Source organism: Numenius arquata, chromosome 6 (assembly GCF_964106895.1).
Source record: "Numenius arquata chromosome 6, bNumArq3.hap1.1, whole genome shotgun sequence".
In the NCBI taxonomy this organism is placed as follows: domain Eukaryota; kingdom Metazoa; phylum Chordata; class Aves; order Charadriiformes; family Scolopacidae; genus Numenius; species Numenius arquata.
The window spans coordinates 1,068,158-1,190,062 of NC_133581.1; the positions used below are offsets into that span (position 1 = coordinate 1,068,158).

The window sequence follows — 121,905 nt, forward strand, 5'->3', positions numbered from 1 at the left end:
GCCTCTCCTGGGAGAAAGGGCTTGGAGATAAGGCGCCTGGAAAGCAAACGCAGGAGGAAGCTCTCACGGACTCTCCATCCAGCAGCACGGGAGGCGTTGCGTGGTGTGAACTTCCAACCACAAGATCCCAGTGGCAGGAACACCCGTCTTCAGAGTCTGTTTTGAGGCCTGTATCCAAGGGGTTTCCCCCAAAAGAAGTTTAAGATCATGAAATGGATTCAAGATTGACCACTAAACCATACATATTCCTCAGCCAAAGAGAAGCACGTTGATGCAAGAGAGCCATTTAGAAACAAATATACACAGATCACATCTGCTCCCCAGGAAAATACGTACAGTTTTCCAGGTCCAACATTTAACCAAAGGAAATTAAAATTGTCTGTGAAAAAGTCTGGGAGGAAAAAAACCTGTCAAGTCTTTGTGCATTGATTGAGAGTTTAAAGGGCTCCGTGCCCCAAAGTGTGTATTTGAGTCAGCTCCAGCCTCCAGTGTACAACTCCAGATCACATTTCTAATTGGGAAATACCGTCCCAGTTCAGTAGTCAGCAGCCACGGTTTGCAGGAACTTGCAGACATTCAGATACGCAACTTCAGACTCCGCTTTAAAACGCCGCTCTGGGGAAGAAGCGACCCACAAGTCAGGAAATGCCCGCTTCCTTCCTGAGCCATACTCGCCCTTATTTGATCTAGTACGTATTGATTGTCTTCAGCAAAAGAGAAGCCACAAGCGGCTGAGAACGCAAGGACAGGATCCACATTCATCCGCCAAAAAGATCACTGACAAGTTCCAAGCACCATTCAAGGGACAAGATTGCCTGGTTTCTTGATTATTATTATTTTTCTTTTAATAAACATTATTTTTTGCCAGCATTTCCCCTTAGGTGAAGTCAGCAGGTAGAGGTGCGCTTTCTGTACTGTTGGATGAGGGGCACCAGGCACTCTGGAAGTCCTGTCTGGAGCAAGAAGGGGTGATCCAGAAGCTCTTGTGCCGTCGCTCTTTCCAGCGGGTCCCGCGTCAACATCCTCTCCAGGAAGTCTCGCAGAACCGGGGAGGTCTGTGGAAAAGCAACCAGCCACGTCAGCCCCGTGAAGGACCCAGCAACAACTCACGCGTCAACAGGTTGATGGTTAAAAAGCACGTTTTTGCACAGAAAGCAACGTGAGACAGCGCGGGTTTTAGGCTGCAGCAATAGCTTCCTGTCACAGCACTGACACGGGTTGTTTTCTTTTTAATGGGGCACAGCAAACAGGGACAAGACTCCCTGCCACGTCCTTCCATCTAAGTTCATTTTGTTTCCCGTTTTGTTATTTAATCTTTTCTGCGTTTCAGCTCAGAAATTCACAGAATCCCAGAATGCTATGGGGTTGGAAGGGACCTCTGGAGATCATCTCCTCCAACCCCCCTGCCAGAGCAGGTCCACCCAGAGCAGGTCCCACAGGAACGTGTCCAGGTGGGGTTTGAATGTCTCCAGAGAAGGAGACTCCACCACCTCTCTGGGCAGCCTCTTCCACCCTCACAGGAAAGAAGTTCCTCCTCATGTTTAGATGGAACTTCCCATGTTCCAGTTTGTGCTCGTTACCCCTTGTCCTGTCCCTGGGCACCACTGGAAAAAGACTGGCCCCATCCTCCTGACACCCACCCTTTAAGTATTTACAGGCATTGATCAGATCCCCCCCTCAGTCTTCTCCAGACTAAAAAGCCCCAAGTCCCTCAGCCTTTCCTCATCAGAGAGATGCTCCAGGCCCCTCATCATCTTTGTAGCCCTCTGCTGCACCCTCTCCAGCAGTTCCCTGTCCTTCTGGAACTGGGGAGCCCAGAACTGGTCCCAGTGCTCCAGATGGGGCCTCACCAGGGCAGAGCAGAGGGGGAGGATGACCTCTCTCGACCTGCTGGCCACACTCTTCTTGATGCCCCCCAGGATGCCATTGGCCTTCTTGGCCACAAGGGCACATTGTTGGCTCATGGTCATCCTATTGTCCACCAGGACTCCTAGGTCTTTCTCCTCAGAGCTGCTCTCCAGCAGGTCAGCCCCAACCTGTCCTGGTGCAGGGGGTTATTTCAACAGAATTCCCCCTGCCCGAGGCACATCACCTGGGTGTGAAGGGTCAATCAATTCATTATTTACTGGCCACAGATTGTGGGGAAAAAAAGACAACCCAACTACACAGGATTCCCAAATCGGTTTTGAGAGCCGGGAAACCTGATGGTGCTGGTACAAGAAGATGAAGAAAGCGCAGAAGAGTTTATCAAACAAGCTCAATGACCTCGGCAGGTTTTGTCCTTCGAAAGACGCGTAAGAGGCTGCTGAGAGCCTTAGACCCAAGACCCGCTCTTGCTGCTGCCAATCCTCTGCATCATTAAAACGGAATAAAGGATGAACCTTGGTATTTATTTATTTATTTTAACGCCGCTCATCGTTACAACCATTTGAGATCGGGGGCTTCTTCCCAGCTCTGCTTAACTTAGAAGTAGCTCAGGAAATAGTGTTCATGCTGAGCTACTGCTCCTTTCCTGCATGGTTTGAACGACTTCCCTGCGATTGCCAGAGGGAGAAGATCCAGCCTTTATCCCTCTGCCAATAAATCTACCTGCGCTCTGGAAAAGCAGCTCCGCTGCTTTTCCAGAGCGCAGGTAGATTTATTGGCAGAGGGATAAAGGTGGGGTGGCTTTACCTGCTGCCCCTGGTACCACAGTGGCCATCAACCACCATCAGAAGGGACCCACAGCCGGCGCTGAGCCCTGCACGGGCAGCAGGGACACGGGGGAGGATTGGCCACCAGCCTGGCCACCCAGAGAGTTGCCAGAAGCCACTTTGCTTCCCAGGATAAAGAGAAGCAGAGGAAGACTGTGAAGGGCTTCTGGCTGTGACAGCCCGTGTAGGGTCATCTCGCCGGGCAAGGCGCGCGATCCAGACCAGGATGGGCTTTCCAGCCCCTGAGGAGGGCAGGACCCGTCCAGAATGTGACCTTGGAATTTTAATTAGTGTTGGAAAGGCAAAGAGGAAAGAGCAGCTGTTGATGTTTGAGCGTGTGCTGTTAGTTCAGCAGTCTGCTCTCTTAAATAATTCAGTTTCAGCAGCTGCAGATATTCTGATTAATTGGAAAGGCCGGAGAGCTGCGAATGCTGCAGAAGCTGTTTGATCTCAGAGGCTTGGGCTGAAATGAAAGGAGGACTGCTCTAAGTGGTGACTAAAAGGTAATCACTGGATTTCTTGTGTCACTGCTGCTTTTTCATAAGAAACCATGAAGCTGAGTTCATCTTCAAAGCAGCTGCTGTGTCTCCACGAGCTCCGTCTGTACTGAGCTCTCCTGCCCTCACCCCAACACCATCCTGTGGTTCTGAAAGCCATGGAGCAAGAATCACAGAATGGTTAGAGTTGGAAGGGACCTTAAAGATCATCCAGTTCCAACCCCCTGCCATGGGCAGGGACACCTCCACTAGAGCAGGTTGCTCAAAGCCCCATCCAGCCTGGCCTTAAACACTTCCAGGGATGGGGCATCCACAACTTCCCTGGGCAACCTGTTCCAGTGCCTCACCACCCTCACAGGAAAGAATTTCCTCCTAATATCTAATCTGAATCTCCCCTCTTCCAATTTAAAACCGTTACCCCTTGTCCTGTCACTACACTTCCTGAAAAGGAGTCCCTCTCCGGCTCTCCCGTAGGCTCCCTTCAGATATTGGAAGGCTGCTGTGAGGTCTCCCCGGAGCCTTCTCTTCTCCAGGCTGAACAACCCCAGCTCTCTCAGCCTGTCAACTTCTCTCAAGAAGGTCTCAAGAGCAAGGATCCTCCTATTTGCTTCCCTAGAAGATGAGCTCCTCTATCGACAGCAGCCAGGTATTAACTGTTGGGTCCACCTGCAGCAGCTTTAATTTGCATTATCAGGTTTATGCCCAAGTGACCTTTACATTATTAGGGCTGTTTCCCGAAGCAGCCGCTAGCTGTCAGCAGCAGCTCGCACCCACTGCGGCACCAGGGCCAAAGAGGTTCCCCAGGAAACAAGTCCTAGCAAGATCACCTTCACCGCCAGCTCCACTGGGAAGGGCTGATCCAGGTGTTTCCCCACAATCATCACCCGGTTTATGAGTGATTACCAGTATGCTCACCCTGTGGAAGTTTTTCAGTCTGGGAGGAGGGCTGTCACGGAGCCTCTTCATTGCCTGGACCGGAGAATCACTAAAATAGGGGGGTTCTCCATCCACCATCTCTATCACCATGATCCCCAGCGACCAGATATCCACCTGTGGGAGCCAACGTCACATCAATACACACAGGTTCCTGCTTTGGTGCCTTCACAAAGACTCCACCACCCCACCCATGACAAATGGTACCAAGAGAGTCAAACATTAACCCACTCGATGCTGTGGGGCTCCTTAACCACAGCTTAACAAAGACACCTTCCCACCTGGGACGGAGCCCTGCCGGTGTTGCAACACGTGTAGGTCTGCAAGTAACTGCTTGTGCTACACCTGGTTGGTTGGTGAACGCAACTCATGGGTCTGCTGCCAACTGCCCTCATTCCAGAGCTCCCGCCTGCGCCTCCCCTCCCCTCATGGCACTGATGGATTTGCTGATGCCCATCGTGTCACGGGCTGCTCTGGGCTCACATCTGCCCACACGACAGCAGGGACCAGCCTGTGCCAAGCTTCAGGGGTAAGAATAGGCCAATTTCACACCTCCTTCCCGGAAGCAGAACAACCTGTTTTTCTACCGTTTTAGGAAATATTGTTATCATCACAACCAAATCTGTAGTCATAGTAGTATTTATATTTTAAACAGACTGTAGAGGCTCCTCCTAGAAAAGCCAATAGTTATTTTCCTGTGACACTTCAGAATGTTATTTGCCACCTCTCCTGATCCCCGGGACGTGGTCCCTTACCTCGGTAGCGTACGGTATCCTCGCAATAACTTCTGGAGCCATCCAGTAGGGAGTACCCACCAGGGACTTTCTCTTCGGTACATCTTTACTGATCTGAGCACAGAAGCCAAAATCTGAGAGTTTGACCTGCACAAAGAGAAGAGCAGCCAACCTTCAAAATGATTTTTAAGCAACATGGAGGGAAACACCAAAGACAAAGATGACAAAAGGAGTAAGAGGACGAGGTACAAACAAGGGATTGTGAACAGGAAGGAAATAAGGAGACGGACAAAGGTAGAGCAGCAGAGACAGAAAACAATTTGTCTGAGGAAACACACCCTTCCATCCAGCGTCAGAAGAATGGAGTCGCTCTTGATGTCTCGGTGAATGACCCCCTGAGAGTGAAGATACGACAGAGCCTGTAGCACCGATTCACACACCGTGGCAATTTGCTCTTCGTTTAGCCTGAAATTAAAGAGAGGGGAGTTGAACTGCTTTGTACCGGGCAGGGGACGGTGCTCCTGCTCCTCTCGCACGGCACAGCGCAATTCTGAACTTGAATTGCAGAGACGTATCTTGGTTCCCCACGATCATTCCTATCTCACTTTTACTGTCCTTCTATGAGCGTCTTTTACCGCTGGAAGCTTTGTCTCACTGGTCAGCAATTTCAAGTTTTCCTACGTCTAATACAGAGAAATTGCATTTTAAATCTTGTGTCTAAATTCATTCTGCAAGATGCTGTTTCAAGCAGTTCTGACAGACAAGTTCTTCATGCCAAGGTGGCAACTGTCGAGACAGCTTTTTTTTTAAGCAAACACGATAAAGCTATTGTTCACAAGGCGTAATTGTGCACCTTTATCCAGAAAGCATCGAGACACGTAATTCGATAGAGAATCTAGGGATCCTTATCAGGTTTCGTGCAGCTGTAACTCTTTGGATGCTCTTACACCTCACCGAAGGTATCACAGGTTACAAACAGGGAAGACATTCCTGAATTTCACCACTCATTCTGGGAGCACACTGAGGATGGGCACCAAGAACCTTGTCTTCAGAAGCTTCTTCTGTTTGGAATACCAACACCAGAACTTTCGTGATCAATTATCAGTGAAAATGGTAGAAATGGAAATTTTCTCCTGTAACTGGGGACAGCGACAGCGTTCTCTGCACATTTATACTGAGCAATACTACAAGTTCAGTATTTCAAAGAATAGCCGAAGTACCCGATTTGAGCACTTTCGATTCTCAGCCTGTCTCTGGCAGTTGTTTCAAACACCTCTCGGTTGAGGGCACAGAAGTGATACCTCCTCAAACCCAGGTGTGCGAGGAAGACTGAGGAGAAGAGAGCTCTCAGAAGGCAGGACGCTGCAGAGCCCACCACGACCTTCTTGATACCTAAGAGCAATTTCTACGTATTCATGCAGGAGGTCGAACCATCAGCTGAGAAATTTATACTCCATCAATTCATTTGGTGTCCCATGTCTCACTCTACCAAACCCACCACCTCAGCAGGACACTGCACGCTGTGGCCTCCTGAAGGACACCCTAAGGACAGCAGGGAACTACTTTTGCCGCTGATTTAACCTCTAACCAGAGAGGGACTTCCCCAAAACAGAACTGAACCTATTCAGAAACAGCGCTTTTCACTTCATAGGGCATGAGCTGGAAGAAAAGCTGACGCCCTTCTGAGCTCCGTGGTTCCAGAAGGTACCAAGAGCTGCACTTCCAGCTGGTCACCGATGGAATTTGGTTTCAGCCGAGTGACTGCATGGTGTAAAACAGATTCCTGGAGGATTAGCTCACTCCTGGAGATGCAAATCAGTTATCACCTTCAGCAAATGTTTAATGAGTGGAATGAGGGTATTTTCCTCCCTGTGAAAAACTGATAAGGGCTCGCAGCTCGCTCTTGGTGTTATGGTTATAACAGATCCTGTTTTCACTATGTAGAAAAACAAGTGTTCAGTAAAAGGTTCAAAGGAAGGCGTCGTAAAATAACTCAAGTCTAGGCTGAGGTCCCACAGCGGAATTCAGTCTCACTGGTGGATGTACACAGACCCTCCATAAACCTCTTCAGAATAGCTTTTTTTTTAATCAGTCGTTCCATTGGTTCTAATCCCCGGTGAGAGCTCCAGGAGTTTCACTGGCTCTGCAGCGCCGTAACTCAGCACTCGCAGACTAAATGTTCTTTTTCCCCGTCCAGGAGCAGGGACGTGATTTACAGTGGAACCTGGGTTCCCAGAGCCCGAGATGCGCCCCCGAACTCAGCGCTGGAGGCCTGGCCACCAAATTGTCTCCAAACCACTCCTCACAGGTGGGGCTGTGGAGGCTACAAAGGACAAGGTGCTTTTTTTATGCCTCCCAAGCACATCACAGATGCAAATCCAAAACAGAGAATCCAACAGAGCAAGACGTGTGCCTTAGATCCACCACAGGCTCGGCCAGGGCTAGTCAAAGCACGTAAGCGAATTAAAGGCACACTATGATTAAAAAAAGTAAATACAATTAGCGTTAGCAATACTACCTAATTGTAATCCAATTAAGATTCTGAATCTTCAAAAAAGGAAAGCTCATCCTCCAGACTTTCTCCGTCAGTCTTTTCACTGGTGTTCCCTGCACCAGTTCTCAACCCCGTGAGACCACTGGGAAGCAGGAGGAGGGTGCTCCAGGGTCAGGGCTCAGACACCACCATCACCAGAGCACCGTGTGAGTGGGACTCTAGAGGCCATTCGAGAACAACTCCTTTGCCTTACAGGAATGCTTTGGTCATTAATTAACATGAAGTGGTGTGGATAACAAAACAAATTTAGGAGAGTGTCCAGCAGTTGCTATCTTTAGGCAATGAAATTTGGGAAGGAGGCCAGATCTCAAGGCTCTGCTGCACTTCTCCAGAGGCATTACCCACAAATTCAACCTCACTAAGGTTGTACCACTGAAAACTATTTCTGTGCGCTCTTTAATACTCCTTCAACGAGCGTCCTGGCCAGAATACAACAGATATAGTAAACAATACTTTCCATGAGTACTTTGTTTTACAGGGAAGGTCATCAAGTAGATGAATAGTGGGTATCTAAAGGGATCAGTACTGTAAATGAGGTCTCTTCTGCACCAGAAGTATTAGCACGTACTTCAAATGGATGACAGCTATAAAGTGTAATAGTTTCAGGGCACCGCAATCACAAGATCTCCGAGGGAAACCGTTCTTCCCAGAATCTCCCCTCTACTGCTCTCACCTCTCAGGTGGGAACACAAGCACTGATGTTGTGGATTTTGCTTCCTACCTGATCTGAGACACGATGTCTGTGAGGGCTCCCCCCTGCAGGAACTCCATCAGCACCCAGAGCTCCTCTCCCACGAGATAGCTCTTGTACATCTCCACTACGTTGACATGTTGATAGTCCCTCATTATCACCACCTGTAAAAACACAGTGGACAATTGACCACCACAAAATCACTACCTAAACTTATCCAACACTTCATCTTATCCAACAAAGCAAATGTGCACAACCCTGTGAGTGCAGCGCAGCAGCCTCCATCCCCCAGTCATTTTTCTTCCTGGTACTGGTATAATTCTATTAAAAGGAAGATGTTTCCTGCTCTTCCCTTCCTTTTACCACACCAACTCGACTGTCAGTGTTACCGAGCGACACGGTTTAATGGTGGGGTTTGGCAGTGTTGGGTTGATGGTTGGACTCGATGATCTGGAAGGTCCCTTCCAACCCAGGCAGTTCTGTGATTCTATGGCTTTACGATGGCAACAGAACCCCATCTCTCATGGGGTTCACTCACCTCATTAAACAGGAGCTCCCGGCGCTGCTGCTTTCTCAGGTCCATCATTTTCACCGCCACCTGCCGCCCCGAGTGCTTCTCTCGAGCAATACAGACGATCCCCGTGGACCCTTCCCCAATCTTTACATAATTCTCCAGCAACGTCCGGGGATCCCCCTGGTCCACCACCATCCTAAGGGCAGCTTTGAACTGCTCGTGAGTGACAACCACCGGGTCCTCGCTGGCCAACTGCCCCTTCGCAGAAGAGTCCTGGGGAAGGTGGAGGTTGCTAGAACTCGTCTGGGTCTGCCGGTTCCTGGGAGACCCCGCCGGCGACGGCCTGCCCTGCGGCAGCGTGACTGCCTTCTCCACCGTTGGGGATTTCTGGGGGGTCCCGGCTTCAGAGACCATCCTGGGGAAGTCGGAGACGGGCTGATCCGGTGGAAGAGACTGGGCTTTGGCTGCGGGGCTGCGCGGTGAACCCCACTGCTGGGGCCTGAAGAAAGCATTAGGCTGGGAGAGGAACAAATATGAAAGTGGAAGAAAGAAGAAGCGATGGTTAGATTAACAGGAGAAATGAAGTCTCAGGTATCGGTTGGGTGTTAAACCGCTCTGGCTTAGTACATTTTGGGGCAGACTGGAGTCAAGAGCTGGAGGTTCTTGCCTCTGGGTCTGCCCAACACAGGCTGCATGACGAGGGGAAGCCACACGGATGCGGATTTTCAAGCATCAGTTACAGGATGGGTGCTGCGCTTAAGGACCTCCAGCCCTCTTTAAAAGGGACCTTTTAAAACACGTGCTTTAAAAAAAAAAAACACAAAACAACAAACAATAAACAACAAAAAAACCCCCCACACCTAAAACAAAACCCACAGAAAAAAAGCAGCTGCTAAAAGCATTCCAGCCTTGCCACCAAAACTCAGGGGCAACCTGTGTTGCAGAGAATTTTAAAATCCTTTATCCCTCTGCGCCTCTGATCTTCCTATATATAAAAGGAAAGAGGATTCATGCCAAAGCTGTAAATCACTTTGATGTCTTGGCCTAATTCCCTTTGGGTAATTACGCTCTGCCTACTGAAAACTCTCTCTCTGCACTTTCCACTGGTACCTGCAGAGACTCCCATCCATCAGACACAGACCTTTGGGAAAAGCACCCTGACCCAGGACAGCTGTGGGAGGCCAGTGTGACACCAAGTGACACAGAGCCACCTTACTGGCTCAAAACCGACCCACGATGAGTTTGGATCAGCTCCTTCCAGGAGCACTCGAAGGCTTTCCGAGACCTCCCACTCGAGAACCAAGCGGGCCCAACCCTGGGTTATGGGATCCAGCGGGATCTCAGCCTGGGGTAACGTGGCTTCAGGATACGCATTCCCACGCGGTGCTACACACGGGGCTGCCGAGAAGGATAAATCTCAGAGTGCTAATACTCACCCTGGAAATGTTGACTAATTAAAATTCACCAACAGGTTAGGTATAAAATACATTATAGACTTAGTTATATGTAAAATAGCAGTGGATCTGACAAAGCAGCAACTTCAGAAAGAGCAAGCCAATCATTTATATTATAGGGCAAAATAAAAACTTCAAAGCAACAAGCTTTTTCTCTCCCACAATTCAGACAGATTATTAATAAAGTTAATAATATGGGTATGGGAACCAAAAGCTGCCAATAAAAAAAAATAAATTTAAAAGAGCCCTCATTTTCTCTGTCTCAGACAGAAAATAATGGTATAGAATTTAATTCTATGCACTTTGGTTTTTAATCAAGGATTTTTGTCAACAGTAAAATCTGCATAAGCCTAACAGACATCCAGCTCGTTTTCAGCCACGAGAGGCCCCGGGAGGCGATTCAGCAGCGCCGGCATCGGGGTGCAGAGCGCGAGCACAGCCTGCCCGTCAGGGTAACTTCCTCCCCGTGGCCCAGCTCCAGCCCTGCCTCCTGCACAGACACGCTCGCGGACACCAGCTATGTGTTTCCCAACTCCTGTTTTGTCTCAGCAGAGAAAAAAAAAAAAGGTTTTATATAACCTAGAGCATGCAAAAGGGCACAGAACACGCACGCAAGCTGACACACGTCTGTCTAACCACACGTAAGGGTTATTTCCTGCTCCCGGAATTTGACAGCCCCTGTATTTTCGGTCTCTGGACATTCTGAGATGTCGCTGGTTCTCCCATTGGGACAGAAGTAAAGAGCACTCGACCTTCCCACGGTGACTATCGGCAGCCCATCAAGGCACCCACCTCCCCATCGTCAGCCAGTTATATCCCCCTTCCGTTCCATCGGCAGTTATGCACTTACTGCACGTCACTATTACACACCATCATCTCCACTTGCGCGGGAGATGAAGGTTTTAATCCCTGGAGGCTGCTAAGAACAGCCGAGAGAAACAACTGCCAGCGATGGGAACCAGAGTTTTTCTCCCAGTTTACCAAGCAGCGAGTCACTCATCCCGGACTGGTCCCGGGGGAGACGTCGCTCTGAGCCGTCTCTTCCTCACCAAACCCCGACAGTCCTGTCCCCGACCGGCAGCACCGCGGGGGCTGACGCTGACGCTCCCGTTGTAGCAGCCTGGCAGATACAGCCGTAACCAACGAGGTGCTTCTATTTCGCCCAGGCAGAAGGATACCTTACGAATGTGAATTACGGCAGTTTCCCAAATGGCAAAAGCACATTTGTGCTACTGTAACGGCATTTCAGTTGTGCCTTTACTACTACAGAAGGGCAAAAATGAGTAAGTCCCCTCCCTCCCTCCCATCCTACGCCCCCGCAATCACAGCTCCACTAACGAGCCGTTCTCCGGGAGACCTGGCTGCCATCCCGAGCCGTGCCTAGCACCGTTCTCCGTGAGGCTGTGTCAGACTCCTGGTTTCCCCTGTCCAGGACCGTTTGGACTCCAGCATCAATCACAACAGTAACAGATGGTTGCGTGATGTCTGCAGTTCCATTTGTCCAGCTGTGCGAGGAACCTCTGCAACTATGAAGTCAGCGTTGAACTCGCTCACAAATACCCAGTAACCATACCTTTATCTGGAGAGAAGGGCCTGACTTGTTCGAGCCGCTGGATGAAGGGAACACGCTGCGGAGCAGTCGCCTCTTCAAGCTGTTCTCCCTGGATTTGGCGCTGGGGCTGCCCTCCCCTGCCGGCCTGGGGTTCGCTGGCCGGAGGGGACAGGGCTGAGGCCAACACTCTTCCGAGCCCTTTTTCCCCGTCTTCTCGCTCTCCCCCGGCAGCGCCGGCACGTGCTGCAGGGCAGGGACACGCTGGAGGCAGCTCCCGTCGGCGCCCTGGAACTCCGACGGCCCGAGGGACTGCGCTTTCATCACCAAACCGTTGGGGTGGGACTGTCCTTCCAGGCGGGGTTTGTAATCCGGCCACATCGTCTGCCGCCGCGTCACCTTGGTCCCACCATTGCAATTGAGGTAGTTTCCGTACCTGTCGGCCCAGTCAGCCTCGGGGCTCTGGAGGTACATGTCCGGGGGTCTGTCCTCCCCCAGGAGCCCCAGGGACTGCGCTCTCCTCCTGCTGGTGGGGCTCCTTCCCCTCAGGGTGTTGGAGCTGATGGCAGAAAGCTTCTGGATGTCGTTGAGTAGCCCGGAGATATAGCCTTCCACTTCCACTGTGCTGCCCCTCACCACCGTCTGGGAAACACCGGGAAGAGGGAGGGGGGGAGAAAAGGTTGGAAATATTAAGGCTCAGTTTATCTTGACAAAGGTTGGATTTTGGCTGTCTAGCCAAAGAATACTCAGGGAATTTAGGAAAAAAGAGAAATGTTTCTTTCTGCCTTTTTACATTGTCCTTTACTGAAGAAAAAAGCCCAAGGAATCCTTGGGTTACGTCCTTCTGTCAGAGGCAGCAGAGCTTTCAGCCAGAACAGGGAATTCTGCTGCTGCGCTCACATCCTGAAGGACACTATGGCAAAACCGGGATGGTTTTAGCACTCAGGACTCGCTCGTGCTGAAACTGTGCTACACTCCATCACTAACTTAGCCCCACCAAGACCTCCCAGAAGTTACAGCACGCCCACCTTGCTGTTCCAGTACACGCTTCACCTCTCCCCGTAGTGTCGCAATCGCCCTCCCTTAGTCTGATCCTCTACAATTTTTGTAATGCATCTTAATCCTGCCCGGTGAAGACCACACTGTTCCAACACCGCATCCCTCCTCGGTTCTGCCAAGCCATTATAATTAAAAATGATGAACAAAGGGTCACAACAGCTCACAACTGCCCCGTAAGCAAACGGTGAAGAACAAGGCTTCCATCCAAAGACGCAACAGCACCACACAAGTAAGACATTTGAAGCTGTTGGTATATTGTGTAGTGCTCTACCTTGTTTATTCTGGAACTGAAAAGCTTACAGAAGCTTTTTTAATGCTGGGAACCAAAATGTGCTTTTCTGCGTTTCACAGAAATTCACGGCACAGGATCACTCCTACACTTTCATGAATCTCTGCCTGAGGAAAATCCTTCCCTGGAGTGGTGGCAATCTCCTGTTTGCTAACTGAACTCCAGGGATCTTCTAAAGATGCTGAATTAATTACACCGAGCCTAATATTTAGCTGGTGCAAAACAGCAGCTCCAGTAATTCCGACAGAACACCCCCCCAGTGCCCAAAACGAGCACCCGGGTTGCTCAGCGTCTGAGAATGAGAGGCAGAATAGAAAGATTTTGCCAAACAAGGTGAAGAAAGGACCATCTGGGTCATATCCTTGCACAGACACCATCACCTGCAGCAGGGAATTCTGCTCTTCAGCCCGACTGCAGCCACACACCTCCCTCCGCACCTACAGCACCTTCACCTTCCTCCACAGCCCCGGCTGCTGCGAGTGCCCAGGGTCCTGAGGACACCGACTCCTCCAGCTGCTCCCAGCGCCTGTGCACCAAACCCGATAGGGAAAAATCCACCACAAGGAAACGGTCAGAAACCCAGTCTCTGGAATCCATCAGTGGGGGGGAAGAATCATAGAATCATTCAGGTTGGAAAAGACCCTTTGGATCATCGAGTCCCACCACCAACCCTACACTACAAAGTTCTCCCCTACACCATCTCCCCTAACACCACATCTAAACGACTCTTACACACATTCAGAGATGGTGACCCAACCCCCTCCCTGGGCAGCCTGTTCCAGTGTCCGACCACTCTTTCCCTGAAGAACTGTTTCCTAATGTCCAGTCTAAACCTACCCTGTTGCAGCTTGAAGCCATTCCCTCTTGTTCTATTGCTAATGACCTGTGAGAAGAGACCAGCACCAACCTCTCTACAATGTCCTTTCAAGTAGTTGTAGAGAGTGATGAGGTCTCCCCTCAGCCTCCTCTGCCTCAAACTAAACAGTCCCAGCTCCTTCAATTGCTCTTCATAAGATTTATTCTCCAGGTCCTTCACCAGCTTCGTTGTCCTCCTCTGCAGGGAGAGTCTCTATCCGTTCTGATTCATCCTTTAGAAACACCAGACGTATCAGCCTATCTCACTAATACACTCAACTAAGAGCACCAGTTCATAGAATCACAGACTGGTTTGGGTTGGAAGGGACCTTCAAGTGGAAGGAACCTTAAAGTGGAAGGGACCTCAGTGCCACCCCCTGCCCTGGGCAGGGACACCTCCCACCAGACCAGGTTGCTCCAAGCCCCCTCCAACCTGGCCTTGAACCCCTCCAGGGATGGGGCAGCCACAGCTTCTCTGGGCAACCTGGGCCAGGCTCTCACCACCCTCACAGCAAAGAAGTTCTTCCCCACATCTCATCTCAATCTCCCCTCTTCCAGTGTCAAACCCTTCCCCCTCCTCCTGTGGCTCCCCTCCCTGATCCAGAGTCCCTCCCCAGCTTTCCTGAAGCCCCTTGAGGGACTGGAAGGGGCTCTAAGGTCTCCCCGGAGCCTTCTCTTCTCCAGTGCTCACCTCACCTCCCAGTTAAAAACTTACTAAAATTTGACTCAAGTCACTCCTTGAGAAGTTGCACTCATTAAGTCAGTCCTGTCCCCAGAGGACAGAGAAGATGGCACTCAGCTGTACTTTGCATCTGTGTTTAAAGCCTGCATCAGATTAATGAAACATCCAAACTTGAGCCAAATCTAAATGGAGAGCTCTTACAAAGATCATGCCTTACTGACCAAAATTTAGAAATTATACTTTAAAAAAAAAAGCGACCTTTTACAAGCTACACATAGTACACATCAAAAAAAGGAAAAACTATGATAGTTGAATCCAGGACCGTGTGTAGAAGGGCTCAGTCTAATCGGGCCAATTAGCAGTTAAAAAAACCCAACTTACTATCGATCAGCATCATTGCACAGGAACTGGTTCAAATGGAGTTCACCAGAAATAATCAATTCCGTGATGCAGTCTAAGAGAGAATTTGCACTTGGACTTACTGGGGCAAACACCCAAGTATTAGTTTAAGATTCTTCTCTAGTTTTTAAAGAGAGCTGGGTATTCTCTCCTTGTTCTCCTAAAGACTGGCACCTCCTTCTGGCTTTTACCATCTACAGGTTTAATAACCCGTACGTGAAAGCACCGCCCGGTACCAGACTCAGGACAAACTCCAGTAAATCTCTTCACGCACATTTCTGTTTTGACAGTGATGCCTCACGCTATTTTTTTTGAGTGTACTTTTCCGAATACTTGGGAAAACTTGCTCGGTTTGCTCCGGGAATGCCACAGGGACAGTGCAAGAGCCCAACTGAGGTCAAGATACAGGAGAGAGCCATCATCTCCCCCGACCCAAAGCCCGATACCCTCTGATTGATGGAAATTGTGTTGCTTGACGTGATTTGCTCTTGATAAATCCACGCTGGCTGCCAGCTATTCCCCTGCTATCTCCCAGGAAGTGGCTGCAAACAGATTACTTGCTTATTTGTTCCAGTCTCTTTCTGGGAATTGAAATTATTCTGACTGATCTGCAATTCCTTGAATTTCATCAGGCCCAGCCGACGTGAAAATATGTAACTTATCTAAGAAGTCTCATTCTGTTCATGTTCTTTCCTTACTCCGGCCTGCGTTCTTACCCCTTCATGCTCGTGTTAATTGTGCCAGCCCACTGGTCATGACGAGCCTTTTCAATAAGGACTGAAGAATAATCATTAAACATTTAAGAGTTCGCAGTGTCGTCTGTTATCAACTTTCTTCCACAATGAGCAGTGCACAAATTCTTCCCTGCATCCCCTGTCTCCTCCTCAGCGTACTTACGATGTCTCCTCAGTGCCCTTTATGTTCTTCGAGAATAACATCTCTTTTTGTGCCTTGGCCTTCCAGGTTTGTCCCTACATAAATTTCTTTCCTATTTGCCCTTTATAACTTGACCTACTTTCCACCCTTCCGAGCAATCCTCCTGCAGTTTAAGCTCATTAGAGAGCTCCTGATCTAACCAAGTTGGTCTCTTATTACACATTTTTATCTCTTCTCTGGGTTGTGGTCCTATCTCCTACTACATTTTGAACCTCAAAGCACACTCGGGACACCGTAAAACAGAAGGCAATGCCTCCTCCCTTTTGCTTTTACCTGTTCCTCCTGAGCAAGCTTTTCCTTTCTAAATCAGTGGTTTCCTCCAAGACCCTGATGTGCCATTTAAGCTGCAGGTTTGATTTTGCGTTAATACTTGCATTATCCTAAAATGTAGCCCCATTTAGTCCCCACCTTTTAAGCATCTGCACACGAAAAGCTAAATATATTCACCAGAGAGACAACTGTTTGCTTTTATGTCCCTCCTAAAATCCGAGCAGTAACATCTCTATTTTACAACTTACCTTCCAGTTTTTAGGCCTCTGTAGGGTTTTGTTTTTTTTTTTTTACCTGGGAACAAAAGCTTCCCACAAGAAAGCAAGACTTTAAACACAGTAATTCTGTCACTGTCTTTCATTTCTTTTTCCAAGGGGTCACGGAGAATCCGCCTCTCTCCGCACAGCAGGTCCCATCCCCGCAGTCACTCAGGACCACACCATCTGCGGATGCCACCGTCACGACACCATCCCAGCCGGCAGCCGACCGAACTCTCCCGGCTACAAGGGCCAGTAACTTGTTCTCCTGACCAAAGGACTTGCTTTGAGGACATTCTCCTGTTTATCACATCCCACTTTGTGTTGAACTGCTGCGTTATAAACTCTTTTAGCCTAAACCCTCCTGCGGCCCTGCTCCCCGCTGTCTCCCGTCCACCCAGCCACCCACGAACCGCTCTCTCCTCTCCCACCCGGGTTTCCCCGGCATCTTCATTACCGGCCAAAGTCGCTCACCCAGGAGAACAACAAACTGGCTAAAACAGGTCTCTCCAGGAATTGTCCGCTTCCCTGTACAACAGCCGAGCACATCCCAGCCCCGGCAGCCTTCACAGGTCCTTCTTGTAGTGACGGCAGCCAGCTGGGTATCTGAACAGTGACACTACTGTCCTTATTTCTCCTGAGGTTACTCTCGCCACAGAAAGAGACAGTGTTATGAAAGCCCAGACGCTGCTATCCACTGACTTCCCTACACATCCCACCCTTAGCCCTATTTAATTACATATGGGGCAATGGAAACATTCCCCAAGGAACAGCGAAGCCCCAGGGACAGGGAAGAGCAGTCTTCCTCTCTTACCTTCATAGGCTGGAGCTGCATCCTGGTGATCCTTGAAGGGTCTACCACTGGCTTGGGGCGCCTCAGGGTGTCCAGAATGTTCTGCCATTGAGGCGGCAGGCCCACAAATTTGCCCTCCTTTGGGTCAAATGAAGTGTGGACACGGTGCTCAAAGTTCTGCGGGGCCGAGATCTCCGGGCGTTTCTTCTTCTTCTTGCGGAACATGATGCCTGAAGCAGAGAAGGCAGCGCCGTCAGTGCTCCTGCATGTCTAGGTCTGATAAGCCCAATCAGTAATATCACGTATCAACTATATTAGTTAATTACATTGTATTAAGAACGTTCTCCAGCGACAAGCATTTTAACAACAGAGTTGATCGTCTGCTGTTGCAGCTGAGGAAACAGAGACAAGAAGAGTGCAATGGCTTGCCCAGGACCACCCAGCAGGTCGGCAGCTGAGCGAGGATTTCCAGGGACATCTTCAGTGCTTTTAGCCCACAGTCCCCCCATTCCAGAAACGAAACACACACCTGGTCCATCTACAGCTGATCTCCTACCACTTGGTTTCCTTTGTTTCTCCAAATTCATATTGCCTGATATAAATGTTTTAAATACATATAAGAGATACCTATTTATATTTTACGGGCTTGCACTGAGGTTAAATGGCTTTGGAGTCCAGCCAGTTGATTGTCCAGCCACTGAAGATGCTGCCGATTCCACTACAAGCCTGGAATGAAGGGTGGTTACGAAGAGGGCTCAGGTTGTCTTCTCACTGGTTACCCCAAGTAATAAATACACATTCGATTCCCAGTTAAAGAGGGCAGAGCTGTTGCCAAAGGAAGAGCTGCCCAAAACTGATTTTGGATCTGAGTTTTTCTAGCTCAGACAGAGGGTTTGGGAGAGAGAGAGGAGGTGGTAGCTGGAAATCAAACTGTCAGCAGGTAGCTGAAGGAGCTAAAATTAAAAACTAAGATTCCTTTCCCTTGGGGGCTGAGAGAGACAGTTTGTGTGAACAGCCATTGCAATTGCAACAAGGCAAAACCAGCTAACGCTTAAATATACCCAAACAGGAGAGATGTTCCAAAGCCGAAATTAGACTTTATAGCCCCCCTAAAAAAAAAAAAAAACCACAAAAAAACCCCCACAATATGATGTAGATAAATAGAAAGCCAAAAGTTTTAGACCTTTTTGAAAGTGGGAAGATATGAAAGAAAAGCAAGAACCAGAGCTCCGCACGGAGTCTCAGAAGTGGGAAAACTTGACTAACTGGAGAACTGCGATGGATGGACACAACCTCTTTACAAAAGACAGAAAGGGAAGATGGGGTGAGGGGGAAGTTACTCTTTCCATGAAGAAAGAGCTCAGAGGTAGGGAGATTTTCTATGGAGAGCCAGGCTTTCACAGCGCAGAGTGAGGGGAGTCAGAGAGAAGATCGGCACGAATCAAAACAAGAGAGGTCACGACTGGAAAGAAGGAAAAACCTTTTTGTGGCCAGGATTGGAGCAGGCTGCCCAGAGAGGCTGCCCAGAGAGGCTGCCCAGTCTCCATCCTCAGAGATTTTCAAGAGCGAGTTTGCTCTTGAAGACAAAGCCCTGAGCAGCCTGGTCTGACCCTCAGAGCAGACCCCGCTTTGAGCAGGCGGTTGGGACTACAGATCTCCAGGGCCCTTCTTCCCTGAGTCGCTCTATGATTTATTGACTGGTTTGGTGGCTTTAAAGTTAGAAGTATTCCAAATCACATTTTCCTATTTGCTGTTGGAGGAACATGTTTAATGGGCAGGTCGCTGTTGTGTGGAGGCGATGGAAGTGGCGTGCTCCAGAGCTCATCAGCTCCTCTCCGAGATGCTTTCTCTCAATGCAGAGGATGAATTGTGCAGTGAGAGCCCTAAGAGAGATGAGACAAAACAGAGACCCGGTGCCAAAACATTTTAGGTAGTTCAATCCTAAAGCTCTCTAGCTCGGGAAAAAGCTGTACAGGTTTCTTTAAAGCAATTAATATCCACCAGTAGAAAAAAAAATAAAAAATTATATGCTCTTTCCTTCCCACTGACAACTTTAATATTAGCATTTGCCTCTCACTGATACTGCTTAAAGCCATGAACGCCACCCTCTGCCTTGACATCAGGTAGAGGAATTTTGCCACCCAATCTTAAACCCCATAGTGGCCACACTTCCCCTGCACAGGACCTCTGCTTCCAACTATTTGTGCTGAATGAACATTTACAAGGGTCAGAGACACAGCTCACACACCGAGATAACGTGTCGTGGTGAACACAGTTCTAGAGGCCACTGATCTCAAAAACCAGCACACCTCATGCTTTTTTCCCCGTGTGACATTTATGTCAAACATTTTCCAGGTTGTTCCACTTAGAACTTGTTTAGGGAGCAAAGTGCTCCAGGTGAACAACAACTTCACTCCCTGGTGCCAGACTGAGACCCTGAATAAACATACACACTTGCTTAAAATCTAAAGCCATGATCCTGTAGCCACCGGGATGGGAAGTGTTTGTGTTTCTGTTGCAGAAGGACTTTTTACACCATCTAAACCCCCGACCGTGCAATCCATCCTCGATGAAATACAGACTTCACACGCTGCCAATGCCCATCGCAACACTGTCTGCGTCCAGAAACAACCTTGCAGTTGAGAAAGAAAGCAAAAGGCTGGGCAACTGAAGACACACTTACAAAAGAGGCTGGAAGCAACTGCCCTGCCTAGAAGAGCAGCCAGAATAATTCTTTGCTTAGAAAGTGTTCCAATGAAAACCCAAATACATCTTAATGGAGAGTGTCTGTGCTCCAGGTCTGCATCGCAACCGCTCAAACACGGTGATTCATCACTAAGGCCCCTCAGGGGCTGCGTATTAACCAATAATCGAGACTAAAGTCACAGGGCAAGTCTTTAAGGGGAAAAAAAAAAAAAAAAAAGGTACAGACAACGCTGGCAAGATATTCTCATAGCTCCTGGTGCTAGTGCTACTCAAACCAACAGCTGGTGCTACTGAGGAGCTCCCACAGCCTCCCAGGAAGGCAGCAGTAGATCTGTAGTATTATAAAAAGTGCTTGAGCTCCAAATCCTTGACCAAATGTCACTCCTGACAGGTACTCGATCCACCAGAACAGGGGCATTTCCAGAGAGAGCGACGTTACTATTTTAGCCAGTATCCTTCCTTCCCCTGCTCCTGCTCTCACAGCTTCATTCCCCATCTCAGCTCCGTAACGAGAAGATATTCTGTGTCTCTCAAGTTTGCTCTTTAACTGCTCCAGGTGACAAGGGGTCCTGTAAAACATGGTGTTTCAAACACCACAACCATTAGCACTTGCAGTAGCAATTGCTTCCTGAACGTTTCAATCATTTCCCCATAAGGAGAATGATTCTAAATTACTTCAAAATGTATGTTTTTTAAGCTGGGGTGATATTTTGGCCCCAAACAGAGCGGCGGCTCTGACGCCAGCAGATCAGTTTGTACAGGCATAAACACAGTATCTGTGTCTTTAAATTCAATCACTTCACCTCTCAATCCACTCCTGGACTCCACTTAGATCCTGTACACAAAAGCACAATTCCTAAGCCCAGAAAGAAGCTTCTACCAAGTTCACGGTCAATTTTAGGGTGATGAACTGACACGGCCTGCATCTGCCTTATCGGTTTACAATAGACATCTTAAAACCCACAGAATGTAATCAACCCCAAATACGACACATCCCCGGGTACCCACTGACATTTGCTTTACGTGGTCAGCATCAATCTTTGATGATAAAGACATTGCCAGATCAGACAGGTGGTTTAAAGGCACACCGCGTTAAGATCAAATGAAATTCATACACTAAAAATAGTTATTTGAAATCCAATGGATCGTAATAATCCGTGTAGGTTTTGCATTTCACTGAGAAGCTCTGTATTTAACCAGTCTCCTTTCGCTTAGTGCTTCTCATGCAAGAGCTATTTACTTGTATTTCCAATACCCAGCTAAAGAACGTTTAAATAAAAAACACAAAACAGGCCTTTTCTAATTCAGTAAGAAATTCATAAGAATATTTTATGCATGTAAAATTTTGTAAATCAAGCCAAACCTGTATTTAAAGCTAGACAGCACCCCTTTAATATAATAACACAAATACCGTGACACTGATTTTATAATCATCTGCTAGGCTTCAGTCTTTCATTCACTGCTGACAACTGTACTGCAAGAAATGTCACAAACATAAATAATAAAAGTCACTACCACAAGACAAAAGCAGTCGGGGATTGAGATTCTCTCAGCGATCCATTCCTGCTGCCTGGGAAACCACGTTAGATTTTCCAACTCCAGATAGAGCTGCTCCGAGACGATGCCGTTCCAAAAGCTGGCACATCTGCCAGGGAGCAGGAGGGAAAAAATCCCCGGGCAGCGGGTTCGGAGCAGGGGAGGGATGAGCTGGGAAGGAGGGGTCAGGCTGGGATGGGAGGAAGGGGTGGGAAGATGAAGGATGGAAGGGAGAGGGGGGAACGAGAGTTCGGGAGGGGAAGGGGGACGGCTGGGGGCCGGGCAAGCGAGGAGCGGGGCACGGGAAAGGATCAACCCCGCTGTAAATAAAAAAAAAGAAGTAGCTAAAGGTTATCGGGACTCGCCGGTGGCTGAGGCAGGCAGGGGAAGCGGCGAGGATGCGCTGTCATTTCCCCCGAGCGGCCGCCGCCCCGCAGCCGGGCTCCGCCGGGGCACAGGGCGAGCTGTGCGCGGTCGCTTCTCGGGGACAGGGGACAGCGGGGAGCGACCCCAGCCCCGCTCCCGCAGCTCCCGGCTAGAAATAAGCTCTCCCTCCCCCCTCCCGGCTGCAGCACCCCAACCCCGTGCTCCTTGCGGGGCTCTCCCAGCTCCGGACGCGGCTCCCTACGTTCCTGCCGCCCCACGGAGAGAGAACGCCGGGTCCCCGGGCTGAGGGCAGCGATTCCCGGGATTTCGAGCCATCCCTCGGCCAAACTCCTCCAAGAGGAGGGGGGGAAGAGGAGGAGGAGGAGGAGAACTCTTCCTACAGGACCTGAGGAACTGCAGTATGCAGATGGAGTTTGGAGTAGGAAGATGAAGAAGATGCCAAAGAACCCACCAATTAAAAGGAAAAACACATTTCCACACTCTGCCGTGCGGTCGCTGTCATGGAATACATTTCAAACGCAGTGCAAGTCAAACAGGCCATTATCGATGCATGTTGTGTGCATATATGCATGTCTTCATGCATGTGTTCATGCACACGCGTGTCTCAATGTGCACACGTGGTATTTCACTGCATTCCACACCTTCTAAAATCCTAATGTTTGCCCTCCCGAGGCTGCTGACGTGATTGTTATTTATAACAAGCCAGAAACGTTCATAGCATTTTGCAGACAAAGAAAAATGACAGGTCACTTCCCCGAGGAGCTCACAAACCTAAATGTGACTTCACCCAGCAAGAAATGGCAACAAGAGGGTGGGCGAGAGGGGGCATGAAAGGAAAATGGTCTGAAATCCGAAACGGGGTCCAAGAGCACCGAGCCTTGTCGCATTGACACCTTCCACCTTTGTCTGCAATTCTAGTTTTAGAAATACTGGTTTAAGGTACTTTTTGTTTTCCCTCCCGAAGGAGGAGTGGCTCTTCGCTCGCTGGGCTGTCACTTCCCCTGGTTCAAGTCCTTTCCTTCCACCCGTCTCCCCTCACCAGCCCCCCATGGCAAAGCCACCCGTCGGAGTGAACTAACAGCACAGCAAACCCATGCAATGCCCTAAATCCTGCCCGAACGCACACATGAGCGCACAGATTAATATTACATTAGAAATGAGCTTAGGGAGAGACATATTTGTTATATTGGTGGGTTTATTTTTGACAAATGAGAAAACACAACCGCTTGACGTTTTTTGCCGTGTCTCCACTGAACAGGGTCTAAAGGCTGCGGCGCTGCCTCTTTCTTCCCCGCTCCATTTCCTTGCTCATAAATTAGGATTAAAACCTGAAACGCAGTGAACGCCTGTTTGTGAAGCTTGTTTTGGACACTGCAGTGACATACTTCTAGGTGTGTTTTAGCTATATCAGCCCAAATTCATTCTGGGACTTGCAAAGAAAAGACCTCTTGAACTTTCCGAAACCAGTACAGGCACGTCCCAAATGCTCATGCGCTTTTCCCCTTGACAAATAATAAAGTTTTCCATTATTTACAGTCCCCTAGAAGTTCCAGTTAAAGTCTCTGTCCCATCGTGCCGGTCTCTGAAGTCAGGCCCCACCCCACAGAGGTTTGATCTAGACAGGCGAAAGGTAAGGAAAAGGAATTATTATCCTCATTTGCAGACGAGACAGAAAAAAAAAATGACTAGCTGGGTTCCTTCCCAGCTACCTCTAGATTAGCAAAAAAGAGCTTCCAGGCGTGTCTCCCGGCTGCTTTTTAACTTCATATCAAGGCCGGATCTGGACCCAACACACCCCAGCTTCCACCGGGAGAAGACGTGGACGCGCGGTGCCGGGGGAGCCACGGCACGCTTTGCCCACGTGTTGGATCCCGAGAGCGGCAGGTCGGTCCCGGCACCCGGACAGAAACCAGCCGCTCAGACAGAAATCACACCCACACCTCACTGCGATCCAGCGCCTCCATTACAAGATCAGCCTTTTCCCGTGGGGGTTTGGGTTGCCAGGGGGCTGCAGCGGCAAGTACCACGGCAGCACCACGAGCCAGAGACGCTGCAGGTCTCCGGCTACCACAGAAGCCACTGTAATGACTACGGCCCTTTTCCCCCACCTTTTAAACCCTCGGATCCTGCTCTGGAGATACAAAGCCACGCGGCGCTGCGCCTCTGACACCTGCCTTACACACGCACACTTCACTGCCCCGTGCCCAAAGAGCAACCACGCCGTTTCACGTGGGTTTACTGACATTATTTTGCCACCAAGGGTGCAGCAGGGTTAACAACAAGCGGCTGCATTTTGCTGTTAATCCAGAATAACAAAGAGTTTCAAGACAGGGCAGGACACGGGGCTTCACTCACCTCCGCCTTGTGTGACACATCCGTTCAAAATGAGCATAAAAACACCAGCGAGATCAGAACGTAAGGTTCTGTCTCCAAGAATTCCCATGAACGGCAACATCTCACATACCAGAGATGAGGTTACGTCAGGACAAGTGCAAGGGGCCACATCTGCAACGCGGGGCCACATCTGGCACGCCGGGCCACGTGGCAGACGAAGGAGCCAAGGCACTCGGCTGCGTCTGGGGAACAAAACACGCTACTTCAAACACGGGGTGCCCCGTCCTGCGGCTCAGCTGAGCCGGGAAACCTCCACGTCACGTCACACCACGGACGGCAGACCCGGCGGGTTACGAGAGGGGAGGCGCAGCCCTGTGCTGCAAATGAGCACAACACAGACTTTACTGTAGGGGAGCCCAAAGCAGGAGCCAAGGAGTCACACACTGTGAGCGTGGCACATTTCTTGCCAGGGGACCTGGCCCAGCAGAGGCACTGGTGATCCCACACGTCCTGCATCACGCTCCTCGCTCCAGAGGCACGGCAAAGGGCTGGCAGAGACACCACGGCGACTGCCCAGAGGTTCCCACCCACTGGTATTAAGATACAAGAGTTAAACTTCCTTCCAAACAATCCTAGTCCCGATTTCTGATCATCACGTTCTCCCAAAGCGAGATACATATATATTTAATTGAATCATAGAATCGTTCAGGTTGGAAGAGACCCTTGGGATCATCGAGTCCCACCACCAACCCTACTCTACAGAGTTCTCCCCTACACCATATCCCCCAACACCACATCTAAACGACTCTTAAACTCATCCAAGGATGGTGACTCAACCCCCTCCCTGGGCAGCCCGTTCCAGTGTCTGACCACTCTTTCTCTGAAGAATTATTTCCTAATGTCCAGTCTAAACCTACCCTGTTGCAGCTTGAAGCCATTCCCTCTTGTTCTATCGCTATTTGCTCGTGAGAAGAGACCAGCACCAACCTCTCTACAGTGTCCTTTCAAGTAGTTGTAGAGAGTGATGAGGTCTCCCCTCAGCCTCCTCTGCCTCATACTAAACAGTCCCAGCTCCTTCAAACGCTCTTCATAACATTTATTCTCCAGGCCCTTCACCAGCTTCGTTGCCCTCCTCTGTACCCGCTCCAGCACCTCCATATCTCTCTTGGATTGAGGTGCCCAAAGCTGGACACAATACTCCAGGTGTGGCCTCACCAGTGCCGAGTACAGGGGTACAATCACCTCCCTGCTTCTGCTGGTCACGCTGTTTCTAATACAAGCCAGGATGCCGTTGGCTTTCTTGGCCACCTGGGCACACTGCCGGCTCGTATTCAGCCGCTTGTCAGTTAGAACCCCCAGGTCCTTTTCTGCCAGGCAGCAGGATTTCTGCCAACAGCCTGCAAGGCAGCTCACTCCCGTTATCCCCACGGGATAACCGATGGGAAACACCGCTGCGCCCCAAAACACAGACCAGACGGAGGAGCTTAAACCCCACAACTTGGCTGGCTCTCAGTGCCCTCCTGCTCACCACGGCCAACACGGGCACGGCGACTGAGACCCTAACAGACAAGTCTTCTCCTGGGGAGCACCAGTTACTCTGCTCTGTGTGGAAAGGGGAAACACACACCAGGAGCACGAACGTTCACAGAGCGCTCCGTGCATCAAAACCCGAGGTGCACTCCTAACACAAGTAAAGATAAATAACTGTTACTGTCTACAGCCACGCTCTGTTCATCAATTAATTACAAAATAATCTAATTACTAACACTACTAGTTAAAATGGCTCAGCCCTAGGGTGAATGTCATTTCCTGAGGGTTTTTTTGAGGGTAATAGACTTGGACTTTCAGTGTGTGGTAACCCTACAATCACATTGCTCTCTCATGCCAGACAAATGGAAGATCAGCCTCAAAACACCAATATCGTCACGAATGACCAAATCTCAGTGCGTTAGTCCTCAAGGCACATGGTAATCCTCCTGCAACTGCAGAAACCATACCGAGAAAGTCCTTAAAAACCTTTATCAGCCACGTCCCGATTCTGTACCCCATGGCCCCCAGCCTGTACCATTGCAGAAGCCAAGGAGCCTGGTGCAGGGGCAGGGTTAGTACAACAGAGAAGAAAAGTGGTCCCCGAGTCCAGAGCCCCCCTTGGCAAGCTCTGGAGAGTTGCTGTACCCTCTGCACAACACACTGGTCAGCCTTCGGCTGCTCTCGTTGGCTCCACGTGATGTCCTGCACGCAAACAGAACTGAGGTGCAGCTCCAAATGTGCTGGGACTGCAGCACGGTACCTCCACGGGTACCTCAAGAAAACCCGATGTGCCACGCAGAGCCCAGAACCTGCCCGAGTTCTCACCTGCAGCTGGAGGAGGCTACTCCAAGCTGGTTTAAGCAATTTGCACAAAATATTTAGCCCATTTCCCTAAGCACATTAGAGAAGCAAAAAAGTGCTCTTTTATTTTCCGGTTGGAGGCAGGACAGCCAAACTTTTCTAGTGCTTCTCCTTGTGAATGAAAACCACGTGGTGACCAAGCAAGAGCTACGTTTCTCCTTACTTTCACAAGCCCAGCAGCAGGACCCAGGATATTCTTTCCAGGTACACACAAACTCACACCCATCTGTAGGGGGAACAGGCTGTCCACCTGGAAGCACAGTTACTAATCCAGCAGGCTGTTTGCCGAGAGCTCCCTCCACTATTTGATCAGCTTTGCCGCCAGACACACAAGCCATTGCTCACACTTAGCAACAGGATGCACACGCCAAGGCAGTGCGGAATATTAAAATGGATATACAGCTTCATCACATCGTCAAGAATGAGACTTTTCAGCGGGACAGGGCTGGAGAACGTGCCACGCAGCCGCGTTTCTTTCCCCAGCAGCTGGGCAGGGGCTCAGCCGACTCATGTTTTACCCAAGCCCAAAATTCAGAAAAGCAGAGGAAGACTCAGCAAATAGCTCGTGCTCTACGCACAAACCCCGGCCTCACCCGAGAGCCCACACTCACCAGCCACAGACCTCGCTTCTGGTTTTTCAGTACTCTGTCCCAAAACACATCAAGGCATTAATGTCCTGGCAAAGAAGAAAGCAAACGCGTCAGCAAGCATTAAGGGACAGGGCTGTGTTCTGTGGCTGTAAGGACCCAGCGCACGCCTTAGTCACCACCTGGCAAAAACGATGAAGTCCAAATGCCCAGTAGAACTGTAGGCTGTGACTGCAATGGGAGGAGATCAGCCAGCTTTCCGATCACCAAAATACTCTCCCATGCCCACACGCACACGAGCGCTGCTCCGGAGTTTCGGGAGGTGCGCGGGACGGATCCTGGCCACCACAGCAGCCAGAAGGTCAGGAACACGGGTGGGAGGGGAGTCCGTGGACCTCTTCACACCACGTGATGAGGGTCCTCGCAGATAGGAGAGGCTTCAGAGGAGATACTGCCCTGTCTCCCGTAAAGGCAATGAGCATGCATGTTCCTGACACGCTGTCCGATTTCTCAAACATCATCCAGAGTAACTTTTAACCCCTTCTTCACCCCAGTGTTTTACCCCGCAAGATTCAACGATGCCTTTTCCTCTCCGCATTCCCCATCACTGCGGGTGTCAATAGGTTGAACCGGCAGACCCCAGACCCCACAGACCCATACCCTCACCCACCTAAAAGACATCGGAAAGCAAAAAAAGCCACGAGATCTTACTGGCAGTCCTGCTGCAACGATGCCGGTGGAGGAAATTCCAAGTGAGAGGAGAAAGAAGGGTCTGGAGGGAAACTCTCCCGCTGTCACGCAGCGAAGCCGATTGGAGGACGGTGTTGCTGGGCTGTAGGAGTAAAGACAAAGTGAACTCCTTCCCAAAGGAATCCAGCTCCCGGTTTTTCTTCCCTTCCACAACCATCCCTCGAGAGGAAAAAAATTGTGTGACACACACACACACACCTCCCCCCCCAAACCATTCCCCTCCCACTCTGTCCTGGGCTGGCACGGCCAACACACGTGTGACGATCACGCTGGGTCTTGGCCGTGCCAAGGCTGGGCTCCGGAGGGAAGGGGTTAAGCCATGGCAGCCCCTGGGGAGCGGGGAGGAGATGATAGTTTGAACTGACAAACCTAGTCCTCTGTAAACAGAGGGAACAAACGGCACAAAACAGCGGCCTTTAGGACAGCTTTAAAGCAAGCAAGGGAGCCAACGCCGACCCCCAAACCTGCGGGAGGGAGCTTACCCCGGGCTCCTCATGGCTCCGTCACCAGGCGCGAGGTGGGGACGCTGGGCCGCTGGAAGCCGCTCGGGAGAGGAGAGACAGACGGCAGGAGAGAGCGGGAGAAGAGAAAGGGGTGGAGGCGAGCCTGACGTGTTGGTACAGTGCCCGGTTCACCCGAGCTGCCCGGTGTGATTCAGGGTGTGGTGGCAGATGGGACACAGGAGCGCTCGGCAGGGAGAAGCCTCAGATTCCGGTTCCAGGGAAAACGACGCACGCCGGCAGCAGAGCCTCTTGGGACCATCTTGCCTTCTCCAGCCCTGGTCTCCTGTTGGTCCCTAGAGGGGATGAGAGAGAGGAGGAGCTCAGAGTCGCACCTGGGCACGGAGGGTTGCCGGGTCTCAGGCAAGACCCTTGGGGAGATCATCTCCCATTCCCCTCCACCCGTCGTACCCCCCCACTTCACTCCTGACCTATTAAAGCGCCGACTCGCTCGTTAGCTCTTCTCTCTCGGCTCCACAGCCTGGGGGCCTGGAGCTGCTGCAGTTTCTAACGCATCCCGACATCTCCGCCTGGCTGCAGATTTCAGGACCCGCCACCGATTCCTCGCCATTCCCGGCAGGAAAGCTCGGGTTCGGCCGGCTAGAGAAGAATTCACCTATTTATTTGCATTGCAGATGAGCAGCGTGTGACCCGGCGCCTGTGCTCGTCCCCTGTCGCTGGGCGTGAGTCAGTGCCGCCAGGTGGGACGCCCAGCGTCACCCCACAATCCTGCTGCGCCGCCCGCGCCGTGCCTCGGGGATCACCCGCTCCTGGAAATAAGGAGGCTTCCAGGAGCGATCCGTGTTCGGCAGGACACCGGCCCCACGGCCGCTCAGCACGGGGTGGGTGGGCAGAGGCGGAAGGGGACATCGTTAGGGGACGCTTTGGGGATTACAGCCCAGGACAGGTCAGAGTCCATGGCACAAACCCATCAGCTGCTCGCTCTCCTCTGCAAATAAAGAGGATTCTTGGCCTCTCCCCACCACTAACAATGCTGGCTTAACCCCCAGGTATTTTTAGGACCAAAGAGCAGAGATAAAAGCTTTAAAAATTCACCCCCTGTGATTTTTTTTTTTATTTTTTTTTAGAACGTTGGTTTTGTTGAATTGCCCTTAAAATAAATAAACGAATGACACAGTACAAATAATTGTCAGGCTGTCATCATTTCTGCTGGGAGTGGCTTGTCCAGCAGAGGTGAGCCAGCCCTAAAAGTGACCCTTTATCCACGATCCCCATTCCCATTTTCCTTCCTACCTATTCACCCCGCCTCAGGAGGCTGCGGTGTCTTTGTACAACACCCAGAGTGGCAGATCCGGCTGAACACACAAGATACACAAGAATATTACAGAGAAGGAACAGGACTGGGGCTCGTATAGCGAATGGAAAGGGAACCCCGGCATTTCAGCTGGTGGTCTGAGGTTGATAATCCTCATTTCCAGACCTGCTCGCTAAGTTGTGCCAGGCTGCTTCCCAAAAGTGCCGTCACCGCTTCTCCATCGCGCGGCAGGTCCTTGCCTGCCGGAGCCTGCAAAGAGACGGAGGTTTCCTGCCTGTTACCTCTCAGCAGCGTCCCCAGGGGATAGGAAATAAAGTTAGGCAGGTTCCTTTCTCTCTTGTCTCCTACAGGACAGGCCCCTTACACAAGCATAACCAAAAAAAAAAAAAAGGAAAGTTCACGTTAATAGTAGTGAACAACAAACCACAATCAAGAGAGGGGGGGTTCTTTCTCCAAAAGAGATTGGGAGGCATTTGGAAGGCAGAAGAGCGTGGTGCAGGATCAGAGATGAGGAGACAGCATGTTCCTGCCAGGCGCGGAGGAAACGCGATGCTGAGCACAAACCCTCACTGTCACCTGTCGCGTCTGTGCTTTGCTGATGTGCCCATCAGCGAGGAGTCGCTGACACGACGGCGATAGCTTTGGGAGCGTCACAGAGAAACGTCATTTATATTCTACAAGGAGTCACCCAGGCTTGGAACTGGCTTCAGATTTGCATAACTATTATATTTCACGGCCTTACACGCTAAGACAGTCTTCTAGAACAAGACGCAAGCGCTTTAGAAATGGAAGAGCCTGATTTTACTTGTCAAGACGCAAGCTTAGATGAAACCAAGGCAGCTTTGAGTTGGTGTAAACCTCTGCTGCCTACAGCCTTAATGAAAAATTAGGACACTTTCCAGTCTTTCTATTCACAAGCCTGGTCCTAGCAGTCCCACACACTTTGAAGAAAAATTTCCCAGTAAAAGCGATGCATCTCTAATTTCCCCCTTTAGCAATTGTCCCTTTATTAAACGTTTCACTGCTCCTTCTCTGCCCACTGCTCCCTTCTTACCTAGAGAGTTGCACAAGATAATATAAATAATTATACTCACACGTTTATATAAACAAACGCATCCACACCCCACTCCTCCTACGGCTCCACGTTGCTCATTCAGGGCCTCTCTGCCTCGGCGATGGTCCCCGCAGCGAGCCAGCAGCGCTGCAGGGCGCATCGCCCAAACGCCTGCGTCGCAGACTGCCCGACGGATGTGCCCAGCCAAGGGCAGCCCGTGCTCCCTGTCCCCTCCCCAGACACAAAGCCGAACAGATTTCACATCCAACCTGCTGATCTCGCCTCTTTCCTCACCCTGCCCGTCCACGTCACTGCGTCGGGAGAGCACCGGTTCCTCCCGTCCCGAGCCGTGGCTGCAATAGATTCCATTTAAACCCATTTCACCCCTCCTGGAGCAGAATTTTGTGAGAGAAAAAGCCTTTTCAACATTTTACCATGCCAACAGGCACGACTGGGCACTTATGACTTTAAAAAAAAAAAATATGTTAGAGACATCAAGGCCAACTCTACCATATAGGATGTCTTTCTTCTGACTCTAACCAGCAGAAAAGTACTTGGGCACCTGCTTCAACAAAGCTTCCAGGAGAAGCCCAATCCCAAGGCACCATAAATCCGCTGCATTCAGGAAATCCCAATAAGAGCTAAGCCTGTTCCACCCCTGGAGCTGGGCTGTGGTTCAGAGCTAAACCTTCTACCAGGGCTCCTCCAAGCTCTGGGATTTGCTGGGAGGCACAAACGCAAGAAGCGGGATCCCTCTTCTCTTCCATGGCTCTGGAAATCCAGGGTAAAATGGCCAGGGAAGTGAAAAAATATGCCAGAAATTGGGACAAAAGGGTCACTGGGAGAAAGGGCGCGTTGCAAATTCACAAAGCATCAGCATCGACTGGTGGGAGGAAGCAGCAGATAGGAATCGAGTCTGCAGGTCTCATAATCAGCACCTGCCATTAGCCAGGACTGGAGATAAGGAGGGAGCGATCCAGAGGCAGTTTCGCTTTAAATGAGTGCTTGCATTTTAGCTACCTTTCCCCAGGGCTATCGCCTTCAGAGGTGGGCAGAACATTTCAGGAGAGCACTATCTGGATTGCTTGCTCTCATGTTAGGGTTCTCCTGCTTGCTCTGCATCGCTGACGTTATCAAGGTGGTGTCCTGGAGATCCCAGCAGGACAAAGCCCTGTGTGCACTCCCTCTGCGTGAGCTCACCCAGCGTGCTTCCAAGTGTCTTCAAGTTTTACAGTCTCATCCAGCTTCCATTTTTTGGCCCAATTCCAAACATCCCCACCCCCCCCCCAAAAAAAAAAGCAGCAGAGCCGAAGAACTGGACGTTGGTTTAGCAAGTTCATCACCTCTCCAGAGCACTGCACGCTGTTAGAGATCAGGACACGTCCCCATGCTCTGGCGGTGCTTGGAGCCCCTCTTCACCATAAGCCAAATACAGGGCACGCTGGGTCGCATGGAAGAAGAGAATTTGGGCTGCTTCAGGCTCTGACGGGCACCAGGGCAGAATCCCAGCCAGGCTCTCCTGGGCCAGGCAGCTCCGATGGTGGAGCGAAGCAGAGCCAGCGAGGAAGGAACATGGGGACCTACAAGTTCTACCAGACTGAGAACAGGAGCGGCGCGAGTCGAGCACATCGGCAAGAAAGCAGATCAAGCTTAAAGACAGTCAGAAAACAGCAGACTCTCTTTAAAAATGTTAACTCCCAGTGATGAGAAGTTGAACCTAAAGCTCAAGGGGATCACCTGAACACAGCACACGCTGTTTTGCTACTGGTGAAATTCCTGTGGCTTGGTAGACATTCCCTGCAGATAATATCAATAGAGTTTGGATCGCAGCCATCTCGCGCTTCTTCCAGACCTTCTACTTGCAAAAATTCACAGAGGTATTAGGTTATAATAGAAGTAACGTCATGCTCCGCCAGACAAGTCTGTGCCACCCTCTGCAAAAGCTCTCGCTGCTGCTTCCCACAGGAGTCGGGGCGACCGGCCCCGCGATGGCGCAGAAGGTCAGGGCAGCCCTCCTTTTCCACAGCTTGGCCAGGTCACCTTGGGAAGGTCGGTTTGCACCCTGGTAAAATGACCGTGAGGATGCTTCACTCCCACGGAACCAGAACAGAGGCGGCTTAATCTCTTGTTTTTTCAAGCGTGCTGCGATCCTTAAAAATGCCATAGAAATGCAGATTGAAATCCCCGGCTGACAGCAGAGGAACAGACTCCAGCTCCTGCGCAGAATAACTAGGTCAGTCCCCTATTGCAGAAGCATTAACCAGAATCCAGAGAATTCCTGGTGGCTAAAATAACGGTAGCAAAAGTCTAACACCATTTGCTGTTATTAGTCACTCTCCACCTCTGGGTACGTTCAAACCCAACTCTCAAGAGCCCGGAATAATTTGAGGGCTGGAGCTTGTGCTTGTCGAACGGCAGCCACGTGGCTCCGAGCGGCGGAGGAGGCTCCATCCCACTCGCTGCCTCGCGGAGCCTGGGAACAACTGCCCTCCCTGGCATCCGGAGTTTGTCTCAACCCCCTGCAGATGCTGCGGCTGGACCAGGCATTTGCTCTCCTCTCGCTCTTTCACGCCGCTGCCTTCCACTCCTTCGTACTTTTATTTCCCCAAGCTGTGCTGGTGTAACTGGGCATCTGGCTGTGGACCACACCACGCCGCTCATCAATACAACCACCTGCATCAAAAAACTTCTGCTTTTAATTGGAAGATGAGTAGATGAAGGGTTAAACCTGGTTATTTCATTTTTTTTTTTAATTAATATTTAATTTATGTTTAAACTCAGGTTGGTTCAACAGCTCAGCCCTGCAGTCATGCCACCACAACCCAGAAGCCACCAACCCGCGAGGTGGGAACCGGGCCTTCTTGTTCTGCCACCGAAACAAGCCCGTCATAATCCTGTACCCTCTGTTGCCCTCATCTCCATGAGCTGGGAACGCACCGGAGCCCACAGGATGGGCTGCAAAGGATTAAATGGTTACAATCACCACTTAAGAGATTTATTTCTATAGTGTAGAGAAACACGTTAGCTGTGACGCCCTTGTGCTGTGCAGTAACCGCTACAACGGAGAAAAAACACAAAGCCATCAATTGCTGCCTCCTCTAAGAGTGATTTTGGGTCTTTCCTGTTGGTAGAGAAGCCTTTTATTTTCCTTATCCTCAGCTCTCTCCTCTGGTCTTCATTCAGGCTGCAATTTATAATAACCCAAATACTAGCGTAAGACAGAATCAGGTGCTGGCTGCTCTGGGGCGCGCAGTTTCAGCAGAACACAGGCTGGTGGGCCCACCATAAAACTTCCAACCACCATTTTCTCCATTAAAAAAAAAAAAAAAAAAATCAAAACTACCCAAAACATCTGCAAAACTACGAATACTGTCAGATCCCACAATAAGAAATTAAAATAAGCGCACAGTTGGGCAATGCGTGTTCCGAAGGGCTGAAACACGCCGGCTCTTTCTGGCACTGTAAGAACATTTTTACACCGAAACGCGACCGCCTGATTAATGGAGCCCAAAGGGAAGAGTCAGACGCTCTGAGCACTGGGACCTGCCGGCGTTTGGCTGCAACCCTGAGAAACATCCTGCCTTTGGAACAAGCCTGGGTCCTGCTGGCTGCTCCCGGGAGAGAAACCGCGGGGGAACAACAGAACCAGAATCCTCTCCAAGGTAACACCAGAAACTAACCCACTGAGATATATGTGTAAAATTAAAGGAACTCTCCAGATTCTGACTAATAATATTAATTATTAAAGAAGTTCAGAAAGAAGCAACATAAGCCGTAGCCGTCTAAGCTGTAAATAAAATGGTATGTCTCCAACTGTGCGGATCTAGAGGTTCCGAAGATGGCATCGTAAAAATAAGTGAAAAAAATCTGCTAACCTTCTACTTCATCATCATTCATCAAACTACTAACTCAAAACCACATTTCTTGTTCATGTGCTCTCTAGAGTGCCAAATAAATTCTATAAATAAATGAATTCAGAGAAATGCATTCAAATTAAAAAAGTATTAACTTAGTTCATTTCCACATGTGACCTTTAAAAACAAATGCCTGTTAAGACTCAAAACAAGCATTTTTGTCTTTTGTTCTTCAGAACTTCGATGAAAGCTGAAAGCCTGGCTAACAGTTGTGCCCAAGCGCTTAAGCAAAGATTCCCTACAGAAGTACTTGGGTAGTTATCTGGAAAATTCTTTGATATTTCAACAAATAGCATCTCAGCGCAAGACCAACCACAACCCGTCACGAAGGTGATCACAGACCACGAATCAGAAGTAGCCAGATAATTTTGGTGACCCCGAGTTCTAAGCGACTGCTTTAAACACATGCCTTTAAACGACACAGAAATAAACGGCAATGTTCTTTAAATAAGTTCCTGGCTCAGCTTTACGTCACTCCGGCTGCTATTCCGCAGAAGCTCGGGGAGAACATATTTAGAACTTGGAAGAGCACACAAAAGCCCAAAGAGCTCTGCAAATTCCTGATTTGGGAGCAAGCAGCAGAATTCGTATTTTCTTCTCCATTAACACCAAACAGTGCATATTTTATAATAAAGTGTCAGAAATCAGGACATTTCCTCAGTCACAAAGAGGAGCATCTTGTTTCCCAACATCACCTATGGCTCATGAGGTGGTACAAGATCTAAACTACTCGTGACGTTACTTCATACACTGAGGTTTCTCACAAACTAAACGCAGTGTGCATTTTTCATTTTATGGCCCAAATATTCCGTAACAGCATCCAGGTTTGCAATCTGGGTCTCCACGCCTCTCACCGCACGCTCAGCAGCTCTGATTTCTGCAAATTAATTATGCGTGTACCCAGACTGGACAGCTTGCTGCGGCACGAATGGCTCAGAGAGGACTTGCCCAGAGAGACTTCCTTCCAGAGGCAGCCGTAACATCTGCTCTTCAGATCCAACCCAACCTCCCATGGAAACCAAGAGCTTTTTTTTTTCCCACTGGCTTCCATAAGTGCTAGAAAGATTCTTATTCTAAGCTGGATGTTACAGGAAAGAAGTTAATTTCTGACATTATTGTATGCATTTATGTACTTTCTTGGACAAGGCCCAAAGTACTCATTAGAAGTGTAACACCCTGCTTAATTCTTCCAGAAGCCAATCATAAGGCTACTATGAATTTTAATGAGCACTGAATCAAACCCCAGATGGTTTTTAAAGCCAAATTATCCTGATCTTGGTTATTCTAAGCTCTGTGTAGTGCCTTCTGGCCACTAGACACATTAACCCTTCCGTTCCTGGTCCAGATTAAGGAAGAACTTTCATTCCAGTTCTCCCCATCTCACCACAGCTCTTCGGCTCCGCTGGGACAGACCCTCAGCCCCTGCTCCACCTCGAGAAGTCACAGCTTTGAGAGAAGACTCAATGGTTGACACAGGTGAGAAAAAAGCCAGGGAGGGCAGTGGTTGATCCACACTCTTTCAGCAACACAACCAAGGCTCCACAGCCCATTTAGTGCCGTCTTCTGGACACAGTTACAGGAATACTGAATTTCACTGAATTTTTTTAGAGTTGGAAGGGACCGTATAGATCATCTAGTCCAACTCCCCTGCTGAAGCAGGATTGCTTACATACGATCGCATTTAGAAGAGATTAGCAAGTGAGATCTATGACAGTTCCCATCTCAGTGAAAAAGACAAGAGTACATTGAGGTACTAGAGGTACAAGTGGTCATTCTCCCCCTCTACTCTGCACTGGTGAGGCCACAACTGGAATACTGTGTCCAGTTCTGGGCTCCCCAGTTCAAGAGAGACAGGGAACTACTGGAGAGAGTCCAACGTAGGGCAACAAAGATGATGGAGGGATTGGAGCATCTCCCTTACAAGGAAAGGCTGAGAGAGCTGGGGTTCTTTAGCCTGGAGAAGAGAAGGCTGAGGGGAGACCTTATCTATGCTTACAAGTCTCTAAAGGGTGAGTTGAAGGAGGATGGAGCCGGACTCTTTTCAGTGGTTCCCACTGGCAGGACGAGGGGCAACGGTCACAAGCTGGAACATGGGAAGTTCCATTTAAATATGAGGAGAAACTTCTTTCCGGTGAGGGTGGCAGAGCCCTGGAACAGGCTGCCCAGGGAGGTCGTGGAGTCCCCTTCTCTGGAGATCTTCAAGCCCCGCCTGGATGCAGCCCTGAGTGATGTGCTCTGGGCAACCCTGCTTCGGCAGGGGAGTTGGACTGGGTGATCTCTAGAGGTCCCTCCCAACTCTGACAATTCCGTGATACAAGAAAAATGAAATGAAATACAGTCATTTATAAGGCATTGCAGAGAGGAAAGGCAGAGAACCAGAAGGCCGTCGGTAAGATAACACTGACACTACAGACAGTCCAGTTTAACCAGATTCTCAGGGGAAAAACCATTGAGCTCAGAGCCGTCAGGTTGACGTTATCACTTCATAGAGACACTTGTCTCTGCAGAAACTGACAGGTATGTTTGCCTTCTGGTTTGAAACGGTGTGTTTCATTTTAAGAACCACAACATCTTTTCTATACAGTGGTGTTTCAAGTATCTCCACACCGTATCGGCAGGACACCTGGCCCTGCAGGACCTCAGCTGGGTCCCACCAGAAGTGACACAGCTCAGAGCTGTGCTTTGGCTACACCCTGATTCTTCAGAGTAGAATACAAATTACCTTCCCTATCTACCACAAACCACTATCACCTTACTCTTTCCTTTGACCAAACTTGGCTTTTTTGGGCTGTGCTTGTCTCCTGCAAAGCCTCTGCTGTTGCAAATGGCAACCTGAGCATCTCAGAGACTCCCAAGACCTTCTCCCTTCCCCTTGGCAACCTGACGGAGAAAAAACCACATCACTCAGCTGTTTCCAAAGCCTCTTTGGTTGAAGCAGTGCGATTCCTTGTTAGACTTTAAGCAAGTCCAGAGCAACATGAATTCTTGTTAGAGAATTATTTAATTTTTTTAGGAAATGTTGTGACCAATAACCAACTACAGCAGTAATTGCCTCTGTAACCAAGACAGCTTTCCGACAGCCAGAATGCCAGCTCTTCCAGGGTGGTTGGGGTTGGTTTTTTGGAGGGGGAGGTGGTTGGTTGGGTTCTTTTTCCAGTTTGTGGCAAGGGGGGAGGAAAGGGGGAAGAAAATAAAGAGAAAACTGTTCTACTACCTGCTTTTCTGGTCCCCAGGTATCCCAGGACCTTCTCTCACTCACCTGCCTGGGGCAACAGCAGTTCTCATTCCAGTGTCCCAACACCTCTGTTCTTTGTTAAATCCCCTCTACACTCACTTGCGTAGTTTTTTCTTTTTGTTTTCTGGGATTATTAAATTTTTTTTCCATTTTTTTCTAAACCTTGTCTGGTAAACAGATGGACGTCCCAGAAATGAAAAGGATGAAATGGAAAGACTAACAAGAACTGAAGTGCAGCATTATGCAAGACAGCTATGGAAAAGAAATTATGTTATGTCACTGCATATTACTCGGTTGAGAATGGTTAATGAGTTTACGCTATTTAACCACCTCACCAGAATGGGCATCACAGCTTGAGGAATGCAGACAGAGCTCTGAAATGATTTCACAATTAGAAACGAGGGGTGGGAGGGAACTAAGGAAGCAAAAGATGGTTTAATGTTCTCTCTTGCCTCCAGATGCACGACACATGGCTCGCTTGTCCTGTGTCTGGGCCTGAAATACTTATTTTTAATTCCCTGAAAACACAGTGACTGAGCAGCAGGAGCGCAAGCGACACACTTAACTCGCCGTGGTTTGCTAGAGCAGAGCAGGAGCCCAGTCCCCCCCTCTCTGCTGGGATTGCCAAGTGCAGCATCAGCGGCGGGTTCGGGAACTCCGACAGCTCTGCCTCCTGCCGCGGCCCCAGAGCCCCGAGGAGCCTGTGCTTTAACAGGTTTCAGTCCCTTTCGACTTGAACCACATTTGAACTTCTTAGCAGTGAAAAATCATTCTATCCTGTTACTATTCCTCTGAGCAATTGCACACACGCCCCTTTTATTATTGCATTAGTGTGATTTTGTCTCTGACATCCCCCCAAGAGGAATTACTCATGTCCTGCTATTATTTATTTTACTACTAAGAGCCTAGTTTTTAGCAGCAGTTTTAATTAAATACCAATCCTCCTCCTCAATTAGGATCACCTTTACCTAGCTCACTATGCTCTGTGTTCCCCAGCAGGATCGTTTGCTTCCTCCTATGCATCCCTCCCTCCACAGCTCCCTCGGGAACTGCAAAAGCCCCCTCTCTCCCACCGAATCCCATCAGCAAAAAGAAATGCAAGATTTTACTGAAGTGAAGAACCATCACGTGGAAGATAATACGGTGCTTAACGCTGGTTATGCAGAATGCCAGTTTAAATTGATGCCAAGTGACACTGCCAAAAGCAGCATCATCTTCCATCACCCCAAAGCCCCGCTGTCTGCCGCTCTGTCCCACGCACCAGCCCAGGGCACGTTGCTCCTGCTTCTCTTGTGTGTCCCTGCTCCTCTGCAGCCTTGCTTCCGTGGCCATTGCTCCCCTGGCCCCCGATGTCACACCTCTCCTCTCCAAATACACCATTAAAAGTTGCCAAGGCAGGTTTTCTTTGGGAGCCTGAAGTTCAGCGTGTCCACACACACTGGGTAAACACCTCTCCAAAGCCTTTGCTGTCCCTGGGTAATGAATCGGATCACAACGTATTCCTGACTTCAGTACACAGGATTCTTGGAAGCTGCCCTGGATTAATGTTTTAAGAGTTATTCATTCATGTTCCCCAAGTGTCAGAGGCAGAACTGATGACTCCTGACTGTGAAGTTGGCAGGAATTTCCTCATCTCAACTATTTCTACAAAGCGGAATCAAACTGCAGCAACAGCATCCGACTGCATTAACTGCTCCAGTGCCTGGCAAAGCCGCTGCGGAGACAGCACAAAGTTATGCAGCGGCTGCTGGCACCAAACCCCCTCCTGGCCATCGTCCCCAGCCCGGACACCGGGCACAGGGACCCTTCCCCAAGCACTCTCACCCAATCACTCGGCACCACTCCGTTCCTCGCCCAGCACAGGCATGGGGAGAGGAGGCAACAAGCCAGAGATCATCTTGATTTCACTTCCCCCAGACTCAACAAGGCTTTTTCCTCCTCAGCTCTAGGTACAAAAGTTTACTAACTACACTTACGTCCCTAAACACAAGATGTTTTTGCTTTTATGAGCATATTTTATTCCTTTTCCAAAAGCAAAACGGAACTGCAGACAAGTATGAGATCAATTAACATGCAAAGAGAAAGTATAGACTCACGCCTCCACTCTCCCCTGCGTTTCCAGGCTCAGCAAGTGCATTCCTTAATGGCTCCGGCACCTTTATAAGATTCGTGCTCAGCTGTTCTTTAATCAAGGACTATAATTTATACACCGCAACCTAAGCGTACAATTCTCAGTCTGGAGGGTTCCCAACTAGGAGGAGTTTCAGGTTCTGGTTTATACTGGGGAGGAGGGAATAGTGATGATAAAAGATTTTTCAGCTGTTACTCCCCAGTTCTTTCCAGAGCCATCTCTGTCCATTCAAGGTATTTTTATCCTACCTTAAATACAGCTTTTCAAACAGGGTGCCCGCAGCTGGGACACGGAGCTCTCTACTACTTTCTGGCCTTTCCACAAATAGTTTTCGACAGTGATAAATTGGCTGTTCAGGTGCATCAAATAGTACCCGCTGCTTAAAAAAAAATATCCTATCTCCTTGCTTTTGTTTCAATAGCATTTCTCCAAACCAAGCCTATTAAAAACCTTCAAGTTCCCATGGCAGGAACCATCTTCATTTTGCCTCCTACAGAACAACAAATACTCTACCAATGTTTAAAAGCACTAAGCAAAAATAATAACCATAAGCTCACGCATATTTACTAAATTTTACTTTTATTCACCCACTGTTCCTACAACACCCATCGTTCTACTGTTTTAAGTATGTGATTTAGAAGCGGGGTCAGTGCGTTTATTCACCGCTAGATCACAGACAGCAAAAGGCAGCGCTAAAAGCATCCCCTCACCCCTTTTTTATGGCTTCAGACCTCAGAAAAATTAGTTCTTACAGGCTGATTTCAATTTCCAGCCTAGAAAGGGAGTGCCAGGGATTTATCTCAGTTCTACAGCTTGGAAAGGTAAAAAAATTTTAGAAGTCATCCCAATTTGGGTCCTCAGAGCCCTGGACCCCTCGTCCCATCCGCCTCCCCCAGCACCAGCCTTACCTTGAAAAAAGGCTCTCGGAGAAAGGCTTCTGGAGCGAGCTCAGTCCCTTCTTCCTCCCGACTGCAGGTCGCTGCTTGTCTTCAACCCGGGAAACATCCCTTGCTTCAGGCAGAAATTCTCAGCAATTTCGTCCGAGAGGTTCTGGAGCCCGGTCCCGGTCCTGGTGGGGTCTGGCAGCCCGAGCGCTGCCCCCGCCGGGGGGGGGATCGGCGCTCACGCCCCCTGTGCCGGGAAACAGCCCCACAGCCGGAGGGCTGGGAAGAGCGCGGGGGTAAATTCCATTCCAAGCCTGCAGTTAAAGCCGCTGAGCTCTCAGGGCAGCCCCGCGCCGCCAGCAGGGCTCTGGAACGCCGCGAAGGGGTGTTTTCTGGGACCTTTTTTCTGGTGGGCTGCCGGTGTGAGCTCAGCGGGGAGGACGGGGCTGGGGCTGAGCGACACCTCGCACCACAGCGACAGCAAGAGACTCATCGAGACTCTGATATATCAAGACCGTACGTGCATTTCCCCCTCAATTAAGCCGTGAAATGAGAGGCTGGCGGGTTTAGCTCCACTCCGGGGCGGGGAGGGAGCTCTCAGACATAACAAAGCCTCACACTTTGAGAATCTGTGATTAAAAGCCTCCTGTGCCCCACGGAGGCATGAACTGAGACCGGGAGCGGCAAATACAGCGTTATTCCATGGCTCCAAAGTCTGACTTATCAATGCGGGAAGCATTCCCGTGTCCCTTTCGGGATACAGGGGCTCCGGGCGTTGTGCTGATCCGGCACAACTCGCCCCGCGTCCATCTCACTGCAATTTCAAAAATGCAAACTCTAAGATCAAGTTGACGCTTCTGCAGGCTAAATTTCGGCAACAGCTCTCCCGGCACCCTGCCCGAGGAGGAAGGTAAACTGTTCTAAGGCTTTAGACTTCACAGGGATGCAAACGAGGACAGATTTATTAAGCTGATTGAAGCAGCGACGGTTTACCCAGGCTGAAGCTCTGCAGATGGAACCATTAATGTTCCTGCTACTGGAGTCCCAAATGGAACCCAGCAGAAGGCAATTCTGTAATCAAGACAGCCAGCGAAACAGCTTCCCCCCACTGCAGCCCGTTCAGAAATCAAGTCAAAACCAGCAGGGCTGCCAGTGAGGCAATTAGGTGTTTTCCATAGGTAGTCTGATAAAGCAGCCAGTTATTTACAGTTTCCTGGCATGTCAGTGACTTTAGTATTTCCTGGACAACATTCAGAAAGGAGAAGCATTTTTTTTTTTTTCTCCAAGATAAAGGTGTTGTATCCAAGAGACAATTCCTTTTTCTTGCTTTCAGAGCTGCCTTTTATTTCCTCACCTGGCTAACCGCAAGGACATTTTTGTGAACGTTAGGTAACAAGCAAAGCCTGCTGCTAATTCTTTCTCATCAGGGCCTGGGGAAAAATCCAAGCTGTTGGGTGAAAGCTAAAAAACAAACAGAAAAGCTGGGAGGGGGGAGAGAAGGGGAGTGAGAAAATAACTGAGGAGTGAGTCAGTCCTGCTCCTCCTGCTTAGTCACCTGTGGTGCTTCTCTCCAGACACACCGGAGATGGAGAAGAAGATGCCTGATGCCTTCCACCCACCACCTCCTCCTCCTCCTCCTGCCAGCAAGGACGTAAAAAGCAGGGATGGGGCAGAGTTTTGGGAGACAATGGTTCCAGATGCTCTCCGGAGCTGACGGTTGCCCCTTTGCTCACGTTTCCCACCCCCTCCCCCCCACTATTTCTCAATTAAATCATCTTGAATCAACCTGTTTCGGTGGCGGGTTTAAGTTTCTCTGCTGGTGCCCTGCAGTTTTGACATCGTAGGGAGTTGCCATGGAGAGGAGAGTGATGTCATTGACACAAAAAGCACTGAATTTACAAATACGACAGGAACAGAGCTATTTATAAAGAGCTGCTTTTCTCTCCCCACTCTTTGCCGGGGTGGGTGGAGGCAAAGGCAGCAGCTCCATTCTTGATGTTTCTGTCAACAAGTCTCAGAAATGAATTTTCTTGTTAGAAAATATCCTGAGCCCGTGAAATTGCAGAATGCTGTCAGCTTTCGGACTTCATTCATTAGGGCTGGATTTAGCTTTCCAGCTCATAGCTATTTTTGAGGTCACATAGCCCTGTTGGTATAGTAACTTCTACCCTGAAAAATCCATGCAGCGTTACCGAAATGCAGCCGCGTCTGAAAGGAAAGACAAGAACATGTCACAAGAAGACTGGGGACAGAAACCCTCTTCAATGGAAAGGCTTATCATCACTTTGAATAATAACTGCGAGTGGTGGTTTTGCCACGACCTCGTGGGGTGCCGCTGCTCATTAATGCAGCCCTCACATAATAAAACATTTAGTGCATATAAAAATCGCAAAAAAGAAGATAGAAAAGGAAAGATGATAAACTTAGACATGAACAACCACCATAAAAAAAATAGAATGCATTTGGAATAAATTGGGGGGAATAAAGGGTGATTTAAGAAGAAGACAGGGAAGCTATCGTACGTGTCGAAAGAGCATTATTTATATGTATGGCACCTAAACCAAGCACCCAGCCATCTATCACCCCAAGATCTGACAGGACAGTGACATTCCTAAAAGCTGCGTGCTAAGAAGAATTATGTCACCAAGATACAGGCCAAGGTCCAACATTCAGTTTTGAGTTTAAAAAAACGCTTCGTTTTCAAAGAAAATAGCTTGGATCTCAACAGCTGGTAGACCAGCAGCACCCGTCAGAGCAAGGGTCCCACACTCCCCTCTCTGGATACCAGTATCAAACCCAGACCCCATTGCACCAGGGTTTTATTGCATTATACGTGTCCACCGCCCCGCAGCACTACAGTCACAGGGAGCAACGGAAATTACAACTCCAAACGCAGGTTAGGAAACCAGCTACTAAATATATCAAAGTGTTACCTTGTTTTTATGAACGATTTCTCCTCCACAGAGGTGAAACATTTATAAATATGTATATTTAGATGTGAAAACATACATAAAAGTGTCATAGTTGTTTTCTGGACAGGAAAACCCCAGGATTTAAATGATTTGTCCCATACCCCGTGCAGAGGCAGGAGCAATGGTGGCAGTGGAAGGCAGGGCTTCAGTTTGGAGCCCTGTTTGTCTCAGAAATAGAAGTTTAACAAAACCACAAACACCAGAAAAAATTAACGGGGCTTTGCCAAAACGTCCACAGCTTCTGCAGCACGATTCCCAACAGCCTGGCGCCTACCACAATGAAATAGGTCAGGAGATTGAGGAAAAGCATAGTTTTCTCACTTCTCCTTCACAAGGCCAACTGCTCAAACGCCATTTCCAAATGTTATTTGGAAATCCTCTACTATTACGCGTCCCTTTCTGGACGGGGTATTGGTACCTGAGGAAAGATCACTGCGGCAACCACAACAAAGTTGAAGAAAGTGAAGAATATGCCACACAGCGAAAGACCACTGAAACTTTAGCTTGTAATTGAGCAAGTTATGAAGCGGTTTGCGGACAGGCTACAAGTACATAGAGGCACCGCTCGCTTTGATAAAAATCTCCTCAATTTAGCTGAGAGGAAGCAAAAACCCATTTTGACCTCGATGCGTGGAGCACGTGTAGCAGAAATGAACACTCATAAGCAAAGATGGCTCCAGCGTCCAATTGTGTGGGAATTATCTGCCGAAAGAACCGAGAAGAGGATCACAGCCAGTTTCCCATTGTTGTCTCGCTCACCAAGTGAAAAATTCGCTTTCCCAGGAGAGGAGGGGGAATAATAACTTTTTTTAATTGCATAAAAATGAACTATTCCTGTTACACATTCCCCAGAGGTGAAGCAAACGAGAGACTATCGTTCCAGCTGCCCACCCCAGCTGCCAGCAGCAGCTGCCGTTTCAGGCTAGGCAAGACTTCTTTCAGCTGACACGTACATTTTACATCTTGATATAAAAACTGCTGCTTTTAGTTGCACAGGATCTAAGCGATAGTTTCCAGGATATAAGAATATGGCAGACTCCACTAAAGCTGTATGAAGAAATGTCTTCCCTGGTTCCCCTACAAACAGCAGGAGCGGGAGATGTGCCATGAACACGAGGTGCCTGCTGAGGGCTGGATTTAATTCCCTACAAACTCCTCTTTTCCAGCAGGTATCGGCAGATCTGCTCCGGGGAGCCACGGGAACAGAGTAACAACCGGACAAGCTGGAGCCAGTTCAGTTCCCAGGACGGGGAAAGAGCTACTCCAGGCTGGCTCCTTGGGAGGAAAGGCAGAGGTAATGGTGTGGTGGGATGGTCCAAAACACCTTTCCTGGATCTGTTTTGACTGGATACCGAGGAAATGGACCAACACGGAATTTTGCAATGCTCCAACACTTTTTTTCCCCTATGAAAGGATTATTTAAAGTATTACACTACATCAAAACACATCACTAGTTTAGCTCCAAGACAGGAGCTATACAGTTGAAGAGCCACTGAGGAACTGTGCAGTGAGAGGAGCCAAAGCACTGGAAAAACAGACAGAAGCTCGGGCGCAGAATCGGAACCGAAGACTAACATTTGTCTTTCATCAGCATTGTATCACTGAGCTGCTCATCCTGCCTCAAAGACCACACTTCCATCCCAGCTGGAGCCCTGGGATCAATAATTAAATAGCTTTGGATGGTATTTATTATAAAAGGAGAGTCGGGAACAAATATTTTTAGAACCAACAGAAGGAAGAGCATTCATCCCTGGTCTCGCTGAGTGACCTCAATGTCCACTTGTTTGTTTAATAATTTCAAATATTCTGTCAGATGAAGAATGAATGGCAATGAAACCTCCTTATTTCTAAGTTTCTAAACGTGGTGTTCTGCTGGATTAACCAAGCAGAGGGACAACAGGTATAAAATAGGAACCAAGAGAATGAAACTGTTAAAGGAGCCGTGGTCTTCCTGCAGCAACCTTTAAGGGCAATTTTTTTAAGCACATGCACATTAATGGAACGGCAGTGCCCATAGCCCCAGGCTAAATGAGAGAATCCAACCGCCAATTCTCAAGCCCACAGTCAAATAACTCACTTAGAATAAGAACACTCAGCTTCTGTATACCGCTGGGGAAATCACCAGTGCACAGCGTGGAGCACAACACCTCAGAAGCTACAGTTTAGCCCAAAGCCATTTTGGAATATTTATTATTTGGGAAATCAGCAGCAGCTCAGAGGAAAGATTTAGAATTATTTGCTGATGCACACGCAGGAGCTATAATTTGTCTACTTTTAAGAGTATTCATAAATTTCAAGAACTGAAAACCAGTTGGATCAGATTGATAGTAGGTTTGGTAGAACCAAAGCAGAATGGAATCCCCAATCTGGTGGGTCAGTCAGAACGACACAAAACGGGAAGTGACAGTGTTCTTCATAAAAAATAATGAGGATTTTTTTTTTTCTGTAATTCTTTCCATTTTAGACTAAAGAGAGGAGAAATGGCTCACCAAAGCACTCTTAGAATTTTCTTTTCAAATGTGATTTTACTGTCTCTTCTCAACTCTGCAAATCTTCCGTGAGGTTGATGAACAGACTGTTCTCCTGTGCAAGACCATATGTAAGACTGTAGTGAGGAATCCAATAGGTAGAAAATAACAGAAGCCCATTTCCAAATATAAAGATATTAGAAACTGGAAATTCAGCTTATTGAAATAGTTCAAAACTGTGTAACTCTCGTCCCATGTAAATTTAAGGCTACTGATGTAATCCAACGTAATTACCTCTATGTGTCCCCAAATTTTTGTAAAGAATTCCTGAATTTATATGAATCTATAACATAGACTATAATAAAAATATTATATATATGGGATTTCGTGTACCAGCCACATGAAATGCATTCTCCTAATTTGCCAGCTGAATTTCTCCATTAACACCTGATGTCAGTATTCCAGGGGACACACATTAAGGCCGAGCGCAAACTCCTGCTTCAAGATTTCTCCTGGAAATCTTGTTACGTGACCTGAGCTCACACCCCTGACCATGGGCTGGTCAGTAATTGGTGATTACTTCTACTACGTGGCTTTCATTGTCTATTTAACACAGACCCTGAGCTGGGAGAAGCCTCATACGTGAAGGCATTTGGAATATTTCTGTCTGAGCTGATAAATACTCTGGCCAACAATCTGAGGTTTAGGATTTTTAATCTCCTACAAATTCAATACCTTTTTAGGACAGGAGGTGATAGGCTGACACATTTCCTTAAAATCATCGCTTAAAATGTAAAGTATTAGCAAATTAGTGTCAGATTTTGCAACAGACTTTTTGTAAATAGCTGTAGTTAAGCTTTAAAAAGTAAGTTCTGGTTTAGTGTTATTGTTTTAGAATTCTGATTCTTATTCTTGGCTTCTGCAGCTTCTTTTAATCACTTTTCTCTTCCTCGCTATCAAGATCTGCTTTTTCTTACCGTTTGCACTGACACATCAAGTAGAATCAATAAGGTTTTGTACCATTGTTGGCCATTACAATGCCTAAATACTAACGAGGTAACTGGTATCATCTGTATTTCCCAGGTGTAGACTGTGATCTTGATGAGCCCTAGAAACAGCAGAAGCAACTCCTTCGAACCCAGACGCAGCTGCCAGAGCTTAACGAGCAGAAAATGGCTCAGACCTGTGGCTTTTGCCCCCCTCACTGTACATGTACATCTCACACACGTTTGATCAATCAATTATTTTATCTGTAACATTTGTTGGGGCTCAATGACTATCTACCATTATTTTTAGACCCCTTTCCACTTCGTCTAAGAGTGGACAACATTATTGCTTTAACTCTTCTCCTGTTTCTGAAGCAAAGCAGACAGGTTATATGGATGCAGAGAAAAGGGGGGGGTCCCTGTGAATACAACAAATTGTTTCAAAGAACAAATATCCCAGAGCCTCATCAGCAGACACCAAACCAAGTATTCCATAGTCACAGACACCAGAGCAAGTATTCCAGAGTGGCAGGTGACAGTACCTGGGGTTGGGGTGGGTTATTATATGACGTGCACATTCAAGGCATCCAGAGCACCAGTCAAATTGCTCTTCATTTCTAACACGATTAAAAGCTCAGCTCTTCTGTACCCCTTACCCTTTTCTGTGGCCTTCGGAGAACCTTTCCCTGTATCACTATCCTAGCAAGGAATAAGGAAGAAATGGGGGCAGGCTCTGTCTCCTGTTCTCCTCCCACTCTCTGGCCAGTCAGGACTCCAGGGACAGATCTGAAGCTCAGAGCGATGCTGCCGCTGGCACATGGATCACAGGAAAAATGGCAAACCCCAAGATTCTTAGGCTTTAGAAGCAGGATCGGAATGTCCTTTCCGGTAGTGTCCAACATTACAAATCACTTCCATTCTTCTGACGTTTCTTGTCAAACACCTGTGATACTATTGAAACATTTTCAAAGCAGGGAAATAAGTTGTGCATAAAAAAAGAAAAAAATTAATTAAACTTTCCTAGTGCAGGTTACACCCAGGTAGGAGAAAAGTGTCATCTGAACAATATTATTATTCCAAGTGTAGTACCATGCACAGCAGTTAGACTGTACTTGAATTGCATCTAATTAGTAATTTCAGTGAAGAAAACTTACTTCCAACACAGCAGCCAAAGAGCAGGATGTTGTCACTGTATCTCCAGTTAATGTAGACGCAAACCCAACTTGGTGTTTCAATGGGCAGCAGGCTAAGGAAGGATGGCTGCATCTCAGACATCATAGATTTTCTCCTTCTCTCAGCTACATGAAATTTATTCAATTTTCCAATTTAAAAAATATATTAGAATGTCCACCTTTTTTAAGAAAAAGAACAATAATTATTGTCTAGGACATTGAAATAGCGTATTTTCTACAATGCTGCCTGTTATCTACGTTTACAATAGAGCTTTTCCGACTCTGAAATTTAACCACAATTTGCCAAATTCAGCAAGGTCCTTTGTTTGACCGATCCATACTGACAAACATCACACGTGGGTACCATCCACCGATAGGATTAAGGAAATAACATTCTGCTGAAAGCTTTTAGAGCAGTTTACTTCGGGAAGTTAACCAACCTTTATTTTATCTTATTAAGAGTCTGCAGTTTTCGCATCAGCTACGGAAGAACCAGGAGAAGCAGAACAGACGTGTAAGATTCCAAGCGTGTGGCATTTCCCTGAGGAAACGTTAGTCATCTTGGCACCTTCCCCTCCAGATGCCAATGGTGTTACTGCCTGTAATGAACAGGATCAAACCTATTTACCCCCTGGTATTAAGCATACGTTAGCAGGCATGAAACCATGGTGTGGCGTGGTTTTTCTTCCTTTAAAGTAACTGCCACCAACCTTAGACAAGTTTTTCCTAAGTATCACTTTTCGAATCATTGTATAAAAAGACAAACAAGCTGAGTACTCACAGGCTGGGATTGTAACAGACCAGTCACCAAATAGAAGAGAAACCAGCCTTGCCCCCAAGATGCTTGGGGATCAAAGTTGTCCTGACATCTTCAGGGGAAAAGAGGCATCTACAGATGCCAGGAAGTGCCACAGGGGGCAAGGGGGAGGATGAAATTATATCTGATGTCCAGGCCTCAAAGTTCCAGTGAGGTTATCACTAAAAATATGGCGATGGAATCCTCTTCATTATTTTTGTTTGTTTCTTAGGGAAAAGTCTGCAATGCCATTGCTAAATGTTTCTTACTTTACAATACTTCAATAATTTTCTAGTTATGATAAGGTGCTCATGTTGTCTGGGATATACAAGAGTAACGAGACATCTTCTCATGCAACTGAGCAAAGGTGGTATTACGAGACGGAGAAGGATTAGCTCACTTTTTGCCAAGTCAACACAAGAGTAATAAGGAAGTGTTTCAGCTTTAAAGTTGAATGTATTTGTCCTTACCCTAATGAAGTCTCAGAAAGATTTTAAAGAGCTGAGGAACAAAGTTCCTTCACTGAACTTCTGCTGAGAGCTCTTATCCGTGTGTTCAGACTGTTCTCAAAAGCTTTCTGTCTGAATAAGGGTTATGAAATAGGTGAAGTGAGAGTGAAGTCCTTGCCTGAGAAGTCCTTGGTATGAACGAACAGAATTTAGAGAGAATCAAACAGAACCAGAGAATTCTGGCCAGAGAATTTGACCAAATGAAAACACACTTAAGGCCAGTTTGTTTTTACAGGGAGAAGTTACTGGTGATCCAGTCTTCCACTCTCATTTTTATACATGGGAGATGGTGTGAGGAAGTAAAGTCCAAATCTGAGAAGTTCCTCTACACCTAAGGTACATCTTGGTTTTGGATCCTGTAAATTTTGTTCTCTTGAATAAAATGAAACCTTTATATTGGTTTCAGTAATAGAGTGCATAAAAGGTTACCACAAATATCTATCCACAAAACCTCCCCAAACCACCTGCAAACACTTCAGAACAGATGGCAGAATTAGACTTCAGTGAGATTTCTGAAAGATGCTCAATCCAGTAACTCTAGTCCCTACAAAAGTAAATAAAACACTTGCAGTGAGAAACAAAAATTTAAATATGCATCTTTTTCACTCATAACTTCACAGACTTTTGCTTCCGTCAGTCATCCAAGTAGAATCATTCAAGTTGTGTTCAGGTGTCCAGGACATCCTGTGTGGTTGTGGAAGCTGCCACCAAAGAAGCAGTCACAAACTAAGCCAGCAAGGACACCAAATCAAGTCTTTTGAAACCATCTGACAGTAAGGTTTAATAGGACAGAGTTGCTATCAAAATACAACTTTATTGATGAAACACCGATTCACCAACCAGCTAAGCGTAGGAGAAAGACATTTCAGAGACTGCAGCGTGGACTTGGTATTAAACACATTTTTAAGGAGCTATACAAAATGGGGAGGGGGCAGTTATGGCAACCAATTTCTGCTCAGACACAGATTAGTTCAGGTAGCAGCTTAGGAGTTATCCACACACCGATGCAATATCAACATTCTTTAGCAAGTCCCATGTGAAGTATTGCAGAAACGGCTACAAATCACAGCTCCTGCTTACGTTTGAAAAAAATTTAAATAAAAAGTTAACAACTCATTCCTCTCTGTAATACCAATTGTATTTGTCCTCTATGAAATCACAGGAAGTTCTCCAAGAGGAAAGTCTCTCCCAGGGCAGCTAAGGATTCACAGAGACGTTCTTGGAAACAGCTGTCAAACATGTCACTTATTTCCTCTCTTAACTCCCTCAGCAGAGGCACTGTGGACTTACCATCCGCATTCAGGAGTCTCCCAAAAAGTTTACTCCAGAAATCACTGTCAACAGTCCTAAAACAAATAGAGCAGTTTTCAGTGAAACAGTCTGCGTGCGCGACACATCTGTCAAGATTTCCATTTATATTCAGCACTAAAGGCCCTAGGAAAACCAAGTCTGAAATAATACTTTGACTCACTTGAGTAAATGTAAAGGAAAACTAGGAATGTATTGTTAGGTTTATATGTGTGGGCCCCTTTGTGTTTCCCCAGTAGGTGTCTGGAGAGTAACCAGACAGGCTGCTTCACAGGTCTATCAAAACCACTATTTTTACAGTTGCCTCTTCCAGCATACCTTACCAGTATCACCACTATCAGCAAGTGCCACGGCACTTTTAAATTAAAGGAGTTATCAAGAGCATTCTTTGAGCTAACAAAGTTGGAAGATTCCTTTCCTGAATAAGGGGGAGAGAAAAATCTTATTCCCCCACTTGCAAGTTAAGTTCTCAAGTCAATATTAAAGGGCAGCTGCAAGAGAAATAAAAAAAAAAAATGGGTGGTTTACAGCCAGTTTTACTTTCTTTTTTCCGCTGCCTGCCAGCTGCCAGAGTTCTCATATAGATAACATTTCAAAGACAATTTATAGCAATAAATCCCCCTTCTCACAGATATAGCCACACAACATGAATAAAAAGGTTACCTGACTCATTAAAGTCTCAGAAGACCGCCATCAGAGCTAACCCTGGAGTCCACAGCCTGCGCTGCCGCTGACTCCTGAAGCGCTTTCCTCCCTCAAACTTTGACTTTTTAACAAATTATCTGCGTCTGCTTTGTGAAAGTGACTCACAAAACACCAGGTTCCTTCTGAGACCGTGGCTGCTGCTCTGTGCTATTGCACTAGCAACTCTTACGTTTTCTAAAGTAATTAAGTCATACAGAACCTAACAAAAAAATAAATGCAAGACTTGAGGCCATTTCCTTCCTGGATTTAGACAAGAAAGAGGCACAGCAGAGGAGGTCACATGTGTGTAAGGATGTCTAAAGAGTTATGAGTGAGAAAAAGTCTTAAAAATTCAAAATTCAAGCACAGCTTCTATGTTCTGCCTCCCATAACCCTGCACAGCTGAAGTTTCCTAAAATAGCATGGTGAAAACAGAAAAACTCAACACACTCCTGGAAGTGAAAAATCTTCGAATCCATTCTTTACTAATGGTAACACGATAAACCCTCCTCCTCAGACAAACAAGTTGTCAAACTTACAGTAATGCTCAAAGATGAAGAAAAAAGAAGTGACCAAAATTCACATTTTACTTTTCCAGAGGTCTCTACTGCAGCATTGACTCAAGCGCTTTGCATTCTGTCAGCTTTTAAGTGGGTTCTGCTTTATTGAGTGCCTTTGCCCTTAGAAGAACCATTTTGTGCTTTGCCTTGCAGTTCTCCACTGCTTTGGTATTTTGTTGAACTGGTAGTACCATCAGTGGCTCTACCACTAATTCTACTATCTTTAAGTTTGTTTAATACTTAAAAGTAAGTAAGCCCTTTTTTAAAAGTTAAAGAGGTTATGGTGGTTGCATTTAACACCAGTCAGCCTTCTAGTAAGAAACCTTTTCTATTTCTTACTGCCCAAGTTCTCAGAACATTCTTTGAGGAGAGTTATTCTGTCAATACAGTCCTCAAAAACCCCCAAAAAACCAACCAAACCACAAAACCAACCCCCAAAGTAAGGGGAAAAAAAAAAGCTAAACTACTTTCCAAGTTACTTTTAGACTTCTAGCAGAAAGGACAGAAGTTACATGATCTTTTCCACTGAAAAACAGAATTAGTAAAAGCAACAGGAAAAAGAATCCTGTGTCTCGCTGGGTGTTGCGAGTGTTATTGCCACACGTGGCTGTGTTCAGGGGTAACACGCACGGTCAATAGGCATCGGCTGACTCTTCTCCAGGGAAGTGCCGAATTGGGCAGCCTCTTCTGGGGGATGAAGATTCCCTGCAGCAGTAAACTCACTTGTCAGAGATTACTTGAGAATTTATTGAAAGCTTCAAATTGACTGGAGGAAATCTCATCAATTAATAAGAGCCAGACACACTAAAAGATCTATGTGTGAAGGAAAAAGAAGATTCAGTGCAGATTCCTTACCCCGGCATAATGAAACACCCTGTTTACACTGTTGATAAGAATTGGGTATGACAAGTAAAGCACCTATACAAACATTTCTTGGAATTCATGATATTGAAAAATAAGTATAGATGAATAATAAGTCTATAACACCTTCAGAAGCAAAGTAGAAGACAGGATGGAAAATGGAAATCCCTTATTCGTATTCCAAACACAGACTTACTGTACCTGCTACTCAGCTCCTCCTGCTCCACTTACCCACAGTTATTGCTATTTTTCTCATACCCACATCCCGATCAGGTCCCCAACACCCTGTTCCTACCTGCTGGACTCGGGCCCTGAGTGGCTTCACCTGCAGTAGCTCAATTTAATCTCTTGTAGAATTAAACAAATAAATAAAAATAAAATTTAAGGCGGCAACACTTGTCAGAAACCTGTCCCTATATCCCAACAGAATATTGTAAAAAACCAAATCATGTTCTGATAGAAATTAATATACAGGAGCCCTGTTTTTCTGAGCAGGTCAGATTTCCTTAGCTCAGAGATCTGTGATGTTGGAATATCTGTCAGCAGAGAGCAAAAGCCAGTCTCCAACAATGATTTAGTTGCCTTTTTTTTTTGTATTTCTGAAACAAAGGCAGTATAACATATCTATTTACTGCCGACCTATAAATCATCGATATTCATCTCTTCAGAGAGCGATCACCCTTGGTGATTTTGTCCTTCACAGCCCAGTCCTGTGAGCTGATCCTCTGAAGAAAACCAAAAGCTACTGGGTACTGTGAGGCACACGTAGCGAGTACTTAGCAGAACCCTGCCATAGCCTCCTAACTAGTGGTACCAGTCTAAAACAATACAGAAAAACTGGTATATACCGAGTAAAGAAAAATGTGGTTTTCCTCTGTACACAGCTTAAGATGATGAGATTTTTTTTTTCAAAGGTTGAATATCACAAAGCAGGAGGTGTAAGTCCTGCAGGTTGCTAGGGAACTGGGCAACTCCCAGACTGGTGGTAGTTTTTCTTAAAGCAATGGTTATGAAGTATATCCACACAGCGAGTGAGGCCAATATACCGCGGTTCCGAGTGCAGGTATCTGTCAGCTCATTTCTGTCAGGAGCAGAGCGCTCTGGAAAATCCTTATGAAGTGCTAAGGCATAAAATTCTGCAGGATGTGACCAGCAAAGTGAACAAGTGTTTCGTCTAAGAACAACCAAAGGGTAGATGAAAGCAGAGTAGTCTCATTGCCAAAACATGGCTAGAAGAGAGCGGGAGAAATTAATAGCTGAGGACAATGTATCTTAAATTATAATTTTAAATTATTTTCCTTTTTGTGCGTGGATACTGTTTCTGCAACTGTTACAGACAGAACCCTGGCATCAATGCCTTGTAGCCCTCCAATAGAGCCTACAATGAAAAAGGTAGAAAAAGCAAATAATCTCCATTTCTAAAGCAACACGCTCATAGAATTTTTTTCCTCACCACCCACCCACTTATAAACTGCTCCAAGCTTGGTCTGTCAAGTAGAAAGGGAGACTAAAGCAGCCTGGTCTGAAAGAATAGAAAAAGCAAAATCATCTTAACTGGACTGTTAGGCTCATACTGAGCTTAAAATTATCTCCTACACAGCACTGCAGCTACGATGAACAAGTTGAGTAGCTTCAAAATTTATGTCCCCACAGAATAAATGCTTTTGGCAACAACAGCACTAAGTTCTGGCCTTTAAGCTTTGAAGATGGTACCACTGTAAAGAAAGCGAAGGAAGTTAGAAGTTGTCTGTTCTTTCCCAGCAGCCTCCTCTGCAAAAGGACTTACTTTGATAGATTTTGGCTGAGTTTCCAGATAGAGTCCTCTTGGTAGACCTGGACATGATCCCCAAACAGCATCAAATGGACAATATCCACAATGCCAACCAAGTCCACCTGCAATCACAACACACAGCAGAAAATCCAACTTCTGTCAACTTCTGCAATCCACTACACATTTCTACTGTTTGTGCTTTTACACATTTAAGTCTGAATTGGTCTCTGTATCAGAATCTTTCAGAGACCTGCTAAGCAAGAAAACTTCAAAAAGTCAAATTCTGGTCTTGTTGTAGGTTCCTAAATAAATACAGTAGTCACAGGCACTCAGCAGCACTGCTAGTCCCTTCCCTTAATGCCAGATTTCTTCAGATGAAAAATTCTCTTTATTCAGTATGTACTGATCAGAGCTTTCCCCAGGGTTTGCAAAATATAACTTAAGAAAATAGAGATTTTATAAAGGCAACACAGAAACTAAGATGTCCTGCTAAATAGATACTCACCTGATAAGGAAGAGAACTTTTCACCAGAAGCTGTTGTCCGTGAGGGGTCTGACATATTGGGAAGCTGTTGGGCAAACTTACTTGAGCCTGTAATCTCAAATCTAGACTGTGAGAGAAATCCACTATCTTCAGAGCTCTTGTCATCTCATCGTTAGCAAAGGGATCGCAGATCCTGAGCAGAGGAACCAAATGAAGCATCAGACATTCCAACCAACATTTTTTTTTTTTAAATGAAATTTAACAGCAAAGCAGAGGTGAGTCTTAGCTATGTCAATGCTCCCCTCTGATGGTTAGCTCAAGAACTACTGCTGGAAGAACTACCCCGGATGGGGGACCAGCTGGCAGCTGAAGCTGAGAGATGATACTGGTTTCTCCACAGCAAGCAATGGGAAACACTAACAGGTTAGAAATGACACTGTTTTGATATTTGTCACAGTTATCTGAAACACAGTTGGTGGAACGGGAGAATAGCTACTATTCTTCTTACATACTTGTATGCTATGAGCATATTGTGCAATTTATATTATGTACTTGTCCTAGGGCAGTTTTTGCTATCTAAAAAAAACCCCACCAATGTTATCCTAACTTTCTGGCAGTTTGGTTTGCATTCACCACAGAGAAATCCAGCAGGAGATATTCAAGTCCTTTGAGTCATTGTTAGATCAGCGACTTCCAATACAGGATGCGTGCACTCTAGGGGATGTGCAAGACAATCCATTGGGGTGCATGAAGAAAATATTAGAACTTCAGTAGTACATATATGTACTTTATAAATAAATAAGTTATATAAGTTATAAATAAATAATTATCAAGAAATTATAAATAAAATTTATTGGAGTGTGCATGTTAGATGGCTGTAGGTTCAAAATTAAATTTAAAGTTACTAGCTAATTTTAACATCAGTGAAGACTAAGAACAGCCTCAGTGAATTTCTTCCTATGGAATCATATCTGAATCATTAGACATTCCAAAGTTACTGCCTTCCCACACTGAGTTCACAGATCACATTCCAAGGGGTATGTGACTTTGTTAACATAATATGGGAAAGTGCTTGAAGAAGAAAACTCGATCTGTGCATCTAGTGATGAGCTGGGCTGCAGCGGAGGCTGCGCAATCTGTTTAAGAGACTGTCTGGATATTCCAGTCCCACCTGCCCTTTGTCTTTTAATTTCCTGTTTTTCAGATCCATAAAACCAGAAGGCAAGTTAATTACCAATATCCAGTTAGCCATTCAGTAGAGTTTTACATCATTGTATACTATTTCTATAGAAATAAACAAAAGAAAGGTTTATTCCTAAAGTGTTTTCACTATTTTCAGAATACACTGTAGCCTAAGAAATGGGACTGAAATATCAGTACCCCAACAAAAGAGGAAAATTACAAAAGCACAAGAGCTTCAGCTGAAACAGTATTACGTATTCCCCCATATTCATACAAAGAGACAAACCTGTCTCCCAGGAATAACACCTCTGGACTCAGGTCTCCATGGACAATCTCTGCTTTGTGGAGCTTCTCTACCACACCCAGAAGATTATAAACAACCAGTAGGATAACTTCCTCTGCGATGGACCTACACTCACGAATAACATCCTGGAAACAGGGAATAAACATGTATTTATATGCCATTCTACCTTAGATAAGTGAAATATTTATAGCTCACCTTTTTATCTCCTGTACAGAGATAACAGTCCTCCCCTAAATTCAATATAATCAGATTTTGCCCATGATCAGCCCAGCCAGAATTAAAAAGAACCATGAGCTCTTAGGAGACACTATTATTCAGAAATGGACAAAAGATCAGGAGGAGGAAATTGAACTGAAAGCTGAAATCGCTATTTAATTTGTATCCTATTTATATGCTACAATTCAAAATGCATGTACCAGACTGTATTTAAAATGTAAATCCTTCATGCTATGACCTTGCTAGAGCAGACTGGAAGACTGGAACTCATTGAAAGATGTCAATTAAACAAGAGTTTTAGATGCGAACCTTGTTGTGGAATAACATGTGGTTCTTGGCTCAGGTCACTGATTACTCATGAATAAAGAAAACATGAAAGATTGGCTCGAGTTTCTCTCTGAGAAGCTCATGATCCATGAATGAGAAACCAGCTCTAAAGCTATAATAAACGGTTCTAATTTGTATATAGACAAAACAAAAACCAGAGGGTCTAGACTGCAGGATGAAACATGTGAAACTATCTTCAGCAGCAGCATAATGACAACCAAAACTCACGAGTGGTCCCTACGCAAGAGTTCACGCCTTCTACAGTTGCGCTTTGTGTTCGGTACTGACCCCAAGCGTGAAGTGATTGATATCCCTGTGCAGAACAGCACAGCCATCGCGATACATGTAACAGCTGCAGTTCTCACTGAAGCTTTGGTCAAAGTCTGTATTCAAACGCTCCTGTAACTGGAGTGTGATATAAAAATCCCAAGGCACGGGCTGAGAATACACCTACAAGAAGGTACATAAGAAGAACATTTATTTTTGGAATAAAGCGAAAATTGCTCCTCTTTATATTCTTCTCATCCTCTTTCTTTCCTCCCCACTTTACCAAGGAAGACATTTTCCACCGTCAGAAACTTCTAATCTATATCAACAATTAGAAAGAGGTTTGAAGTAGCAAACTTCATGCACGGAATTCAGAAGTTAAAACCAAACTTACTACATTTCACTTCATACAAGAAGTGTGAAATATTAAGATCTCCTCAGCCAATATAACGACCACCGTATGTTACCTTTATTGCAAATCCCTTCGCATCCAACTGGGGAAAGTTAGCTGGAACAGCAAAAAACATCTTGTACTCTTCATTGGTCCAATATTCCCACTTGATACAGTACGTCTCATTTCCTGTTATGAAAGTTCACACTCATGAGTTGTCACAGCAAATACACTTACCCAGGGTGTTCGAGTTATTCCCCATCTACACCACATGGAACTAGTGAGGGTGAATATGAAGCATATTTTTAAACTAATTAGAAGATAACTAGATCCCTTGCACCGGAGAGTGCCTGGCATACGTACCGAGCTCCACGTCCTTCTCCAGCTCCATGGCCGGCAGAGCACCGGGCTCCAGGTGAAAAGCTGGAGAAACGGTCAATGACTCCGACATAGGATCTAAAAGCTTTTTACGCTGTTCAGCACTCCACAAGAACTGAGTTTCATCATCATCTAGGGACACAAGGAACAGAAACAGATGAGCTGAAACTAGGTGTTGAGTGTCTGGAACTTGATTATACCTGTCAAGAAACAGCAACCTGGATATGAGCAGCTTTCTATCTGCATACTGATTTACTGCAGCACCTTCCAGCAAGTCAATTAATCTCTTCCCAATAGTTTCTTGTGAAGTGAACATAACACTCAGAAATGATGTTTCTGAAACTACCCTACAGACTCTCTCATCATGAGCTCTCAATAATTCTACTGTAGCACCAGGTAAAATCTATCTTTCCCAAGAGACAAAGCTCTGAATCAGAGAATCAGCAGAAGTCAAACTTGTTTTGAAAATTAACACTTTTTAAAATCTACATCCAGAGTAAGTGATCAGTTTGTGATTTTTAAATGAAGGGGTTTATTGAAATTCACTCTTTCGAATGCAGTAGGGGTTTTATGTAAGAAAAGGAAACCAAAGTTGGACTCCAGTATTGTTTTCTTTCAATAGGGAAAAGAACCGTACTGCAAAGCAGCACGATACCTTACAGCAAAGTTAAGCGTAAATTTAAAACCAAAGTTATGCAACTAGATTTCAAATTCATATTCACCTTTTTCAATGTAGCACTTACCAGCACATCAGGAGAACATGAAGTATGATTACAGAGAGAAAAAATATTACGACAAAACAAAACAAAGCTGTCTTAAAAGTTCTCGCTACCATCCATGGAATTTTTCATTTCAGAATTTGATCTCTTTACTCCTACACACTCCCTGCTTTAATTCCTTAAATAACTTATCCATCACCTTAATAGTTACATCTTTTGGATGCTGACAAGCACACTATACTGAATACCTCACTGCTGCTTCTGACAAGGGAGACACAAGTTTAGTCACAAGTCAAAGTAATGGGAAATACAGAAAGCAGAACAGAGTACAGGAGGTACACAAAAAGCACCGTGGTTTAGTATCAGCTGCAAGTTATTTGTTGTGAGTGAAACTCAGTTCAGTACTAACCAGTGATGTGTTCAGTGAGACCTCCAGAATCAGTAACCATTTCGGCAGGCGAGCTCTGTGCAAGTTCCAGTTTCTCAGGGATATGCAGGTATTTGATAGCAGAAATTTGTGTAACAGAGGAAAGAGAAGATCCTGAGGAGACAGAAGAACCTGACGAGCGAGTATCCTCCACGCTTGCTTCCATGATCGGGCTGTAAATAGAGTCATCGAGTATTCAGACTTTCAGAAGACAGCGTCTAGAGAATGCCAGTCTAGTGACTAGGAAAGGCTACTGTGCACTCCAGACTTCTTTATGTTAAAGAAACCCTTTCCCATCCTTAGTGGAAAACCAATACTTATGTCACAGCTTCATTTTAGCTTCAATGATTGTTTATACTCAGAATCTCAGCCTACAGATTAATTTTATTTTCTCTTCCACTAAATATGACTGCCACAACAGGAGACACACTGAATATTTAATACTCCATTAGCTACCAAAATACAGAGCTACAGTGCTTTTAAAGCAGCAGAGGGTTGGGTGGGAAATAACTCTTGCTCTTCCTTCCTAATTATAATCAGCACGGTTTCCCAGGGAACTCGCCAAGTAAACAAAGCCCTTCAGCATGGCATAGGTGTTTACATGCTAACAGCTAGCATATCAAACTCAGTTCCAAATTAAGAAAACACCATACAACAGATGCTTTCCTCTTTACAATGATAAGAAACAGCAGGTTGTTTGCCAGTTTTCTTCTCTCTAACTTTTCTCCTCTGTAGGAGAAATCTAAGCCGCAATCACAGATTCCACATGCTAAAATAACTACAGAAGCATAGGAGTATAAAAGTAACTGATAATTCTGCTTTTAATCTCTGGTTACAAAGACAGAATGTGCTTATTAATTTCTTTGCAAGTTATTTGGTAGAAAAAACCCAGGGGTAAGTCCTGCAGCAGTAATGCTGAAAAGCCAAATGGGCTTGTTATTACCTCTTAAATCTGCTCAAGGCAAAACGGACCCTAAGCAAGAGAAATGGCTGTTTTCAGTATATTCTCATCTCTTCAGGAAGCTGTTTCTTCAGCAACAGAACAGTAAAGCCACAACCAACGAAAGACACAGGAAAAGGGGCTCAAGATGCTTTGCTGTTAATTACCTCAGTTTTTTTACGCAAAGAGCTTCGTTGTACACTCCCTCACAAACCAGGGTTTCCTGATTCAGAGGTGCACCCTTCAATTCCGGACAGTCTTCCTTCAGGAGACTCTGTGGAAAAGCAGGATCTGGGACTCTCTGAGCTGCCACCCCATGGAACGGCGTTGAGGCCAGATGGGCAGCCCTGACAAAGTCACACGTGTCTTCTGGGTTGGCACAGAGGGTTTTGTGCTTGTAGGAACCTGTCACAATTGCATCTTCAGTCAAAGGCTCAATTCCATTCAGATCATCCTGAAAACAGTAGGAATAGATGATGAAAAGCCTGGAGATTTTATGTCAAAGTTTCTTTTCATTTATTTAAAAGCTGAACATTTCTCTCCCCCCTTTCTTCCACCCCACCACCTTTCAACATGAATCTGACACTCAGTCTTCATGTACTCTACTTATATTGCTCAAATTGAGTAATTGAGCCCTAACTGTAATATAGTTGCATATTTTTTCCAAATAGGAGGGGTAGCTTTGTCACTCTCTAGAGTGCTGCAGAGCCACCATGAACTGTTACAGGCTACTTATTACCTACTATCCCAGAAGTGCATTTCAGTTCAGTTACAAGCACATTATTGAAGTGTTGACTGAAACATTTGGCATTGAAGACACATAGAACGTGTAAAGCAGAACTATGTAGTTATCCAGACTGACTCTAGAACCAAAACCAGCATGATGTCTATCATGCCTAACCCTGCTAAGTATTTCATATTATAGCTGTACATAAAATCCTCTCGCTCGACCAGGCTAAAGGTCTATCATGACATGCATTAATCAAGTCCTTTGGTGAGACAGCAACTACCGCCTCTACTGAGAGCTTTACAAACACCTGCAAGACTGCCACGTAGAGCCACATAGCTCAGGAAACGAGGTACAAAGGTTTAAGGGAGTCAAGCGTATGATGCTCTGGATGAGGAGCACAGGAGCCGAGATGTGTGTGTAGATGCATGGCAAGAGAGCAGATGAAACAGGAGGCAGCGTTTGAGACTGCAGCTCTTCATCACACAAACTTTTTCAAGTTTTGGCATGAGCAATCCTGGCCACTAATCAGTTGCTGAAAATTTGGAAGGCTCCTTACAATCACCACTGTATCGGCCATCTTAAAAGCCTAATGAAAGGATTACACTAGAAATGTCACGTTAACATCACCCAATTCAAGTATTGCCATGCCAGAGAGAAGTTTAGAATCCTCGCGTCTCACACACATCAGTCCAGCCAATCTCGCTCAATTCAACAGCGGGACATTCTGCGTTGGTTTCTCCTTGACAGAAAAACCTAAATTGTTCCCTTACACAGGCTTCTGGAGGTATGTTCTCCTTTGCTGTTAGAGAATCTGAAGGTTTCCGAACAGCAAGAGGGCGCCGGGCACTTTTCTGTATATGATCTGCAGAACAACTAAGATAAAGTTACATTCCATTAAATATTTGTTAGAGTGACTTCCAATCTTCAACAGAGACTCCTCTCAAGAGCCTAAGCCTACTGACAATTTCAATCTACCACTCCCTACTACACAACTACCAGTAAACTGCAATATATACAGCTGTCCAGAATGAAAAGCAGCTTAAGTAGTTGTAGATTGAGGAGGAACAACAGGAGATTATTTCCTCATCATGGACTTCCCAAGCAGCATAATGAACTACAACAAAAAAAATACAAATTTGAACAAAAAAACCCCACCCCACATCCATTCAAGAAACAGCGTGGTATTTCAGCTGCTACAGAAAGTGGTTTAATACTTCAGTTTTCCCTCCCTCTGAAATCTAGGTCTTGAATAATTCTACCTTATATTCTGATTTGCCAAAGTAGAGGATTCATCAAATATAGAGAAAAACGTAGCAGGATCTGGTTGGAGAAGGAGACCTACATCTGTAAAGAAAAACCAAGAGGCTCTATTGTATCAACAGTTTTTCCACAACCATGTATCCACTGCTACTTAAAACATTTAATACGCAGTCTTAAAAATACCAGTCCTAGCAGGAAGTTGGAGAACTGATATTTAAAGAAATGTATTAAAAAAGGTGTGGCTTTGTCATGTTAATGACCCACACCTTTACCACCAGATTACGTTACCCAGCTTGCTCTTTGTAGAATATGCTTCAGAATCTGTACCTTTTTTCCCAGGACTGGTCTCGTCTCTCTGTTTCTCCTGTTCATCCTCCGAGTCTAAAAACACATTTCCCCTTTGTGTATCCAGGCACACATCAAGAGACTGGAAAACCTCTGTCAATAATAGCAGTAGTCAATTCAGGTCAAAAGTAAAATTTTTTCAGTGATCACCCTTCCCAGCAACAAAACTGAATATATAATTTCTTATTGTGTTCCTCTACCAAATCCTCTGAGGAAAAGAGAAGGACTTAAGATAGTATCAATCTTAATGTTAACTTGTTTTACAGATTTTAATAAGACTGCATATATGAAAGCATGAAGAAAGCTCTTCGGCTATTAAAAGAAATACACTCTTCTGCTTGAAAGTCCTTTCAAACAGTGACAGTTCTCAGACCCCAGATGCTCGGTCTTTTGCTGAATATGGTTAAAAGGCACTACTTGCATGTTCTCATTTTCATTTTAATCCACTTAGACTTGTTTTTTCAGTTTGTTGCAGTCTTGCCATTCATATAAAAGAACACTTCCCTTTAACATGGCCCTCTTCATTGTAAAAAAAATTCAAATACTTACCCTCAGAACAAGACAGTTTATGTAGCTGAGTATCTTCAGAGGCATGGAATTCACTGTGAAAAAGATACAAACTTGGTTTTTTGTATTTTACACACCTTCACAAAACATAAGTTTGTAAACAAGCCAAGCCAAGCTGACATATGCTACTTCTAAGAAGTTAAGATCCCTCAGACAAATAACTGAAAATATAAAAAGACAAATTAGAGATCTGGGTTACAGACTGATGCCTAAGGTATATTCCATTTGTGACTCATGTTACTCATAACTAATTATCTCCACAAATTTTCCCGTTGCTGGCCAAGATGATCCTGTATTACCTTTGCAACTGAGGCTGCTTCTCCCCAGCTTCTGTTGCACTGGAAGTAAATCCTTGCAGTCCCAAAAGTGGTGAAGCTTCTGTTATCTCTGTTGGCTGTAAAAGTAAAACCATATTTTAGTTCTACAGTGATGGCATCACAAGCCTTATAACAAGGTTCCAAGAACATAATGATAATCCTGTGTAGGTTATTAAAGCCCTGATGGATTATGAGTTGGTTTTAGCCGGTTTCATTTGTACTTAATTTACTTGCATGAAAAAGAAGTTCATTCTTATTACTTAGTGTAGTTGAAATGCATAATTTTACTCTTTGCAAACATTTATAACTTTCACAGGAGATTATAGTTATACTGCAACTATCGAAGACATATGTAAGCAGTTACATAGCTTACATCAAATTCATAACACTTTCTATTTCAATATTTAAAGTATTTACTACCAGAGCATTCTTTAGGAAATAGGAAAGGAGGGGACAGAGAGAGAGAGAACATACTTTATTAGACCAACTGATGAAGTTGGGGAAAGGAAAAGCTTTAAAATAACTTTTACTTGTTATTTGCAACCTCTAAGAAAACTGGGGTTTAAGCACACCTAGCAATGACGCACTAAAGCGTACTTGCTTGAAAAATACTCTGCTCAAGACTTGTCTGCATAGAAAAGGGAAAAAAAGAAATCTAATGCATAATAGAGCATACTACTGTCTATAAATTTTAGAGAGAAATGGGATATGGCTTTGTGTACTCTGTCCCTTAGCTGGGATAGAGTTAATTTTCATCATAGTAGCTGGTATGGTGCTATGTTTTGGATTTTTGACCAAAACAATGTTGATAGCACTGTGGTCTTTTGGCTGTTGCTGAACAGTGCTGACACAGCATCAAGGTCTCCTGTCCTTCCTGCTGCCACCCCAGCGAGCAGGCTGGGGGCACACAACAAGGTGGGAGGGGACACAGTTCCAGTACCTGACCCTGACTGACCAAAAGGGCACTCCATACCATATTACACCATATCAGCAATAAAATCTGGAGGAAGAGGGATGTTCAGAATTATGGCATTCGTCTTCCCAAGTAACCGTTATGCAGGATGAAGGTCTGCTTTCCCGGAAGTGGCTAAACACCTGGCTGCCAATGGGAAGTAGTGAATTCATGTCATCTTTTGCTTTGCTTGTGTGCACAGCTTTTGGTTCACCTGTTGAACTGTCCTTATCTCAACCCATGAGTTTTCTCACTTTTTCCCTTCTGATTCTCTCCCCATCCCACTGAGGGAGAGCGAGCAAGCAGGAGTGTGGTGCTTAGTTGCCTGGCAGGATTAACCCACCCCACTTTGCAACCCTTCACCTCATCCCCTACTTCCAGCTTCCTTCTGTCTTCTTTTGCACAACAAATTCTCAATATAAAAGGAAACCGCCATGAATAGAGCTTAAGAAAGAACAATTTGCCCTTAAGTATTTGGCATAGCTTTACTTAAAAGAAATTTATAAGTTTATACCTTAGCTTGAGCTACCTTGTCTGATTGTTAAAAAGATTGTTTACAATACTTGTAAAGTAACATTACAAAACTTAAAGTCTTTGATTTACATCCCTATAGTGAAAGGACATGGCTTGGAGACAAGTGGGGGAGAAGAAAATAAATATTTCTCTGAGCATTCATTTACTGGGCAATGTCTGCGCACAATAGACTGAAGCATCCTTTCAAAAAAAACTCTAAGAAGTGTTAGCCAAAAAAAACAAACAACCACATATTAGAGATTGTTCATCCTTTAGTAGTTTTACTTAAACTAGTAGCTGTTTGTAAAAGAACAGTTAAGTGAGGACAATACCTGTTCACATGGTTGTTGCTGCTTGTCATCTTTCTTCTTTAATTTCTTCTCCAGCTCCTCAATTTTCCTTTGTATTTCTTCCTTCTTCTGTGCTATGGCCTGCATCTCCTCTGAGGAAGGAAAGCTTATAAGGCACAGGGCGTATTTCACATGCAATCTGTAGCTAATCCTAAATTATTAACGGGGATAAAACCTCTGGTTTTCTTTCCGTTTCATGTAAAGCTGTCAGATATGTTACTTTCTCTATGCCTCAGAGCAGTTAAATAACTATTGCAGTAGAAAAAGAAAAGCAGCTGCAATACCGGCCAGATGTATGCTGATAAGAAGTAACTCTAATTTCATTATTCCATCTCAGAACGTCTTATGCCATCCCATATCGAAGCATACCTTCAGTTTTCTTTTTTGCTTTCTTTCTGTAGATTTCAGCTCGAATCTCTTCCAAAGAAAACTCTTCGACTCCAGCATAAACCTTCTCTTTACAGTACATCACCATCTCTTTTTTTTCTTGAGTATCCTGCTGGTGATTTTGCACTCGCTGTAGTGGATCCTCCTCTTTCTCAGGTTTGCGAGCGCTTAAAACATGGTTTATGGTGGGTTCAATTTTGCAGGGAGTCCTGAAAAAACATGCAGTTATTACTTTGATTTTATGTACTTCACTGTAACATGGAAAGCATAGGAGAGAAAATTGCCAATTTCAGAATCTAGTTGTAGAATAGTGTAAAGACCTTCTGTTCTGTTGGCAGAGAAAACAAGAAAAATGGAATGATAGCACACAAGAGGCAAGAATACCAACTCAAAATCATAATTAAAAAAAAACCACCAAAAATTCTCAAAACAAAGTGTTAATAAGGCCCAGTCAAGAGCAAATAAAATTCTTATGATACTCCAAGTTGCTCTGCATTCTGGAGCAGGATCTATGTTTACTTCAGCTCCATTGATCTGTGTGACCATAGAGGTGACAAGTCCCTAATCATCCTAGAAAACAGAGTTTATCAGGCAGAATGAAGGGGGAGAGCAGGGCACAGAATCAATGGGACCTAAAAATTATAGATCTTGGACTAGATTAAGCCTGGCATTTTAGGTTAAGAAAAAAAAGGGAAGATTGAAGATGCAGTAAGATGGGAATTTGCTCAAGGAGAATGTTTTGCATGTTGAGTGACAGAAACGAAGTGCATTACAATAAAAAACAAATACAGAAAAAAAATCCACAAAAACCACCCCATCACTGTGCAGCAAAAGGAGTCAGCAGCAGCCAATTCCTTAACTTGAATGTGCCTTCTGGAAGTGCTATATCCTAATTTCAGGAGAGGAACCAGAATTTGTACAATTCTATAGGTACCAGTAATCCAGATGACTCCAGCAATTATCCGTACCTCAAAAGTGAATAACGGACCTTAAAAAATGTATTTAGTGTGGTCTGGGTAAACAGCGAGTTCAAAAGAAAACACAGTGCACAGTTCCAAGACATTTGTTTTGTTTTGCACGTGAATGGGCTCACAACCCAGTAACTCTTTGGGAGATGATGCCCACAGGTACTCCTAATGGTTGGGGGGCTTTTTGAAGCTTTTTTGTGGGGGTGGGGGGGCTTATTACCAAGATCACTACAGGGTCCTTCTGCCCAAACCTCTGGATGACAACTGATGGCATGATCTGCATCACGTTTACACAGATTCAACATAACACTTTCAGACTTGATTTAGTTGACAACCATGACATCTCATGAGGAAATGGACTCAAAGGCAGAAAAAAATAATTTGCTTTTAAACTTTCAACTATATAGCATAAAACTATGTACAAACTCTCTGCTCAAGTGGCTTACAGCTAATTTAGTGTGATCTTCAGTTCCCACCCACTCCTTTTTCCCTAGTATAAAAAGATGCTGCCTTCTGTAAATAATAAATCTTGATCCGAGAGACCATCATGTCAAGAGATTGAATTCTTTGGCATCACTGACTTTTAGGAGCAAGAAATAGTCTTATAGCTGTCAGAAATTTAATTTTTTAGATATTCTTAAACTAAATTACGATATGTCCTTGGTCAGAGCTATTCTGCAGTCCACACACAACATAAAAACCCACAGGAATAATCCATGCTGTTAGACACCTCTCAGCACTCTTTGATTATACACAATTTGGAGCCATGGAAGCTGGCTGTGATATCAAACATTCTTTTCCACCTCTCTCTCAGGAAGAGCCTACATTTTCTATGGCCATCATTAGCCACAGAAAAAAGAAAGGTAAGCAGCTTTATAAACTAATGCATTTTCCTCTGTTCTGACAGAACAGAGCAACTCCATCTCCTGGGATTTATCAGCATTTCAGTGAGCACTGCACAAGCAGGAAGGTAATTTCAGGCAAAGCAGCACCCTCCTCCGTGACCTAAGCAACACTGTTGTCATGGAAACTTTGATAGCTTGTTTCAGAATAAAAAAAAATAGATTGCGCACAGAGTTCCCAAGATAGAGGAAAACAGCAATAAGCCTGTCTCAATTTGGGGCTGCTTTCATACCATAGAGCATCCTAGGAGAGGTAACTGGTTTTGTGTAAACACACTGAGGTAAACTATTAAATTAATTAGCATATATAAATATGATATTTATATATGCTGCTCCCACATAATGAGCAGCTATAGTCAAAGACATCCCACGTCCTTATGCATCCTGCACTGAAGCCTCTGCCATCAAGTGAAAGCAGGAAGAGCTTCCAGGTTGACAGATCTTAAATTCTCAGAGATCTGGAGGTTTGGCTACTTTGCAAAATGAGTTGGAATCTTACGAAACAGCTTTGATAACTTCAAATGCAAATCCCATTTCAAAACGAAGTGAAGACTCACATGACTTGCTGCTGAGCTGACTCTTCCACATACGGGGTGAAACTGGGCAGTGGGTAGGGCACTTCTATACCGGAATGTGCACCCCTGCGAGGACGCTGAGGAAGGAAAAGTCAATGTTAAGCTTAAAGATTCATTTTTAGACTCTACATTCCTTTGTACTCTGAGTCTCCCTTTTCCCAGTGTTTGGCTCATTTGTAGTTTTTATTATTTAAAAAAAAAATTAAACCAGATAGACTTTTCCAAAGCTAATTTACAAGACTAAATCCATTCTGATACATAAACAGTTACAGAGCATCAGCTGAGTACTAGCACCTATAAAAAGCAAGGCACTTCTGCGTGTCCTTATCAGTGCCTAGTTTCTGTTACTCTGAGGGAATGCTGGTCAAGCAGGGTATTCCGTTTGCTCCTCTTGTTTGTTTTCCAGAAATGCTATAGTCCTCATTTTTCAGCCAAGACTGATCCAATTCTATGACAGTATTTCTTCTGCTGTCCACGAAGAACCTCCAGACTTCTCCATTTTCCTCTCAGAGGCTATTCCAACACCACAAAAATCCCTTTAACTGATTCTGGGGTCCATTATTTAAGATCAGACAGTTGGAATTTAGTCTCACGACACACTACTCTCTGCCTGTTTGAAATCCCATTTAGACTCTTAAGCAGAGAAAGTCAGATGGTGGGGATATTTCACAAGTGATCTCTTTTTTGCACCATTTTTCACACTGTTTACTTCACCATCTTCACGCCGGCAATAAAAGGGAAGCCTCTTCCTCTGTGCAGCTTTTAATATCTCAAAGCATTCACAAAAAGTTATTCTTTCACTGCAATTCAAGCCAGAATGAGCATCACACTTCAGTGAAGGGGAAATAAACATCCTTGACTCTTCTGCTAGTTGCAGATTTTTTTAAAATCACATTTAACAAATTTCATTAAAGGGGGAAAGAGAGACAACTCTAAGGACAGACATTAAAAGAACACAGAAGCTTTTGGGGACCAGAACATGTTAAGCAGCCCAAACCAAGGCAACTGATATCAGTAGATTTACATTAATAATTCCTCCTTCTCATTCTTCTGAGCCAAATTAAACCTGTGGTTTCCTAAGTTTTCCATTCACTTAATAAAACACTACTTATATCTGGTAGTAATTATTCCTGGAGTTACCATGAATTTCAGCCCATGTGCTTCCCTCCCTTCATCCTAGTTTTTGTTTCTAAGCTTCACTTATAACGACTTCCATAATGAGAACTCTAAAATATTTTTATCATCTGATTACTTTCCATTCTTCCCCTCTAATCTACAAAGAGGGGAGAAACACTAAGGGTTATCTAAAGACCTATCAAACAAACTCGATTTCACGGGATTAATTTCCTTCAGATAGTGTCTTGGATCATTTCTCTTGAACAGCTTGTACACCTGTAGCACAGCTGTTTCTTTTCATGTCTCCAGCATTAGTTGAAACCATTGGAATCTAGTTTCTGTCATCCTGTTGTCAGGATAAATATTCCATTGATACAGTAATTCTTCAATTCTTTTGATCTCCACTCCTTTGCTTTCCTCACAAGCACTTCAAAACAGACTTGCAGAATGCTCTACATGCCCTATTTTCATAAGAAGGCAGGCAACAAGTTCTTCCTTCAGGTGGTATCGTATGATATCGGTTTAACTCTTGCTCTTCTTTCTCACATAATTTAATAATACCTGGCTTCTCTCCCTCTTTTTAGCTAGTGTTTTCCCTCTTATATTCCTTTTCTGCCCTCCCAACAGCGTGGTAGGCCACCTTTACCAATTTTTCTGGTTAGCAATAGTAATTTCTTGATTTAAGAACTCTAGAGAGTTTTTTTTAAAACTTATTCTAGCAAGATCAGCTTGATAAACTTGAATAAGTTATGCATAGCCAGAGACTCTTTAGGAAGAAGTAAGGAAGATCTCTAGTTACAAATAGACACAAGCCCCAGGCGAGGGAGAAAGCTTTGTCTCAGCCATCAGAAGCAGTAACCAGCTTATACAAACCTTGCTCTTTTTTGCCAGTGTATTTTGAGACTCCTTACCCTGCCGGAGTTCCAAGGTCCTGCACTCAGTTCATTCTCCTTTGCCCTCGGAGCTGGAGGTGCTGCCCATGGCTGTGGTGTAACCATGGGAATCTCAGGTCCAGAAGCTGAATTTTCATCAAACACAGCAAAACCCGCATTATTTGAAAGTTGCTGGGAAGTTAGAGTCTGGAAGCTTCTGGTTTGGTTCGTGGCTATAAGCAAAAAGATTTATGCAAATTAACCTTTAACTATCACACTCAAGTGCAAATTCCACAAGAAGATGTAACTCTTCTCATAATAATTAATAGGTGGTTTCAGCAACTGAATGTACCTTTAAGTGCATCTCCTACACGACTAATTGGGGCTCTCACTTTTTTCTTCCCCCTGCCTTTTAGTTCTGCCAATGAGCTTCTCTGAGGTTCTGCAGCTCCCAGAAGACCAGTATCATTTTCATCAGAAGTTTCCTCAAGCCCCTGTAGCGCCTGCCGAGAAACACGGGTCTGAAACTGCCTGAGAAAAATATTGGAGAAGTCAGCATAAAATTCACTGTACCAGGTATACACTGAAGCACATAAGATTACTCTAAGTTCTTCAGTTTAGCTGGAAGCTTACCTGTGATGGGACTGGAGTTTGTCCAAAGGCTCAGCCTTGCGCTGAAGACCTTCCTGGAATATCAGATCTGCTTTCTTAAAACTTCCTCTAGCCTCCAGTACTTCTGCCCAGGTGATGTAGAGTAGTGCCAGCGTCGTGCCAATTTCCTGGCTGTGTAGGTAACTGTACAGATCCAAGGGCTCGTTACAAAGATCTCCCTGAAATAACCAAATTACTTCAGTAATTGCATTGGACCACACAGGATTCCAAGTTGCATTTTGATGCCTCCTGCAAGAGCCCATTAATTCCAACACAATCTTACAGGAGCAGTTGTAGGGCCAGGACATAGGATTGTATCATGTCACAGTGCACAGGGCAAAGGAAAGGAATTCAGGAGGAGGAGAATAACAAAAACGAGAAAAACCTCTGACTGCATGTATATATTTGTCAATATTATTACCAATCCCTTAATTCTAGCCCACATATTGTAATTTCTTCAATTTTTTTTATCTGAGATAGTTCAATGATTGAATTATGTCATATAAGTATTCCTGAGAATAATTATTTTATCTTTATCTCAAGTACAACATATTTATTACCAGTTTTGGAACTGGTAAGTCAGCTCAGGAAGCTGAAGCTGGAGAAAAGCTGCTTTAAGAAGACAAGAACAACAACAAGAACTATAGCAATGAAAGATAGGGCGAGACGAGAACACACTCAGCTTGGTTTTGGTTAAACACAGGATGTGGAGAGGAGACAGTTAAAAGTTACAATAACTGCTAGGACAGATATAACACCTAAAGCGTATCTTTAAATCACTTTCTTTTCTCCTTAAATAAATAATCAATCTCTACACATTCAAACTAGCTTTTCCAAAAGAAAACTTATGGACTTTGTAGCTGTCCAAACTGAATGATCCTAAAAAAGGTCAAAAGATCCTACTGAAAATGAGAAGTGTAATTCAAGAGTAGGTAACGTGTTTGCAGAGATACTTCTGATATTGCACCAGTTGTACAACATATTCTTTAATTCCATTGTTTCAAAAATCAGCTTAACTGTGTGCAAACGACACGACAAGTACCAAGAAAAAGCAGCGCCCAAGAGATATTCACAAAACACTCACAAACTTGAGCCAGAGGTTAAGATAGCGAGGATCGTTGTAGTATTGCCGCTGTTCATTGAGTGCTTTCACTGCCCTTTCCAGTATTGCAGAGAGATTACTCTCCTTCCCACCCTGGGGGAAGGTTTGCTCTGTCCACTTGATGTACCTAGAGATGGAATGTATTCATGGCAAGTCAGTTCTGAGTAAGAGACAAGGCTTCTGTTTCTGTACAATGTAAGATTTAGAAAAAAAAGTAGGCCTAGTATTGAAACACAACATATTACTCAAGGAAAACTCTGTTAAAGACTTTATCTTTTAATGAGTTTCTTATTAAATTAGAATATTTTTTACTAAGTTTTTTACAAAGATATCTGACCTTTCTGTGCTTTCTTCTGAAATAAAAGGAAACTTACCGGTCCCAGACATCCAAGGGATCATCTCCAGAGTAAAATCGGATTTCAGATTCAAACTCCCTAAAGAAAAAAAGATCATTCAACCAATAAATACACATGTATAACTGTAAAGATACTTTCTACACTGTAAACTAAGACCTTCACTCTTATGCATACCATTTTGTAGGTCTATAAAAAATAAAGGCTAGGTTAGCATATATTTAGACTTATGTTTTTACCGAGACCAGAAGAATCAAAAAGAATAAGCTTTTGCACTCTTCTTCAAAGTGAAAGTGCTGGGAAATGTATCGCTATTTAACAAGAACAGATATGCATCTTTCCAAAGGATATTTCCAAGAATTCCTACAACCTCAAAGTTTATATAAGGTCAAGGCCTCCCTTGACAGAATGCCTGTTCTGTTATGAAGAGTTAGTAGCAGACAGATATATCATGAAGTTTAATTTTTGCATGAAACATCCCTTATTTAATTATAGGAGATCAGAAGGATGATGGGTGATGGAAAAGCCTGATGATCAACTACAGAAGTGCACCACACACATCTCAGTGGCCACGCTGACAGTCAGCATGTTGTCTAATTCTTCAATGCCTGTGCATCATTCCATCCCTACAACATGATGATTTCAGCCTCAGGCAGCACATCAAGAAAGAAAACCCCCCTTGCAGCTTGCCAACAGGGCATGCAAAATTGAGGATCAGACAACAGAAATATAACTGAAGAGGTTTGGGACACAAGATGGCCCTTGAAGTCACACAGTCATATCTGTGGAACGCTGTACGCAAGACAGACCAAACCCACGCTGACTCTGCCCACTCAGGTGTCTCTGCAATCTGGAGAAGACCTACAGAGATACCTATATTGTGCCTACATTATGATAATTGGAAGTATTTATCTCCTAAGAAATACACTGCTTCAATAAATTATTGTAGGAAAGACAAAAACAGCTCTCCTCCTTGTAACCTTCACGTATTTTAGTTGAGTACATTTAAAAGCGTAACCAAATCTCCCTAATGTTTGTTGTTTAAATACTCCATTGAAAACCTAAAAATAATAGTCTATACTGTAGAGCAGCTACAGGACAGCGCCCTGAATACCTGGAGTGTGAAAGTAGCATAGACATCAGTTACTAAACTTCTTTTATGCTTTTATTAATGCCTATGAGATTAGTACAGTTAAATAAGATATAGAAAAATTGACGAGGAGGCAGGAAGATAAGGGAGAAGAAGGTGACAAAACATTGCTCACTGTTTTTTGAGCTGAACAGCAGTGTGGCTTGAGGCCTCCTGCTGAGCCAGTGCTTCCTGTAAGGTGGACATGACACGGCCCTGCCGAAGCGGCTGCACATTCTCTTTGCTCAGCTCCCACTCATCGTTGCAGTCCTGTGACATGACAGCCTCTCCTTTAAAGTCTGCATTAACAACAAAAACAATAAGGAGTTGATTCATTAAGTAGGATAATAACCTGAAACCTGACAGACCTGGCTGTCATTAGCTGAACCTAGAATGGTTATAGGGTTGGAAGGGGCCTTAAAGCCCATCCAGTGCCACCCCCTGCCCTGGGCAGGGACACCTCCCACCAGACCAGGTTGCTCCAAGCCCCCTCCAACCTGGCCTTGAACCCCTCCAGGGATGGGGCAGCCACAGCTTCTCTGGGCAACCTGGGCCAGGCTCTCACCACCCTCACAGCAAAGAACTTCTTCCCCACATCTCATCTCTATCTCCCCTCTTTCAGTGTCAAACCCTTCCCCCTCCTCCTATGGCTCCCCTCCCTCATCCAGAGTCCCTCCCCAGCTTTCCTGGAGCCCCTTGAGGGACTGGAAGGGGCTCCAAGGTCTCCCCGGAGCCTTCTCTTCTCCAGGCTGAACCCCCCCAACTCTCTCAGCCTGTCCTCACAGCAGAGGGGCTCCAGCCCTCCCAGCATCTCCGTGGCCTCCTCTGGACTCGTATGGATCCACCACACACTTTCTGTGCAGCTGTAAGTTTAGGTCCCCAATTTTTAGAGGGAATTTTCTTCCATGGGAACTATATGAAACAAGAGCTAAGCACTTCTTTACAATCAAGAATCTCGGGCAGGTGACGTTAGCAGGAAAAGCTAGTAAGAGTAAGTTTCCCTCCCCACCTGCGTGCTCCCTTCCTTCCCCCGAGGTTACCACCCTCTCCGAGGCTGGCGAGCGGCGACCTCCAGCCGAGGGGAGCCCGGGCAGCACCGCAAACCGGGCCAGGCCCCTCCGGCTCTTCACCTACGAGTGCTTGTTGCGGGCTGGCAGCAAGGGCAAGCCTCGACCCCCGCCTCCCTGCGGTGAGGGGACGCCCGGAGAGGACGAAGGCTGCGGCGGAGACTCTCCCGCACCCCCTGCAAGCGAGCAGGCTCCCCGCTACCACACAGCGAGAGGAGAAGCCGTTTGCGAAGCGCTTCCAGGATGGCGGCTCGTCCCCGGGAGGCACCCCCGCCCCTCTTGCCTCAGGCCGGGCTGAGGGGCTCTGCCGGCAGCGGCCGTAGGGAGGAGGAAGGCTTCCCTCCCTCAGCCGCCCGCCACAGTCACACGCACCGAGCGCGGCGGTCCCCGGTCCGCGGCGAACGCGCGAGCCCCGCACCGTAACGGCAGCCCCGGCTTCGGCCCCCTTCAGAATTCAAACTCCAACCGCCGCCAGCCTCCTCCCCATTGGCCGACCGCGGCACCACGCCCTGCCTGATTGGTCCCGCCGCCAGCCGGCCCCGCCCCACCGCTGCATCACGGGAGTTGCCGTTTACCTCAGGCGGCTCGCGCCGCCGCGTGCCGGCAGGGAGAAGTGCAGGGTTGATTTTCTAATTAATGACCTTATAATTGGTCTCATCTGAAAGGCAGCTGTCACCACAAGGAGCATTCCTGCTCGCATGTGTTTCCGTTGTTTCCGTTGTTTCCGTTGCCCAGCTCTGGTCTGACGGCGGCTCTGCTGACGGCCGAAATCTGCTGATTTCTCCACGTTATTTCTCTGCCACAAACCCAGAAAATAATTGTGTTGTTTTCTCTGAGGGTAGCACTCCTTTTGGAACGCAGCTAGCCATTATCTCGGCTTTGTTACCCCAGAAAGCCTCGCTTTTCAGGCATCTCCGTCAAATACAATGCAGTCTTTGAGCTCTACAAGCTGCCTCCCAGTAACTACTCTGGTCTGAAGAAAAGGGCCTATGGAGAGGGACAAGCTCAGCCCCAGCGGCGCTATTGCTGGGCTCATGTGGTGCTCAGCCCGGTTAATTGCCTTCTCTCCTGCAGCATTGCAAGAGAGAATTAATTAGCCCAACAGGCTGCAGTAATACTGCTCTACTGCTCCCAGTGCCAGAGCAAGATTCTTCTCGTCTGCTCTTAATTACATGGCATAGACATGTCCTCCGAGTTAGCAACTTAATAAAGCGGCTGAAGACAGGCTGAGAGAGCTGGGGGGGGTTCAGCCCGGAGAAGAGAAGGCTCCGGGGAGACCTTAGAGCCCCTTCCAGTCCCTCAAGGGGCTCCAGGAAAGCTGGGGAGGGACTCTGGATGAGGGAGGGGAGCCATAGGAGGAGGGGGAAGGGTTTGACACTGAAAGAGGGGAGATGGAGATGAGATGTGGGGAAGAAGTTCTTTGCTGTGAGGGTGGTGAGAGCCTGGCCCAGGTTGCCCAGAGAAGCTGTGGCTGCCCCATCCCTGGAGGGGTTCAAGGCCAGGTTGGAGGGGGCTTGGAGCAACCTGGTCTGGTGGGAGGTGTCCCTGCCCAGGGCAGGGGGTGGCACTGGGGGGGCTTTAAGATCCCACCCAACCCAAACCATTCTGTGGTTCTATGAAGTGCTTTACAGCTCCCCACGCTAGTTTCAGGTTGTTCTTCAGCGCTGGTTTGTGTTCCTGACGGCTAACTGATATGAATTAAGACTAGTTGTTTACCTAATTTTAAGTGAAAGTTGAGATCTAAATAAAATCCAGTATCTTCAGGGTCTTCAGCATACAGACGTGTTGCTCCCTTCTGCGGTCTGAAATATGAGGCAGCTGTAAAAAAAATTTGCCTTAGACATGGACAGAAAATTCCTCTGAGTAATATAGATTAGCTGCCTGCTCTTATTGGAAATATTATTATTATTACCTGCCTGCTCTTATTGATCAATAAAAAAAAATTCTCATAAAGCAAATTGAATATTTTATGTGTAAAAAGTGATTTTTTTTTTCTTCACAAGTAACCTTAATAACTCTCAGACTCTGAAGGCGTTTGTGATGCCTGTGAGTTATGAAACTTTTGTACTCAGAAGAAATGTAATAATCACCCTTCACATTTCAGATATTCCATAGCATTGTTATGGTATCGATAAAAGGCACGAGCCTTCTTGTTAGTGCAAGTACACATAGTAAACACACAAGATAATCAGAGCCTGATATTTGTTTTGGGTTGGTTTTGTTTTTTTTCTTGAGAAAAGGTGCCTAGATTAAAGACAACCTGTGATCGTGTCCTTGATGGGTGATTCCTTCTTCACTGAGTGAGCAAGAAATACGTGACATACCTAAAAAGGATAGATGGCCTTATATCCCCCTAATAAATCTGTTATTAATATACCTGAACAGTTAACATACTTATCCTACAGTAAAATACTTAATGTATGCATAAAAATATATAAATCCAAACATAACAGCAGACATAATAAGGTCTCTTAAATTTTTCAGCTGTTCCATTAAGACTTATGGTACAAGTGTTTATTTCCATTTACACAACATCAAGGTGCGAAACAGAAGTGCAGGCTCTGTCATTCATCACAGCAACCTCTCCGTGCCTTACTTAACATAAGCTGGATGCTGTGGGCTGTTGTGGGAATGAATGGCTTGCGTGCAGGTTGTCACAGAAGTGCTGGTGCTCTCACAGCAATAGCACAACTGGACTTTCAATGGCTAGGGTCTTGTCCATGAACGAAAACTCAGAAGTGTCCAGAGAAATGAAAAAAAGCCTCTCTCTTATTCTTTCTGGGCTCCTCTGACAGCCTGTGAAGAAACAGACAGAGGATGACACATAATGTGATCTCTTGACCTTTCTGTTTGTACAAATACAGACTATTTTAACGTGATGCCTAATGCCATCACTCCATTAATATTCTGCAGACAAGGGACAACGTCGGGTGCTTCAGAAATGCGGCACAATGCAGTACCTCAAGGACTTGGTAACAGAGCGACACTGCTGGGTGCAAAAGAGACACCAGAGGTTTAGCCTAAAATGGGTGCTTCACAACATTCAGGAGCCGGGAAAATCCACGTGGTGCTCAGATCTTTGTGAGCGCACAACGCATCTTTTGTTTGATGTGTTTCAGGAGCACTCCGAGACCTTCATCCCATGGCGTTTCAAGAGAGAACTAACCCATGTTATAATAAACAGTTTCCAAGCGTGAGAACGGTCTGTTACCTAAGCTAGTTGAAGAGGAAGAGATAAGGCATGAAAGCAGAGATCTTGAGCAGCTCTTGGGGACAAGGTGCAACACGTTAAGATACAACATGTTTAGACTGAATGCTAAACGCCTGTTGTTCTAAGATTATTATTGAAATCTGAATTTCCACCCTTCCACCTAGATTTTTCTGCAGGACTTCCATATGATGAGTATTGCTGCTGTTTCTATGAGTAGAACTTTTGTATCAGGATGTTGTGGAAAGCATGTGTTTATAAAACTCTGGAATTGTGTGGTGAATCACCTGTTGTTGAATATTGCCCTGAAAAAGATTTCTGAGAATCTGTATTCTTTTTGATAATTGGGGCTGGTTTTTAATCTATTCTTGAATTCTGGCTCAAATGTAGAGCCATGTGTGTGTGCTGCAACATGTCCGGCTAACAGAGATGAGAGCAATAACCCAAAGCTAAACCTAGTAACAAATGCTTAAATTTTATGAAAATCCTGACTTTTTACAACAGTGACTGCCTTGCGCGACAGTCCTCCAAGCTGGAGTTGAATCAAAGTTTTCTTTTTTTAATTGTACATACTCACAAGTCTTAGAACACAATATTTTTATCTAGTCAGATGATAGTGAAGGAAATCTTATGAAACCTTGAATGCAAGTCAGTGAGTTTATGTGACTTTCTGATTTTACAATGTAAAATTTGACTGTCTTGAGCCACAAACAGGGGAAGGAGGCATCGGGATGAGGCTTCAGGAGGAAAACTTCTTGCACGTATGGAGAGAAGAGGCAATTTCTGTTGAGGAGTGCACATTTCCCTCCTCCACTAGATCTTTGTGCTTGTTTTCACTCCACTTCAGCCACTGCCTTTGCTGCTGTAAACACCACCTTCTGGATCATTCCCTCTTTTAGGAGCAAAAGATGGGACTGTACTCTCCAAAATACAATTTCTGAGTATTACTACTGGGTGACTGCTCTCCACAGGGCATTTCTGCAGCCTCAGTTTTTATTATAGTCCCAGATCTGTTCCTTTGAATCTATTTGTTGGACTGCTTTGTTTTTATTGATTGAATAAAATAAGCATTTAGAAAAATGAAAGGCCATAATTTGCTTAAAGTCCACGTGATGGAGTTGATCCCATTTCTTTAAGTTTCCAGTTACAGGTCTGCTGAGGTCAGTTTTATGAGGAATTAGTAAGCAACTAATGAAAAAATAAATTGTACAAACCAGAATAAAATTGAATTGACTTTTTTAAAGGCAAAAGAATCCATTTCAGAGGTAAAGACAGTGTATATCCAAGGCAAATCAGTTTAAAACAGGGCTTCTACAGTTGACTATTTATCATTTGGAAGTTGTTCTTTGAGATCAAGAATAATTTTCCCTGGATTATGTGACTGAAGGGATCAGGGTTCATTGTTGCTTTGGGTAAATGCTAGATAGTTCTGCTATCCTACATACAGGGAGAACAGGTCTCCAGTTGTCTTCTGTCCTTTTAAAACTAAACTAAGAAATGTCCTCTGCACTCTAATTAGCCACATGTCAAAGCCATTTTTCTCTCGGAGGCAAAAAAGGCAGAAGGATGCACTTGCCGTCAGCTGCGCCAATGAAGACCTGATGAAATCTGTGAGGCTATTCAGTTGTAAATGGGGACAGAATTTGGGCTAGGAGAAATAAATTTTCAGACATGTTTGTTTCTGTTACTTCCTGAAGGTAAAATGTTTATATTTTACTTGATTTTTCAAATTCCCTTCTTGCGTCTGCTGATTTCAATTCAGCTCTACAGTTTTCCCTGGCAGCCAAGAAAGGACGTTGCTGCTTTTCTCTGCGGAGGCCAAGAATGAAAACGAAATGGCCACTTTTAGGTGCGTGTTACTTCAGAAGAGTGTGCTTAAAGCTCAGAAGGATCATGAGCATCATCTCCCTTGGCAGCCGTGTCATCTCTGCAATGCATTTCAGTCTCCCTTCAGCTTCTGTCTGTAATCTCAAACCCAGACCTACCGCTGGCAGGCTGAAACTGCTGGTTTTCCCCCTGCAGATTTTTTGACAGCTGCAAACGTATTTTCCTGTCCTGTAAAGCCAGGGTTATACTAAGGGTGGACCAAATTCCTTAGAATTGTGCCCTGCATGGTCATTCATCTTAGATCACAAAGTGTTACTCCAGGCTGTTGCAGGGAAAAGAAATATCGTAATAACTGCACGTCTTACATTGCAACACATTTCTCAAAGATCCTAGAACTGGCATTGCATTAGAAGGAAAACAAGAACTTACCTGAGCCGGATTGCCCAGTACGTGCAGTATGTTAGTATATTTTACGTCTGACACGCATTTAGAGAATCCACATTCTCGAATTAATGCTTCTTTTCATAACGCAAGCTACGTGACAGTTTTTCACTCCTGCTTCTCTGTCTTTTAGCTAATATTAATGTGAGTTTGTGAGACAGTATTTTGAACCTATGGAGAAAAACTGCAGTAAGAGGATAAGAAGCTGGGGTGATTTTTTTGTTTGTTTAGTTTTTAACTCCAGCAAGGAAGCATTTGAAGATTCCTAGTTCTGCGTAATTTGTTCCTTAGTGGCTGACATCTATCAGAGAGACTGCCCTGGTTGATATTTGTATGACTAAAGCAGTCAGATAAAATAATCAGTAGAGAAAGGCCGTCATCTGCAAAGCCCAAGTCAAAGACCAGATTTGGCTTTTTATAGATCTGCATTACAGATATTAAACAAATATTATTCTAAGCTGGTAAAGAAGATTGTGAATGGGGTGAAAGAGATTTCTGAAATCTACCTGTGGAGTTAAACTTTCAAAAACATTTGAATGTCTTTGGAGTTCAAGGATGAACTTTTAAAGGTACTTAGATGCTTATTTACCAACAAGAAACCGCTTCAGCATAAGCACTTTTATGCTTTTCAGTCCTGCACGGAAAAGGGTCCATGTAGAAACCAGTGCATGAAACATGTCTGTCTGAGAAAAGTCCTGGTGCTCCTCCCAATATTCATATCTGAATCAAATATCAAATATCAAAATATGAAATATCAAATATCATATCTGAATATTATATTTATTTAAAAGCTTACTGAAACACTTCTTTGTTACTTTGCTTTATCAGTCTTCCGACTGAGCCAAACAATTTTATAAAAACATTGCTATCACTTCGTATATTTGTCTCTCATACAAATGTTTATAAAAGAACGTGGCTGTTGTACAATAATGCAAAAAGTCGGTCAACCTTCGCACCCTAAACCAGCAAAAAAATCCAACCAGATTTAGTGTCATCTCAGATAGATTTGAACTTAAAAGATTACATTTCCTTCTTGTTCCTTTCACATTTTTCTTCTTTTCCTTTCAAAAAATAATGTGAGATTGGAAGTGGAATAAGACACTACCTCTTTAAAATCAGTAATTTTCTTTGTTGTACATTATTTCCATTTTAAAAAAAACCCAAACAAATCAGAAATAGCCATAACACATTAGAAGTAAGATAAAAATGGAAGGTTTTGTTTGCCGTTTTTCAGTCATCGCTGCTTTTTAAATCCAGTTCCAATAATTTTCTTAAACTAAAAATACCGTCAGGGCAGGCTCAAGCCAGGAGACAAGAACACAGGGTCTGGAGGCTTTACCAGGCAATAGCTCGAAGAGGCTGAGCTCTGCCTGCTGCCAAGTTTTATCAGTTCTCCTCACAGTAACAACCACCACCACCACCACATTAGACATAATATTTACAAAACATCATCTCCTTTCAAGGGATCAAGCTTAACCCTGAAAAATGTGAAATACTGTGCCTGTACATACTGATGTTAGAAACAGAACACAATGAAAAGACTGGTTTAACTGGACCTGTCCGATTTCTATGTTTGAAAGATGAATCTTAAAGATATACTTGGAACTTATTGAAGGGAAGAGGGAAGAAGACTCTAATTCCCTGCCTGCACCCCAACCAAACAGCAGGGACTCCCACAGTCTCCTGGGGGGATAGATCAGCAGTAGCTGTGTGGCAGGGTGTGGGGATGGCTCTCAAGCTGAGCATGGCACTGATGGCTCACAGTGGACCTTCAGGGAGGAGGCTGCAGCGTGAAATGGGGGTCCTTGGCCATCACTACATCAGAGAGAACAAAAGAAAGAGGCACCCAAAACCTCTTCTGAGACCCAAATTTGGAAACAGGGTGTGGGGTTGGGGGAGTGGTGGTGGATTAGCATCAGAAATGTGGCTCAAGAACATTTTCCCTTGGTCAGTTCTGCCCATCCAGGTCCAGACAAAGGAAGTCAGTCCCCAGCCTCCCGCAGTCCCCCTCTCTCAGCACCATCCTAGCCTGGCTTCAGTACCTCAAAAATGGCATACGGAGGACCACCAGCCACGCTTCCCTCTCCCTGCCATGCCCAGTGACATCTTCTGATATGGCACATCAATGAAGGCACAGCACTGGTGGCATCTCAACACCCTCGTTCCAGGGATGCAGCCAGCCCTGTAATTCATACACTCACTGTGCGAATCATAATCAGGGTCTGCAAACGCACGCTCTCGTTGTGGGGAGCTGTTAGGCCAGGAGAGGAGAGGTCAGGGAAACCTCCCTGCTGACAGGACACCCCAGTTCACCACCAGGCTCTGAAGGAAGGGTCAGTGCAGGAAGGAGTTGGCAGAAGCTGCCTTCACCTTCTGCTTTCTCATTCAGGCTGTGGAGAATAAAACACACGTGCCTTTGCTGTCCATGTGATGGCACTATTTGAACACGCTTTTTCCCTTCCGAGTGCTGCGGTTTAACTTGTGTCTCAACAAGCACAAACTTCTGGGTATTTCCAGTAGGAATTTTGCAGGATAAAAGAACAAGAACATAAAAGCTTGTTGGGGGGACAGACCGAGCAGCTGGGGCTGTAGGGGAACGAACTGCCAACAGGGAGCCTGGCAGGTGAGTGGCACATTGACGGAATTTCACTTGCCAGCGGGGGGGAGGCAGAGCACCAACAGCCGAGGAATTGCAAACCGAGGGTGCCAGGACTCGCACGGCCTGCCAACAGAAACGGCCAACAGCGTGAGAAGCGCAGCTATGGGGGGGGAGGTGAAGCCCCACCAGATGAGTACAGATTGCAAATCCAGGGAGCTAATAAATCAGCGTGCCAACCCGTGTGCCCAGAAGCCCAAACAATTCGGCAGCAGAGGGCAGACAGACTGACAACAGCGTGCCGAGGGACAGGAACAGATCACATATGGCACAGCAACGAGGGAAATGGAGCAGCTACGCTGTGCCAGCCCACACCAACTGCCTTCTGCTGGAAACCATCCCGTTCAGTCATCGGTCACAGGTGTCATGGAGCAGCCTCTGGACAAGCAGAAAAGGTTTTTTCCTTTCTCCAGTTGTGTAGAAAGAAGAGTTACCGAAGGATAGTCCACAGGAAAAGAGTCACCAAATGTAAAAGTGAAAGTTGTGCCTCAGGTAATCCTGAGGCTGGCAAAATGCAGGAGGAAATGAGGAGGTGTTTCTGCTCCAGCACACTCAGGGGGCAGCTGGTCTTGGGGAGCGGTGTGTGCATATGTATCCCCTCGTCACTGTGCTGGTATCATCTCTGGTGACAGCTGGTGGGGCCCAATTCACCGTGCTGCTCTAGATACCAGCCCAGCACTACCTGGCTGCACACATCCAGCGGCACCAGGACTGATCTGAGCCTGCCCCCTGTCCCTTGGTTTCGGTAAACAGGTCTGTCTGTGTCAGCATTTCTCTCGGAAATGTTTTTCCTGGTTCACTGAAGGCAGACGGGATCAGGCAACCAGCAGTTCTTCCCAGTGCCAGTCAGTCACTTTTCAGGTCATTATGCTTTAAAATAACTCACAGGTCCTGAGGCAGGAATGGCCAATTGCAACCCATGTTATAGAGCTGGGGATAACAACTGGGTTCTGATAAGGACTGGTCCCAGTTGCAGAAAACTGGGACAGAAGGGCTGGTGAACACCAGGTTGCTTTTATCTGCACTTGGTTCCTTCTCTCAAACCTCCTCTGTCCCATCCAGTCTCCTCTCATGCCCCCATGGGTCAGAAAGCACAGAGCTGTGTCTGTTCCCTGTGCCCATCTGATGGGGAACACTCGCTGCTGTGTTAGTGTGACATCTGCTTCTTCGTTCAGCTTTCCGCTTTGCTTCCAGAGACCATCCCTTCTTCCATGTAACGGGGTTATGTCAGCCACTGCCCTGGGACACAATCCTGGCATTGCCAAAGCCATCCCTAAACAGCTGCGCACTCAGCACCTCTGAACCATCATAAATGCTGGTTCTTGGTGCACAGCAAGCTGGTGGCACATTTTTGGATCTTTAGTTAGAGGTCAAAAAGGCAAATGCCTGAAGGAGCTCAGAGTAGAAACACTCTGGCTTTGCCCACCCCTCAGCAATCCTCCTTTGGGTGGCTTCAGCGTGGGGCCAGCAATTAGCAGCTACTGGAGAGTTCTTGTAGTCCCGTGGGAAATGTTTGCTGGAAATGACCCTAAGCTACTGGAGGAACCATGTTTACATGGCAAACACAGAGTGCACTCCCTGACCTCTGTTATCAGACAAACCACACTTGTAATTTCTGGGCAAATACCCTTATTGCAGTAAGGAGGAAAGTCTTCCATGTCTTGGCCTCCACCGTCAGTAAAAGTGCAGCTTCTGAAGTCCATACAGCAAGGGCAGCTCTCCTCAGATAAAGGAGAGCAGAACTGACACCAGCACTGCGACAGGGAAACGTAGAGAAATAAAGCATGGACCAAGAGGATAAAAGCCTCCTTGGAAATCATTTGTGCTTTGGTGCACATGTGGATTCCAGCAGCCATGCTTTGGTTTCTCTCTCAAGGGTTTCTCTGGAGTAATGGCAGCAATGTGGAGATTGGCTTGTAGGGAAAAGGCAGGATTAGTTATTGGTTTTGCTTCTCTACCATGAGAGTTCTCCTGTTGCAATCCTGTGCTGTTGTGCTGAGAGCGTGAGATAAAACATCAGTGACCCAAGCTCCTTCTGCTGCATCCCTGGCTTGGAGACTCCTGAGCTTTTCCCTGGAAGTTAAGCACTCAACAGCCCGTGTCTGCTCTGTAGCTAGCCCCAAAATGAGAAAACCAGGAGCAGCACAAATTTAGTGCTGATAGATCAGAAGAGACAGATGCACACAGCCATATTCCCAGCCCAGTAGAAATCGCACCAGCTTTTGGTTGCCAGCTGAGGGAGGAGGTTGGTTGAAGGGAGGTATAAGTCTAGACCAGAGCATCAAACGCTTTAGAATCAGAATCGTAGTGGTTGGAAGGGACCTCAGAGATCATCGAGTCCAACCAACAGTAAAAAAAAAAAAAAAAAAAAAAACAAAACCACACCACAAACAAAACCACCACCCACCACCTGAACACACAACAACAACCACCAAACCAAAAACCATCACCCACCCACACAGCACCCCACCGCAAACCAGTAATCTTGGACACTAGAGCATGCCCTGAAGAACCATGTCTACACGTTTCTTAAATACCTCCAGGGATGGTGACTCCACCACCTCCCTGGGCAGCCCATTCCAATGCCTGATAACCCTTTCAGTAAAGAAATGTTTCCTAATATCCAACCTGAACTTCCCCTGGCGCAACTTGAAGCCATTACCCCTTGTCCTATCATCTGTGACTTGGGAGAAGAGACCGACCCCCGTCTCTCTACAGCCTCCTTTCAGGTACTTGTACAGAACAATAAGGTCTCCCCTCAGTCTCCTCTTCCCCAGACTGAACAACCCCAGCTCCCTCAGCCTCTCCTCGTAAGACTTGTGCTCCAGACCCCTCACCAGCTTCGTTGCCCTTCTCTGGACCCGCTCCAGCACCTCAATGTCCCTCTTGTGGTAGGGGGCCCAAAACTGGACACAGTACTCGAGGTGGGGTCTCACCAGTGCCGAGTACAGGGGGACGATCACCTCTCGGTCCCTACTTGCCACACTGTTCTTGATACAGGCCAGGATGCTGTTAGCCTTCTTAGCCACCTGGGCACACTGCCGGCTCATGTTTACTCCCTGTGCTACCCAGAAATGATGTGCTCTCTTTGCTGAGTTGGGGCTTTATGGCAGGGCCATAACTGAAGGCAATATTGCTGAAAGATGAGGGAGGATTGAGAGGAGGGGTCCAACACGCTATGATGCTGTCACCCCATGAACTCAATTCAGAGGTCGGCAGGCTTTCCAGCTCAAGCCTGGACTCAATCCAAGCACAGCAGAGCTGACTTGAACCACCTCCTTTCTCCAGCTGGAGCTCAGCTCTAGGTGAAGCTTGAAAGATAGTATTTTTTTACCAGCAAGAGAGCACTGGGCTCCTCAAGAACGGAGAAAGGGCATACGCAAAGTGGTTGGCATCTGGGACGAGAAGAGCAGAGAAATGGTGGTGCCATCTGGCACTTGGAGGCAATACTGACTTCCACCTTCTGCAGCTGTGAGAAAAGGGACACCTTGAGCCCTGTTGGACAAGGGAAACAATGGGAAACAACACGCTGACCCCACATCCAGCCCCCCTGGAATGATCCCCATTCCTGCCAAAAAGCCCAGAGAGCTGGAAATACCCCTGGCATTTTGTAGGCAGGTCCTGGCAGGAGCTCTTCTTTTCCCTGACAAATAGGAGACAGACAGCTAATGAAGTACTGCACAATTAGCGGTTTTATGACACAGAAAAATTGATGACAAAGTCCTTCAGTAAAAAACACGTGATTGGTTCTTGCTTACCACTGATAGAGGAAATAGCCACGTAAACTCCTGGCTGCTGGCCGGACAAGGACCATGATGGCACATGCCAGCTGCTTGTGCTGGGAACACAGAGCAGAGCCAAGCCCTGAAGTGAGCTCCTGGATAGTCATATGAGGAACAGCAGGGACAGGGTGACCTGTGCTGGCAGCTGGCATCAAAGTCTAACACCCCAAAGGGAACAGCCAAGCCGTCAACGCTGGCTTTTTTACCCACCAAGAGAAGATGAACACCGAGTTGTGCTACTAAATTGCTACGGCAAGCTGGGCTAACTGCTTCAAAGCCAGTTCAGCTACATCCCTGCTCTACCTGCAGCCGGTTTGGGAAATGGGAGGTAAGGGACCCCAGGGAGAACAGGCAGGAAGGTGGAGAGACGGGTCCTGTGTTCCCCCCACTCAAAATCCTAAGTGATATTTCAAGGTCTCACTAAAAGGGTGAATTAGCTGTAATCTCTTCCAGCTTTAATCTCTGCATTCAGAAAAGCAGGACAGGCAGCCTCATCCTCCTGCATTCCAGTTTCCCCCCTGAGCAGAAAGATGGGCTTCGTGTCAGCAAAGCAGCTGAGATTTCCTCATTTTTTGGGGTGGAGTGCAGGCCTATTGCCATTATATGTAACTGGCCTCTTCTGTCACTGCATCTGTGTGAGACATGTCAACTTTCACTGCTGCAGCTGGGAGTGATGAGCTCTCTGAAGCAAAGGACACTCCCAACCCTCTGTGGTGATCGTCCTTGTCATAATCATCTTCTTCCTCCTCCTCCTCATTGTCATTCTTCTGCAGATCTTGGTCACTGTCATTATCACCATCTGCTGCATTGTCCTCAATCACTTCAACCATCTCTCCAGCATCTGGATCCACATCAGTCTTAAACCACACGGCCTTGTAGCCATCATTTGCCACATGCCTGTCTGTCTTGAGGATAGACTTCACTTCTTTCTCATGCTCAGTCTCTTCTTCCGTTTCTTCCATTTCTTCCTCTTTTTCTTCCTGGTCAAAGATGACGGTGGAAGCTATAGAAGTCTTCGGGAGGCTATCAGTTTCTTCTGTATTGGAAGAGGGCAAGAAAAGTTCTGGCTGCTCTGGCACATGTGTCATCGACCGGACACTGCCATTTTCTGACGTCTCGTGCTGTTTGGTGCTCACATTTTCGTATTCATCTTGCTCATAAGATTGGTTCTGGTAACCCCCAGAGGTGTCCTTGGAGAACTACAGGAGGAGAGACACCTTGTGATTGTAGTGAAAGGAAAAGAAACGGGGTGTGGGGCAGGAAGGGGTGGCTGAAGTCACTGAGCTCATGCTCAGGAAAGCTTCAGCTAGTTTTGCAGTAAGACTTATTTGAAGCCTGGGAAAGATACAGCTCCCTTTTATTTATTGACTCCCTTTCTGTGTTTTTTTTCCCCAATAAGCATGGGCATATCTTCCAGGAGCGCTGAGCACCAGCAATGGATTCTGATCTGTACCCATCCATTTGGGGTATTACTCTGCAGTAGGATTTACCTCGCTCAGGCTGAAAGACTGTTGTTATTCCCCTGAGCTGTGTGCTCTGGACTCATGTTGTAGTCAGTGGAGTCCAGCCTCCTGACAGTCCCATCCTAAGGCAGAGACCAGCATCGGTCAGACAAATTACACCCCAAAGAAAGTAACCCAACTGCCAGGGACTTGAGGGAGCCAAAGGTAAATAGCTCAGGTGCAGCCAACAGGCTGAGCCCAGGCTTTAGGACAGGATATGAAGAGACCTTTGTCTCCATTGACTATAGAGGGAGGCCGAAGAGTGGTTTATCCTACAGACACATGTTTTTCAGAGACTACCTGTGGTTAGTGTCACGTTCATCCTAGATTTTGTGCTCCGAGGAGCTGTAGTCCCCTCCTTACCACGTCTGCTCATCATCTACCATACAGCTCCAGCCTCAGGGGGCAGAGAAGAACAGCAGCAAACACTACCAAAGCAATGCTACCTTTGCAAATATTGTCTCAGGAGTCATTCATCACCTTCACACACACGCGTAGCGTTTGGACAGCCCATCCATAGTTTAAAAACTCCTCAGATTCCACTTTCTAACTCTAAGAAATTTGGGTACAAACAAGGCACTTACCTTTTTCCTTATCAGGTGTTTGACTGGTTCTCCATACTGTTTATATATCATCACTCCAAGGAAGATTAAGGCAATTAATAGCAGTGCTGCTAATGTACCACCTAAGATAGCCATATCCTGAGCAGTGTGTATCTTGTCCGAAGGGGCTACACCTACAGGAAGAACAAACCAGTGTTACAAAGCCTAAAAATGGCAGCTGGCTTTTTCTGTCACAACATTTCATTGTGGGAGAAGCTCCAAGCGACTTTTGCATGGCAAAGCAGCATCCTGGGCTGCAGAATGGGACAGTGCTATATATTTAATGTCACAGAAAGCCAGTTGTTTGCTGTTCTAAAAGCAGAGGTTGTGGTTTGTTGGGTTTGTTTTATAAGGTGACCTCACAGAATATTATAACTTCCAAGGAGCTACATGAAGTGGAAATAGCATCCATTTACAGGACAATGACTTATTTAACTAAGCTAATATATTAATGACTGTATCAGATGCAGATGTTCCATGGAGCGAAGCTCGGTAGGGGTAGGTCTTTTGCTTTCCCACTTCCCCCATTTACACCAGCATGCAAAACTGAGGTATGTTTGTGTATGTGTGTGAAAATACAGAGCTTCTGTTAACCACAACGTCAATTCTGATACCGATGAGCACATTAAAATCAGAAATAAGAAAGTATAAGAGGCAATAGGAAAAGCATTAGAAGGTCCCTAGGACAGGAAACACACTTTCGTTCCCTTTTGTAGCTGTAGCCGTATACAGCAGCCTTCTCAGGAGCGGCTTATGCTTTCAGCCACCCGTCAGTGTAAGAGTATTTGTATAGAGATCAACATTATAGTGGAAAGACAGTAACTTCCTCAAGGGTAATCAGCTTGGTTTGGTGGTGGTGGTGGGATTCTTTATTTTTAAGCTTTCTAGTTTCATTTTATAGTGTAAATTAGTCTCTTTAAAGTTTAATGATTAACGAAACACAGTTTTGTTCTCTTGCTGAGCTGTTTATGACAATGGACTTTGAGTATTCCCTCTGCATTTGACTGAGCCCTCAGTTTATCATTAATATGTTGGGGAGGGTTTGGGACGTCAGTGAATTGCTGCTTGTTCCTCATGTCTCCTGGGGAGCCGCAGCCCATGGAGCTGATGTGAAACTCCACCACCCTTAACTCCTCCTGTGCTCCAGCTTGGTGGAGTGACTCACCCCGAGATCCTCGTGGGCTGGCTCTGGCACTGGGGTCTCAGAAACCAGAGGCCAATGTACAGTTACAACTTCCCAGAAGGAGAGGATATTTAAAACTACTCTAGTTTCTCCCTGGATATTGGAACGCTCAGTAAAGCACTCTCCAACACATTGCGTGCACATTCATTAACACCACTTCTTAGAGCTGAGGGTTAAATATCCTAAAGATTGGCCGGGCAAATGGTAATTTCAGCTGTTTAGTCCATTCCTGGGTGCTGGCTATAGTGAATAGAGCTCAATTCCTCCCATAGTGTCTGAGTCATTCAGTGTAATTTCAGTCCACTTTTTTGCATAGTCACCAGCACCATTTTTTTGTGGAGTTTAAATACCAAGGGCAACATTTAAAAATTGCACAGAAGTGTTGGTACATCTGTTTGGAGTGTTTGCAGCTCTGTGTACTGACACCTGAACTAGCTTTCTGCTCAGCTGGACTGTGTCCTTAAATTTGGTTTAGGTAGTTTTTACACAGCCCGTGTTTTCAGCTGTGCAGTGGCACTACCTTTAGGGAATCCAGAAGCCCATTTCTTTTTTTGCTCCAGAAATCCCCACGATGGTCGCGGTTCAGAGGGTGAAGTAATGGAAGAGCCCAACCGGGAACTTCAATCACACATCATCATGTGGAATCTGGGCATTATCTGCCTATCCTGGTGTGAAAATGCATGATATTTGTTCATCTTAACCCAAAGCGTAAGAGGCTTCATAAGCTTCAAATCTAACTGATTTATAAGATCTGTTTAAGAGCCATTTCTAAGAAGAATGGAAGAGTAAGCTATTTTTATGGCAAAGCCAACTGAGAGCTGGAGGGTTATATATGTAACCTCATGTCTATTTTATTTCTCATGGGTCATTTCTTCTGGTAAGACCTTAAGATGTTGGAGTATAAGAACTTGACCTGAGTAGCAAGTGCTTTGGGCTCATGAGAAAGCCCAGCTTTGTCAGGGTTTGCCAACTTCTGTCTGTTCTGCATAAGACAGGAAATAATATTGCAGTTTTCTCTATTTCTGGCTAAAAAAAGAACAATAATGTACCAAGGTGTCAGGGCAACCCTCCTTTGCCATAAGACATCCTGGGTTATTTCTGTCTCACAAAACAGCATGAAGCGACCCCAGGTTTATCTTTGGAATAACAAGACGAGACACTACGATACATGGTGCTACTTACAGCCTCAGGAGGCTGTTCAAGGCATGTGGTGATCACGTCGTAAGGATACATTTTGAGTGTTTTCCCTCTTACAGCCACCATAGAACCTCAGGTCACTTCAGTGGGTGACCTGTCATTGCCAGTTTGCCCACAGAAATTGAAAAGACACCCCAGTCACCTCCACGAAGCAGAAAAAGAGACACCCAGCCTACCTGTGGCAGGGATGACCTCCACCACGATTACAGTGCTCGCCTCCTGCATGCTCACCGTGTCTTTTCCAACAGCCTGTGTGAACATGGGAAAGAGATAGCTGAGGAACTTCCTAGATCTCCAACTCACTCTCGAGCTCTATGGTGGGCACTTTGTGGACGAAGTACTTTGTCCGTAACCTCACCACATGCTCACAATATCCCTGCCTTGTAGCTGGACAATCTAGTCACAGAGGAAGAAGAGCTCTGAAGAGTCCCTCTGTCCTGGGCCAGCACCAGGTGTGTTGTTTGTGTCCAGCTTTGCAGCACAGTGCAGGCAGATGGACAAAGTGAACATCTAGCTTCTGAGGAAGTCTAAAGTTATTAACTGCTTCCTTTGACCTGAGCAGAAAAAGTACTGGATTTACCAAAGGATTTCCAAGTTTGGAGCTGTAGCCTTTAGAGCTGGGGTATATGCCAGTGTTCATACTCTACCCCTACCTACACACCAACCTACTAAAGGGAGTTCATACTCCCTTTTCTGTTAATCAGAATCAAACTGTGGGAAGGGGACTCTTGAATACCCCCAGTTGACTTTCTTCTTGTCTCTAATGATATCTTCCACAGGACTGGAGAAACAATTTTACAGCTAACCCCAGATATAACCTGTATCACACAGAGTAAATTTGCTATCACTTCACCTCCCTCCCCATACGTTTATGATGCAAATTATTGAGCTAAGGACTGTCCCTTCATTATATCCGTTACCTAATGGAATTCTACCCTTGGTGCTTCTCTACTAGAAACTACCCCTTCCCTCCATGACCCTAAGCAAGATAAGGAAGAAACTTCTCCTACCTCAATAGTTACAGTTTTCGGTGACTCCAGCATCACATTTGTCAAGATGAGTCCGTCTTTGGTTGCGATGAAATCCGTGCTGTTTTTTATGTAGTACTCAATGCCTGGGTTGACTTTCTGAAAAGCCAGAAGGGTGAATGATTAAACTACCCTGTTTGTGCTTTGCACACATCTTCATAACAGCCCACTGGCAGGACTTGTCAAATGCACCCAAAGTATGAGCAGGTGGATAAATCTGGACTGAGGAGGTGAGAGAGGTTGAACTCAAGTATGTTCACCTTGTTGCTCAGAGTTCAAGAAAGTACTCTAAAAGCATTGCCTCCAGAAAAAGCCCAAGTCTTACCCAGCTTGTGTTGGTAACTTTAGTATTCGCCCAAGCAAAACTCATCTATGCAAGGGACCTTGTAAATTTGATGAGTTCTGCCTTTAATACAGTGCCAGAGAGATGTACGTGGAGAATAATCCCCCTGCTGAGATCTGCACAAATTTTTCCTTTGTGTCTAGGCTGTTATTCCTCTACCAGACCCCCAGTCTTGTTATGGAAGGCTCGGCATCAATAAAACAAGCACTTTTTTCTATATTTAATAGGGCAGGATGGGGATGTCTTTCCTTCTCCCAAGTATGTTGTTCAAGAATGGCTCTCTCAAAACAACCCCTTACAGGGAGAAGGTTAACAATTTCCAGCCCAGGACTGCACATCCTTGCTCGTCTGTTGTCTTTGGACTGGCTCCTCTTCCCAGGCCAGTCCACAAATAGCTCTCCTTGAGCTAACAGAGGACACCTCTGCCTGGGATCCTGCCACCCTGAACTCTTCAAGGAAACACTTCACCCAGCCCAAATTCAGATCTGGACCTGTTGACAGTACTTGCCAACCCCATGCTTTCCTCAGCAGGCTGTTTAGCAGGGGATCAGCTCACCCACAGAGATCTAGGTGGGACTGGCTTTTGGAAGAGGAGTCCAACAGCTTCTCCACATTACATTATACCATCAGCAGTTCTGATCTATGTGGAATTTCCAGGGAAATATAATATGGAACACCAGAGGAAAATGTGTTTGCCTCTCCCTACCTCCCCCCTTCCTCATGTTTTCTGATCCTGCACTAAGCCTGAAGCAGTGAGAAAGAATGCCGTGCATTTTCAGTTTCTTACCTCAGTGAAATCATCATCTTCTGCTGTTATCATCAGGGGTGTTGAAGGATTCTCAGCTTGGAAGACAAAGCTTTTTGGGGCCAGACCAACAAATACTGTCCCGTTGTAGATCTTGGTCTTAAAGTATGGTGGATAATTATTTTTACTGACGACCTTAATGTCTACACTGGCTACGGAGTATTTCTGTATGTTGTTGACCTGGGTTGCCTAGAGAGAGAGAGAAGGAGAGAGAGATACCAGCCTTTTCCTATTAGTGATGAGACATAAGAGGATAGGCTTGATCTGAAGCCCATTGCAACCCAGGAGGTTCTTTCCATCATTTTCAGTGAACTTCGAGACAAGCCTGTCACAAGTGGCCATATGGTTTGGAGTCCTTGTATTTTAGCTTGCTTCTGCTGTTGGCACTCCACACAGTCTTGGTCTAGCCCCAAAGTCTAGATAGGATCCTCCATAGGGGCCGTGCCTGGACAAATTGCCACGCTTCAGTACAAAGCGGTGAGATTCCAGCAGGCAGAGGCTGCTCGTCTTCGTGAGGGTTTGGGTCAGTTCAGTTACTGCCTGAGAGTCCACGTCTTCCTGGGTACGTATCTGCAGGGAGCGCTTTTCAACTCCCTCCTTTCCTCTTGGGCTGAAGTCAAAAGCAGAGCTTGTCTCTGCGGCTGAGTTACGTTAACTACTGTAACACAAGCTCCAGGCATGCCTAATGAAAACCTTCCAGTTATGCTCCTCCATACTTTCCGCTCAGCAGGATGTCCCCTTTCCGTTAACTTGCTTTGGTGATGCAATCCACACATAAGGGAAAAAAAACCCTCTTAACTTCTGTAAGAGCTTGGCATGAAATTGGTATAAGACACTGGTCAAATGCTAGGCTCTTCCAAAAGAAATGCTATAACCAAGTTAGCTTTAATTAATGTAATGGATTCCTGTCACATGGAGACCACTGTTTCCTAGAAAGCCATCTATGCGGGGTTGTTGTCTGCAACGTCAGACTTACCATGACTTGCAGTAGGTATGAGTCTAAGGAAGTTGCTGCTTTGTTCATAGTTAGATTCCCTGTGTCTGCATCCACTGAGAATACTTTGTCTGCATCCCCTAAAGAAAACGGAAAGACAGTTCAATCAGCAGATACCTTCATAAAGTGACCTGGAGCTCATTGACTCGTACGTTTTCACATCTTGGTGACAATACCCTCAGGGGATAACGCTGGTTTCCTTGCCTTCCTGGTTGCTCCGAGGGCTGGGAGTGCTGGGCAGGTATTCAGAGGGACTCAAAGACGTGGAGCAGATGTGTGTGAACCCAAGTAGATGAGGTGGGACAGCTTTGCATGTCCAGTGCCCAGGCCCAGATATAGCCAGCTTAAATTCTGCTAAGTGCCTAGATCCTGCAGACTCTGCTGCAATTTGAGGACTGAAGGTCTCCAGTTCCCTAACCTGAACCCAAACCCTAACTGAACCCCAACTGCACTTCAGGAGAGATAAGGGAAGGATTATTCCTATTTTGAAGGCAAGAAACCAATCTATGAAGAATAGTTGGGTGGGGATTTGTCTCAAATAGCTCTAGGCATCTAAAGGGAAGACATCGCTACCTGACGTTATCTCTATTGTGAAGAGAAAATGGCATCTCAGTGCATGATTTACCAAATTTACTGTGAACATTGGCCTCAATGTGAGCTGTGTTCTGCTCCAGAAATGCTGATTTCTCTCTACTGCCTACAAAAGGAGCCCGGACACAGAAACCTTCTTGTATTGATGCAGAGGTAGAAATCAGCTTCCTACATCTCTAATCTGTGCTTGAATTGTAAAAACATCTATGTTGGATATATGTTAAAATATAAGCAAAAATTTTAGTTCTCATCCTCACTCTGAGGTAGCGGGGTCTGTATTTAGACAAGGAACCCCCAGTCTGCGGTTCCCTATTGACTGCGGGGTAGGGAGGCCACGCTACATCCAAGATGCCAGTGGAATTTGAGGTTCTTCAATGTTCTTATTCTCAGGATATTCAGAGACGTGGTGCCGTGTGGTATAGGTAAAGGGAGATCAACAAGTGATCACTCTGCCTGACCAATGTGATCTACCTTTGTCTTGATGGTTATTCAAGCCCCCTTATTGTTTAAAAAAAATTTTTTAAAAAAAAATCCTTTGAATGAAATAAATGGCCCAGTCAATGACTGGGCAATCAGGTGACTGTATTCAAGAAATCTTTTTGAAATCAAGACTAAAATAGGGCAGATTAGACAGTGGCAATGTGCTGGGGAATAAAAACATAATTCTTGGCAATGAATGAAAATTATGCTGATGATGTCGGAATTACAGGTTCAGTTCAAAGACTGAATGAAAGTGGTGTGGCCAGACTGGCAAAATCAAGTCTAAAAGCTTGAAGATAAAATACGTCTCACCTCCCCCTCCCCCCCGAAAAGCCCTCTGGAAACAGGTTTCAAGGAGATTGGTTTGTGAGACTGTAATTCCCGTTTTCTTTCTCTCTGTAGAGTCTGTTTCTTGTACTTAATCCACAACGTTATGTGGATCTAGTTCATTTTTTGTGGCAGAAACAGAGGGGCAGATCCCCAGGCCCTCAACTCCCAACGGGGGGCATCTCCTCAACTCCCAACGGGGGGCATCTCCTCAACTCCCAACGCGGGGCATCTCCTCAACTCCCAACGCGGGGCATCTCCTCAACTCCCAACGCGGGGCATCTCCTCAACTCCCAACGCGGGGCATCTCCTCAACTCCCAACGCGGGGCATCTCCTCTCGGCAGATAACGTAGGGGACATACGAGCAATGGAAGGTGAAATGTCTACTTACCACCAACAATACTGTACACGATTTTTTCATTTAAAAGGTAGTCAGGATCGACAGCGTAGATCGGCCCCGGCTGCAGGGTGATTGGTTTCATCTGCAATAGCAAGGCCAAGCATCACATACTGCATTCTCCCGTCCCAGCATGGCTCTGGTGGTTTTTTTCTGGGCAAAGTGGCATTTATTACTGGGAGATGGCTGTGACAGGGCAGAGGTGAGACAGCCCAGAGCAAAGTGTTTCCCAGCTCTCGCCTCTCCTGTGATGTGCTGCAGGAACAAGGACAAGCTGTGCCACTTTGGGGTGGGGGAACCTCCACTTTCCAGGATGATGAAGGCTCCCTGTCTTGCTGAATGGATTTATGACTGGAGATCACCACAAGCTCCTGGAAATCATTAGGCACTACCCACTGGGAATACCATCTGGATATTGTCTGAGGATAGCATCAAGGATACAGTTCGATCACGCCTGCTTACCGGTATCTCGTAGATATTCACCGTCCCGGTATAGCCGCTGCTGATGCAGATGCTCTTCTCCGTGTTAATGAAGGAACAGGGTTTGAACCAGGGTGGTTTGGTGTCAGCTTGTTCAATATGTATGTTTATTGTTGCGTTAGCTGTGTTGGTCATTTCGGGGCTGTCCATGGGCCTGTCCTGTACCCAAAGGCAAAGCCCACTCATGAGATGCAAGTTCCACTGCCAAAAGAAGAACCCACCCACAAAAGCCAGTGGCTCGAGGGCTTTTAGCTGGTGTAACTCCATTCTAAGGCTTAGCAGTTTGTGCCAGATTAGCTAAAACAGTGAATTACCTCATTCTACTCACAAAGGTGGACCGAATGTAAGGCTGGACACAGTCACTGTGTAATTCTTGCCCCCCTCACTGGACGGGGGAAGGCTGCTCCAAAACCACCACCCCCAGTATCCACCCTCCCGCCTGCCGTCCCGGAGATCTCCCACTCAGACTTACCCTTCAGGTAAAGGAGACCGGGGCAAACAAGGTATTTTATTCCTCCTAACGAACTTACCCTTGCATACAAGACCAATGTTGTAAAATTAAATTTCTCATAGTCCAATGCTTTTTGTAAATAAATTGCTGGGTTATTAACTCCTTTTATGGCAAAATAGCCGTCTGTGCCCTGGGGGGAAAAAAATGGGAAAAACCCTATTAGCGGGCTCAATCACAGACATGTACAAAATACCGCTCATTGCTGTGTTTGTCATCCCAATTGGACCTTTAGGCCTGGGGACCCAGATGGGGGGGCGCAGTGGGAGAACACCAGGTCAATTTAATCTTTGGTGTTACACCCCGGAGTTGCCTGCCTCGTCACAAAGGTCTGTGCATGTTCCTCTGAGTTTTCTTCTCCAGGATCCCTTGCTTTGCCTGCCCACCTGCTCGGCAGGTACCGGATGAAATCTTTTACCTCATTTATTTCCTACACTCAACAGGTTGTCAACAATCCTTGATTGTGTCCATGACAGCCAAGCGATCTCACACCCATGCACGGAACAGGTCAGAGATGTCTCAGCACCCGAGAGCTGGCAAGATCACTTGCCTTGGTCTAGCACAGCTGAACTTTGGAAGCAACCGTAAAGCTAAATTGAAGTAGTGTAAGTTGCATTTTACTCTATAACCTTCTGCACTTGCTTTGGTTCTCCTTTAATCTTATGTCTTGACTAGAGTTCCTCTGGATTTCTAAATCCCTCTGGATTTACACCAATGCGAGTACAAAGTTTAGTCCCACAGCTGAAATTCAAGAATTTGTGGTTTCCGTTCACAGCCCTTAAAATCCCTGGGGTTATGGAGGCAGAATGTCAGACACTGCCTGCTCACTCCACAAGGCTTTTTAAAAGTGTAAATATACATTTTGCTTTTCTTTTGCATTTACTTTTTCTTGGTTTCTAGCCCTTGCACTCTAGGCTGGCATCAATTTAACTGCGCACACAATTCACTTCCCATATTATCAAGCAAACAAGGCACTAAACGGGGACCTGGGGAGAGTGGTGTCTGCCTTTGGCTTTGCCAGAGACTCTGTGTGTGATCTTGGGCAGCTCATCTTATCTCCTCTCCGCATGGATGCTGCTGACAAACAGGACCATGACTCCTTCTTCCCTTATCTGACTCAGTGCAATTCTGAACTCTGCGAGGTACAAAGGTCCCTCCCGATATGTTTACAGACCATCCCAAGGAGACTTCCCTGGATCATATGGCTCACAATATCCTAGATGAAAGTTTAACCTGTACAGTGTAATAAAAGCGTCAGCAGTAACAGAATTCAATACCTGTAATGTTGATTGCTCTGTTCTCTGCCAACCAAACCAGTGCTTGGGTTTTGCAAAAGACATACCTCCTCCAGAAGCTGTCAGAGAACTAAACGCAATAGGGTGGCCTTAGCCTCAGAGCCGGAGCTCTTCTGAATTAAACACGAAGACTTCTCCAGAGCTACCATTTTTTCCCCCAAAGGTGCTCACCGTCACTTCCGTTGTGAGTTCGTAATATATGGTGTCCATGTCAGCATCGCTAGCGCTTACATCTTCACGGGCTACAATGGTTGCGTTCACTTTTGTATCCTGAAAAAAAAAAAGTCGCTGTGGTTATTCTTTCTGTGAAAGGGGCTGAAGTCTTCTCCCTGCCGACCCTTCCTTAGTCCCGCAGCGCTGGGTGACTCGGTGCTCTCTTCACTTCCATAAAACGCTTACCTCGGGAACAACCACCGTGAGATTCCCTTGCGCAAACACTGGGCTGTTATCGTTCATGTTGAGAATGGTCACCTGAATTTCCAAATAATTTGTCTGCAGAAAGGGCAAAGCGAGAGATTCGAAGACAAAAATCAAACTGTTGGGGGTGGATCCTGGTTCACAGAGGGACCAGAGGGGCTGGTGTAAGGAGCACAGCGGGGTGGGGGCTGGATGGGGCTGCCCAGGCGTTTGTGGGTTTGTTCCCACCCCCTCCCCATTCACAGACCCTTGGGCACTCTCTTTGGCTGTGAGAGGAGTGTGTGTGTGTCCAAATAGGACGCCTCCTCTCCCTGCTCCGTGGGCTAGGAAGAGCAGAGGGAAGTAGGTGCTGCCCTGCGGTACCTTTGAGAGGGCCGAGTGTTCGGAAGAGCACTCACCTTCCCAACAGAGTTCTCACAGATCAGGCTCACCAGCAGCAAGTTGGTTGCCTGTATGCAAAAACAAAAACTCAGCCGTTGTAGAAACAAGCCAAAATGTACTAACTCTTTCTACAGTAAATGAGACAAATACACCCATCGCTGAATCAGAAATGCTGCTGGGCTTTATCTTGTTTTCAGGCGTATCTATCTTTTCCTTTCTTTCCTATACAGCCATCCATCAGTGCTGGGATCTTGTTTATGGTGGAGTCAAAGCAGACCAATCTTCCAGCTTCTCTCCCTGTGATTCCTCTAAAACATTGGCAGAGCTAATCGGCCATTTTCTCCCACTTTAGGTGAACTCAAACAGAGATTTCTTTTTAAATTGAATGAAATAGAAATGTACCATGCAGCAAGTACAGTGTCACCTGCAGGGTGATAACTCTGCTGTTCTTCGCTCAGATAAATGCGGGGAAAAGGCAGCTTAAGGATGCTTGTGGCAGGGTACAGAGCACTCCAGGAAGGTAAAATAATTTAGCAGCAACCTAACTAAACACCCTGACCTTTTATACCGGCTTTAGGCTTCACACAAGATCGCCTGACTGCTCAGAGCTGTGTTTTCTACAGGAAGACAGGGATCATTTTACGAGCCCTGGAGAGCTCTGAACACTACAGTTGCCACATTTTTGGTTTTAAAACTTCCCCTTGCTTTAATTCATACAGAGTCATTGCAGGAAGGTTACAGCAGGTCTCCCATGCATTCCCCCACCCATACTCTGCTTGTGGAAGGGCTGACCTCCCAAGCGATGAGCCCAAACCCAACTGAAATAGGTTTCTTTTTCAAAACTATTTCCCAGATGCTTTAGAAACAGGTTATGAATCCCTGGAAGGCCAAGGCCCAGGTTGAAACTCATTGCATCCCAGCATGATCCATCTCATCCTTACAGCCTGTCAGCTAAAGACTTACCTCATAGTCCACACTTCGGGTCAGCTGCAGCTCGGACCCCACTATAGCGAAAAAACTGCCATCGGGGGAATAAGGGGCAATCCTTACACTGAAGTCTGGTTCCATATGGATAGTGGCCACCACGTAGCCAGGAGAGTTATTTTCATAAACACTTGGTCTGCTATTATTGACAGAACATCCTGGGAAAATACACAGATGAGACACAAAATTACGCAGGGATTCACATCACAACAGAGCTGGGTGAGCCCTGAGACCCCTCTGGTGACCGTTGGAGAGGAGGTTGTTGAACAAAGCTGTCTCCGAGTAGAGCGTGTCGATCTCCCACCTGTAATGGTGCAAACTGCTGCCACCGGGGTTATTCCTCTGTGTTCACGGACCTCCTGCAAGAGCTTACCTGTTTGCTGCTGGGTTGTGAAGGGCAGCAGGAAGAGCACAGAGGTGAGGAGCCAGTGAGAAACAGCCATGGTGAGCTGCCAGTTGTTGAAAAAAAATCCCTGTTTCTGATTAAGCTGATCCACTTCTCCCCTTGTTCCTCCCAGTGCCGTCTTCTGCCTTCACTGTTTCACAAAGGCAAAAAACATTGGCTGGAGTGGATCGCTGCCGTTCAACCTTTGCCTCTTTGCCTCATTGGATGACTTATTGAAAGATATTAACCAGTCACGGAAGGTGATAATGCGTAAATTCCTGGGTCTTTCCTATCCTAAACTCTCTGTAGCAACAAGGATCTATTTGAAGCATTTCAGAATTCAGAGCCGAGCCCCCCGAGATAAGCACGAAGGAGGACAAGGGCTGACACTTGGGAAGCTGTCTGTATATTCCAGCCTCTCCCGGTGGGGAGGAAGTGGGCAAATTTATGTTTCTGATGTGCCAGAATCTGGTTTGATCAGATCATTTCCTGGAAAAAGGCGTAATGATGCTACTATACCTCCTATGTCTTATTTATTCAGCCAGTCTTTTTCTGCATGGCCCACTCTCGTGGTTTAACTCCACCCAGCAGCTGGGACCACGGAGCCACTCGCTCACTCCCCCAGTTGGAATGGGAGAGAGAATCAGAACAGTAAAAGTGAGAAAAAACTCATGGGTTCAGATAAAGACACTTTAGTAAGTAGAGCAAAAGCCGCACACGCAAACAAAGCAAAACAAGGAATTCATTCCCTGCTTCCCATCAGCAGGCGGGTGCTCAGCCATCTCCAGGAAAGCCAGGCTCCATCACGTGTGACGGTTACTTGGGAAGACAAACACCATCACTCCGAACATCTCCCCCCTTCCTCCTTCTTCCCCAGCTTTAGAGTCATAGCATCATAGAATCATCCAGGTTGGAAAAGACCCTTGGGATCATCGAGTCCAACCATCTACCCTACTCTACAAAGTTCTTCCCTACACCATATCCCCCAACACCACATCTAAACAACTCTTAAACTCATCCAAGGATGGTGACTCAACCCCCTCCCTGGGCAGCCCGTTCCAGTGTCTGACCACTCTTACTGTGAAGAATTTCTTCCTAATGTCCAGTCTAAACCTACCCTGTTGCAGCTTGAATCCATTCCCTTTTGTTCTAAATATAGATATATAGTTTATATCCTGAGCATGATGCCATATGGCATGGAATATCCCTGTGGTCAGTTGGGGTCAGCTGTCCCGGCTGTGTCCCCTCCCAACTTCTTGTGCCGCCCAGCCTGCTCACTGGTGGGCTGGTGTGAGGAGCAGAAAAGGCCTTGACTGCTTGGCAGCAACCAAACCCATCACTGAATGGGTGAAACATCACTGAAACATCACTCCCATCCTGAATCCAAACCATAGCACTGCTCGTGAGAGATTAACTCCATCCCACCTGAAACCAGGGCACCCACATTCCCTTTTATAAACAGGTTTTGTTCTCCAGCCCATGACTTAGGGTTTCTCTCTTCGAGTTGCAGTCTGTCATGTTGTTCCTGAAAAACAGATTTTTTTAAAAAAAAAAAAAAAATTAAAGGCCAGTTCTGAAATGTCTCATCTTTATTTCTGGAAAAGGCAAATGTTTTGGTGAAGACAAAACCATCTTGGCTGCTCTTCTGTTGGGATGGTACAGGAAGGAGCCGGGCGCTGTGCCAGTCCTTGGGCTGAGATAACCGGTTACGTCTCTGAGACAATCTTGTTAGTCCCAGCCACCCTCCAGTACCCTCCCAGGGCGAGCAGAGTGGATCCAGAGGCAGCAGCCAGGCTCAGCCCAGCGGTTACCCAGCTACTTTGTAGGGACAAGGCATGTTCCCTTCTACCATTTGCCAGCAGTGGCTCTTTGTAGGGATGTTCCCCAGAATCTCCATCCAGGCTCCAATTATTTACATCTGAGCATCTCCCCGAAGCCTCAATAGCCCGCTATTCTGCTCTCTTCTCCTACCTTTTTCTGAGCCTGTGTAAATTTTTCCAAGCTGAATACCACGTGGCGAGGTGTTTGTCCCCTTCTGCAAAGAAACACCATTGTGTTCAACTCACCCATCGTGTAGGAGGAGAAAGGGGGCAGCTGCTCTGACTTCTCCTTTTAAAATCCCACTTGATTTCAGAAAGCTCTCAGGTGGCTGCGTTTTCACCAGATGGCCATTAGTGGCTTAACAACATACAGACTGTCAACGCTCCTTCCAGAAGTCCTTCACGAGGTCTCTTTTCTGGCAGAGATTTCCCATGGACCAAAATAAACAAATGCCAAGGTCTGCGAGAACAGTCTTTCAGCATCCCTGTAAGGGAGTGGGTGATGAGATGAACATTTGAGGGGGACCAGCTTCTTTTGGGGTGTCAGGCACATCATAAATGGTGATAACTGATGGTGCAGGATGGATTGAGCCCTTTCGCAGTAGGCACACGTGATTGCAGCTGAGGATGCCTTGTTTTAGGGCTCCTCTTCAAGATCTGCTGGTTTTACAGGAAAGGTGGAGTTGCTGTTCTATCAGAGGAGGGAATCTGCCGGGGAGCGTGGTACGGAGATAACACATAAACCTTGTTAAATGGGGGGAACAAATTCCTCCGAGCGGAGATTTGTCTTCAGTGGCTGTGAGAAAGCTGGGCCAGTAAACCCAGGGGCAGAATGGAGTGGAAACAATACTTACAGGGTGTATCTGTGTTGTGTGACTCTCGCTACATTTCTTTGCAATAAAATCCAGCACCTGACTAAGTTTCTGCTAAATGGAGGCCCTGGTAGTGTGAGCAGTCCTGAGTCCCAGCCCCAGAAGATGTGGCCACGGACTCCAGCTAATCCCAACAGGCCACACGTGGGGGAAGCCTGGTAAAATACTTCTCCCCTCCCCACCCCTGGAATTCCTAATGGTCCAAAACCTGGTAATGATACCAACCTTATTACTGTTTCCCAAAAAGCAGCCAAAGCACAGGCGTAGCTAATAAAGCTTTATTTGAGTTCAGAAGCAGGCAGCTGGATGCGAACACAAAGGGGAAGTGATGTGCTTCGTTCAGGCTCCATCTACTGACACCAGCTCACACCGACATGTATTTCACCCAATGTTCTAAGAGGTTTTATTGGGATTTGGCTGCTTTCCAGATTTTTTTTTTCTTTTTTTGCTGATCTCAAGAGTTTTTCCTAAGCAAATTCAATAGCTTCCTTGTTTATTTTCAAGGTTTTTATGTACACGCAAAGCCCGATCCCTTGGCTTCTTCTTTCACTTCACCTTCAGTCGAAACTCTCTGTGTCTTCCTTCATGTCTGCAACCAGGTGCTTAGAGATGGGGCAAACGTACTGGCTGGTAATTGCAGCAGCTTCCCTGGCATCGCTGTCCGAGTGGCTGTTGGAAGGGAAAAAATGAGTAATAGTTTGTTTTTCCTGGGGGCACGGACTGCAGGAAGGGTGACGAGGCCACCTTGTGAAATTCAAAGATTACTCCAGGGAGGAGATACAGGATAGAGGGACGCAGATGACGGCTGGCTGCAGCCAGGCACCCCACTATTGCTCTTATCATCCCCATTTATTCTGGGCAATGTGGACAAGAGGTACTAAGGACCAGCTTATTCCTCCTGATTTGAGTGATTTAACAGTGAGATGTCTAAGTGAAAGTGATTGCTCACTAGCAAGAGACAGTGTCCAGATGCTGGGACAGCCCGTCCTGAGGTGTGTGTTTGAATTAATAATTGAATCACGACAGGGTAGCAAAGGCTTTCTATTTTAACTGTCAGATCAGGTTTCCTAATGGGATGAATTTTTTCAGCCCAGGATGACAACTTTATGATTAGAAAAAGATATTATTTCATTTCCATGGGTTTTATTATTTTTAATAACTGGCTTTTATATGGCACTTCTGAACTGTAAATCTCAATGCCAGCTTTGCTTTAGGTAAGGCAAAACTGAATCCGGGTGGCGTTGGCACGTAGAAATAGAGATTACTGTGGAGGCAGGCATGGAAATCAAGTGAGATTGCACACAGCCGCATCCCACCTTGCAGTTAGAGTAGAGCATTTGCTTTTCTAGCTCTGCAAACCAGCCCTGGAGCGTGCCAGAGGGACAGGAGGTACAAAAGTATGCGATGGAGGGCTGCAATTCAGCAATGACACTGCCTGGGGAATGAGGCAGAAGTGGTCTTGAAATATGGACAATTTAATAAATCTTCCACCCTTCCCTTTTTGAGGATATTTGTGGGGATATCAGCTGAGCCCTTCTGATCTGCTGCATGACATTAGAACTCTGCGCTTCGGGCAAAAACTGGACATTTACAAGTTACCAAAAGTCCTCCTTCGGCTTCATACCGTGGTGAGCAGGGCCATAGAGGTGACAAATCTGTCCCACCTACCTGGTGTTTAGAAAGCTCTGGTACAACCACATAAAGCAAAGTTCCTCATGGCTGTTTCCTTCTTCTCTCCCCTGCACATCTGTGTTGACTGGGCCTGGAGAGCTGGTTTAGATAAATAAAAAGAATAAGATTTTTTTTTAAAACCCCCAAATAGTCTAACCACCACAGCTGTAAAGCAGCACTGCTGTCTGGAAGGCGGGTTCACCCATGGTCCACGCTCCATTAACCTGCTGACTGTCACCGTAGATGTGCAGGAAGGAAAAGAAGTATTGTCTTCAAATCAGGCTCGGATTCTTTCTTCCAGGGGAAACTAGGCTAACTGCTGTGTATCACCAAGGTAACAAGCATACCAAAGAAGCAGGTAACTCAGAGGATACAGATTCTCAGCTCCTCAGTTTTTCAACGTCATCTGGGAACTGCTGAGTTGACCATCCCAGACCCATTGAGTTGACCATGTCATTCCTATGTGACTTCCAGGGGAAACTACTGGAATAGAATCATCTAGCTTGGAAGGGACCCTTAAGATCATCTGGTCCAACAATCAACCTAACTCTGATAAAAAAAAAGAAACCAAAAGAAAACCATACAAAAGAACCCCCCACATTACTAAACCATGTCTCTAAGCGCTGTGTCAACCCGTCTTTTGAATCCCTCCAGGGATGGTACCTCAACCACTTCCCTGGGCAGCCCATCCCAATGTGCAATAACCCTTTCCGTGTAAAAATTTTTCCTAATATCCAATCTGAACCTCCCCTGGAGGCAACTGGCAAATGGACAGGTTTCAATATGCATTTTAATATGCACTGCATTCCCAAAGAGAGTCAAAGACCTCGTATTGGCCATATATATATGATTGTGTCTAAAGCCAGCCCAGTCTGGCAGTCAGAGCCGTGGGTGGGGACTGTGAAACCCACAAGTTTTCCTCATTCTGCTACGGACCCCATTTACCTACAAACATTTTCTCTGGCACTTTATTTGACGTAGGTAAACCACCTACAACTTTCCCCAAAAGGCTAAATCAAAATGCAAACAAAAAAATCCCAGGCTGTGATCCGATGTGAAGTTTTGTGTGCTATGGATTAAGCTTGATATGCACATGCACTAGAAAATGTTGGTTTATGCTTAGAAATGGCCTTGGTGAGAAGATTTGTGTCCTGCTCTGCCTGCTGTGAGGAGCAAGGCCGGCTGGTGGGATTTCTCCGCTATTGCAGAGCAGCTCCAGGCACAGCTTAGCGGGAGGAGACCAAGCCCCTTGCTTGGTCCAAGCTCACTTGCCCTTTTCCTGACTCTTCGGAACCACTGGTTGCGCCACCCCCCTGTCCTTGGAGCTGGGACCTGCCTCCCTGCCGCCTGCACGGCCCAACCTGCCTTCCCCTCCCCCGGGAAGCAGAGCCCTTACCTGCGCTTGCGGCCCATGAGATTCTGAATGAATTTCTGAACCTGAGCGTTTCCTCTCATCTTGCTGTATTCGCTGGTGAAGAGTCCATCCGAGTGCCTCTGGGACCTGTGTCAGGGAAAATGCAGTACAGCAGCTGCTCCTCCCAGCCCCGTGGTGTGGGGCTTATCACAGGACACGGGAATTTCTCTCTTCCCACCATCAAGGACACCTCTATCCACCCCCCCTTCTCCTCTTCTGTCTCCTTTCATCTTGGGCATCTTCTGGATGAGGCCAGTGCTCGGGCTGGCTCTGGAGCTGGAGACAGTTCAGCCCCATGGGCATCCCCCTTCATTCACAGAATCACAGAATGATAGGAGGTTGGAAGGGACCTCTGGAGATCATCTAGTCCAACCCCCTGCCAGAGCAGGTCCACCCAGAGCAGGTCCCACAGGAACATGTCCAGGGAGGGTTTGAATGTCTCCAGAGAAGGAGACTCCACCACCTCTCTGGGCAGCCTCTTCCAGGGCTCTGCCACCCTCAAAGGGAAGAAGTTCCTCCTCATGTTTAGGTGGAACTTCTTACATTCAAGTTTGTGCCCATTTCCTCTTGTCCTGTCCCTGGGCACCACTGGAAAAAGACTGGCCCCATCCTCCTGACACCCACCCTTTAAATATTTACAGGTGTTGATCAGATCCCCCCTCAGTCTTCTCTTCTCCAGTCTAAAAAGCCCCAAGTCCCTCAGCCTTTCCTCATCAGAGAGATGCTCCAGGCCCCTCATCATCTTTGTAGTCCTCTGCTGGACCCTCTCCAGCAGTTCCCTGTCCTTCTGGAACTGGGGAGCCCAGAACTGGACCCAGTGCTCCAGATGTGGCCTCACCAGGGCAGAGTAGAGGGGGAGGATGACCTCTCTCGACCTGCTGGCCACACTCTTCTTGATGCCCCCCAGGATGCCATTGGCCTTCTTGGCCACAAGGGCACATTGTTGGCTCATGGTCATCCTATTGTCCACCAGGACTCCTATGTCTTTCTCCTCAGAGCTGCTCTCCAGCAGATCAGCCCTCAACCTGTACTGGGACTGAACTTCATTGCTGGGATCCCATCTCCTGCTGGAGACTTCCATGTCCCAAGAGGGTGGGTTTGGCTGGTCCTTACCTCTCCTTGAGGCCCACCAGATGTTTGACTAGTTGCCGCACATAGGCATTGCCATTCATCTTGCTGAGCTCACTGTGGAAGAGCCCATCAGCATGTCTCTCGGTCCTGGGAGATTAGAAGAGAAAAAAGAAGTGAAAAGGCCTGGGTTTAAGGCCAGAGAAGGACCTAGCAGGAAAACAGACTCAAGAGCGTCTTTTTTACTGCAGTTTGATCTATTTGGGGTCCTTATTTTTTCTCCTGAATCAAGTCAAATCAATGTTTCCATTCTTAAGCAAGAAAAATGTTTACAACATTTGCACTCATTTTAGGGAAGAACTCAATTTAGGGAAGAAAAAAAAAAACCCAACAGTCAAGCAGATGCAAGTTCTGGAAGGAAGATAAAAGGCTGGCTTTATAGCTAGCAGGCTCTTTGAACAAAAAGCCACAGAGAAAAAGGAAGCAGAGGCAAAGAAATGCTTACCTCTCCCGGGATGGAAGAGATGCTGAGAAGTGTGAGAGGACAATCAAGGGAAGAATTAGTTGCCACAGACCAGTCATCCGGCAAACCATGTTCTCTCCTGAATTAAAGCACAGGGTTTTATGAGCAGCGGAACAAATGACCTTGGTCTCTGTCTGGTACAGCTCACTTGCCACGCAGGAGACATAGCTGTACCAATAACTCCGCTGTAACCGACTCAGGCAGGAATTCCTACCAGCAAAGGTAGTATTTCTTTAAAATACAAAAGATGAACAATTCAAATCACTCGTGTCGCCTGTCGGGTGGAAGTTGGTTGTAGTTGTTATCCCATCACCATCTCCGTGCAGTCCCGGAGCACGGCTCCGAGGCTGGCTCTGTGGAACGCGTGCGCTGGGGTTTTGCTGTGAGTCGGTAAAATGTGCCTTGAATATCATGTGAGTTAACCCATCAGCGGCACCACACCAGGGAATAAACCCCATTCTACTGTAAGTCTCTGAGAGCTGAGCTTTCAGGGAGAGGATTTAAAGCACCCATGAAAACATCCCACGTGAACAGTTATTAATATACCTAGAGGATGCCCAGAGGAAACCTGTTCAGGTTTTTTTCAGACAAAAAAAATTGGCATGTACCAAATAAAAGTTCATCTACACACAGGGGAAGGGAAGGGCTCTTGTGTGTGCCAGCATCTGCCTATCCTCTGATCTTCCAAGAAGGAAAAAAGAAATAACACGTTTCAGTGGCAGCAGAACCTTGTATTTTGGTTTTTTTACTGAAATAAAAAGAAAAGAAAAGCACATTTTGTTTATCACAAGCCATTGCATGTTTTTCCCTTTTATCTCCAGGCTCTTTTTGCAGCCCTGTGCCTGCAGAGATGTGTGTGTGCCTGTATGAGAGGGCGCTCACGTCTCCCCAGGGATTACACAGGAGCCATATCCGCAATTCATAATATCCCTGCCTTCCTCCGGCAGGGAAGCAAACCTCGCTTCCTCAGTTGCTGTCCTGGAAACTCTCAGACAGTACTTGCTAACTCAAAATCAAAGTCCTCCCGCTTTGGTTTTATTTTAGTCTGAAACCAGCCGGTACAAAGCGCATTAAAGGACTGTCAGAGTTTCCCGAACCCTTTCTAGCCGCCCTTCTGGGACTGTTTGCTGCTCTGGAGATGGTGCAAGATGAGAAGAGGGGAGAGGAGGAAGGAGACGAGTGGGGGATTTATACAGAAATTTATTCGCCGTAAGCCACAGCGTGAATATTTAATGGGGGTTGCAGAGCAGAGAGGTGAGAGGTTCTGCACGATTAAGGAACCATAAGCTTCATCTCACAGACACTTTCTGATGCTCTAGCGTTGTGTTTTCCTGCCTGATTTGGCTTCGAGGGGGGCGGAATAAGTAATAGAAGAAATTTTGCCCTTCCTTGTGCCAAACCTGGGCTCTCATTTGTCTTAGCGCACCGCATTTAAGAGTCCATTTTAAACCCCATCCCTAGCTCCAGAGTTTCGCCTCCTCATAACCTTTCTAGCTGCTAATCAAGTGGATCGACTTGTCTTCTCCCTTTCTGGAGATCATTTTGTCTTCCCTGTGCTTGCTGAAGTTCCTAGGGACGGTAATGGCTGTTGGGGAACATCTGTGTATCAATAATGATGTATTGCATTGGGTTTTTTTTAATCAGTCAGACCCTGGAAGGAGGTAGATCTTCAGAGTCATCACAGTAGAACTATTTAACCTTCTTAAGATACTTCTGAGCTTTTTATTGCCCTCCCCAGTTACGCTGTTTTTCAGTAAATGCAAACTCCTTATCTAGCTGGGACCTTTAGCTGACAGAAGCGCACACCAAGCCAGCCCAGGACCTGGGCACGTCTCAGCTCTTCCCAGCAGACAAATCCTACTGCTGAAACGTCAGATTGCACCCAAAGGCTCTGCTGGATCACAGCTCCCATCACCCTGCAGGAGCACTGGCGATAGGAGAGCTTCCAAAAAGGCTGGCACACAACCAGTTCACGCAGCTTCTTCCTCCCGCCCATCCACTGTGCTCTACCTAAAACTAAAGACCGTGTATTTCTGGAAGCCTTTTGGTCCAGCTGCTGTTTGGGCTCCATTCTTTCCTCCTTTCAGAGGAGGAAACCCCCCCATATTACCCATATTACCAGCATCGCTATTCAGGAGATGGGTGGCTTCATGGCAACGGCTCAGCAAAGCATCACGGAAGCCTGAAATCCACCACCCAAAAACAGGCCGAGGGAAGGAGGCAGCCGGTCCAGGCTGACGGCGTCAGCCCAGAGGTACTCACCGACCCGAGGGCACTCCCGTCTCTCAGCTGGCTACCATGCACCACTGGCCCACTCCCCTCCATCGCCCCCTTTAAATCTGCAGCCCTTATCAGAAGCAATTATTTGGGGAAAGATATGAATATGAGTAATCGTGATTAACAGCAAATAATGCATCCAGGCTGGAATGTCGTTTTAATTACTCTCTAAACCTGATCAGGTCACTCGCAGCAGTTTGATGGACTGTATTTCTGCTGATGGGTAGTAATTCCTGCTTCTGTCTATAATGACAGTAATTAGTTGGGCAAACATCCCTCTACCGATTGATTCATCGTGATTGTCATCATTATCTCTCCTCCTGGCTTTAATTACCTCTTGATAGGAGCTTAATCTTCTGTTCTTCTTTTTCAATCCTGGCTTGGGTTGTGTTTGCCATTGCCAGGAACTGCCGGTGAGTGTGTGTGTGTACCTGCAATTTGGCTAAACGACGTGTCACTTTTTTAGGGCAAACATTGTCCGATCAGTAGGATGAGGGGTGACTTTTGCACGAGGGGACAATACCTTTCAGGCTGTGGTTTCACAGCCGTGTCTGGGAAAGGTCTGCTGAGAACAGACTATAGCAGAGCTTCAAAGGATGAAGCATACTTACACATGCACAGAAAACAGCCTGAATGTATTCCCTGCCTTTGCTGGGGTTTGGAGCTGTTTGCTCTCAAATACTGATACTAAACATGACATGGAAGTGGAGGGAGAAAATAGGATTATGTCCTTTCTCTCCTTCTTTATGTTGTATAAACTAGCTTGGAAGGATTAATCATTATAAATAAATCTTCTTATCTTCCAACTGGAGAAATAGGAGCTATATTATACTTTTTCTTCTTTACTTATCTTTTTTTCTTTGGAAAAGCAGAGGGCATCCCCGTGACTAGAGGGCTGGGAGTGTCCTGATTTTCCCTGTCATCTTTCCCTTGAAAGAATAACCAACCCACTGCTGAGCAGGATGCCTCAGCGCCGCTGGATCTGCCCACTGGCTGCAGCCAGACCCCGCAAAAGGGAGGGGAAGGAACAGCAGAGACATTCCAGTTCCCATTCCAGCACTGGAGGACCGAGAGGTGCCATGGCCACTGCTTGCTCCTCCTTGGAGAGGGTGCAGGTCAGTCCTGCACTTATCCAGGTATTTCCCAACCATTTTCCTCTCCTTTCCCTAACGACCTGCTGGCATTCCTCCTGCAGCCCTCCCAGTCGCTCTGATACAACTCTCTGTGGTGTTACGGCCTCATTCACTGCATTTCCTCTCTGCACAACGAGATGTGGACACCTTGTGAGTTACGTCCTTCTCCCATGGCAGCTGAAAGCTCTTCTGGGCACCCAGCCCTGCTTTGGGAGCCCCCGGTGACACTAGTGACATAGAATCATAGAATTTCCTGGGTTGGAAGGGACCTTTAAGATCATTGAGTCCAACCATCAACCTAACTCTGTTAAAAAACCATCGCTGAACCACGTCTCTAAGCACTATCTGCAATTCTTGTATTTCTGTTCTTTGCATTTAAATCGCCATATCTTCTATATTCATATTTTCTGTCTGCATTGGCTGTGGCTGGCTTCAGCGTGGGCTCATGGTGGTGTTCTCATCTGCAATTGAGAAAGACCACGTAGGAACAAGGCAAGAAGGAAAAAAAGTTTATTAAAAAAATGGCTAAACAACATATAGGGAGCTAAAAATGACTACTGAGATTTCCATTTCTTTGCAAATAACCTCAATGGGCCTGAAATGCCCCCAGGCTCTGGGGCAATCAGTTTGCTGTGAGAATCTCACCGGGTCTAGGTAAGAGGCACAGGGAAGAGGTTGTGATGACGAGGTGGCCCCACGATGGCAGCAGAGGGTGAGTTGACAGGAGAGTAAAAGCTTCTGGGGACTGGAAGACCATGAACTAAGTAACCTGATTTATCTACTTTGCAATAAAAAAAAAGGGTTGGCCTTGCAGCAACAGTGTGAGGGAGTGAAAAGGTGATGGGGTAGAAAAGCGTGCGGCCGTGTCCAGCTCCGCTGCACCATAATGCAGGTGACAACCACGGGCTTGAGCTAAAACGCAGCTCCTGAGGCTCCTGGTAAGGAAATTAGTGCAAGGAAACTCAAAAGCTTTTGCAAGCTGAAATTTATACCTGAATAAACTGGAGCCCAAACCAAATCCCCAGTCCTGAAATAACATCTGATTCTCCTTTAACCAGAATTAGCATTAAATTCTCATCAGGAGACATTCTGGAAACAGGAGTGATAAACAGTACTGCTTAGCAATATCGGCTGAAAGGAGCTCTGTGAATTTGCACCTTGCTTTTCCCAGTCTCCAGTTGCGTGAGCATTCCAAGTGGGAGCAGAGGTTCCCCTTGCCGGCATCCAGCAGGCACAAAGCGTGATTAAATCACCCATTAATCACCGCAATCCAACCCATCAGCTCCCTGCAGCAGCGCTGCAGAGGAAAGCTCCCCGTCATCGACTCCAAGAATGACAAAGGAAAAGGAAATTATTGCCCTCATCCGAGCCCTGCTCCTTGCAGAGCTGTCGTACCCGAAGCTGAGCCCATCCTCGTCACCAGCTCCGGTGACTTCCCTGCCCGTGGGACACCACCCCGTGCTTACAGGACGGAGAGCAAAGCGCCGCAAAGGAGCGCTGAGGCCGTGCATCAACACTCCCTGAGGAGGGCAGGGAGAGACACCCCGGGGCAGGAGGGAGAAGGGGTCCCTGAGCCTTGGGGCCACCCCTGAGCAGGAGACCAGCCGCCCTGAGGACACTGCCATGTGGAAAGCCACCAGGATCTCAGTGCAGTCACTTGTGCTTAGGCTTGGCGCCGACTGACCGGCGCAGCGTGGAGGGACCTGTGGTGAGCGGCATTAAGTAAATCCAGTGGGTGCCAGGGCTATTCGCAGCAGCCGCGCTGCCGGCTGGGGACACCCTCCTGTGTGGCAGTGAGCAAAGGTTAAAGGGAGGGGACATCCCCAATTCAACACCAAGGCTCTGCATTAAAGGGGACCTAACGGATACTGCGACCGAGCTGAGCCATCCCAAAGGCATCAAAGCTGCGAGCGGCAGAGGAAGGTCTTTGTCTTCCTCTTTACGGCGGGAGGGAGGGGTCACCAAACCTGCAGTGAGAAATGCAGCATCTTATAACTACGTTAAATGTATTAGCCCCAAATTTGGCAATATTTAGTGAGAGCACATGAGCCTGGCCTTTTTCTGTGTTGGCAGAAGAGACACGAGAAACTGCATTTTGAAAAAGAGAAGGTTTCATAAAGCTGGGTATCCTGACCCCACACCGCAAGGATGCAGGCAGACTCCCAAAAATCAGCACACAAAGCTCCGGGGGGTCATGCGGAGTTGTGAAGGGGAGAAATTCCCATTCCCACTTCAAAGAAATTGATGCAGGAGATCAGAAGAGACCTTGTGGCTGGAGGAGCAGTGTGGGTACATTCAGACTCCATCTCCAGAGAGCTTTAAGAACGGGCTGGATAAATGCTCCTACAGTGTCATGTGGACATTGCTGCCTCTGCCTTGGGCTAGGAAAGCCCATCCAGCCTTTGCGGTTGCTGTTTATCCAGGGAAACCCTTACAAGGTGGTATCCCTTGCCAGATTGTCCATTGTCCAGATCCTAGCTGTGTTACTGCAGCAACTCAGGATCTGCTGGGGCTGCGCTTCTTCACGGAGACACCTTGGTTGGCCAAAACATGCATCCCAAAATGCTCCTACAGCCGCTGTGCTGCTCTCTCTGAGGTCTTAGATGGCCAAGTGCACAGGGTCAAGACAGGCTGAGAAGGTTGGGGCAGGTCCATCTCATCCACCACACGTCCAGCCATGCTGTCACAGGTTCTCCTGAAGCCGCCTAGGTGCAGCTGACCTTTGAGGAGCCCAGGCACAGACTGTGACCCCATCCTATGGCAGCACCCGCCCATGGCATGGGAGTTTATTGAGGTCAGATGGTACTAGGAACTGCATGGCTAAATCCTTCCTACGTAAAAGTAAAATACCCTTTAATCAGCTTATGGGGTGTTCAGGAACTTCTACCTCCCCCATTCTTTTTTTTTTTTTCCTTTCTTAATGTGTATGCGTGTGTGTCCATGTGTGCAGTGGGGATGTTCTCTTCTACGTTTGCAGGTGAACCTTCCCCATGGCAAGGAGCCGCTGTGACGCTGCTATCTGCTGAGAGCAGATTGGAGCCATTGTCCCGCACCACTCCCAGGTCTGTAAGAGAAAGGACCCTAATTGGAATAAGGGGATTGGAGGATTTAGCCTTCTAAATGCTCCTTTCTTGCACAGGGTGGTTTCAAGAGTGGTTTTAATCTTTACCACCTGATTTTGTAATTTTGCTTGCAAGAGGGAAGAGTGGGCTGGGAGGAAGGGGTGAGCAGGGGCAGCTGGAGATGGGCTTGGGAGGGGAAGGGAGAAGGAAAATCACAGTCCCATACGGCCGTGGGACCTCAGAATCACAGAATGATATGGGGTTGGAAGGGACCTCTGGAGATCATCTAGTCCAACCTCCCAAAAACACCTCCCCGCCGCCCCAAGGTGGGCTCAGTTATTATTCCCAAACCCTGAACAGACTCTCTGTCACCGAGAAAGCACAAAGAGCTTTTTAACGACCTGCAAAGACAAGTTGCCACCTCCATCAATGACTTGCTGGTGTTCTACGCCCTGTGGGTCTTCTCCCAAAGCTCCTTTGAGGACTGCCAAGTGGGTGCACTCCGCCTGCCCCCAGGCAGCCTCCACAGTGTGGGATACACGGATGGGACAACACGTACCACTGCAGGGACACGACGGGATAGGACTTGGTGGCTTCTTTCCCAGGACTGCTGTGGCCACTCTTGCCCTGCTGGCCCGGCGTTGCCCCCTGCCCAGCTGGAAGCTGCCTTGTACCTCGACACAGAGGAGCTCCAAGTGCCGTCTCTCCGCAGCAGAGCCATGCGCTCACGCTCCCCACGCGTCTGCCCTTATCACAGCTCTAATTGGCATCAGCGTCCGTAATCTCAGCCTCCAGCTGTTTGCTGTGTCTGGGGAAGAGGAGAAAGCACTTCAGGGAATTAATTTTAATTATAAGGATGACATGCTCTGTGCCCCGACTGGCTCAGGAAGGCTTGGCCCAGCTGTTCCAGGTGTGCAGTGCCAGGAGGAGCACAGCAGCTCCTGCCAGCTGCTTGAGCATCGTTTCGGCTGCATCCCTCTTTGGACTTTGTCAGGGGCCTGAAAGGATATCCCTTCCAGGAGAACAAGAACAGGTTTTGTGAAGATGAGGGTGGAAGGAGGTGCACTTCTAGGTGCTCGCTGCTCACAGGAACGCCTTCCCCTGCCTGTGGTTTCTTGCACTTCTCCTCCTCCCCGGGAGGTTTTTCATAACAAGTGGCTCTAATAAGCTCAGCGATGTTTTAAAACCAGTAGGGGCTCTTGAAGCATATTAATTTGATCTGCCCTATGACACAAACCCTTGTATTTCACCAGGTTACCCCTGCGTGAGATCAATTATGTGGCTTAGTCCGAAACCAGGCATCCACAAAAACATCTAATTTTGACTCTAATCTAACAGAGTCAAAAAAATCCAGCCATTTTCTCTGAAGTTTCATCCCCACAGCTAATCACCATTAAAAATGCACGAGTTTTTACATCTTACATGGATTTATCACAATTTGCCAGAATGTTAAATGTCAAAAGATCTATTCAGTGTGTACAGAAATCCCTGCAGCGCATTGGAGGGGACCTCAGAGCGTCTGGAAAGCCAGGAGAGCCGTGCCGACCTCTTCCCCCTCTTCCAAAGGTTACCCTGAAAGGCAGGCTGCTGCCTCTGCCTCTTTTCTGGGAAACGCATTACAGGCAGACTGTAAAGCAGGACGGCTTTGCTGCGGATGATACTGTCACAGAGAATTGCTCAGCTAAATATGTCAAATAAAAGGAACGGGATTGGCTTTAAAAGCTCTTTATTTTCCTCCCTTTGTTCTGAACCTGAAGATAGCCCCCGAGATCTGTTGCCCAGCCATCAGGGCACTATTCAGCGCCTGAGTTCAGGCACATCTGTGCTGAAACTTTGGCAGGTAATTTTGTTCTCCTTTCCCACTTAAAAATTCAGTGCCTCAAGCATGAAAAACTACGGTGCTACAAGTTCCATGTCTTTTGGGAGACTCTTGACAGATGCCTCACTTTGCAACCTCCCTGATCCTTTGCACTGGCTCACAATCACATCCTCATCGCTCATCCTGGGGGGGGGGGGTGTCTCTGGGGGACTCCTCTCGGCTCCTTGGCTGGCTCTTGGGGACCAGCCCCACCGCGGCCCCTTTCAGCAGGCGGAGGCTGAAAACCAACCACGCTGCTCATTTGCCCGAGTTTCTTTTAAAAACACACCCCAAAACACACCGAAAAGGCAGATCCCCCACTGTTTTCATAGAATCATAGAATCATCCAGGTTGGAAGAGACCCTTGGGATCATCGAGTCCAACCATCTACCCCACTCTACAAAGTTCTCCCCTACACCATATCCCCCAACACCACATCTAAACGGCTCTTAAACATATCCAGGGATGGTGACTCAACCCCCTCCCTGGGCAGCCCGTTCCAATGCCCGACCACTCGTTCTGTGAAAGATTCTTTCCTAATGTCCAGTCTAAACCTACCCTGTTGGAGCTTGAAGCCATTCCCTCTCGTTCTGTCATTAATTACCTGTGAGAAGAGACCAGCACCAACCTCTCTACAGTGTCCTTTCAAGTAGCTGTAGAGAGTGATGAGGTCTCCCCTCAGCCTCCTCTTCCTCACACTAAACAGTCCCAGCTCCTTCAACCGCTCTCCATAGGATTTATTTTCCAGGCCCCTTTTGTTGGTTTGCGTAAGAAATGGGGGCTTTCCTGGTGCTGCCATGAGCTGGTCTCTGGCAGCCGAGTTTGTAGGTGGCTGGAGGGCAGAGACAGTGACGGTGACATCGCACTCACCAGCAAAGTCTTTGCACGTCACAGGCTGCAGTCGCAGATGCGTGGCGCGGGAGGAAAGGCAGAGGTCCTGAGGTCCTGGGTACCAGAGGCTCATTTTCCCATGTTTGACGAGCACCGGTATGGGTTTAGACGGAGACTCCATCCCCGGTGTATGGACAGACGTTTCTTTGATGGAGCGGCGGGGGCACCCGTCTGCCGCTTTAGAAGGGGGAAACTGAGGCACGGTCTTCTGTGAGGCTGAGGTGTCCACGCTGGCAGGAGGTGCTGTGGTTCATACATTGTGTCCTTCATAGCAACTACTTAGGACAGAATAAAATATTTTTTTTCCTGACAAAAAGAGCAGCTGTGGGCGACTTTCACAGCCTCTCCCCCGCCTGCCCTGAGCCAGCAGGCTGTCACAGCGTGACGGGGGGACCGGGACACACCGCAAGCTGCGCAGCCAAGCAAGAAAAGGGTTGTTCAGACCCACTGACCACATCAGACACTCTCCAAAGGTGCTCTCAAGCATTCACCATCCATCACTTTGACATATAACTCTCCTTGCTTTCCACAAGGGTGACAAATGACTCTGTCCTTTGTCATCTTTTCTTTCTTGCAGTGACATGAGATGACTTCTTTTGGATATGTTGATGAATTACAGACCTTCCTTCTCCTCTGCCAGGAGGACAGTCCCTCTCATCCAAGAAAGGGATTGTGTCTGATGCTTATACCTGCCAACAGGAAAAAAAAAAAAAAAAAAAGGGTGCTTTTCTGCCAACCTTTGCTGTCCAGGATTCACCGCTCCCCTGGAGACACACACTGTCACACAGCAACGCCAAACCAGCGGCCCATGCTAGTTGGCCAGCGAGGAGCTGGCTCTGCCAAGGGATGCGCCACGGGCAGAGCGGCAGCAGGCGGAGAGGAGCCGTGGGACTCGGCGACAGTGAGCAAGGATTACTGTAGCCCGTGAGTTTGCAATCAAAGAGCTGTCCTAATTAGTGCTCTGCACGGCTGCTCTTTTTTGGAAGTCAAAAGCCTTATTTCACGTTAGTTTAATCCACTCCAGGATTAAATTAGTTTAGGATTAAGGCACTGTTAGTCTGGAATAAGGGTTTCCACGCTGAGAATTAAAAGTCATTCTGCACTAACCCACAGGGAAAATCAAAATAATGAACATAAATTAACTGTTAAGTGGATTAGATAAACGGCATTAATCCCTGTGGGAAGGCAGAAGGCCTGCAGTCACAATTCGATCCTGCTCTCTTTGCTGCTCAGGTAGTTTGAACATAAATAAATTAAGGATATTCTGTCCACACAGGGTTCCACTGCAGTTTCATTAATGCACTTCAGGGCCTCCTTTGGCTAATTTGAGTTGATTTCTTGGAGTAAAAGGGCTCTAGTAGAAGTGGTTCCACTGTACCAGCCCCTCGCTGAGTGCAGGCGGTGCCAGCAGTCAGGTTTTAGGGACCAGAAAAGCTGTGACCAGGTGATAGAAACCACTGGGCAAACTCACACTGTTGAGACATACGGCCTTAAAAACCACTGGTGGGTAGTTCCGTCCCAGTTTGCTGCACCAGATAACAGATACCTTCCTTGTCTGAACTTCCCAGCAGATGAGGGTGTCACCAAACCAGCTCTCCTTAACCTGACGGATGCGCAGCCGTGCTCCTGCCCACCTGGGTCCAACCCGAACCGTTCCCGAAGGAATGCAGCAATCCAGGCGGAGCCGAAGGCGTGTGGGTACCCGCTCCAGTGCTGGGGGCTGAGAGAGCCAGGTTTGGAAAAAGACTTGGTCCCATTCAGAGCAGATGGAAGTGTCTCTCCTGTGCTGCGTGGGACACACTTTGGCTTTGCACAGTGATTTAAGTGCACGTCAAAGCTGGGTCTGCTGGAAGAGGGAGATGAGTAGACTCCGTTGGGATCCGTTGGGATCAACGTGAGGATGGCAAACCTACACTGGGGGTGGGAGAGAGGGGTAATACAACTCAGTAGCTACTAAAGGGATAGCAGTCTTGCTGCCTTTCGAAAAGACTTGGAAGCCACATCTCTGGAGACAGTATTTGGCAAACCAGATGATTGCCAGACAAGTGCTGAAACCAAGGTAATTTTCTCCTACTCACGGATGAAATCGTGGAGCCCGAAGCAGCTGCGTAAAACAGACCATGTGGATCAACTGCTGTTAATCCACCCCAGGGAAAGGACGGTACCTAGGTCTGACTAAGTCCCCGCGGCTGAAAACAAGGCTCTGTGCTGCACGTGCTGAGGATTAATCACATCCTTTTTTCAAAAAAGAGTAAGGGAATTGGGGGAGCGGGGAGGGAAAGGAGAGAGAGGATTTCTTCCACCAGTCTCTTAATAGATTAGATGGAACGCTGATAGCTGGAGCCTGTAAGCAGCTCTGAGAAGCTTCTTGTCTTATAAAAAGCTGCCAATAATGTAGCTTTCCCCCTCTGTGTAGTGTAAATGATCCTTTCCTGCTAGTCCTTCTCTTCCCGCTGCCTTCCACAAACACCAGGCTGATCTGAACGGTTAGCTGGCCCTTAGCGTCCGATCTGAGCTTTGATGGCACGGCTGCAAAGACGCCCACTGAGCCTGGATCAGGTCCCACATCTCCCAAGCCATCTGGGCTAGAAATAGGGGGGTCACAGCCCCCCTGCCCCTCCTAAGCCTCAGGCTCCATCTCTGCTGGGCTGCACCGAGCTCATTTCCATCCCCGCAGGGGTGAACGCAGTGCCGTGCCTTCGCCACGGCAGGGGGTGTGGGGGGCACGTACCGAGGGGTCAGGTAGTGGCACCGTGGTTCCCCACACCAGTTGCCCACCTGCTTGCTTCCTCAGTCCTGCATTTCTGCAGCTGATTACTAGGACGGATGCAAAATTCCTTTTGAAATGCATCCTGCAATTGCCAGACAGTTTCTCCAACTTACGAGGACCATTCTGAATTCTGCCTCTGTGCTCCGAGATGCTCACGGCCTCTCCTGCCTCGGTAGCACCTTCAAATGTAGTTAGTGGACTTTCTGGACCCTCACTCAGGTCAATTATGGAAACGCTGAATATTACCAGGTTCTGCACAGATCTTGGAACACAATTTTCAACTTATTCACCCAGCCTGTAATAATTTCACCCAGTTTTTCTTCTTACATTGCTTAAGAGAATGCCATGTGAGACTGCAGCTAGAGCTAAAGTGGAGACAGTAAGAGGTGGCAGGACAAGAGGAAATGGCCTCAAGTTGCACCAGGGGAGGTTTAGACTGGATATTAGGAAAAAATTTTACACTGAAAAGGGTTATTAAGCCTCGGAACAGGCTGCCCGGGGAAGTGGTTGAGTCACCATTCCTGGAGGGATTTAAAAGATAGGTAGATGTGGAGCTTAGAGATAAGGTTTCGTGATGGTTTTTGTCGGTGTTGGGTTGATGGTTGGACTCGATGATCTGAAAGGCCCCTTCCAACCTGGGCAATTCTATGATTCTATGATTTACTATTTCTCCCCAGATCTCCAAGTGCTCCTATGTCTAGCACAGAAACAAGCAAGCTCTGGTACCTTCTAGGGATCAAAGCAACTCAGGTTGCTCTTTAGTGCCCTGATTTTTTGTCTCCCTCTATTTAAAAATAGGCAGCGTTTGACATTTTCTGGACTTCTAGAGACTTCACAGTCCTTTAAATGCTCTTGGAGATCAAAGCTAACAGCACCGGTTTCTCTAATCCCTGTTCATGTTCCCTCCAGTCTCCTGGGGAAAACACCTTCAGGTCAGGCTGACTTGAAACAACCTTCTGCTCCAAACACTCGCTTACCTGTTGGGTTTCTTCCCTCTTTGTGAGGGGCCAGCCAAGACCCAAGAGTCCTTTGCTCTACAACACTTGCAACACAGTGCTTGTGCGGCCAGTGCTTCTGCTATTTCCAAGCTATGTACACGTGGTCAGGCTCATGCCAAGAAGGACATTACGTCCAACGTACAGAAATCTCACCGTAGAATAACCCAGTCCTTGGTTTTTATCTTCCTACCATGTCACTTTTACAATAGGAGTCACTCGATGGCCCAGCACGTGCCCTGAAAAGTCAAGCAAATCATAAGCCCAAATCACAGAATCACAGAATGGTTTTGGGTTGGAAGGGACCTTAAAGATCATCTCGTTCCAACCCCCCTGCCATGGGCAGGGACACCTCCCACCAGACCCACAAAGCCCCCTCCAACCTGGCCTTGAACCCCTCCAGGGATGGGGCAGCCACAGCTTCTCTGGGCAACCTGGGCCAGGCTCTCACCACTAAATAAAAGAAGAAAACATAAAACCAAAGAAAAAAGAAAAAAAAAACACAACAAAACCCCAAACAAATCATCCCTAATCTATACCACTGCAAAGTCTTTATTGTCCTTTTTACCTTTGAAGGAAATGTGGTGTTTCTTTATCACTCCCGGAGCCACCGACGGCTGCTTTGGGGCGGGAGGCACCGAATTGGGACGGGGAAGGGCTTGCTGCTGTCCCTGGCAGAGGGTGGCCGATGGCAGAAGGTTTCCTTGGCTGTGTCAGCGCGGGGTCGTTCTCCTCCTCCTGCCCAAGAGGCGACACCAAACCTAACCCGGGGCGCAGGAGCCCCCTCCCCGGGCGGCGGGGGGCTGGCCCGGGGGAGGCGGCGAAGGACGAGGCGTTAATCCCCGGCTTCTTTTGGGTAAAGCCCCGGCCTGACCGCACTCGCCTCGGCCTCGGGGAGAGCTCGGGTACGAGCGGGGGTCGGTTCCACGAAGAGCATCCCCCGAGGAAGCGGGGGGGTGTGTGTGACACACACACTCCTCTAGGGCCGGACGTGCCACCACGACGCGCCCCTCGC

At 46.6% G+C, this 121,905-nt stretch overlaps 4 protein-coding genes across 5 annotated transcripts; all 4 read right to left on the minus strand.

Moving 5' to 3' along the window:
* Window positions 1-887: 887 nt before the first annotated feature.
* PAK6 (p21 (RAC1) activated kinase 6) lies at window positions 888-17,384 on the minus strand. Of its 2 annotated transcripts, XM_074149255.1 has the most exons (8): window positions 17,181-17,384; window positions 11,644-12,261; window positions 8,641-9,132; window positions 8,133-8,266; window positions 5,196-5,322; window positions 4,879-5,004; window positions 4,106-4,240; window positions 888-1,055 (listed from the first exon to the last, which is right to left on the minus strand). In XM_074149255.1, the coding sequence occupies exons 1-8, from the start codon at window positions 17,382-17,384 to the stop codon at window positions 888-890; spliced, it is 2,004 nt and encodes a 667-aa protein (XP_074005356.1). The 2 variants fall into 2 exon arrangements, with proteins under 2 accessions (XP_074005356.1, XP_074005357.1); XM_074149256.1 differs by lacking the exon at window positions 4,106-4,240.
* A 33,482-nt stretch (window positions 17,385-50,866) lies between these two features.
* Window positions 50,867-73,948, minus strand: BUB1B (BUB1 mitotic checkpoint serine/threonine kinase B). Its single transcript, XM_074149412.1, has 23 exons — window positions 73,792-73,948; window positions 72,548-72,607; window positions 72,156-72,300; window positions 71,054-71,250; window positions 70,773-70,951; window positions 70,460-70,653; window positions 68,415-68,509; window positions 65,970-66,196; window positions 65,583-65,692; window positions 63,768-63,862; window positions 63,451-63,503; window positions 62,884-62,994; window positions 62,556-62,640; window positions 62,067-62,169; window positions 60,734-61,020; window positions 59,609-59,799; window positions 58,466-58,612; window positions 58,179-58,291; window positions 57,733-57,894; window positions 56,884-57,026; window positions 55,437-55,608; window positions 54,947-55,053; window positions 50,867-51,093 (listed from the first exon to the last, which is right to left on the minus strand). Exons 1-23 carry the CDS (start codon window positions 73,932-73,934, stop codon window positions 50,904-50,906), a joined length of 3,309 nt encoding a protein of 1,102 aa, XP_074005513.1. The 5' UTR covers window positions 73,935-73,948; the 3' UTR covers window positions 50,867-50,903.
* A 13,287-nt stretch (window positions 73,949-87,235) lies between these two features.
* On the minus strand, window positions 87,236-100,594 carry CDHR5 (cadherin related family member 5). The gene is made up of 14 exons (XM_074149903.1): window positions 100,525-100,594; window positions 100,131-100,309; window positions 99,185-99,235; window positions 98,769-98,861; window positions 98,541-98,639; window positions 97,097-97,207; window positions 96,549-96,725; window positions 96,081-96,171; window positions 94,273-94,370; window positions 93,279-93,485; window positions 92,131-92,247; window positions 91,297-91,369; window positions 88,723-88,874; window positions 87,236-87,835 (listed from the first exon to the last, which is right to left on the minus strand). Exons 1-14 carry the CDS (start codon window positions 100,592-100,594, stop codon window positions 87,236-87,238), a joined length of 2,118 nt encoding a protein of 705 aa, XP_074006004.1.
* Window positions 100,595-103,785: 3,191 nt separating this feature from the next.
* On the minus strand, window positions 103,786-107,975 carry SCT (secretin). Its single transcript, XM_074149858.1, has 5 exons — window positions 107,887-107,975; window positions 107,427-107,531; window positions 106,296-106,400; window positions 104,897-104,998; window positions 103,786-103,897 (listed from the first exon to the last, which is right to left on the minus strand). The coding sequence occupies exons 1-5, from the start codon at window positions 107,973-107,975 to the stop codon at window positions 103,786-103,788; spliced, it is 513 nt and encodes a 170-aa protein (XP_074005959.1).
* Between the last annotated feature and the right edge of the window lie 13,930 nt (window positions 107,976-121,905).

Excerpts from the sequence above, each read along its gene's own strand:
- PAK6 (XM_074149255.1), bottom strand. The coding sequence starts at position 17,384 with ATGTTCCGCAAGAAGAAGAAGAAACGCCCGGAGATCTCGGCCCCGCAG. Across the intron at positions 12,262-17,180 it reads TGCAGCTCCAGCCTATGAAG|ACGGTGGTGAGGGGCAGCAC; the intron begins GTAAGAGAGGAA and ends GGTGTTTCCCAG. Across the intron at positions 5,005-5,195 it reads TTCTGACGCTGGATGGAAGG|GTCAAACTCTCAGATTTTGG; the intron begins GTGTGTTTCCTC and ends CTCTTTGTGCAG.
- BUB1B (XM_074149412.1), bottom strand. The coding sequence starts at position 73,934 with ATGTCACAGGACTGCAACGATGAGTGGGAGCTGAGCAAAGAGAATGTG. Across the intron at positions 63,863-65,582 it reads AGCAACAACCATGTGAACAG|CCAACAGAGATAACAGAAGC; the intron begins GTATTGTCCTCA and ends TTACTTTTACAG. Across the intron at positions 51,094-54,946 it reads CTCAGCCAAAATCTATCAAA|GACTGTTGACAGTGATTTCT; the intron begins GTAAGTCCTTTT and ends TATTTGTTTTAG.
- CDHR5 (XM_074149903.1), bottom strand. The coding sequence starts at position 100,594 with ATGGCTGTTTCTCACTGGCTCCTCACCTCTGTGCTCTTCCTGCTGCCC. Across the intron at positions 96,172-96,548 it reads TGAATATCTACGAGATACCG|ATGAAACCAATCACCCTGCA; the intron begins GTAAGCAGGCGT and ends TTGCTATTGCAG. Across the intron at positions 91,370-92,130 it reads CGAAAACTGTAACTATTGAG|GCTGTTGGAAAAGACACGGT; the intron begins GTAGGAGAAGTT and ends ATGTTCACACAG.
- SCT (XM_074149858.1), bottom strand. The coding sequence starts at position 107,975 with ATGGTTTGCCGGATGACTGGTCTGTGGCAACTAATTCTTCCCTTGATT. Across the intron at positions 106,401-107,426 it reads CTGGTGGGCCTCAAGGAGAG|GTCCCAGAGGCACTCGGATG; the intron begins GTAAGGACCAGC and ends TCCCTGACACAG. Across the intron at positions 103,898-104,896 it reads CAGAGCTTTCTAAACACCAG|CCACTCGGACAGCGATGCCA; the intron begins GTAGGTGGGACA and ends CCCTTCCAACAG.